This window comes from Arachis hypogaea, chromosome 16 (genome assembly GCF_003086295.3).
Source record: "Arachis hypogaea cultivar Tifrunner chromosome 16, arahy.Tifrunner.gnm2.J5K5, whole genome shotgun sequence".
In the NCBI taxonomy this organism is placed as follows: Eukaryota; Viridiplantae; Streptophyta; class Magnoliopsida; order Fabales; family Fabaceae; genus Arachis; species Arachis hypogaea.
Window position 1 is genome coordinate 66,348,590 of NC_092051.1, and position 143,662 is coordinate 66,492,251.

General features: G+C 38.7%; 29 non-coding genes and 3 pseudogenes across 29 annotated transcripts; 31 read left to right on the plus strand and 1 right to left on the minus strand.

Moving 5' to 3' along the window:
• Nucleotides 1-10,731: 10,731 nt before the first annotated feature.
• LOC112759745 (5S ribosomal RNA) lies at nucleotides 10,732-10,850 on the plus strand (annotated as a pseudogene).
• Nucleotides 10,851-11,032: 182 nt separating this feature from the next.
• LOC112761734 (5S ribosomal RNA) lies at nucleotides 11,033-11,151 on the plus strand. The gene has a single exon (XR_003182114.1). It is a non-coding gene; the product is annotated as a 5S ribosomal RNA (ribosomal RNA).
• A 180-nt stretch (nucleotides 11,152-11,331) lies between these two features.
• Nucleotides 11,332-11,450, plus strand: LOC112762258 (5S ribosomal RNA). The gene has a single exon (XR_003182601.1). It is a non-coding gene; the product is annotated as a 5S ribosomal RNA (ribosomal RNA).
• Nucleotides 11,451-14,280: 2,830 nt separating this feature from the next.
• On the plus strand, nucleotides 14,281-14,399 carry LOC112759834 (5S ribosomal RNA). The gene has a single exon (XR_003180303.1). It is a non-coding gene; the product is annotated as a 5S ribosomal RNA (ribosomal RNA).
• A 181-nt stretch (nucleotides 14,400-14,580) lies between these two features.
• Nucleotides 14,581-14,699, plus strand: LOC112759334 (5S ribosomal RNA). Its single transcript, XR_003180103.1, has one exon. It is a non-coding gene; the product is annotated as a 5S ribosomal RNA (ribosomal RNA).
• Nucleotides 14,700-14,876: 177 nt separating this feature from the next.
• On the plus strand, nucleotides 14,877-14,995 carry LOC112762305 (5S ribosomal RNA). Its single transcript, XR_003182645.1, has one exon. It is a non-coding gene; the product is annotated as a 5S ribosomal RNA (ribosomal RNA).
• Nucleotides 14,996-15,173: 178 nt separating this feature from the next.
• On the plus strand, nucleotides 15,174-15,292 carry LOC112760915 (5S ribosomal RNA). Its single transcript, XR_003181330.1, has one exon. It is a non-coding gene; the product is annotated as a 5S ribosomal RNA (ribosomal RNA).
• A 3,924-nt stretch (nucleotides 15,293-19,216) lies between these two features.
• Nucleotides 19,217-19,335, plus strand: LOC112759362 (5S ribosomal RNA). Its single transcript, XR_003180126.1, has one exon. It is a non-coding gene; the product is annotated as a 5S ribosomal RNA (ribosomal RNA).
• Nucleotides 19,336-19,517: 182 nt separating this feature from the next.
• LOC112759535 (5S ribosomal RNA) lies at nucleotides 19,518-19,636 on the plus strand. The gene has a single exon (XR_003180269.1). It is a non-coding gene; the product is annotated as a 5S ribosomal RNA (ribosomal RNA).
• A 181-nt stretch (nucleotides 19,637-19,817) lies between these two features.
• Nucleotides 19,818-19,936, plus strand: LOC112760831 (5S ribosomal RNA). Its single transcript, XR_003181251.1, has one exon. It is a non-coding gene; the product is annotated as a 5S ribosomal RNA (ribosomal RNA).
• A 182-nt stretch (nucleotides 19,937-20,118) lies between these two features.
• On the plus strand, nucleotides 20,119-20,237 carry LOC112759492 (5S ribosomal RNA). The gene has a single exon (XR_003180233.1). It is a non-coding gene; the product is annotated as a 5S ribosomal RNA (ribosomal RNA).
• Nucleotides 20,238-26,699: 6,462 nt separating this feature from the next.
• Nucleotides 26,700-26,807, minus strand: LOC112761624 (small nucleolar RNA R71). The gene has a single exon (XR_003182012.1). It is a non-coding gene; the product is annotated as a small nucleolar RNA R71 (small nucleolar RNA).
• A 10,966-nt stretch (nucleotides 26,808-37,773) lies between these two features.
• On the plus strand, nucleotides 37,774-37,881 carry LOC112761786 (small nucleolar RNA R71). The gene has a single exon (XR_003182163.1). It is a non-coding gene; the product is annotated as a small nucleolar RNA R71 (small nucleolar RNA).
• Nucleotides 37,882-42,171: 4,290 nt separating this feature from the next.
• On the plus strand, nucleotides 42,172-42,290 carry LOC112762292 (5S ribosomal RNA). Its single transcript, XR_003182632.1, has one exon. It is a non-coding gene; the product is annotated as a 5S ribosomal RNA (ribosomal RNA).
• Nucleotides 42,291-42,468: 178 nt separating this feature from the next.
• On the plus strand, nucleotides 42,469-42,587 carry LOC112759421 (5S ribosomal RNA). The gene has a single exon (XR_003180176.1). It is a non-coding gene; the product is annotated as a 5S ribosomal RNA (ribosomal RNA).
• A 179-nt stretch (nucleotides 42,588-42,766) lies between these two features.
• On the plus strand, nucleotides 42,767-42,885 carry LOC112759537 (5S ribosomal RNA). Its single transcript, XR_003180271.1, has one exon. It is a non-coding gene; the product is annotated as a 5S ribosomal RNA (ribosomal RNA).
• Nucleotides 42,886-43,069: 184 nt separating this feature from the next.
• On the plus strand, nucleotides 43,070-43,188 carry LOC112759557 (5S ribosomal RNA; annotated as a pseudogene).
• Nucleotides 43,189-43,369: 181 nt separating this feature from the next.
• Nucleotides 43,370-43,488, plus strand: LOC112759369 (5S ribosomal RNA). Its single transcript, XR_003180134.1, has one exon. It is a non-coding gene; the product is annotated as a 5S ribosomal RNA (ribosomal RNA).
• A 181-nt stretch (nucleotides 43,489-43,669) lies between these two features.
• LOC112759209 (5S ribosomal RNA) lies at nucleotides 43,670-43,788 on the plus strand. The gene has a single exon (XR_003179988.1). It is a non-coding gene; the product is annotated as a 5S ribosomal RNA (ribosomal RNA).
• A 189-nt stretch (nucleotides 43,789-43,977) lies between these two features.
• On the plus strand, nucleotides 43,978-44,096 carry LOC112759689 (5S ribosomal RNA; annotated as a pseudogene).
• A 187-nt stretch (nucleotides 44,097-44,283) lies between these two features.
• LOC112759242 (5S ribosomal RNA) lies at nucleotides 44,284-44,402 on the plus strand. The gene has a single exon (XR_003180021.1). It is a non-coding gene; the product is annotated as a 5S ribosomal RNA (ribosomal RNA).
• A 182-nt stretch (nucleotides 44,403-44,584) lies between these two features.
• Nucleotides 44,585-44,703, plus strand: LOC112759346 (5S ribosomal RNA). The gene has a single exon (XR_003180114.1). It is a non-coding gene; the product is annotated as a 5S ribosomal RNA (ribosomal RNA).
• Nucleotides 44,704-44,884: 181 nt separating this feature from the next.
• On the plus strand, nucleotides 44,885-45,003 carry LOC112762315 (5S ribosomal RNA). The gene has a single exon (XR_003182655.1). It is a non-coding gene; the product is annotated as a 5S ribosomal RNA (ribosomal RNA).
• A 188-nt stretch (nucleotides 45,004-45,191) lies between these two features.
• LOC112759500 (5S ribosomal RNA) lies at nucleotides 45,192-45,310 on the plus strand. The gene has a single exon (XR_003180239.1). It is a non-coding gene; the product is annotated as a 5S ribosomal RNA (ribosomal RNA).
• A 185-nt stretch (nucleotides 45,311-45,495) lies between these two features.
• On the plus strand, nucleotides 45,496-45,614 carry LOC112759359 (5S ribosomal RNA). Its single transcript, XR_003180123.1, has one exon. It is a non-coding gene; the product is annotated as a 5S ribosomal RNA (ribosomal RNA).
• A 33,084-nt stretch (nucleotides 45,615-78,698) lies between these two features.
• LOC112761897 (small nucleolar RNA R71) lies at nucleotides 78,699-78,806 on the plus strand. The gene has a single exon (XR_003182268.1). It is a non-coding gene; the product is annotated as a small nucleolar RNA R71 (small nucleolar RNA).
• A 29,609-nt stretch (nucleotides 78,807-108,415) lies between these two features.
• LOC112762274 (5S ribosomal RNA) lies at nucleotides 108,416-108,534 on the plus strand. Its single transcript, XR_003182616.1, has one exon. It is a non-coding gene; the product is annotated as a 5S ribosomal RNA (ribosomal RNA).
• A 187-nt stretch (nucleotides 108,535-108,721) lies between these two features.
• LOC112759400 (5S ribosomal RNA) lies at nucleotides 108,722-108,840 on the plus strand. Its single transcript, XR_003180157.1, has one exon. It is a non-coding gene; the product is annotated as a 5S ribosomal RNA (ribosomal RNA).
• A 190-nt stretch (nucleotides 108,841-109,030) lies between these two features.
• On the plus strand, nucleotides 109,031-109,149 carry LOC112762289 (5S ribosomal RNA). Its single transcript, XR_003182629.1, has one exon. It is a non-coding gene; the product is annotated as a 5S ribosomal RNA (ribosomal RNA).
• A 181-nt stretch (nucleotides 109,150-109,330) lies between these two features.
• On the plus strand, nucleotides 109,331-109,449 carry LOC112759387 (5S ribosomal RNA). Its single transcript, XR_003180149.1, has one exon. It is a non-coding gene; the product is annotated as a 5S ribosomal RNA (ribosomal RNA).
• Nucleotides 109,450-109,626: 177 nt separating this feature from the next.
• Nucleotides 109,627-109,745, plus strand: LOC112762128 (5S ribosomal RNA). Its single transcript, XR_003182480.1, has one exon. It is a non-coding gene; the product is annotated as a 5S ribosomal RNA (ribosomal RNA).
• A 178-nt stretch (nucleotides 109,746-109,923) lies between these two features.
• LOC112759384 (5S ribosomal RNA) lies at nucleotides 109,924-110,042 on the plus strand. The gene has a single exon (XR_003180146.1). It is a non-coding gene; the product is annotated as a 5S ribosomal RNA (ribosomal RNA).
• Nucleotides 110,043-143,662: the final 33,620 nt, after the last annotated feature.

The following is a 143,662-nucleotide window of genomic DNA, read 5'->3' on the forward strand; positions in this document are numbered from 1 at the left end:
TCAGGAACGTGTTCATAGGGGAGAATGGTGATGAGCGTCACACATAATCATCACCTTCATCACGTTCTTGGGTGCGAATGGATATCTTAGAAGCGAAACAAGATGAATTGAATAGAAAACAGTAGTACTTTGCATTAATCTTTGAGGAACAGCAGAGCTCCACACCTTAATCTATGGAGTGTAGAAACTCTACCGTTGAAAATACATAAGTGAAAGGTCCAGGCGTGGCCGAATGGCCAGCCCTCAAATGTGATCTAAGATAGCATACAACTGATCAAAGATACCTAATACAATAGTAAAAGGTCCTATTTATAATAAACTAGTCACTAGGGTTTACATGAGTAAGTAATTGATGCATAAATCCACTTCCTGGGCCCACTTGGTGTGTGTTTGGGCTGAGCTTGAGTGTTGCACGTGTAGAGGTCCTTCTTGGAGTTGAACGCCAGCTTTTGTGCCAGTTTGGGCGTTCAACTCTGGTTTTGGCTCCTTTTCTGGCGCTGGACGCCAGATTTGGGTAGAAAACTAGCGTTGAACGCCAGTTTACGTCGTCTATTCTTGGCCAAATTATAGACTATTATATATTTCTGGAAAGCCCTGGATGTCTACATTCCAACGCAATTGGAAGCGCGCCATTTCAAGTTCTGTAGCTCCAGAAAATCCACTTTTAGTGCAGGGAGGTCAGAATCCAACAGCATCAGCAGTCCTTCTTCAACCTCTGAATCTGATTTTTGCTCAAGTCCCTCAATTTCAGCCAGAAAATACCTGAAATCACAGAAAAATACACAAACTCATAGTAAAGTCCAGAAATGTGAATTTAACATAAAAACTAATGAAAACATCCCTAAAAGTAACTAGATCCTACTAAAAACATACTAAAAACAATGTCAAAAAGCATATAAATTATCCGCTCTTCAGTCGCGTCGTTGGGTTTGTGCGTCTAGCACCATTCTAGCCCCATTCCAGCATAACTCTCTGCCATGCACCCTTTACGTCGATTTAACAGGTCACGCGGCCGCGTGGGTGACGCGGTTGCGTGGGAGGCTATTTTTCCAAATGACGAAGACGCGTCATTGACGCGGTCGCGTGGAGTCAATTTGTGCTATTGGCGCGCCTCTAGCCACGCTTTCGCGTGACTCTCTGTTCAACCTCATTTTCTTCCGAACGCACATACGACGCGGACGCGTCGGTGACACTGTCGCGTCGCGTGCGAAAATCCCTTTTTTTTTTTGATAATCTGAAAAAAATGCAGAATGCAGTGTTAATATGAATGTGATGCAAAACTCCAGGTTCAATATAAAATAAAATAAAACTCAAAAACAAACAAAACTAAATAAAAATAAAGAAGGAACGATCATTCCACGGTGGGTTGTCTCCCACCTAGCACTTTTAGTTAAAGTCCTTAAGTTGGACATTTGGTGAGCTCCCTGTTATGGTGGCTTATGCTTGTATTCATCCAGGAATCTCCACCAATGTTTGTACTTCCAGTAACCTCCGGGGTTCCAAACTTGGCGCAGAAAGCCTTCAAGTAAGTTAAAGCAAGTGACAAGGGCCCAAGAGTGTTGATTGCCAGAATGGATTCCGGGGTCCCAGACCTTGCCTTTGCACCCGTCTTTTGGTTGAGCAATATTGTTCCATCCGGGTGGCAAGCCGTCTGAATTCTCACGTAAGCGGCCAAACAACTTCCTAGACCCATTCAGTTGAGCTTTACACCAACCTTGGCATTTAAACTTTGAGCACACAACCATGTTGAACCTTGCTTGACAATTCTTACCACTGGCCATCTTCCTCTTACTCTTAATGCCACAAAGAGCTCTAAGTTGACCATCCGTCTCCAGTAGCCCATATTCAAGTGGGATTAGAAAGCTAAGGGATATGAATTTTACCCACTTGAATGTTGTGAAGGATGATGGTAACTTAGGGGGAGGTATTTTTAATGAAATTGCAAGCTCCACTCCCTTGTGCTCTTCTCTAATAATTACCACCTCTTTGCAAGCTTCTTCAATTTCAACCTCTTCCTCTTGGTAGCTTTCTTCCAATTCAATCTCCTCTTCATTGCTTTCCAAGGGCATGGGAGGTTGTGCTTCTTCTTCTTGAATCTCCATCCCTTGATCAACCTCTTCCAAGTCTTCAACTGTGATATGCCTTGGAGGTTGTACACCCTCCTCAGCATCAATTTCAAACGTCTTGAAAGGGGGTTCTATGACTAGACTTTCCCATGGAGGTTCTGCATCTCCTAAGTCTTCAACCACTTCTTCTTCTTCAATAATTCCGGCTTCCTCCACTTGTTCCAGTACAAAGTCATGTTCCGTACTGTTCACTGGAGTTTCTAGTATCTCCTTCATGCTACGTTCTTCATTAGATTGTCCACATGAAGCCATGGGGGTTCCTTGAGTGTTCGAACGTCGGAAAGCTAATTGAATTATCGCTTGCTCCAATTGACGAATGGTTGCATGAAATCGATCCACTGTTTTCTTGAAACGATCCTTTGTCTCTTGATGCACTCGGTTTTTATAAATAGGATCATAGTTCATATGGCTCATAAGGTGGTTGGTATGGTGGTTGAGGGTTAGGGTTATATAGAGGTAAATGGTGTAAAGGGGCTTGTGAGTTTGGTGGTCCAAAGTTATGTTGAGGAGAGGGTTCATAGGCATATGGTGGTGGTTGTTGATAGTCCATTGGAGGTGGTTGTTGCCATGAGGGTTGATCATATACTTGTGGCTCCTCCCATCTTTGATTGTTCCAACCTTGATGCCTGTTTTTATTATAATTTCTTCTTCCTACAACATAATTATAACCAGACTCATAGCGATAGGGGGTGAGAACTCATGATAGCAAATAAAAATTTAAAAACAAAAATAATAATAAATTGAAATTGGAAGGTTATTGAAATTTAATTTTTTTTTTAAATTTGAAAATTAAATTTTGAAATTTGAAAATTAAATTTTGAAATCTGAAATTTTAAATTTTGAAATTTGAATTTTGAAATTTGAATTTTAAATTTTTGAAATTTGAATTTTGAAATTTGAGATTTGAAATTTGAAAAAAAATTGAATTTTGAAAATTTTTAAATTTGAATTTTGAAATTTGATTTTTAAATTTTGAATTTTTGAAATTAATAAGAAAAGAGAAAAACAGTAAAATGACAACAAACTTAAAATTTTTAGATCAAAACGGAGAAAACAACTAAGAACAACTTGAAGGTCAAGATGAACACGAAGAACAACTTGAAGATCAAGATGAACACCAAGAAAAAAAAATTTTTTTTGAAATTTTTTTTTAATAACTAAATAAAAAATAATAACCTCTTAATTTATGAAAATGTAAAAATAAAAACAAATAAACAAGTAAAAGAAAAATATTTACAATAACCAATAATAAGTCACACGTTTGCAATTCCCCGGCAACAGCGCCATTTTGACGTTAGGATTTTTGCCAGTAAAGAATTTCATAAAAATAGTCGCGTTGTAGATATAGTCTCTAAACCGACAGAAATCCCTTCGTACAAACGTTTTGGTTGACACAAGTAACAAACCCCTTAAAATTGATAACCGAGTATTTAAACCTCGGGTCGTCTTCTCAAGGAATTGCAGGGAAGTATGTTCTTATTATTGGTTATGAAGATTGTAAATTGGGGGTTTTGGAAGTAAGGTGGGAATATGTTATATGACAAGTAAAATAAAACAATAATAATAAAATCTCTTGGCAAGGTATAAGAAATTGGAAGTCCAGACTTAGTTATCCTTATCAATAACAATGAAAGTCGAATCTTAATTCCACTTGGTCAACCTTTACTAAAATAAAGGAAAGTCAAGGGACTAATTAGTTTGATCTTCGAATCCTATTTATTTCCTAAGAAAAGGTTGGGATTATTGAAGCTCAATTCAATTAGCAAAGATAACAGTTATCAATTATGCTGTTGAGTTGGATAATTCCAGAGTTACTGATTTCTTAACCAAGACCAAAAGGGAAAAAGTAAATCTACTGGAATAAGAATGCCTTCAGATGGGAAGCAATAATCATGTAAATAAAAGAGAGCAATAATAACTGAAATACCTCAAATAACATTAATTCAAGTAATCTGGAACAGTTCATAAACTAAATTGGGAAAATAAATAAAAATAAAGAACCTGGGATTGAGAGTTACTCCTAAACTAAGAGAAGTCCTAAATCCTAATCCTAAGAGAGAGGAGAGAACCTCTCTCTCTAAAAACTACATCTAAAACATGAAAAGTGAATTACGAGAGCTCCCTTATAAATAGATGTATTCCTCCACTTTATAGCCTCTAATCTGTGTTTTCTGGGTCGAGAACAGGGTCAGAAACAGCCCAGAATTTGCTGGTCTCGAATTCAACTACGCTGGAATTCCGTCACTGCGACGTGGCTGCATGGAGCACGCAGTCGCGTCGCCTAGCATCAAGGAAACTATAGCATATTATATATCAAATCGAAGCCCCATACGTTAGCTTTCCAACGCAACTGGAATCGCGTCGTTTGGACCTCTGTAGCTCAAGTTATGACTATTTGAATGCGAAGAGGTCAGGCTAACAGCTTTGCAGTTTCTTCAACTTCTTGTAATCCTTCCACTTTTGCATGCTTCCTTTCCATCCTCTAAACCATTCCTGGCCTGTAATCTCTGAAATTACTTAACACACATATCAAGGCATCTAATGGTAATAAGAGAGGCAATCAAAGCAGCATAATTAGGAAGGCAAATGTAAAACCATGCAAATAGTATGAATAAGTGGGTAAAGAGTTAATAAAAACCACTCAATTGAGCACAAGATAAACCATAAAATAGTGGTTTATCAACTGCGCCAATGGCGTGATCACTGGCATCACACATTAGTTCAAATGGTAATGTCCAGTGTGGTGCAGAAATAACTGGTGCTGTGACCAGCTTAGCTTTCAGAGTCTCAAATGCTTGCAGACACTCTATGTCAAACACAAATGGCATGTCAGCAGCTAGCAGATTGCTCAGGGGTTTTGCAATTTTTGAAAAATCCTTTATAAACCTCCTGTAGAATCCTGCATGCCCCAGAAAGCTTCTGATTGCCTTAACATTAGCAGGTGGTGGTAATTTTTCAATTACTTCCACTATAGCTTGATCCACCTCTATTCCCTTGTATGAAATTTTATGCCCAAGGACAATTCCTTCAGTCACCATAAAGTGACAGTTTTCCCAGTTTAAAACTAGGTTTGTCTCTTGGCATCTTTTCAGAACAAGTGCTAAATGGTTAAGGCAGGAGCTGAATGAGTCTCCAAATACTGAAAAGTCATCCATGAAGACTTCCAGAAATTTATCTACCATATCAGAGAAGATAGAGAGCATGCACCTCTGAAAAGTTACAGGTGCATTACACAGACCAAAAGGCATCCTTCTATAAGCATACACTCCAGAAGGACATGTGAATGCTATTTTCTCTTGGTCCTGAGGATCTACTGCAATTTGGTTGTAACCTGAATAGCCATCCAAAAGGCAGTAATATTCATGACCTGCTAGTCTCTCTAGCATTTGGTCTATGAATGGTAAAGGAAAATGATCCTTTCTGGTGGCTGTATTGAGCCTTCTGTAGTCAATACACATGCGCCACCCTGTAACTGTTCTTGTAGGAACCAGTTAATTTCTTTCATTATGAACCACTGTCATACCTCCCTTTTTGGGGACAACTTGAACAATGCTCACCCAGGGACTATCAGAAATAGGATAAATAATCCCAGCCTCCAGTAACTTGGTGACCTCTTTCTGCACCACTTCCTTCATGGCTGGATTTAGCCACCTCTGTGATTGAACCACTGGCTTAGCATCATCCTCCAATAGGATCTTGTGCATGCATCTAGCTGGGCTTATGCCCTTAAGGTCACTTATGGACCACCCAAGAGCTGTCTTGTGTGTCCTTAGCACTTGAATTAGTGCTTCCTCTTCCGGTGGATTTAAAGCAGAGCTTATGATCACTGAAAAAGTGTCACCTTCTCCCAGAAATGCATATTTCAGGAATGGTGGTAGTGGTTTGAGCTTGGGTTTAGGAGGTGTTTCCTCTTCTTGAGGAATTTTCAGAAGTTCTTTCAGTTCCTCTGAATCCTCCAGCTCAGGCTGAACATCTTTAAAGATGTCTTCCAGCTCTGATTCGAGACTCTCAGCCATGTTAACCTCCTCTACCAAGCAGTCAATAAGATCAACTTTCATGCAGTCTTTGGGTGTGTCTGGATGCTGCATGGCTTTGACAGCATTTAACTTGAACTCATCCTCATTGACCCTCAGGGTTACTTCCCCTTTTTGCACATCAATGAGAGTTCATCCAGTTGCTAGGAAAGGTCTTCCTAGAATGAGAGTAGCACTCTTGTGCTCTTCCATTTCCAGTACCACAAAGTCAGTGGGAAAGGCGAATGGCCCAACCCTGACAATCATGTCTTCAATCACGCCTGATGGGTATTTAATGGAGCCATCAGCAAGTTAGAGACATATCCTGGTTGGTTTGACTTCTTCAGTTAAACCAAGCTTTCTGATAGTGGATGCAGGTATTAGGTTGATGCTTGCCCCAAGATCACATAAAGCTGTCTTGGTGCAATTACCCTCTAATATGCATGGTATCAGAAAGCTCCTGGGATCTTTAAGCTTTTCTGGAAAGCTTTTCAGAATGACTGCACTGCATTCTTCTATGAGGAGAACTCTTTCGGTTTCTCTCCAATCCTTCTTATGACTCAAGATCTCTTTCATGAACTTGGCATAAGAAGGTATTTGCTCAAGTGCCTCTGCAAATAGAATCTTTATTTCAAGAGTCCTGAGATAGTCTGTAAAGCGAGCAAATTGCTTATCATGCTCCTCTTGGCAGAGTTTTTGAGGATAAGGCATCCTGGCTTTGTACTCCTCAACCTTAGTTGCTGCAGATTTATTTCCTACAGAGGTGGTTGGGGGAGCCTTTTTAGAGGGGTTGTTATCAGTACTTGTGTGTGTCTGATCCCTCACTGGCATTTGAATGCCAGAGTTAGAAGCTGGAGTGGCGTTGGACGCCAACTCCTTAGTTGTTCCTGGCGTTTGAACGCCAGAACTGAGCTTCCATTGGGCGTTTGACGCCAAATCCTTGCCTGTCTCTGGTGTTTGAACGCCAGAGTTATTCCTCTCTGGGCTTTTACTGTCCTCAGAGGGATTTTGAATAGAAGTTTGTTCATTTCCTGGCTTCCTGCTGCCCTGAAGTGAGGTTTTTAATGTTTTTCCACTTCTTAATTGAACTGCTTGGCACTCTTCTATTATTTGTTTTGATAATTGCTGTTCTGTTTGCTTCAACTGTACTTCCATATTTATATTAGCCATTCTTGTATCTTATAATATCTCCTTGAATTCGGCCAGTTGTTTTGTTAGAAAATTTAATTGCTGATTGAATTCAGTAATTTGTTCTGCAGGACTGAGTTCAGCAGTTACTATTTTAGCCTCTTCTTTCATTGAAGATTCACTACTTAGGTACAGATGCTGATTTCTGGCAACTGTATCAATGAGCTCTTGAGCTTCTTCAATTGTCTTTCTCATGTGTATAGATCCACCAGCTGAGTGGTCTAGAGAAATCTGAGCTTTCTCTATAAGCCCATAATAGAAGATGTCTAACTGTACCCATTCTGAAAACATTTCCTTGTTTAAAGCCTTGGATGTCCATTCTAACTGTACCCATTCTTAGAATCTCTCTGTTTCTCTCCCAGGCATCATAAAGAGATTCATTATCTCCTTGTTTAAAGCCTTGGTTGTCCAGCCTTAGCTGTGTCATCCGTTTTGGAGGGAAGTATTGATTCAGAAATTTTTCTGACAACTGTTTCCATGTCCTTATGCTAGCTTTAGGTTGGTTACTTAACCACCTCTTAGCTTGATCTTTTACAGCAAATAGAAACAGTAATAATCTGTAGACATCCTGATCTACTTCTTTATCATGTACTGTGTCAGCAATTTGTAAAAACTGTGCCAGAAACTCTGTAGGTTCTTCTTGTGGAAGACCGAAATACTGGCAACTTTGCTGCACCATGATAATGAGCTGAGGATTCAACTCAAAGCTACTGACTCCAATGGAGGGTATACAGATACTGCTCCCATATGAAGCAGTAGTGGGGTTAGCATATGACCCCAGAGTCTTTCTGGACTGTTCACTTCCACTTAGGTCCATGATGGAGAAAAGGGAATTGATGTGAATTGCAAATAGAATATATTTTTAAAATTTTTTTTTTGAAAAAGATTTTAAATTTTGAAATAAAAATCTAAATTTTAAAAGTAAATTTCGAAAATTTGCTTTAAAATAGAGAGAAAAGATATTTTTGAATTTAATGAGGAAAGAGAAAAACAATAAAATAGCACAAGATTTAAAATTTTTAGATCTAATGCTCCTTGTTTTCAAAAATTTTGGAGGGAAAACACCAAGGAACACCAAACATAAAAATTTTAAGATCAAGACACAAGGAAAACTCAAGAACACCTTGAAAACTCACAAGAACAACAAGAACATGAAGAAAGAACACCAAACTTAAAATTTTTAGAAAACTTACATAAAATTTTCGAAAACAAAAGAAAAGCTAACAAGAAAACACCAAACTTAAAGTTTGGCACAAGATTTAATCAAAGAAAAATTATTTAGAAAAAATTTTAAAAAGAAGATAGCCAATTACCAAGAACATAAGCACAACGCTCTAGCCAATTGAGCTATAAATTTAACGTATTTTAATATTGTATAAAAAAAAATAAAATTTTCCTTGGAAACTGATATTTTGAAAAAGCATAAGAAAAACAAGAAAAGACATAGATCAAGAGAAACTAAAGATCAAACAGAGAAATTCAATTATTAGTAAAAAAAATAAAATTTTGAAAAATTATTTTTGAAAAAGAAAATAAGGATTCTAAAATTTTAACAAGAACAATAATAAAATACTCAAAGACAAATCATAGATTAATAAAGAAAAATAAAAATCTTTTGAAAGATTTTTGAAAAGAAAGTAAAAGACTCTGACCCAAAAGACAAAATCTTCCTAATCTAAGCAACAGCATGAACCGTCAGTTGTTCAAACTCGAACAATCCCCGGCAACGGCGCCAAAAACTTGGTGCACGAATTGTGAATCACACTTTTCACAACTCGTACCACTAACCAGCAAGTGCATTGGGTCGTCCAAGTAATACCTTACGTGAGTAAGGGTCGATCCCATGGAGATTGTTGGTTTGAAGCAATTTATGGTTATCTTGTAAATCTTAGTCAGGAAATCAATTATAATTATCAGTATGAATTGCGAAGAATAAAAGAGCATGGATTAAATACTTGTTCTGCAGTAATGGAGAATATGTTGGAGTTTTGGAGATGCTTTGTCTTCTGAATCCCTGTTTTCTCCCTGTCTTCTTCTTCACGCACGCAAGGTTCCTCCTATGGCAAGTTGTGTGTTGGTGGATCACCGTTGTCAATGGCTACCATCCGTCCTCTCAGTGAAAAAGGTCCAGGTGCGCTGTCACTGCACGGCTAATCATCTGTCGGTTCCCACTCATGCTGGAATAGGATCCATTGATCCTTTTGCATCTGTCACTACGCCCAGCCCTTGTGAGTTTGCAGCTCGTCACAGTCATTCAATCCCTAAATCCTACTCGGAATACCATAGACAAGGTTTAGACTTTCCGGATTCTCAAGAATGCTACCAATGGATTCTAGCTTATACCACGAAGATTTTGATTAAGGAATCCAAGAGATATTCATTCAATCGAAGGTAGAATGGAGGTGGTTGTCAAGCATGCGTTCAAAGGTTGAGGATGATGATGAGTGTCACGGATCATCACATCCATCATATTGAAGTGCGAATAAACATCTTTAGATAGAAACAAGCGTGTTTGAATAGAAAACAGAAATAGTTGCATTAATTCATCGAAACACAGCACAGGTCCTCACCCCCAACAATGGAGTTCAGAGACTCATGCCGTCAAAGAGTACAAAGTTCAGATCTAAAAATGTCATGAGGTGTGAAATAGACCTCTAAAAGTTGTTTAAATACTAAACTAGTAACTTAGGTTTATAGAAAATGAATAAACTATGATAGATGGTGCAGAAATCTACTTCTGGGGTCCACTTGGTGTGTGATGGGGCTGAGACTTAAGCTTCTCACGTGCCTAGGCTGTTTCTGGAGTTAAACGCCAGGTTGTAACCTGTTTCTGGCGTTCAACTCCCATTTGTAACCTGTTTCTGGCGTTTAACGCCAGACTGCAACATGGAACTGGCGTTGAACGCCAGTTTACGTAGTCTATCCTTGAGCAAAGTATGGACTATTATATATTGCTGGAAAGCCCTAGATGTCTACTTTCCAACGCAATTGAGAGCGTGCCAATTGGATATCTGCAGCTCCAGAAAATCCATTCCGAGTGCAGGGAGGTCCGAATCCAACAACATCAGCAGTCCTTTTTCAGCCTGAATCAGATTTTTGCTCAGCTCCCTCAATTTTAGCCAGAAAATACCTGAAATTACAGAAAAATACACAAACTCATAGTAAAGTCTAGAATTGTAATTTTTATTTAAAAACTAATAGAAATATAATAAAAGCTAACTAAATTATACTGAAAACATACTAAAAACAATGCCAAAAAGCGTATAAATTATCCGCTCATCAGCTATAGTGAGCCTTAATGAACTGATTTTCTGCAAGCTCCCACGGGCCCTGCAGGGCTTCGCAGCTCGACTTACCCTATGTAGCGATACATGCTTATGATAATTGTGTGCACATACATTAATTAGTGTGATCATACTAGATCTAATGCATCGGATTCCATCATAACTCCGCAGTTAAGCGTGCGTGGGCGAGAGCGGTACTAGGATGGGTGACCTCCGGGGAAGTCCTCGTGTTGCACCTTTTTTTTTCTTTACGTCGTGCTTACCCTCGTTCTTTAAATGACGCTATCTCAAATCAGTTAACTAAAGTGAGCCTTAATGACCTAACTATTGGCAGGCTCCTACGGGGCCCGCAGAGCTTCGCAGCTCGATTTACCCTTTGTCGCGAGACATGCTTATGATGATTGTGTGCACATACTTTAATAGGTGTGACCATACCAGCACTAATGCACTGGATCCCACCAGAACTCCGTAGTTAAGCGTGCTTGGGCGAGAGTAGTACTAGGATGGGTGACCTCCTCGGAAGTCCTCGTGTTGCACCACTTTTTTTTTACGTCGTTCTTACCCTCGTTCTTTAAATGATGCTATCTTGAATAGTTTAGCTAAAGCGAGCCTTAATGACCTGATTTTCGGGGGGCTCTAATGGGCCCTGCAGGGATTCGTATCTCGACTTAACCTATGTCGGGACACATGCTTATGATAATTGTGTGCAAATACTTTAATAGGTGCGATCATACCAGCACTAATGCACCGGATCCCATCAGAAATCCGCTGTTAACCATGTTTGGGCGAGAGTAGTACTAGGATGGGTGACCTCCTGGGAAGTCCTCGTGTTGCACCTCTTTTTATTTTTTACGTCGTGCTTACCCTCGTTCTTTGAACGACGCTATCTGGAATAGTTTACCTAAAGCGAGATTTAATGACCTGATGATGCCAGGGCATTTTTGCCAGTTTCACTGACCTTTTCTTTACTGTTTTTAAGGTAGTTTCATGCATTTTCTTAGAAAATAAGTGAGTTTTGGGTAGATATTCGCTTACATCTTGATTCAAGCATACATTGTACACTTTACATGATTTCATGAGAATTTTGCATGTATTATATGATAAATTGGATGATGCATGATCCCATGATTAAGAGCAAGACTTTGATGCACTTTGTTTGATTGATTTCAAGCCAAAAGAAGAAGAGAAGAGCCACGTTAGTGGCTACGTTAGTGACACTAACGTGGGCACTAACGTGGAAGGAAGGAAAGCCCCAACGTTAGTGAGAAAAGTTAGTGGCATTAACTTTGAAGAAGGAGAGTATGGAACGATGGCAAGGAAGACCCACGTTAAGAGTCACGTTAGCTACACTAACGTGAACTCTAACGTAGGGATAAAAGGCACCAAGCAACGTTAATGGGGAAGGTGAGCCCTAATAACGCTTGTGAAAGGGGTATATGCCAAAGTTAGTGGAAAAAGAGAGTGCCACTAACGTTTGCAAAGGCTAGAAGACCCACGTTAGTCTCCACGTTAGTTAGATTAACGTGGGAACTAACGTGGAAGGAAAGGGAGATGCCAACGTTAGTGGAAAAGGTGATCTCCACTAACGTTTGCGAAACAAAAAGACCCACGTTAGCTTCCACGTTAACTAGATTAACGTGGTAGTTAACGTGGGCAAAAGTCTCACCTGGCAGCCTGACCATGCCTTCTTCAAACACGCATAACTTGAGCCACAAAGCTCCAAATGAGGTGATTCTAGTGAAATTGGAAAGTAGGATTCCCGAGCTTTCTAAGCATATATGGGACTACATGGTTGACACTAAATTTGAGGGAGAAAACCTGCCCCGAAAGTGCAATGATGGACATGGTATCAACCTGTATTAAGGCCAACTGTCCTCTTCACCTTCCAAGAAGTGTAACTCGAGTTGTAGAGCTCCAAATGATGCGCTTTCAAATGAGTTTGAAAGTAGACATCCAGAGCTTTCCAAAAATATATAATAGTATGGGGTTGACATTGATTTTGAGCTCCAGAACGTAGAAATATTAAGCCCCTGGTCGCTAGCGTTATCGGGACTCACATTTTCCATTAACGCTAGCAACTATGCCAGCGACCATGTCCACTTCAAAGGAGCATAACTTGAGTTATAGAGATGCAATTGAGGTGATTCCAGTTGCGTTAGAAAGAAGATATTCAGAGCTTTCCAATGATAGATAATACTCTATAGTGGACATGAAATTGGAGCACAAAAAAGAGGCATCTTTTAAGCCCCAAAAACACCAACTGGGCACCAAGTGCAACGTTAGCCACAATAACTTTAGCACTAATGCCACACTTGTAGCGTTAGTGTGGCTAACTTTAGCACTAACTTTAGCACCTGGACCTCAACTTAACTCACTTCTCTCTCAAGTCAACTTCAAAGCTCAAGCAAGTAAGCCCACAATTGTCAACCAATCAAGGCCACAAGAAGCATCTAGAATAGGAATTTTCATTTAATTGTAATTTGCTTTTAATTTCATTTTGTAATTTAGGAGAGCCTATATAAAGGCCTTAGTTTTTACATTAAAGGCATTCTGGAGAATTGAAGGAAGGGGGAGAGAGTGAAGACCAATTCAAACTTCTGTGAATTGGCACATTCCAAGGGGAGTGGGTCTTCGGACCCCTCCCCTCAACCACTCTTCTTCCTTTTCTCTTCTTTTCTTCCTTAGGAGTAGTTTCGTTTTAGTTGTAATTTTCATTTATAAATTTTGAAGTTTCAATTTCAGTTTCAATCTTCATCTTTACTTTTCTGCACTTTCTTTCTTTTCTATTTTGGTAGAGCAATGATCAACTAACTCTTTTCATTGGGTTAGAGAGCTCTATTGTGATTCAATGGATTAAGTGTAGTTCTTATTCTTCTTCTTCTTTCTTTTCTCTTAATTTTACTAGAGAGCTTTCGATCTTCATCCAATTGGGTAGTTATCTTGGAAAAGAAGCTATTCATACTTGGATCTCTTCTGAACCTTGGAAGAGGAATGAAGAGATCATGCTAGAAATGCTTTCTCATGTTGTACCAAATTGGATTTGGAAGGATATGTGACTATAATCCTCCAACACTTGATTTGGGAATGCATGTGGTATAATCAGTGACCATACTTCATCTCTTCTCGTGAGCAATTGACCAAGGAATTAGCTATTGATCAAGATTTGAGAGATTGAATTACAAGGAATTGTAATTCGATCACTTAAGATTGCCAAGGAGATCAATGAATGCATTGATTGAGGAAGAGATGAGAATGAACTTGATCCGGAGGATTGCAATATCTCTTGATCCAAATGTTCATTTTATTTTTAGTTCTTATATTTACTTTTCTTGCCATTTTACTTTCCTGCACTTTATTGCTTTCTTTACATTCATGCAATTTACATTCCCTTTTTACTCATCATCCAAATCTGAATCGTCTAACTAGGATAATCAATCAACTATTGATTGCTTAATCCGTTAATCTCTGTGGGATTCGACCTCACTCTTTTGTGAGTTATTACTTGACGACGAATTCGGTACACTTGCCGAAGGAAATTTGTCACAAGACAAGTTTCCACGCGTATCACCTGATTTTCGGCAGGCTACCACGGGCCCCGCAAGGCTTCGCAACTCGACTTACCCAATGTCGCGACACAAACTTTTGATAATTGTGTGCGCATACTTTAATAGGTGCGATCATACCAGCACTAATGCACCGGATCCCATGAGAACTCCGCAGTTAAGCGTGCTTGGGCGAGAGTGGTACTAGGATGGGTGACCTCCTGGGAAGTCCTCGTGTTGCACCTCTTTTTTTTTTACGTCGTACATACCCTTGTTCTTTAAATGACGCTATCTCGAATAGATTACCTAAAGCGAGATTTAATGACCTGAATTTTGGCAGGCTCCTACGGGGCCCACAGGGTTTCGCAGCTCGACTTACCTTATGTACCGATACATTCTTATGATAATTGTGTGCATATACTTTAATAGGTGTGATCATACCAGCACTAATGCACCGGATCCCACCCGAACTCCGTAGTTAAGCGTGCTTGGGCTAGAGTAGTACTAGGATGGGTGACCTCCTAGGAAATCCTCCTGTTGTACCTTTTTTTTTATGTCGTGCTTGCCCCCATTCTTTAAACGACGCTATCTCTAATAGTTTAGCTATAGCGAGCCTTAGTGAACTGATTTTCGACAACACCCACGGGCCCTGCATGGCTTCGCCGCTCGACTTACCCTACGTCGCGATACATGCTTATGATAGTTGTGTGCACATAGTTTAATAGGTGTGATCATACCAGCACTTATGCACCGGATTCCACCAGAACTCCGTAGTTAAGCGTGCTTGGGCTAAAGTAGTACTAGGATGGGTGACCCCCTGGGAAGTCTTCGTGTTGTACCTTTTTTTTTACGTCGCACTTACCCTCGTTCTTTAAACGATGCTATCTCTAATAGTTTAGCTATAGTGAGCCTTAATGAACTGATTTTCGGCAAGTTCCCACGGGCCTTGCAGGACTTCGCAGCTCGACTTACCTTACGTCGCGATACATGCTTATGATAATTGTGTGCACATACTTTAATAGGTGCAATCATACCAGCACTAATGCACCGGATCCCACCAGAACTCCGTAGTTAAGCGTGCTTGGACGAGAGTGGTACTAAGATGGGTGACCTCCTGGGAAGTCCTCGTGTTGCACCTCTTTTTTTTTTTACGTCGTGCTTACCCTCGTTCTTTAAACGATGCTATCTTGAATAGTTTAGCTAAAGCGAGCCTTAATAAAAATCACATTTCTGGACTTTACCATGGTTCGAGGAAAATACTTAGATTTCAGTCTGAAAAATGTAAGGCTGACGTTCAACTTGCCAATGATGGAAGAAAACGCACGCCCCTACACTAGAAGGGTTAACTTTGATCAAAGGTTGGACCAAGTCCTCATGGACATATGTGTAGAAGGAGCTCAATGGAAAATTGACTCAAGAGGCAAGCCAATTCAATTAAGAAGGCATGACCTCAAACCAGTGGCTAGGGGATGGCTAGAGTTCATTCAACGCTCAATCATTCCTACTAGTAACCGGTCTGAAGTTACTATAGACCGGGCCATCATGATCCATAGTATCTTGATTGGAGAGGAGGTGGAAGTTCATGAGATTATACCTCAAGAACTTTACAAGGTGGCTGACAAGTCCTCCACTTGGGCAAGGTTAGCCTTTCCTCACCTCATATGTCACCTCTGCAATTCGGCTGGAATTGACATAGAGGGAGACATCCTCATTGAAGAGGACAAGCCCATCACTAAGAAAAGGATGGAGCAAATAAGAGATCATGGACCTCAACATGAGCATGAGTAAATTCCTCACCATGAAATCCCTGAGATGCCTCAGGGGATGCACTTTCCTCCACAAAATTATTGGGAGAAAATCAACACTTCCCTAGGAGAATTAAGCTCCAACATGGGACACCTAAGGATGGAGCACCAAGAGCATTCCATCATCCTCCATGAAATTAGAGAAGATCAAAGAGCTTTGAGGGAGGAGCAACAAAGACAAGGAAGAGACATAGAGGAGCTCAAAAGCACCATTGGTTCTTCAAGAAGAGGAAGACGCCACCCTCACTAAGGTGGACTCATTCCTTAATCTCCTTGTCTATTTATTTTCTGTTTTCGGTTTCCATGCTTCATGTTTAATTATGTTTGTGTCTTTACTATATGATCATTAGTGTTTAAGTGTCTATGTCTTGAAGCTATGAATGTCCTATGACTCCATCACCTCTCTTAAATGAAAACTATTTTAAAAACAAAAGAACAAGAAGTACAGGGTTTCGAATTTATCCTTGAAATTAGTTTAATTATTTTGATATGGTGACAATACTTTTTGTTTTCTGAATGAATGCCTGAACAGTGCATATGTCTTTTGAAGTTGTTGTTTATGAATGTTAAATATGTTGGCTCTTGAAAGAATGATAAAAAGGAGACATGTTATTTGATAATCTGAAAAATCATAAAAATGATTCTTGAAGCAAGAAAAAGCAGTGAATACAAAAGCTTGCAGAAAAAAATAGCGAAAAAAAAGAAAGAAAAAGAAAAAGCAAGCAGAAAAAGCCAAAAGCTCTTTAAACCAAAAGGCAAGAGCAAAAAGCCAATAGCCCTTAAAACCAAAAGGCAAGGGTAAATAAAAAGGATCCAAGGCTTTGAGCATCAGTGGATAGGAGGGCCTAAAGGAATAAAATCCTGGCCTAAGCGGCTGAACCAAGCTGTCCCTAACCATGTGCTTGTGGCGTGAAGGTGTCAAGTGAAAACTTGAGACTGAGCGGTTAAAGTCAAGGTCCAAAGCAAAAAAAGAGTGTGCTTAAGAACCCTAGACACCTCTAATTGGGAACTTTAGCAAAGCTGAGTCACAATCTGAAAAGGTTCACCCAGTTATGTGTCTGTGGCATTTATGTATCAGTGGTAATACTGGAAAACAAAGTGCTTAGGGCCACGGCCAAGACTCATAAAGTAGCTGTGTTCAAGAATCAACATACTAAACTAGGAGAATCAATAACACTATCTGAACTCTGAGTTCCTATAGATGCCAATCATTCTGAACTTCAATGGATAAAGTAAGATGCCAAAACTATTCAAGAGGCAAAAAGCTACAAGTCCCGCTCATCTGATTGGAGCTAAGTTTCATTGATATTTTGGAATTTATAGTATATTTTTTTTTATCCTATTTGATTTTCAGTTGCTTGGAGACAAGCAACAATTTAAGTTTGGTGTTGTGATGAGCGGAAAATTTATACGGTTTTTGGCATTGTTTTTACATAGTTTTTAGTATGATTTAGTTAGTTTTTAGTATATTTTTATTAGTTTTTAAATAAAATTCACATTTCTAGACTTTACTATGAGTTTGTGTGTTTTTTTGTGATTTTAGATAATTTCTGGCTGAAATTGAGGGACTTGAGCAAAAATCAGAATCAGAGGTTGAAGAAGGACTGCAGATGCTGTTGGATTCTGACCTCCCTGCACTCAAAGTGGATTTTCTGGAGCTACAGAACTCCAAATGGTGCGCTCTCAATTGCGTTGGAAAGTAGACTTCCAGGGCTTTCCAGCAATATATAATAGTCTATGCTTTGCTCGAGTTTAAATGACGAAAATTGGCGTTCAACGCCAGTTCTATGCTGCATTCTGGAGTTAAACGCCAGAAACAGGTTGTAAAGTGGAGTTAAACGCCAGAAACAGGTTACAAGCTGGCGTTCAACTCCAAGAGAAGCCTCTACACGTGTAAAGCTCAATGCTCAGCCCAAGCACACACCAAGTGGGCCCCAGAAGTGGATTTCTGCATCATTTACTTATCTTTATAAACCCTAGTAACTAGTTTAGCATAAATAGGACTTTTTACTATTGTATTTACATCTTCGGATCATCTTTGATCAGTTTTATGCTATCTTAGACCTTTATGGGGGATGGCCACTCGGCCATGCCTGGACCTTGTTCTTACATATTTTCAACGGTAGAGTTTCTACACACCATAGATTAAGGTGTGGAGCTCTGCTATTCCTCATGAATTAATACAAAGTACTATTGTTCTTCTATTCAATTCAAGCTTATTCCGATTCTAAGATATTCATTCGCACTTCAATATGAATGTGATGATTGTGACAGTCATCATCATTCCCAACCTATGAACGCGTGCCTGACAACCACTTCCGTTCTACCTTAGATTGAATGAATATCTCTGGGATTCCTTAATCAGAGTCTTCGTGGTATAAGTTAGAATCCATGGACGGCCATTCTTGAGATCCGGAAAGTCTAAACCTTGTCTGTGGTATTCCAAGTAGGATATGGGAAGGGATGGTTGCGACGAGCTTCAAACTCGCGAGTGTTGGGCGTAGTGACAGACGTAAAAGGATCAATGGATCCTATTCCAGTATGATCGAAAACCGACAGATGATTAGCCATGCAGTGACAGCACATTGGACCATTTTCACTGAGAGGACAGGATGTAGCCATTGACAATGGTGACGCCTAACATACAGCTTGCCATAGAAAGGAGTATGAATGATTGGATGAAGACAATAGGAAAGCAGAGGTTCAGGAGGAACAAGCATCTTCATACGCTTATCTAAAACTCTCACCAATGAATTAAGTAAGTATCTCTATCTTTAATTTACGTTTTATTTATATTTTAATTATATTTTAATTATCAAATATCCATAACCATATGAATCTGCCTTACTGAGATTTGCAAGATGACCATAGCTTGCTTCAAGCCGACAATCTCCGTGGGATTGACCCTTACTCACGTAAGGTTTATTACTTGGACGACCTAGTGCACTTGCTGGTTAGTTGTGCGAAGTTGTGACAAAGAACTAAGATTACGAATGTGCGTATTAAGTTTTTAGCACGGTTACCAAGGAATGAATCGTCACGATTTCTGCGCACCAGGAAGTCCTCGTGTTGTACCTTTTTTTTTTTTACGTCGTGCTTACCTTCGTTCTTTAAACGATGCTATCTCGAATAGTTTAGCTATAGTGAGCCTTAATGAACTGATTTTCGGCAAGCTCCCATGGCACTGCAGGGCTTCACTGCTCGACTTACCCTATGTAGCGATACATGCTTATGATAATTGTGTGCACATACATTAATTAGTGTGATCATACTAGCACTAATGCATCGGATCCCATCAGAACTCCGCAGTTAAGCATGCATGGGCGAGAGCTGTACTAGGATGGGTGACCTCCTGGGAACTCCTCGTGTTGCACCTTTTTTTTTCTTTACGTCGTGCTTACCCTTGATCTTTAAATGACGTTATCTCGAATCAGTTAACTAAAGTGAGCCTTAATGACCTGAATTTTGGCAGGCTCCTACGGGGCCCACAGGGTTTCGCAGCTCGACTTACTCTTTGTCGCGATACATGCTTATGATGATTGTGTGCACATACTTTAATAGGTGTGACCATACCAGCACTAATGCACTGGATCCCACTAGAACTCCGTCGTTAAGCGTGCTTGCGCGAGAGTAGTACTAGGATGGGTGACCTCCTCGGAAGTCCTCGTTTTGCACCACTTTTTTTTTTACGTCGTGCTTACCCTCGTTCTTTAAACGACGCTATCTGGAATAGTTTAGCTAAAGCGAGCCTTAATGACCTGATTTTCGGGAGATTCTAATGGGCCCCGCAGGGCTTCGTAGCTCGACTTACCCTATGTCGGGACACATGCTTATGATAATTGTGTGCAAATACTTTAATAGGTGCGATCATACCAGCACTAATGCACCGGATCCCATCAGAAATCCGCAGTTAACCGTGTTTGGGCGAGAGTAGTACTAGGATGGGTGACCTCCTGGGAAGTCCTCGTGTTGCACCTCTTTTTTTTTTTACGTCGTGCTTACCCTCGTTCTTTGAACGACGCTATCTGGAATAGTTTACCTAAAGCAAGATTTAATGACCTGATTTTCGGCAGGCTACCACGGGCCCCGCAAGGCTTTGCAGCTCGACTTACCCTATGTCGCGACACAAACTTATGATAATTGTGTGCGCATACTTTAATAGGTGCGATCATACTAGCACTAATGCACCGGATCCCACCAGAACTTCGTAGTTAAGCGTGCTTAGGCTAGAGTAGTACTAGGATGGGTAACCTCCTGGGAAATCCTCAGGATGCACCTCTTTTTTTTTTAACATCGTACTTACCCTCGTTCTTTAAACGATGCTATCTCGTATAGTTTAGCTAAAGCGAGCCTGGTATGCGAAATTGTTACTCAGGTTGTGAATTATTGTTCAAAATTGATTCCCTGGCGATGGCTCCAAAAACGGATGCACAGAACCATGGTCTAAACATACCTTCACAACTTCACATAACTAACCAGCAAGTGCACTGGGTCGTCTAAGTAATAAACCTTACGTGAGTAAGGGTCGATCCCACGGAGATTGTTGGTATGAAGCAAGCTATGGTCACCTTGTAAATCTCAGTCAGGCGGATATAAAATAGTTATGGAGTTTTTGAAATTAATACTAAAATAAGGATAGAAATACTTATGTAAATCATTGGTGAGAATTTCAGATAAGCGTATGGAGATGCATTCATTCCTCTGAACCCCTGCTTTCCTACTGTCTTCATCCAATCAGTCTTACTCCATTCTATGGCTGGCTTTGTGTAAGGATGTCACCGGTGCTAATGGCTACTTTCAATCCTCTCGGGAAAACGGTCCAAATGCTCTGTCACAGCACGGCTAATCATCTGGAGGCATCACCCTTGTCGTTGGTTGCATCCTATTCCTCTCTGTGAAAATGGTCCGATGCGCTGTCACTACATGGCTAATCATCTTGGAGGTTCTCGATCATACTGGAATAGAATTTACTATCCTTTTGCGTCTGTCACTACGCCCAGCACTCGCAAGTTTGGAGTTTGTCACAGTCATTCAATCCCAGAGTCCAACTCGGAATACCACGGACAAGGTTTAGACTTTCCGAACTCTCATGAATGCCGCCATCAATCTAGCTTATACCACGAAGATTCTGATTAAGAGATCTAAGAGATACTCATTCAATCTAATGTAGAACGGAAGTGGTTGTCAGGCACGCGTTCATAGGGAATGATGATGATTGTCACGTTCATCACATTCAGGTTGAAGTGCGAATGAATATCTTAGAAACTGAATAAGTTGAATTGAATAGAAAACAGTAGTACTTTGCATTAATCCTTGAGGAACAGCAGAGCTCCACACCTTAATCTATGGAGTGCAGAAATTCTACCGTTGAAAATACATAAGTGATAATGGAGTTCATTGGTCTCGGCCCCAGAGGGGAACCGGAGTAACCAAGACTACGAATACAATGTTAAAAAGTTCTATTTATAATAAACTAGTCACTAGGGTTTACAGAAGTAAATAATTGATGCATAAATCCACTTTCGGGGCCCACTTGGTGTGTGCTTGGGCTGAGCTTGAAGTCTACACGTGGAGAGGTCATTCTTGGAGTTGAACGCCAGCTTTTGTGCCAGTTTGGGCGTTGAACTCCACTTTGCAACTTGTTTCTGGCGCTGGACGCCAGAATTGGGCAGAGAGCTGGCGTTGAACGCCAGTTTGAGTCGTCTAAACTTGGGCAAAGTATGAACTATTATATATTTCTGGAAAGCCCTGGATGTCTGCTTTCCAATGCAATTGGAAGCGCGCCATTTTGAGTTATGTAGCTCCAGAAAATCCATTTTGAGTGCAGGGAGGTCAGAATCCAACAACATCAGCAGTCCTTCTTCAACCTCTGAATCTGATTTTTGCTCAAGTCCCTCAATTTCAGCCAGAAAATACCTGAAATCACAGAAAAACACACAAACTCATAGTAAAGTCCAAAAATATGAATTTAACATAAAAACAAATGAAAACATCCCTAAAAGTAACTAGATTCTACTAAAAACATACTAAAAACGACGCCAAAAAGCGTATAAATTATCCGCTCATCACAACACTAAACTTAAATTGTTGCTTGTCCCCAAGCAACTGAAAATCAAATAGGATAAAAAGAAGAGAATATACTATAAATTCCAAACTATCAATGAAACATAGCTCCAATCAAATGAGCGGGACTTATAGCTTTTTGCCTCTTGAATAGTTCTGGCATCTCACTTTATTCATTGAGGTTCAGAATGATTGGCATCTATAGGAACTCAGAGTTCAGATAGTGTTATTGATTCTCCTAGTTCAGTATGATGATTCTTGAACACAACTATTTTATGAGTCTTGGCCGTGGCCCTAAGCACTTTGTTTTCCGGTATTACCACCGGATACATAAATGCCACAGACACATAATTGGGTGAACCTTTTCAGATTGTGACTCAGCTTTGCTAAAGTCCCCAATTAGAGGTGTCCAGGGTTCTTAAGCACACTCTTTTTTTTTTTTGCTTTGGACCTTGACTTTAAACGCTCTGTCTCAAGTTTTCACTTGACACCTACACGCCACAAGCACATGGTTAGGGACAGCTTGGTTTAGCGGCTGATGAGCGGATAATTTATACGCTTTTTGGCATTGTTTTTAGTATGTTTTTAGTAGAATCTAGTTACTTTTAGGGATGTTTTCATTATTTTTTATGTTAAATTCACATTTCTGGACTTTACTATGAGTTTGTGTGTTTTTCTATGATTTCAGGTATTTTCTGGCTGAAATTGAGGGACTTGAGCAAAAATCAGATTCAGAGGTTGAAGAAGGACTGCTGATGCTGTTGGATTCTGACCTCTCTGCACTCAAAGTGAATTTTCTGGAGCTACAGAACTCAAAATGGCGCACTTCTAATTGCGTTAGAGAGTAGACATCCAGGGCTTTCCAGAAATGTATAATAGTCCATACTTTGAACGAGTTTAGATGATGTAAAAGGCCGTTGAACGCCAGTTCTACGCTGCTGTCTGGAGTTAAACGCCAGAAACAAGTCACAAACCAGAGTTGAACGCCAGAAATACGTTACAACCTGGCGTTCAACTCCAGAAAGAGCCTCTGCACGTGTAACATTCAAGTTCAGCCCAAGCACACACCAAGTGGGCCCCGGAAGTGGATTTATGCATCAATTACTTACTTCTGTAAACCCTAGTAGCTAGTTTATTATAAATAGAACTTTTTATTATTGTATTAGACATCCTGAGTTTTATCTTCGGATCATAGAGTCTTGGTTACTCCGGTTCCCCTCTGGAGCCGAGACCAATGAACTCCATTATCACTTATGTATTTTCAACGGTAGAGTTTCTGCACTCCATAGATTAAGGTGTGGAGCTCTGCTGTTCCTCAAGGATTAATGCAAAGTACTACTGTTTTCTATTCAATTCAACTTATTCAATTTCTAAGATATTCATTCGCACTTCAACCTTAATGTGATGAACGTGACAATCATCACCATTCCCTATGAACGCGTTCCTGACAACCACTTCCGTTCTACATTAGATTGAATGAGTATCTCTTAGATCTCTTAATCAGAATCTTCATGGTATAAGCTAGATTGATGGCGGCATTCATGAGAGTCCGGAAAGTCTAAACCTTGTCCGTGGTATTCCGAGTAGGACTCTGAGATTGAATGACTGTGACGAACTCCAAACTCGCGAGTGCTGCGCGTAGTGACAGACGCAAAAGGATAGTAAATTCTATTCCAGTATGATCGAGAACCTCCAAGATGATTAGCCATGCAGTGACAGCGCATCGGACCATTTTCACAGAGAGGAATAGGATGCAACCAACGACAAGGGTGATGCCTTCAGATGATTAGCCGTGCTGTGACCAAGCATTTGGACCATTTTCCCGAGAGGATTGAAAGTAGCCATTGGCGCCGGTGACATCCTTACACAAAGCCAGCCATAGACTGTTGTAAGACTGATTGGATGAAGACAGCAGGAAAGCAGGGGTTCAGAGGAATGAATGCATCTCCATACGCTTATCTGAAATTCTCACCAATGATTTACATAAGTATTTCTATTCTTATTTTAGTATTAATTTCGAAAACTCCATAACTATTTTATATCCGCCTGACTGAGATTTACAAGGTGACCATAGCTTGCTTCATACCAACAATCTCCGTGGGATCGACCCTTACTCACGTAAGGTTTATTACTTGGACGACCCAGTGCACTTGCTGGTTAGTTATGCGAAGTTGTGAAGATATGTTTAGACCATGGTTCTGTGCATCCGTTTTTGGAGCCATCGCCAGGGAATCAATTTCGAACAATAATTCACAACCTGACTAACAATTTCGCATACCAAGTTTTTGGCGCCGTTACCGGGGATTGTTCGAGTTTGGACAACTGACGGTTCATCTTGTTGCTCAGATTGGGTAACTTTCTTTTCGTTTTCTTTTCAAAAAGTTTTCAAAAAAATTTTTCAAAAAAATCTTTCAAAAATTTCTCCTTTGTTTTCGAAAAAAAAAATTTTTTTTAAAATGTTTTCAAAAAAAAATTTTTCTTCAGAATTTTTAAGAATGAATTCTAGTGTTTCATAAAGCATGTTGAAGCCTGGCTGGCTGTAAAGCCATGCCTGTAGGGCATGTTAGGCGTGTCATGTCTGAGTTACATACTAAAGCTTGGCTGGCTATTAAGCCATGCCTGACCCTTTGATTGGAGCTTTAGACTAAAGGGCATAAGATTCCTGGAATTCATATTAAAAAATTTTGGAATCCTTATTTTTCTTTTTCAAAATGATTTTCGAAAAAATTAAAAGAAAATACAAAAAAATCATAAAATCATAAAAATCAAAAATATTTTTGTGTTTCTTGTTTGAGTCTTGAGTCATGTTATAAGTTTGGTGTCAATTGCATACTCATCTTGCATTTTTTTCGAAAATTTTCATGCATTCATAGTGTTCTTCATGTTCTTCAAGTTGTTCTTGGTAAGTCTTCTTGTTTGATCTTTGCATTTTCATGGTTTGTGTCTTTTCTTGTTTTTCATATGCATTCTTGAATTCTTAGTGTCTAAGCATTAAAGAATTCTAAGTTTGGTGTCTTGCATGTTTTCTTTGCATTAAAAATTTTTCAAAAATGTATTCTTGATGTTCATCATGATCTTCATAGTGTTCTTGGTGTTCATCTTGACATTCATAGCATTCTTGCATGCATTCATTGTTCTGATCCATAACTTTCATGCATTGCATCATTTTTCTTGTTTTTCTCTCTCATCATAAAAATTCAAAAATAAAAAAAATATCTTTCCCTTTTTCTCTCTTAAAATTTCGAAAATTAGATTTGACTTTTTCAAAAATTTTTAAAATCTAGTTGTTTTTATGAGTCAAATCAAATTTTCAATTTAAAAAAATCTTATCTTTTTCAAAATCTTTTTCAAAAATCAAATCTTTTTTTAATTTTTTTTAGTTATTTTCGAAAATTTCAAAAATATTTTTCAAAAATATTTTTCTTAATTTTACATCATATTTTCGAAAATAACATCATCAATTAATGTTTTGATTCAAAAATTTCAAGTTTGTTACTTACTTGTTAAGAAAGATTCAAACTTTAAGTTCTAGAATCATATCTTGTGATTTCTTGTGAATCAAGTCATTAATTGAGACTTTAAAAATCAAATCTTTTTCAAAAACTAATTTCTATCATATCTTTTCAAAAATATCTTCTTATCTTACCTTTCTCAAAAAAGTGATTGCAAAATATCTTTTCTAACCTCCTAACTTCTTATCTTTTCAAAATTTGTTTCAACTAACTAACTAACTTTTTGTTTGTTTCTTACCTTTTTCAAAACTACCTAACTAACTCTCTCTCTCTAATTTTCGAAAAAATCTTCCCTCTTTTTCAAAATTTCTTTTTAATTAGGCTAATTATTTTATTTTTTATTTGAATTTTTGAAAAACTACTAACCTTTTTCAAAAACTATTTTCGAAAATCACTAACTCTTTTTCAAAAATTATTTTCAAAAATTCTTCTCCCTCATCTCCTTCTATTTATTTATTCATCTACTAACACTTCTCTTCATCTCACATCTCTGCTCCTATCATCACCTTGGTGTTTGGATTCTTCATTCTTCTTCACCCCTGTTCCTTTTCTTCTTCTACTAACAATAAGGAACCTCTTTACTGTGACATAGAGGATTCCTCTTCTTTTCTTTTTCTCTTCTCTTTCTTATGAGCAGGGACAAAGAAAAAGGCATTCTTGTTGAAGTTGATCCAGAACCTGAAAGGACTCTGAAGAGAAAACTAAGAGAAGCTAAATTACAACAATCCAAAGACAACCTTATTGAAAATTTCGAACAAGTAAAGGAGATGGCAGCCGAACCCAACAACAATAATGCAAGGAGAATGCTTGGTGACTTTACTGCACCTAATTCCAATTTACATGGAAGAAACATCTCCATTCCTACCATTGGAGCAAACAATTTTGAGCTGAAACCTCAGCTAGTTTCTCTGATGTAGCAGAACTGCAAATTTCATGGACTTCCATCTGAAGACCCTTTTCAGTTCTTAACTGAATTCTTGCAGATCTGTAATACTGTTAAGACTAATGGAGTAGATCCTGAAGTCTACAGGCTCATGCTTTTCCCTTTTGCTGTAAGAGACAGAGCTAGAATATGGTTGGACTCTCAACCCAAAGACAACCTGAACTCTTGGGATAAGCTGGTCAAGGCTTTCTTAGCCATGTTCTTTCCTCCTCAAAAGCTGAGCAAGCTTAGAGCTGATGTTCAAACCTTCAGACAAAAAGAAGGTGAATCCCTCTATGAAGCTTGGGAAAGATACAAGCAGCTGACCAAAAAGTGTCCTTCTGACATGCTTTCAGAATGGACCATCCTGGATTCTATGATGGTTTATCTAAGCTATCAAAGATGTCATTGGATACTTCTGCAGGTGAATCCATTCACCTAAAGAAAATGCCTGCAGAAGCTCAAGAACTCATTGACATGGTTGCTAATAACCAGTTTATGTACACTTCTGAGAGGAATCCTGTGAGTAATGGGACGCCTATGAAGAAGGGAGTTCTTGAAATTGATCCTCTGAATGCCATATTGGCTCAGAATAAAATATTGACTCAGCAAGTCAATATGATTTCTCAGAGTCTGAATGGAATGCAAGTTGCATCCAACAGTACTCAAGAGGCATCTTCTGAGGAAGAAGCTTATGATCCTGAGAACCCTGCAATAGCAGAGTTAAAATGCATGGGTGAACCATATGGAAACACCTACAATCCATCATGGAGAAATCACCCAAATCTCTCATGGAAGGATCAAAAGCCTCAACAAGGCTTTAATAATGGTGGAAGAAACAGGTTTAGCAATAGCAAGCCTTTTCCATCATCCACTCAGTAACAGACAGAGAATTCTGAGCAGAATCCATCTAGCTTAGCAAATTTAGTCTCTGATCTATCTAAGGCCAATGTGAGTTTCATGAATGAAACAAGGTCTTCCATTAGAAATTTGGAAGCACAAGTGGACCAGCTAAGTAAAAGGATCACTGAAATCCCTCCTAGTACTCTCCCAAGCAATACAGAAGAGAATCCAAAAGGAGAGTGCAAGGCCATTGAATTAATTGCCATGGCCGAACCCACAAGAGAGGAGAAGGACGTGAATCCCAAGGAGGAAGACCTCCTGGGACGTCCAGTGATCAATAAGGAGCTTCCCTCTGAGGAACCTATGGAATCTGAGACTCATCTAGAGACCATAGAGATTCTATTGAACCTCCTTATGCCATTCATGAGCTCTGATGAGTATTCTTCTTCTGAAGAGAATGAGGATGTTACTGAAGAGCAAGCTACCAAGTTCCTTGGTGCAATCATGAAGCTAAATGCCAAATTATTTGGTATTGAAACTTGGGAAGATGAACCTCCCTTGTTCACCAATGAACTAAGTGATCTGGATCAACTGCATTGCCTCAGAAGAGACAGGATCCTGGAAAGTTCATAATACCTTGTACCATAGGCACCATGATCTTTAAGGCTCTGTGTGACCTTGGTTTAGGAATAAACCTCATGCCCCTCTCTGTAATAGAGAAACTGGGAATCTAAGGGGTGCAAGCTGCTAAAATCTCATTAGAGATGGCAGACAATTCAAGAAAACAGGCTTATGGACAAGTAGAGGATGTGTTAGTAAAGGTTGAAGGCCTTGACATCCCTGCTGATTTCATAGTCCTGGATACTGGAAAGGAAGAGGATGAATCCATTATCCTAGAAAGACCTTTCCTAGCCACAGCAAGAGCTGTGATTGATGTGGACAGAGGAGAATTGATCCTTCAATTAAATAAGGACAACCTTGTGTTTACAACTCAAGGATCTCTCTCTGCATCCATGGAGAGGAAGCAGAAAAAGCTTCTCTCAAAGTAGAGTCAACCAAAGCCCCCACAGTCAAACTCTAAGTTTGGTGTTGGGAGGCCACAACCAAACTCTAAGTTTGGTGTCAAACCCCCATATCCAAACTCTAAGTTTGGTATTGGGAGGTCTCAACAAAGCTCTGCACATCTGTGAGGCTCCATGAGAGCCCACTGTCAAGCTATTGACATTAAAGAAGCGCTTGTTGGGAGGCAACCCAATGTTTATTTATCTAATTTTATTTTTTTCATATTTTCTTAGGTTCATGATCATGTGGAATCACAAAATAAACGAAAAATTTAGAAACAGAATCAAAAACAGTAGAAGAAAAATCACACCCTGGAGGAAGTACCTGCCTGGCGTTCAACGCCAGAACAGAGCATGGTTCTGGCGCTGAACGCCCAAAATGGGCAGTATCTGGGCGCTGAATGCCCAAAATGGGCATCATCTGGGCGCTGAACGCCATAATTGCACCCTGGAGAGGAGCTGGCACTGAACGCCCAGAACAAGCATGGTTCTGGCGTTCAACGCCAGAAATAGGCCACAAATGGGCGTTCAACGCCCAGAACAAGCACCAATCTGGCGCTGAACGCCCAGAATTGTATGCAAGGATATTTTGCATGCCTAATTTGGTGCAAGGTTGTAAATCCTTGAACACCTCAGGATCTGTGGATCCCACAGGATCACCTCAGGATCTGTGGACCCCACAGGATCCCCACCTACCTCCACTCACTCTCTTCTCTCTTCTCAATCATCCTCTCTTCCCAATAAACACTCTTCACCAAAACTCTTCACCAATCACCTCAATCTCTCTCTTCCCTATCACCACTTCACCATTCACATCCATCCACTCTTCCCTATAAACCTACCTCATAAACTCCACCTACCTTCAAAATTCAAAATCAATTTCCCACCCAATCCCACCCATATGGCCGAATACACACATCCCTCCACCTCCTCCATATCTTCTTCTTCTTCTTCTATTCTTTCTTCGTTTGCTCAAGGGCGAGCAATATTCTAAGTTTGGTGTGGTAAAAGCATAAGCTTTTTGTTTTTCCATTACCATTGATGGCACCTAAGACCGGAGAATCCTCTAGAAAAGGGAAAAGGAAGACAAAAACTTCCACCTCTGAGTCATGGGAGATGGAAAGATTCATCTCCAAAGCTCATCAAGACCACTTCTATAATTTTGTGGCCAAGAAGAAGGTGATCCCCGAGGTCCCTTTCAAACTCAAAAGAAATGAGTATCCGGAGATCCGACATGAAATTCAAAGAAGAGGTTGGGAAGTTCTAACAAATCCCATCCAACAAGTCGGCATCCTAATGGTTCAAGAGTTCTATGCCAATGCATGGATCACCAAGAACCATGATCAAAGTAAGAACCTGAATCCAAAGAATTATGTTACAATGGTTCGGGGGAAATACTTAGATTTTAGTCCGGAGAATGTGAGGTTAGCGTTTAACTTGCCTATGATGCAAGGAGATGAGCGCCCCTACACTAGAAGGGTCAACTTTAATCAAAGGTTGGACCAAGTCCTCATGGACATATGTGTGGAAGGAGCTCAATGGAAGATTGACTCCAAAGGCAAGCCGGTTCAACCAAGAAGATTGGACCTCAAGCCTGTGGCTAGAGGATGGTTGGAGTTCATCCAACGCTCCATCATCCCCACTAGCAACCGATCTGAAGTTACTGTGGATCGGGCCATCATGATCCATAGCATCATGATTGGAGAGGAAGTAGAAGTTCATGAAGTCATCTCCCTTGAACTCAACAAAATAGCCGAAAAGTCCTCTCTTGGGGCAAGGCTAGCTTTTCCTCATCTTATTTGCCATCTATGTTACTCAGCTGGAGCTTTCATAGAAGGAGACATTCACATTGAGGAAGAGAAGCCCATCACTAAGAAAAAGATGGAGCAAGCAAGAGAGCCCATTCATGGAGCTCAAGAGGCGCAGGAAGCTCATCACCATGAGATCCCGGAGATGCCTCAAATGCATTTTCCTCCACAAAATTATTGGGAGCAAATCAACACCTCCCTAGGAGAATTAAGTTCCAACATGGGACAACTAAGGGTGGAACATCAAGAGCACTCCATCATCCTTCATGAAATAAGAGAAGATCAAAAAGCAATGAGGGAGGAGCAACAAAGACAAGGAAGAGACATAGAAGAGCTCAAGGACATCATTGGTTCCTCAAGAATGAAATGTTACCATCACTAAGATGGACTCATTCCTTGTTCTTACATTCTTTGTTTTTCGTTTTCTCTATGTTAAGTGCTTATCTAAGTTTGTGTCTTCATTACATGATCATTAGTAGTTAGTAACTTTGTCTTAAAGTTATGAATGTCCTATGAATCCATCACCTCTCTTAAATGAAAAATGTTTTAATTCAAAAGAACAAGAAGTACATAAGTTTCGAATTTATCCTTGAACTTAGTTTAATTATATTAATGTGGTGACAATGCTTCTTGTTTTCTGAATGAATGCTTGAACAGTGCATATGTCTTTCGAAGTTGTTGTTTAAGAATGTTAAATATGTTGGCTCTTGAAAGAATGATGACTAGGAGACATGTTATTTGATAATCTAAAAAATCATAAAAATGATTCTTGAAGCAAGAAAAAGCAGCAAAAAAAAAAAGCTTGCAGAAAAAAAAATAGCGAAAAATAGAAAGAAAAAAAGAAAAAGCAAGTAGGAAAAGCCAAAAGCTCTTAAAACCAAGAGGCAAGAGCAAAAAGCCAGTAACCCTTAAAACCAAAAGGCAAGGGCAATAAAAAGGATCCCAAGGCTTTGAGCATCAGTGGATAGGAGGGCCCAAAGGAATAAAATCCTGGCCTAAGCGGCTAAACCAAGCTGTCCCTAACCATGTGCTTGTGGCGTGAAGGTGTCAAGTGAAAACTTGAGACTGAGCGGTTAAAGTCAAGGTTCAAAGAAAAAGAAGAGTGTGATTAAGAACCCTGGACACCTCTAATTGGAGACTTTAGCAAAGCTAAGTCACAATCTGAAAAGGTTCACCCAATTATGTGTCTGTGGTATTTATGTATCCGGTGGTAATACTGGAAAAAAAAGTGCTTCGGGCCACGGCCAAGACTCATAAAGTAGCTGTGTTCAAGAATCAATATACTGAACTAGGAGAATCAATAACACTATCTGAACTCTGAGTTCCTATAGATGCCAATCATTCTAAACTTCAATGGATAAAGTGAGATGCCAAAACTATTCAAGAGGCAAAAAGCTACAAGTCCCTCTCATCTGATTGAAGCTATGTTTCATTGATAGTTTGGAATTTATAGTATATTATCTTCTTTTTATCCTATTTGATTTTCAGTTGATTGGGGACAAGCAACAATTTAAGTTTGGTGTTGTGATGAGCGGATAATTTATACGCTTTTTGGCATTGTTTTTAGTATGTTTTTAGTAGAATCTAGTTACTTTTAGGGATGTTTTCAATAGTTTTTATGTTAAATTCACATTTCTGGACTTTACTATGAGTTTGTGTGTTTTTCTGTGATTTCAGGTATTTTCTGGCTGAAATTGAGGGACTTGAGCAAAGGTTGAAGAAGGACTGCTGATGCTGTTGGATTCTGACCTCCCTGCACTCAAAGTGGATTTTCTGGAGCTACCGAACTCAAAATGGCGCGCTTCTAATTGCGTTGGAAAGTAGACATCCAGGGCTTTCCAGAAATGTATAATAGTCCATACTTTGAACGAGTTTAGATGACGTAAAAGTGCGTTGAACGCCACTTCTACGCTGCTGTCTGGAGTTAAACGCCAGAAACAAGTCAAAAAACAGAGTTGAACGCCAGAAATACGTTACAACCTGGCGTTCAACTCCAGAAAGAGCCTCTGCACGTGTAACATTCAAGCTCAGCCCAAGCACACACCAAGTGGGCCCTGGAAGTGGATTTATGCATCAATTACTTACTTCTGTAAACCCTAGTAGCTAGTTTATTATAAATAGAACTTTTATTATTGTATTAGACATCCTGAGTTTTATCTTCGGATCATAGAGTCTTGGTTACTCCGGTTCCCCTCTGGGGCCGAGACCAATGAACTCCATTATCACTTATGTATTTTCAACGGTAGAGTTTCTGCACTGCATAGATTAAGGTGTGGAGCTCTGCTGTTCCTCAAGGATTAATGCAAAGTACTACTGTTTTCTATTCAATTCAACTTATTCAGTTTCTAAGATATTCATTCGCACTTCAACCTGAATGTGATGAACGTGACAATCATCATCATTCCCTATGAATGCGTGCCTGACAACCACTTCCGTTCTACATTAGATTGAATGAGTATCTCTTAGATCTCTTAATCAGAATCTTTGTGGTATAAGCTAGATTGATGGCGGCATTCATGAGAATCCGGAAAGTCTAAACCTTGTCCGTGGTATTCTGAGTAGGACTCTGGGATTGAATGACTGTGACGAACTCCAAACTCGCGAGTGCTGGGCGTAGTGCCAGACGCAAAAGTATAGTAAATTCTGTTCCAGTATGATCGAGAACCTCCAAGATGATTAGCCATGCAGTGACAGCACGTCGGACCATTTTCACAGAGAGGAATAGGATGCAACCAACGACAAGGGTGATGCCTCCAGACGATTAGCCGTGCTGTGACAGAGCATTTGGACCATTTTCCCAAGAGGATTGAAAGTAGCCATTGGCACCGGTGACATCCTTACACAAAGCCAGCCATAGAAAGGAGTAAGACTGATTGGATGAAGACAGCAGGAAAGCAGGGGTTCAGAGGAATGAATGCATCTCCATAAGCTTATCTGAAATTCTTAACAATGATTTACATAAGTATTTCTATCCTTATTTTAGTATTAATTTCGAAAACTCCATAACTATTTTATATCCGCCTGACTGAGATTTACAAGGTGACCATAGCTTGCTTCATACCAACAATCTCCGTGGGATCGACCCTTACTCACGTAAGGTTTATTACTTGGACGACCCAGTGCACTTGCTGGTTAGTTATGCGAAGTTGTGAAGATATGTTTAGACCATGGTTCTGTGCATCCGTTTTTGGTGCCATCGCCAGGGAATCAATTTCGAACAACAATTCACAACTTGAGTAACAATTTCGCATACCAGCCGCTTAAACCAAGATTTTATTCCTGTAGGCCCTCCTATCCACTGGTGCTCAAATCCTTGGGATCCTCTTTATTTACCCTTGCCTTTTGGTTTTAAGGGTTATTGGCTTTTTTTTTGCTTGCTTTTTCTTTCTATTTTTTTTGCCTATTTTTTTTTCTGCAAACTTTGTTATTTGCTGCTTTTTCTTGCTTCAAGAATCATTTTTATGATTTTTCAGATTATCAAATAACATGTTTCCTAGTCATCATTCTTTCAAGAGCCAACATATTTAACATTCTTAAACAACAACTTCAAAAGACATATGCACTGTTCAAGCATACATTCAGAAAACAAGAAGCATTGTCAACACATCAATATAATTAAACTAAGTTCAAGGATAAATTCAAAACTCATGTACTTCTTGTTCTTTTGAATTAAAACATTTTTCATTTAAGAGAGGTGATGGATTCATAGGACATTCATAACTTTAAGACAAAGTTACTAACTACTAATGATCATGTAATGAAGACACAAACATAGATAAGCACTTAACATAGAGAAAATGAAAAACAGAAGAAATAAGAACAAGGAATGAATCCACCTTAGTGATGGTGCCGTTTCCTTCTTGAGGAACCAATGATGTCCTTGAGCTCTTCTATGTCTCTTCCTTGTCTTTGTTGCTCCTCCCTCATTGCTTTTTGATCTTCTCTAATTTCATGAAGGATGATGGAGTGCTCTTGATGTTCTACCCTTAATTGTCCCATGTTGGAACTTAATTCTTCTAGGGAGGTGTTGATTTTCTCCCAAAAGTTTTGTGGAGGAAAATGCATATGAGGCATCTCCGGGATCTCATGGTGATGAGCTTCCTGCGCCTCTTGAGCTCCATGAATGGGCTCTCTTGCTTGCTCCATCTTTTTCTTAGTGATGGGCTTCTCTTCCTCAATGTGAATGTCTCCTTCTATGGAAGCTCCAGCTGAGTAACATAGACGGCAGATAAGATGAGGAAAAGCTAGCCTTGCCCCAGGAGAGGGCTTTTCGGCTATTTTGTAGAGTTCAAGGGAGATGACTTCATGAACCTCTACTTCTTCTCCAATCATGATGCTATGGATCATGATGGCCCGATCCACAGTAACTTCAGATCGGTTGCTAGTGGGGATGATGGAGCGTTGGATGAACTCCAACCATCCTCTAGCCACAGGCTTGAGGTCCAATCTTCTTAGTTGAACCGGCTTGCCTTTGGAGTCAATCTTCCATTGAGCTCCTTCCACAGATATGTCCATGAGGACTTGGTCCAACCTTTGATTAAAGTTGACCCTTCTAGTGTAGGGGCGTTCATCTCCTTGCATCATAGGCAAGTTAAACGCCAACCTCACATTTTCCGGACTAAAATCCAAGAATTTCCCCCGAACCATTGTAACATAGTTCTTTGGATCCGGGTTCTTACTTTGATCATGGTTCTTGCTGATCCATGCATTGGCATAGAACTCTTGAACCATTAGGATGCTGACTTGTTGGATGGGATTTGTTAGAACTTCCCAACCTCTTCTTTGAATTTCATGTCGGATCTCTGGATACTCATTTCTTTTGAGTTTGAAAGGGACCTCGGGGATCACCTTCTTCTTGGCCACAACATCATAGAAGTGGTCTTGATGAGCTTTGGAGATGAATCTTTCCATCTCCCATGACTCGGAGGTGGAAGTTTTTGTCTTCCCTTTCCCTTTTCTAGAGGATTCTCCGGTCTTAGGTGCCATCAATGGTAATGGAAAAACAAAAAGCTTATGCTTTTACCACACCAAACTTAGAATATTGCTCACCTCGAGCAAGAAAATAAAGAATTAGATGAAGAAGAAGAAGAAAAGATGGAGAAGAGGGGGGAGGTGTGTTTCTGCCAAGAAGAGAAGAGAGGGTTGTGTTGTGTGAAAATGAGGAAGAATGGAAGGCTTTATATAGGGAAGGGAGGGGGTTAAGGTTCGGCCATATGGGTAGGTTTGGGTGGGAAATTGATTTGAATTTTGAAGGTAGGTAGAGTTTATTGGGTAGGTTTATGGGGAAGAGTGGGTGGATGTGAGTGGTGAAGGGTTAATAGGGAAGAGAGATGGAGGTGATAGGTGAAGGGTTTTGGGGAAGAGTGTTTATTGGGAATAGAGGATGATTGAGAAGAGAGAAGAGAGTGAGTGGAGGTAGGTAGGGATCCTGTGGGGTCCACAGATCCTGAGGTGTTCAAGGATTTACAACCTTGCACCAAATTAGGCATGTAAAATGCCCTTGCACACAACTCTAGGCGTTCAGCGCCAGGTTGGTGCCCATTTTGGGCGTTCAACGCCCATTTGTTGCCCATTTCTGGCGTTGAACGCCAGAACCATGCTTGTTCTGGGCGTTCAGGCCAGCTCCTCTCCAGGGTGCAATTCTGGCATTCAGCGCCCAGATGATGCCCATTTTGGGCGTTCAGCGCCAGAACCATGCTCTGTTCTAGCGTTGAACGCCAGGCAGGTGCTTCCTCCAGGGTGTGATTTTTCTTCTGCTGTTTTCGATTCTGTTTCTAAATTTTTCGTTTATTTTGTGATTCCACATGATCATGAACCTAAGAAAATATGAAAAAAATAAAATTAGATAAATAAACATTGGGTTGCCTCCCAAGAAGCGCTTCTTTAATGTCAATAGCTTGACAGTGGGCTCTCATGGAGCCTCACAGATGTGCAGAGCTTTGTTGAGACCTCCCAATACCAAACTTAGAGTTTGGATATGGGGGTTTGACACCAAACTTAGAGTTTGGTTGTGGCCTCCCAACACCAAACTTAGAGTTTGACTGTGAGGGCTTTGGTTGACTCTGCTTTGAGAGAAGCTTTTTCTGCTTCCTCTCCATGGATGTAGAGAAAGATCCTTGAGTTGTAAACACAAGGTTGTCCTTATTTAATTGAAGGATCAATTCTCCTCTGTCCACATCAATCACAGCTCTTGCTGTGGCTAGGAAAGGTCTTCCTAGGATGATGGATTCATCCTCTTCCTTTCCAGTATCCAGGACTATGAAATCAGCAGGGATGTCAAGGCCTTCAACCTTTACTAACACGTCCTCTACTTGTTCATAACCCTGTTTTCTTGAATTGTCTGCCATCTCTAATGAGATTTTAGCAGCTTGCACCCGATAGATTCCCAGTTTCTCTATTACAAATAGGGGCATGAGGTTTATTCCTGAACCAAGGTCACACAGAGCCTTAAAGATCATGGTGCCTATGGTACAAGGTATTATGAACTTTCCAGGATCCTGTCTCTTCTGAGGCAATGTCAGTTGATCCAGATTACTTAGTTCATTGGTGAACAAGGGAGGTTCATCTTCCCAAGTTTCAATACCAAATAATTTGGCATTTAGTTTCATGATTGCACCAAGGAACTTGGCAGCTTGCTCTTCAGTAACATCCTCATTGTCTTCAGAAGAGGAATACTCATCAGAGCTCATGAATGGCATAAGGAGGTTCAATGGAATCTCTATGGTTTCTAGATGAGTCTCAGATTCCTTAGGTTCCTCAGAGGGAAGCTCCTTATTGATCACTGGATGTCCCAGGAGGTCTTCCTCCTTGGGATTCATGTCCTTCTCCTCTCTTGTGGGTTCGGCCATGGCAATTAATTCAATGGCCTTGCACTCTCCTTTTGGATTCTCTTCTGTATTGCTTGGGAGAGTACTAGGAGGGATTTCAGTGATCCTTTTACTCAGCTGGCCCACTTGTGCTTCCAAATTTCTAATGGAAGACCTTGTTTCATTCATGAAACTCACAGTGGCCTTAGATAGATCAGAGACTAAATTTGCTAAGCTAGATGGATTCTGCTCAGAATTCTCTGTCTGTTGCTGAGTGGATGATGGAAAAGGCATGATATTGCTAAACCTGTTTCTTCCACCATTATTAAAGCCTTGTTGAGGCTTTTGATCCTTCCATGAGAGATTTGGGTGATTTCTCCATGATGGATTGTAGGTGTTTCCATATGGTTCACCCATGTATTTTAACTCTGCTATTGCAGGGTTCTCAGGTCATAAGCTTCTTCCTCAGAAGATGCCTCTTGAGTACTGTTGGATGCAGCTTGCATTCCATTCAGACTCTGAGAAATCTTATTGACTTGCTGAGTCAATATTTTATTCTGAGCCAATATGGCATTCAGAGTATCAATTTCAAGAACTCCCTTCTTCATAGGCGTCCCATTACTCACAGGATTCCTCTCAGAAGTGTACATAAATTGGTTATTAGCAACCATGTCAATGAGTTCTTGAGCTTCTGCAGGCATTTTCTTTAGGTGAATGGATCCACCTGCAGAAGTATCCAATGACATCTTTGATAGCTCAGACAAATCATCATAGAATATATCCAGGATGGTCCATTCTGAAAGCATGTCAGAAGGACACTTTTTGGTCAGCTGCTTGTATCTTTCCCAAGCTTTATAGAAGGATTCACCTTCTTTCTGTCTGAAGGTTTGAACATCAGCTCTAAGCTTGCTCAGCTTTTGAGGAGGAAAGAACTTGGCTAAGAAAGCCGTGACCAGCTTATCCCAAGAGTTCAGGCTGTCTTTGGGTTGAGAGTCCAACCATATTCTAGCTCTATCTCTTACAGCAAAAGGGAAAAACATGAGCCTGTAGACTTCAGGATCTACTCTATTAGTCTTAACAGTATCATAGATCTGCAAGAATTCAGTTAAGAACTGAAAAGGATCTTCAGATGGAAGTCCATGAAACTTGCAGTTCTGCTGCATCAGAGAAACTAGCTGAGGTTTCAGCTCAAAATTGTTTGCTCCAATGGTAGGAATGGAGATGCTTCTTCCATGTAAATTGGAATTAGGTGCAGTAAAGTCACCAAGCATTCTCCTTGCATTATTGTTGTTGGGTTCGGCTGCCATCTCCTTTACTTGTTCGAAATTTTCAATAAGGTTGTCTCTGGATTGTTGTAATTTAGCTTCTCTTAGTTTTCTCTTCAGAGTCCTTTCAGGTTCTGGATCAGCTTCAACAAGAATGCCTTTTTCTTTGTCCCTGCTCATAAGAAAGAGAAGAGAAAAAGAAAAGAAGAGGAATCCTCGATGTCACAGTAAAGAGGTTCCTTATTGTTAGTAGAAGAAGAAAAGGAATAGGGGTGAAGAAGAATGAAGAATCCAAACACCAAGGTGATTATAGGAGCAGAGATGTGAGATGAAGAGAAGTGTTAGTAGATGAATAAATAAATAGAAGGGGATAAGGAAGAAGGATTTTCGAAAATAATTTTTGAAAAAGAGTTAGTGATTTTCGAAAATAGTTTTTGAAAAAGGTTAGTAGTTTTTCGAAAATTCAAATAAAAAATAAAATAATTAGTCTAACTAAAAAGAAATTTTGAAAAATAGGGAAGATTTTTTCAAAAATTAGAGAGAGAGAGTTAGTTAGGTAGTTTTGAAAAAGGTAAGAAACAAACAAAAAGTTAGTTAGTTAGTTGAAACAAATTTTGAAAAGATAAGAAGTTAGGAGGTTAGAAAATATATTTTGCAATCACTTTTTTGAAAAAGGTAAGATAAGAAGATATTTTTGAAAAGATATGATAGAAATTAGTTTTTGAAAAAGATTTGATTTTTAAAATCTCAATTAATGACTTGATTCACAAGAAATCACAAGATATGATTCTAGAACTTAAAGTTTGAATCTTTCTTAACAAGTAAGTAACAAACTTGAAATTTTTTAATCAAAACATTAATTGATGATGTTATTTTCGAAAATATGATGTAAAATTAAGAAAAATATTTTTGAAAAATATTTTTGAAATGTTCAAAAATAACTAAAAAAATTGAAAAAAGATTTGATTTTTGAAAAAGATAAGATTTTTTTTAAATTGAAAATTTGATTTGACTCATAAAAACAACTAGATTTTAAAAATTTTTGAAAAAGTCAAATCTAATTTTCGAAATTTTAAGAGAGAAAAAGGGAAAGATATTTTTTTGATTTTTGAATTTTTATGATGAGGGAGAAAAACAAGAAAAATGATGCAATGCATGAAAGTTATGGATCAAAACAATGAATGCATGCAAGAATGCTATGAATGTCAAGATGAACACCAAGAACACTATGAAGATCATGATGAACATCAAGAACACATTTTTGAAAAATTTTTAATGCAAAGAAAACATGCAAGACACCAAACTTAGAATTCTTTAATGCTTAGACATAAAGAATTCAGGAATGCATATGAAAAACAAGAAAAGACACAAAACATGCAAATTCAAAGATCAAACAAGAAGACTTACCAAGAACAACCTGAAGATCATGAAGAACACTATGAATGCATGAATTTTTTTCGAAAAATGCAAGATGAACATGCAATTGACACCAAACTTATAACATGACTCAAGACTCAAACAAGAAACACAAAAAATATTTTTGATTTTTATGATTTTCTAATTTTTTTGTATTTTTTTTCAAAAATTATTTGAAAAACAAAAATAAGGATTCCAAAATTTTTAATATGAATTCCAGGAATCTAGCATTCTTAGTCTAAAGCTCCAATCTGAGGGTTAGGCATGGCTTAATAGCCAGCCAAGCTTTTGCATATAACATCAGAGAATATACTGCTCATTACTTATCAAAGTAACTTGCCTCTATGCTGATGGTTTGGAAGCCTCAGTCCAAAAGAATTTAGACATGGCTTTATAGCTAGTCAGGCTTCAACATGCTTCATGAAACACTAGAATTCATTCTTAAAAATTTTGAAAAAAAATATATTTTTGAAAACAATTTTTTTTTTAGAAAACAAAGGAGAAATTTTTGAAAGATTTTTTAAAACTTTTTGAAAAGAAAACAAAAAGAAAGTTACCGAATCTAAGCAACAAGATGAACCGTCAGTTGTCCAAACTCGAACAATCCCCGGCAACGGCGCCAAAAACTTGGTGTTGTTGCTGGATCAAACTTGGCACTGATGTTACCGGACCAAAAGCTTGCCGAAAACTCGAACAATCCACGGCAACGGCGCCAAAAACTTGGTATGCGAAATTGTTACTCAGGTTGTGAATTATTGTTCGAAATTGATTCCCTGGCGATGGCTCCAAAAACGGATGCACAGAACCATGGTCTAAACATATCTTCACAACTTCGCATAACTAACCAGCAAGTGCACTGGGTCGTCCAAGTAATAAACCTTACGTGAGTAAGGGTCGATCCCACGGAGATTGTTGGTATGAAGCAAGCTATGGTCACCTTGTAAATCTCAGTCAGGCGGATATAAAATAGTTATGGAGTTTTCGAAATTAATACTAAAATAAGAATAGAAATACTTATGTAAATCATTGGTGAGAATTTCAGATAAGCGTATGGAGATGCATTCATTCCTCTGACCCTTGCTTTCCTACTGTCTTCATCCAATCAGTCTTACTCCTTTCTATGGCTGGCTTTGTGTAAGGATGTCACCGGTGCTAATGGCTACTTTCAATCCTCACGGGAAAATGGTCCAAATGCTCTGTCACAGCACGGCTAATCGTCTGGAGGCATCACCCTTGTCGTTGGTTGCATCCTATTCCTCTCTGTGAAAATGGTCCGATGCGCTGTCACTGCATGGCTAATCATCTTGGAGGTTCTCGATCATACTGGAATAGAATTTACTATCCTTTTGCGTCTGTCACTACGCCCAGCACTCGCAAGTTTGGAGTTCGTCACAGTCATTCAATCCCAGAGTCCTACTCGGAATACCACGGACAAGGTTTAGACTTTCCGAACTCTCATGAATGCCGCCATCAATCTAGCTTATACCACGAAGATTCTGATTAAGAAATCTAAGAGATACTCATTCAATCTAATGTAGCATGGAAGTGGTTGTCAGGCACGCGTTCATAGGGAATGATGATGATTGTAACGTTCATCACATTCAGGTTGAAGTGCGAATGAATATCTTAGAAACTGAATAAGTTGAATTGAATAGAAAACAGTAGTACTTTGCATTAATCCTTGAGGAACAGTAGAGCTCCACACCTTAATCTATGGAGTGCAGAAACTCTACCGTTGAAAATACATGAGTGATAATGGAGTTCATTGGTCTCGGCCCCAGAGGGGAACCGGAGTAACCAAGACTACGAATACAATGATAAAAAGTTCTATTTATAATAAACTAGTCACTAGGGTTTACAGAAGTAAGTAATTGATGCATAAATCCACTTCCGGGGCCCACTTGGTGTGTGCTTCGGCTGAGCTTGAAGTCTACACGTGGAGAGGTCATTCTTGGAGTTGAACGCCAGCTTTTGTGCCAGTTTGGGCGTTGAACTCCACTTTGCAACTTGTTTCTGGCGCTGGACGCCAGAATTGGGCAGAGAGCTGGCGTTGAACGCTAGTTTGCGTCGTCTAAACTTGGGCAAAGTATGGACTATTATATATTGCTGGAAAGCCCTGGATGTCTACTTTCCAATGCAATTGGAAGCTCCAGAAAATCCATTTTGAGTGCAGGGAGGTTAGAATCCAACAGCATCAGCAGTCCTTCTTCATCCTCTGAATCTGATTTTTGCTCAAGTCCCTCAATTTCAGCCAGAAAATACCTGAAATCACAGAAAAACACACAAACTCATAGTAATGTCCAGAAATGTGAATTTAACATAAAAACTAATGAAAACATCCCTAAAAGTAACTAGATTCTACTAAAAACAACGCCAAAAAGCGTATAAATTATCCGCTCATCAGAGCCTTAAAGACCTAACTTTTGATAGGCTCCTACGGGGCCTGCAGGGTTTCGCAACTCGACTTACCCTATGTACCGATACATGCTTATGATAATTGTGTGCATATACTTTAATAGGTGTGATCATACCAGCACTAATGCACCGGATCCCACCAGAACTCCGTAGTTAAGCGTGCTTAGGCTAGAGTAGTACTAGGATGGGTGACCTCCTGGGAAATCCTCGTGTTGTACCTTTTTTTTTACGTCGTGGTTACCCCCATTCTTTAAACGACGCTATCTCGAATAGTTTAGCTATAGCGAGCCTTAATGAACTGATTTTCGGCAACCTCCCACGGGCCCTGCACGGCTTTGCCGCTCGACTTACCCTACGTCGCGATACATGCTTATGATAACTGTGTGCACATACTTTAATAGGTGTGATCATACCAGCACTAATGCTCCGGATTCCACCAAAACTCTGTAGTTAAGCGTGCTTGGGCTAGAGTAGTACTAGGATGGGTGACCCCCTGGGAAGTCTTCGTGTTGTACCTTTTTTTTTTACGTCGTGCTTACCCTCGTTCTTTAAACGATGCTATCTCTAATAGTTTAGCTATAGTGAGCCTTAATGAACTGATTTTCTGCAAGCTCCCACGGGCCCTGCAGGGCTTCGCAACTCAACTTACCCTACGTCGCGAGACATTCTTATGATAATTGTGTGCACATACTTTAATAGATGCGATCATACCAGCACTAATGCACCGGATCCAATCAGAACGCCGCAGTTAAGCGTGCTTGGGCGAGAGTAGTACTAAGATTGGTGACCTCCTAGGAAGTCCTCATGTTGCACCTCTTTATTTTTTTTTCCGTCGTGCTTACCCTCGTTCTTTAAATGACACTATCTCGAATATTTTACCTAAAGCAAGCCTTAATGAACTGATTCTCGGCAGGCTCCCACGGACCCAGCAGGTCTTCCCAACTAGACTTACCCTATGTCGCGACACATGCTTATGATAATTGTGTGCGCATACTTCAGTAGGCGCAATCATACTAACACTAATGCACCAGATCCCATCAGAACTCCGCAGTTAAGAGTGCGTGTGCGGGAGCGGTACTAGGATGGGTGACCTCTTGGGAAGTCCTCGTGTTGCACCTTTTTTTTCTTTACGTCGTGATTACCCTCGTTCTTTAAATGACGCTATCTCGAATTAGTTAGCTAAAGTGAGACTTAATGACCTGACTTTCGGTAGGCTACTGCGGGGCCTGCAGGGCTTCGCAGCTCGACATACCCTTTGTCGCGATACATGCTTATAATGATTGTGTGCACACACTTTAATAGGTGTGATCATACCAGCACTAACGCACCGGATCCCACCAGAACTCCGTAGTTAAGCGTGGTTGGGCGAAAGTAGTACTAGGATGGGTGACCTCCTCGAAAGTCCTCGTGTTGCACCTTTTTTTTTTTTACATCGTGCTTACCCTCGTTCTTTGAACGACGCTATCTGGAATAGTTTACCTAAAGCGAGACTTAATGACCTGATTTTTGGCAGGCTAACACGGGCCCCGCAAGGCTTCGCAACTCGACTTACCCTACGTCGTGAGACATGCTTATGATAATTGTGTGAGCATACTTTAACAGGTGCGTTCATGCCGGCACTAATGCACCGGATCCCATCAGAACTCCGCAGTTAAGCGTGCTTGGGCGAGTGTAGTACTAGGATGGGTGACATCCTCGGAATTCCTCGTGTTGCACCACTTTTCTTTTTTTTTTTTTACGTCGTGCTTACCCTTGTTCTTTAAACGACGCTATCTTGAATAGTTTAGCTAATGCGAGCCTTAATGACCTGACTTTCGGCAGGCTCCTACGGGGTCAGCAGGGCTTCGCAGCTCGACTTACCCTATGTAGCGATACATGCTTATGATAATTGTGTGCATATACTTTAATAGGTGTGATCATACCTGTACTAATGCATCGGATCCCATCAGAACTCCGCAGTTAAGCATGCTTGGGTGAGAGTAGTACTTGGATGGGTGACCTCCTCAGAATTCCTCGTGGAGTACCACTTTTCTTTTTTTTTTTTACGTCGTGCTTACAATTGTTTTTTAAACGACGCAATCTTGAATAGTTTAGCTAAAGTGAGCCTTAATGACCTGATTTTTGGCAGGCTCCTACGGTCTCACAGGGCTTCACAGCTCGACTTACCCTACGTCATGACACATGCTGATGATAATTGTGTACGCATGCTTTAATAGCTGCGATCATACCAGCACTAATGCCCCGGATCCCATCAGAACTCCGCAGTTAAGCGTGCTTGGGCAAGAGTCGTACTAGGATGGGTAACCTCCTGGGAAGTCCTCATGTTGCACCTCTTTTTTTTTTAACGTCGTGCTTACCCTCGTTCTTTAAACGACGCTATCTCGAATAGTTTAGCAAAAGCGAGCCTTAGTGAACTGATTTTAGGCAAGCTCCCACGGGACCCGCAGGGCTTCGTAGCTCGACCTACCCTACATCACGAGACATGCTTATGATAATTGTGTGCACATACTTTAATAGGTGCGATCATACCAGCACTAATGCACCGGATCCCATCAAAACTCCGCAGATAAGCATGCTTGGGCAAGAGTAGTACTAGGATGGGTGACCTCCTGAGAAGTCCTCGTGTTGGACCTCTTTTTTTTTTACGTCGTGCTTACCCACATTCTTTAAAAGACGTTATCTCGAATAGTTTAGCTAAAGCGAGCCTTAGTGAACTTATTTTCGGCAAGCTCTCACGGGACACGCAGGGCTTCGCAGCTCGACTTACCCTACGTAGCGAGACATGCTTATGATAATTGTGTGCCCAAACTTTAATAGGTGCGATCAAACCAGCACTAATGCACCGGATCCCATCAAAACTCAGCAGTTAAGCGTGCTTTGGCGAGAGTAGTACTACGATGGGTGACCTCCTGGGAAGTCCTCGTGTTGCACCTCTTTTTTTTTTTTTTTTTACGTCGTGCTTACCCTCGTTCTTTAAACGACGCTATCTCGAATAGTTTAGCTAAAGTAAGCCTTAATGATCTAATTTTCGACAAGCTCCCACGGGACCCGCAGGGCTTCGCAACTCGACTTACCCTACATCGCGAGACATGCTTATGATAATTGTGTGCGCACACTTTAATAGGTGCGATCATGCTAGCACTAATGCACCGGATCCCATTAGAACTACGTAGTTAAGGGTGCTTGGACGAGAGTAGTACTAGGATGGGTGACCTCCTCAAAATTCCTCGTGTTGCACCACTTTTCTTTTTTTTTTACGTCTTGCTTACCCTTGTTCTTTAAACGACAATATTTTGAATAGTTTAGCTAAAGCGAGCCTTAATGACTTGATTTTCGGCAAGCTCCCACGGGCCAACAGGACTTCGCAGCTCGACTTACCCTACGTCGTGACACATGCTAATGATAATTGTGTGCGCATAGTTTAATAGGTGCGATCATACCAGCACTAATGCATTGGATCCCATCAGAACTCCGCAGTTAAGCGTGCTTGGGCAAGAGTAGTACTAGGATGTGTGACCTCCTGTGAAGTCCTCATGTTGCACCTATTTTTCTTTTTTTTTTTAACGTCGTGCTTACCCTTATTCTTTAAATGACGCTATCTTGAATAGTTTAGCTAAAGTGAACCGTAGTGAACTGATTTTCGGCAAGCTCCCACGGAACCCGCAGGGCTTCGCAGCTCGACTTACCCAACGTCACGAGACATGCTTATGATAATTGTGTGCGCATACTTTAATAGGTGCGATCATACCAGCACTAATGCACAGGATCCTATCAGAACTCCGTAGTTAAGCGTGCTTGGGCGAGGGTAGTAATATGATGGGTGACCTCCACCAGTAACCGCTCTGAAGTCACTGTCAAAAGAGCAGTGATGATCCACTGTATTATGCTGGGAAAAGAAGTGGAGGTCCATCAATTAATTCCTTGAGAAATTTACACAATTGCAAATAAGGAATCCACTGAAGCCAAATTGGCCTACCCAAGCTTGATCAGTCTGTTATGTAAAGATGCGGGAGTACAAATAGGTGTTGATGAGTATATCCCAGTGGAACACTCAATGACCAAAAGGGTGATGGATGGACCTCAAGTTCAAGACAACCTCATCAAAAGGAGGGCGCATGAGCTCCTCCCAGAAATTCCTCAATTTGACTATTGGACCCGCTTAGAAGCATCTGTTAACAAGCTGCAAGAATCTATGGATCAACTCAAAGAAGAGCAGCAGAATCAGAACAGCATGCTCTGCAAACTGCTCAGAGAACAAGAGAAGCAAGGGCGTGAGCTACAGGAACTAAAGCACCAAAAGCTGTCCCTTGAAGAGCCAAGCGTCCTACAAATTGAAGGAGCACTTGCCTCTCCAAATGCAGGGTGTTGAATCCTAACTCTGTGATAACTTTTGTTATTAGAGATCTATTTTAAGAGTCACATGAGCATTAGTATTAGAGTCATTTATTATTTTGTCTTTAATTTCCTTTCTTTTATTATTATCTATCTAATTTTATGTTTATTTTATGTCTTATTTTTATTCCATGATCATCAGTGTCTAGTGTCTATGTGGTGCACGAAATTGTGATCTCAATGGTGCCAAAAACTTGGTACGCACTATCATAATCTCAATTCTTCTTCACAACTTCGCACAACTAACCAGCAAGTGCACTGGGTCGTCCAAGTAATGAACCTTACGTGAGTAAGCTATGGTCATCTTGTAAATCTCAGTCAGGCAGATTCAAATGGTTATGAGGTTTTGATAATTAAAATTTAAATAAAATAAGATAAAAATTCAATAACATTTCTCCTTTTCATCATTCTTTCAAGAGCCAACAAATTTAACATTCATAAACAAAAAATTCAAAAAAATATGCACTATTCAAGCATTCATTCAGAAAACAAAAAGTGTTGCCACCACATCAAAATAATTAAACTAAGCTCAAGGATGAATTTGAAATCATGTACTTCTTGTTCTTTTGTTTTTAGAACATTTTTCATTTAAGAAAGGTGATGGATTCATAGGACATTCATAGCTTTAAGGCATATACACTAGACACTAATGATCATGTAATAAGACACAAACATAAATAAAAATAAAGCATGGAGAACGAAAACAGAAAAAAAATTAACTAGACAAGGAGATTAAGGAACGGGTCCACCTTAGTGAGGGTGGTGTCTTCTTCCTCTTGAAGAACCAATGGTGTTCTTGAGCTCCTCTATGTCTCTTCCTTGCCTTTGTTGCTCCTCCCTCATAGCCCTTTGATCTTCTCTAATCTCATGGAGAATGATGGAGTGCTCTTGGTGCTCCATCCTTAGTTGTCCCATGTTGGAACTTAACTCTCCTAAGGAGGTGTTAATTTTCTCCCAATAGTTTTGTGGAGGAAAGTGCATCCCCTGAGGTATCTCAGGGATTTTATGGTGAGGAATTTTGTCATGCTCTTGTTGAGGTCCATGATCTCTTGTTTCCTCCATCCTTTTCTTCGTGATGGGCTTGTCCTCATCAATGAGGATGTCTCCCTCTATGTCAATCCCAGCCAAATTGCAGAGGTGGCAAATGAGGTGAGGAAAGGCTAACCTTGCCAAAGTGGAGGACTTGTCAGCCACCTTGTAGAGTTCTTGAGGTATAATCTCATGAACTTCCACTTCCTCCCCAATCATGATACTATGGATCATGATGGCCCGATCCACAATTACTTCGGATCGGTTGCTAGTAGGAATGATAGAGCGTTGGATGAACTCCAACCAGCTTCTAGCTACAGGCTTTAGGTCTGGTCTTCTCAATTGAACCGGTTTACCTCTTGAGTTAACTTTCCATTGAGCTCCTTCCACACATATGTCCATCAGGACTTGGTTCAACCTTTGATCAAAGTTGACCCTTCTAGTGTAGGGGCGTGCGTTTTCTTGTATCATTGGCAAGTTGAACGCCAACCTTACATTTTCCGGACTGAAATCTAAGTATTTCCCCCGAACCATTGTAAGCCAATTCTTTGGATTCGGGTTCATACTTTGATCATGGTTCCTAGTGATTCATGCGTTTACATAGAACTCTTGAACCATTAAGATTCTGACTTGTTGAATAGGATTGGAGAGTACTTTCCATCCTCTTCTTCTAATCTCTTGTCGGATCTCTGGATACTCACTCCTTTTGAGCTTGAAAGGGACCTCAGGGATCACCTTCATCTTGGCCACAACTTCATAGAAGTGGTCTTGATGGACCTTTGAGATAAATCTCTCCATCTCCCATGACTCAGAGGTGGAAGCAATTGCCTTCCCTGTCCTCTTTCTTGAGGTTTCTCTGGCCTTAGGTGCCATTAATGGTTATGGAAAAACAAAAAGCAACGCTTTTACCACACCAAACTTAAAATGTTTGCTCATCCTCGAGCAAAAAAAAAAAGAAAATAGTAGAAGAGGAAGAAAATGGAGGAGATGGAGGGGAAGAGTGTATTCGGCTAAGGGGAAAAGAAGTGTTTGTAATGTGTGAAAATGAGGTAGTGTTGAGGGGTTTATATAGGGGTGGGGGAGGGTTAGGTTTCGTGTATTAGGGTTGGGTTTGAGAGGGAAAGGAATTTGAATTTGGAGGTAGGTGGGGTTGTTGGGGAAGAGTGGATGGATATGAGTGGTGAAGGGTATTTGGGGAAGAGATATGAATGTGATTGGTGAAGGGTATTTGGGGAAGAGTGTTGTGAAAGGGTGTGAAGAGGAGAGAAGAAGAAGTGGGGTAGGTGGGGATCCTGTGAGGTCTACAGATCCTGAGGGGTCAAAGACTTAACATCCCTGCTCCATTTAGGCGTGCAAAACGCCCTTAGAGTGCATTTCTGGCGTTAAACGCCATGTTGCTGCTTGTTTCTGGCGTTTAACGCCAGCTTTTCTTCCATTCTTGGCGTTAAACGCCAATTAGATGCTCTGTTCTGGCATTCAACGCCAGTTTAGGTGCTTGTTTCTGGCATTTAATGCCAGCTTGATGCTTCTTTCTGGCGTTAAACGCCAGTTTGATGCTTCTTACTGGCGTTTAAACGCCAGTAAGCTCTTCCTCCAGGGTGAGCTATTTTTCATGCTGTTTTTCATTCTGTTTTTGATTTTTCAGTTGTTTTTGTGACTTTACATGATCATCAACCTAAAGAAAACATAAAATAGCAATGGAAAATATATAGATATAATTAAATAACATTGGGTTGCCTCCCAATAAGCGCTTCTTTAATGTCAATAGCTTGACAGTGAGTTCTCATGGAGCCTCACAGATAATCAAAGCAATGTTGGGGCCTCCCAACACCAACTTAAAGTTTGGTTGTGGCCTCCCAACACCAAACTTAGAGTTTGAATGTAGGGGTTTTATTTGACTCTGTATTGAGAGAAGCTTTTCATGCTTCCTCTCCATGGTACAGAAGGAGAACCTTGAGTTTTGAATACAAGGTAGTCCTCATTTAACTGAAGGACCAACTCTCCTCTGTCAACATCAATCACAGCTTTTGCTGTGGCTAGGAAGGGTCTGCCAAGGATGATGGATTCATCCTCATCCTTCCCAGTGTCTAGGATTATGAAATCAGTAGGGATGTAAAGGTCTTCAACCTTTACTAGCACGTTCTCTACTAGTCCATAAGCCTGTTTCATTGATTTGTCTGCCATCTCTAGTGAGATTCTTGCAGCTTGTACCTCAAAGATTCCCAGTTTCTCCATTACAGAGAGTGGTATGAGGTTTATCCCTGACCCCAGGTCACACAGAGCCTTCTCAAAGGTCATGGTGCCTATGGTACAAGGTATGAAGAATTTTCCGGGATCCGGTTTCTTCTGAGGTAATGTCTGCCTCATTAATGCATTCAATTCATTGGTGAATAAGGGGGTTCATCCTCCCAAGTCTTAGTACCAAATAACTTGGCATTCAGCTTTATGATTGCTCCTAGATATTTAGCAACTTGCTCTTCAGTGATGTCTTCATCCTCTTCGGAGGAAGAATATTCATCAGAGCTCATAAATGGCAGAAGGAAGTTCAATGAAATCTCTATGGTCTCTGTATGAGCCTCGGATTCCTTTGGTTCCTCAAAGGGGAACTCCTTTCTGTCCAGGGGACATCCCATGAGGCTTTTCTCACTGGGATTCACGTCCTCCTCACTCTCTCCAGGTTCGGCCATGTTGGTCATAGTTATGGCCTTACACTCTCTCTTGGGATTTTCTTCTGTATTGCTTGGGAGAGTACTGGGAGGAGTTTCAGTAATCTTCTTACTCAGCTGACCCACCTGTGCCTCCAAATTTCTAATGGACGACCTTATTTCATTCATGAAACTTAGTGTGGTCTTGGATAAATCAGAGACTATGGTTGCCAGGCCAGAATGGCTCTGTTCAGAATTCTCTGCCTCTTGCTGAGAAGATGATAGAAAAGGCTTGCTATTGCTAAACCTGTTTCTTCTACCATTGAAGCCTTGTTGAGGCTTTTATTGATCCTTCCATGATAGATTTGGATGATTTCTCCATGAAGGATTATAGGTGTTTCCATAGGGTTCTCCCATGTAATTCACCTCTGCCATTGTAGGGTTCTCAGGATCATAAGCTTCTTTTTCAGAAGATGCTTCCTTAGTACTGTTGGATGCAGCTTGCAATCCATTCAGACTCTGAGAAATTATATTGACTTGCTGAGTTAATATTTTGTTCTGAGCCAATATGGCATTCAGAGTATCAATTTCAAGAACTCCCTTCTTCTGAGGCATCCCATTGTTCACAGGATTCCTCTCAGAGGTGTACATGAACTGGTTATTTGCAACCATTTCAATGAGTTTCTGAGCTTCTGTAGGGGTTTTTAGATGAAGGGATCCTCCTACAGAATGGTCCAATGACATTTTTGACAACTCAGACAGACCATCATAAAATATACTTATGATGCTCTATTCTAGAAGCATGTCAGTAGGACACCTTTTGATCAGTTGCTTATATCTTTCCCAAGCTTCATAGAAGGACTCACTTTCCTTCTGTCTGAAGGTTTGGATTTTCACTCTAAGCTTGCTCATCTTTTGAGGTGGAAAGAATTTGGCCAGAAAAGCACTAACCAGCTTACCCCAAGAGTTCAGGCTATCCTTAGGTTGTGAATCAAACCATGTTCTAGCTTTGTCTCTTACAGCAAAAGGGAAAAGCATAAGCCTGTAGACCTCGGGATCAACTCTATTGGTCTTAACAGTGTCACAGATTTACAAGAATTCAGCTAAAAACTGATGAGGATCTTCTATTGGAAGTCCATGAAACTTGCAATTCTGCTGCATAAGAGAAACCAATTGAGGCTTAAGCTCAAAGTTGTTTGCTCCAATTGGAGGAATTGAGATGCTTCTTCCATAAAAGTTAGAAGAGGGTGCAATAAAGTCACCAATCATCTTCCTTGCATCTCCACCATTGTTATTAGGTTCGGCCATGTCTCCTTCTTTTTCGAAAATTTCTGTCAGGTCCTCTCCAGAGAGTTGTGCCTTAGCTTCCCTTAGCTTCCTCTTTAGAGTCTTTTCAGGTTCAGGGTCAGCTTCAACAAGAATGTTCTTATCCTTTTTCCTGCTCATATGAAAAAGAAGAGAACAAAAAAGAAGAGAAATCCTCTATGTCACAGTATAGAGATTCCTTTATGTGAATAGAAGAAGAGAAGAATAGAAGAAGGAGAAAATAAGAATTTGAACACAGAGGAGAATAGTGGGTTCGAATTTTGAGTGGAAGAGGAATGTTAGTAGATAAATAAATAAATAGAGAGATGAGAGAGGGAAATTAAATTCGAATTTAAATTAAAATAAAATGAAAATACTTTTTTTTGTTTTTATTTTAATTATTAGTTAGTATTCGAAAATTAAGAAGGAAAATAAAATTAAATTGAAATTTAAAACAATTAGTTAATGAAAATGAATTTTGAAAAAGGGTGGAGGAGTTTTCGAAAATTAGAGAGAGAAAATTAGTTAGTGGGTTTTGAAAAAGATAAGAAATAGTAAAACAAACAAAAAGTCAAGTAGTTAATTGAAAAAGATTTGAAAATCAATTTTGAAAAGATAAGAAGTTAGAAAAGATTTTGAAATTGATTTTGAAAAAGATATGATTGATGATCATTTTGAAAAAGATTTGAAAAAAAAAATTTAAAAAGATTTGATTTTTGAAAAAGATTTGAAAATGATAGAATTTTTAAATTGAAAATTTGACTTGATTCATAAGAATAATTAAATTTTAAAAACTTTTTGGCAAAATCCAACCAAATTTTCGAAAATTTATGAGAGAGTAATAGGAAAGATATTTTTTTTATTTTTTAATTTTAAGAAGAGAGAGATAAACAACAAAAAAGACACAAGACATAAAAATTATGAATCAAAACACACAATGCATGCAAAAACACTTTGAATGTCAAGATGAACACCAAGAACACTTTGAATGTCAAGATGAACACCAAGAACTTATTTTTGAAAAAAATTTTATGAAAAGAAAAACATACAAGACACAAAACTTAGAAATTTTCAAACTTTAGACACTAACACATTGAAAATGCATATGAAAAACAAGAAAAGACATAAAACAAGAGAATGTAAAGATCAAACAAGGAAAATATGCAAGAACAACTTGAAGATTATGAAGAACACATGAACACACCTTCGAAAAATGCAAGAATAATAAAGACATGAAATTGACACCAAACTTAAAAATTGACACTAGACTTAAACAAGAAACATAAAATTATTTTTGGTTTTATGATTTTATTAATTTTTATGAATTTTTTTCGAAAATTATTTTAGAAAAAGAAAAATAAGGATTTTAAAATTTTTAATAGGAATTCCAGGAATCATGCAATGTTAGTCTAAAGCTCCGGTCCAGGAATTAGACATGGCTTACTAGCCAGCTGATGAGCGGATAATTTATACGCTTTTTGGCATTGTTTTTAGTATATTTTTAGTATGATTTAGTTAGTTTTTATTATATTTTTATTATTTTTTAAATAAAAATCATATTTCTGGACTTTACTATGAGTTTGTGTATTTTTCTGTAATTTCAGGTATTTTCTGGCTGAAATTGAGGGAGATGAGCAAAAATCTGATTCAAGCTGAAAAAAGGACTGCTGATGCTGTTGGATTCTGACCTCTCTGCACTCGAAATGGATTTTCTGGAGCTACAAGAGTCCAATTGGCGCGCTTCCAAATGCGTTGGAAAGTAGACATCCAGGGCTTTCCAGAAATATATAATAGTCCATACCTTTCTCAAGGATAAATGATGTAAACTGGCGTTCAACGCCAGTTCCATGTTGCAATCTGGCGTTCAGCGCCAGAAACAGGTTACAAATGGGAGTTGAACGCCAGAAACAGGTTACAACCTGGCGTTCAACTCCAGAAACAGCCTAGGCACGTGAGAAGCTTAAGTCTCAGCCCTAGCGCACACCAAGTGGGCTCCAGAAGTGGATTTCTGCACCAATTATCTTAGTTTATTCATTTTCTGTAAACCTAGGTTACTAGTTTAGTATTTAAACAACTTTTAGAGATTTATTTTGCACCTCATGGCATTTTAGATCTGAACTTTGTACTCTTTGACGGCATGAGTCTCTGAACTCCATTGTTGGGGGTGAGGAGCTCTGCTGTGTTTCGATGAATTAATGCAACTATTTATGTTTTCTATTCAAACACGCTTGTTTCTATCTAAGATGTTTATTCGCACTTCAATATGATGGATGTGATGATCCGTGACACTCATCATCATCCTCAACCTATGAACGCGTGTCTGACAACCACCTTCGTTCTACGTTCGATTGAATGAATATCTCTTAGATTCCTTAATCAGAATCTTCGTGTTATAAGCTAGAATCCATTGGCAGCATTCATGAGAATCCGGAAAGTCTAAACCTTGTCTGTGGTATTCTGAGTAGGATTCAGGGATTGAATGACTGTGACGAGCTTCAAACTCACAAGGGCTGGGCGTAGTGACAGACGCAAAAGGATCAATGGATCCTATTCCATCATAAGTGGGAACCGGCAGATGATTAGCCGTGCGGTGACAGCGCACCTGGACCTTTTTCACTGAGAGGACGGATGGTAGCCATTGACAACGGTGATCCACCAACACACAGCTTGCCATAGGAGGAACCTTGCGTGCGTGAAGAAGAAGACAGGGAGAAAGCAGAGATTCAGAAGACAAAGCATCAACATATTCTCCATTACTGCAGAACAAGTATTTAATTCATGCTCTTTTATTCTTCGCAATTCATACTAATAATTATAATTGATTTCCTGACTAAGATTTACAAGATAACCATAGATTGCTTCAAACCAACAATCTCCGTGGGATCGACCCTTACTCACGTAAGGTATTACTTGGACGACCCAGTGCACTTGCTGGTTAGTGGTACAAGTTGTGAAAAGTGTGATTCACAATTCGTACACCAAGTTTTTGGCATCGTTGCCGGGGATTGTTCGAGTTTGAACAACTGACGGTTCATCCTGTTGCTTAGATTAGGAAGATTTTGTCTTTTGGGTCAGAGTCTTTTACTTTCTTTTCAAAAATCTTTCAAAAATTTTTAGAATCCTTATTTTCTTTTTCAAAATTTTTTTCGAAATTCTCTTTTTTTTTTTACTAATAATTGAGTTTTTCTGTTTGAGTTTAGTTTTATATTTTAAGTTTGGTGTCAATTGCATGTTTTTATTTTCTTTTAAATTTTCGAATTTGTGTTCATTGATCTTTCTTAATCTTCAAGTTGTTCTTGTTTATTTTCCTTGTTTGATCTTTAGTTTTTCTTGTTTTGTAATTTTTCTTGTTTTTCTTGTGCATTCTAGAATTATTAGTATCTAAAAAAAATAATAATAAAATATTTTTATGCATTAGACACCTTGTTAAAACACTTTAAATTTATAGCTCAATTGGCTAGAGCGTGGTGCTTATGTTCTTGGTAATTGGCTATCTTCTTAAAAAACTTTTTCAAAAAAATAATTTTTTTTTGGATAAATCTTGTGCCAAACTTTAAGTTTGGTGTTTTCTTGTTGATTTTTCTTTAGTTTTCGAAAATTTTATCTTAGTTTTCTAAAAATTTTAAGTTTGGTGTTCTATCTTCATGTTCTTGTTGTTCTTGTGAGTCTTCAAAGTGTTCTTGAGTCTTCCTTGTGCTTTGATCTTAATATTTTTAAGTTTGGTGTTCCTTGGTGTTTCCCTCCAAAATTTTCGAAAATAAGGAGAATTAGATCTAAAATTTTTATGTTTTGTGTCTTTTTATTGTTTTTCTCTTTCCTCATTGAATTCAAAAATATCTTTTTCCTTTATTTTAATTGATTTTCGAATTTTCCTTTTAAAAAAATTCGGATTTTATTTTAAAATTTTTTATTTTATCTTATCTTAGTTTTAAAATTTCAAAATTCAAATCTTTTTCAAAAAAAATCATACCTTTTTCAAAATCTTATCTTATCTTATTTCAAATTTCAAATTTCAACTTCCAAAATTCAAAATTCAAATTCCAAAATTCAAATTTCAAAATTCAAATTTCAAAATTTAAAATTTAAAATTTAATTTTCAAATTTCAATTTTCAAATCTTTTCAAAATTTTCTTTTTCAAATCCTTATCTTAATATTATTGACTTTTTCAAAAATTCAAAATTCAATTTACAAAATTCAATTTTCAAAATTCAATTTTCAAATTTCAATTTTCAAATTTCAACACTTTTTAATTTAAATTCCTTATCTTCTCTTACCTAGCTTATCCTATCTTTTCTAATCTCAAATCTTAAAATCAAATCTTTTTCATATCTTTTATTTTATTTTATTTTATTTTATTTTATTTTCTTACAAGTATCTTTAATTTTAAGGCATATCTTTTTCAAAACTTTCTAACCAATTTCTATCTCTTCATTTTTTTTGAAAACCGTCACCCACATTTTTTTCAAATCTTTTTAATTAATTTAGTTTTCAATTTTCTTTTATTTCCTTTTCTTCTAATTTTTGAAAATATAGTAAATTTTTCAGTTATTTTATTTTATTTTATTTTATTTTAATTTCGGTTTTCAAAAAAAAAAAAATTTTTGCAATCCACATCATGTTCCTTTCTCCATCATGGACCTAAGTGGAAATGAACAGTTCAGAAGGACTCTGGAGTCATATGCTAACCCCACTACTGCTTCATATAGGAGCAGTATCTGTATACCCTCCATTGGAGTCAGTAGCTTTGAGTTGAATCCTCAGCTCATTATCATGGTGCAGCAAAGTTGCCAGTATTCCGGTCTTCCACAGGAAGAACCTATAGAGTTTCTGGCACAATTTTTATAAATTGCTGACACAGTACATGATAAGGAAGTAAATCAGGATGTCTACAGATTATTACTGTTTCCATTTGCTGTAAAAGACCAAGCTAAGAGGTGGTTAAATAACCAACCTAAGGCTAGCATAAGGACATGGAAACAGCTGCCAGAAAAATTCCTGAATCAATATTTCCCTCCAAAACGGATGGCACAGCTAAGGCTGAACATCCAAGGCTTTAAACAAGGAGATAATGAATCTCTTTATGATGCCTGGGAGAGATACAGAGAGATGATAAGAAAATGCCCCTCTGAAATGTTTTCAGAGTGGGTGCAGTTAGACATCTTCTATTATGGGCTTACAGAGAAAGCTCAGATGTCTTTGGACCACTCAGCTAGTGGATTTATACACATGAGAAAGACAATTGAAGAAGCTCAAGAGCTCATTGATACAGTTGCCAGAAATCAGCATCTGGACCTAAGTAGTGAGTCTTCCATGAAAGAAGAGGCTAAAACAATAACTGCTGAACTCAGTCCTGCAGAACAAGTTATTGAATTCAATCAGCAATTAGATTTTCTAACAAAACAGCTAGCCGAATTCAAAGAGATTCTACAACACACAAGAATGGCTAATATGAATATGGAAGTACAGTTTAATTAAACAAAACAGCAGTTATCAAAACAAATAACAGAAGAGAGCTAAGCAATTCAATTAAGAAGTGGAAAAACATTAAATACCTCACTTCAGAGCAGCAGAAAGCCAAGAAAAGAACAACTGACAGAGGATGAGCAAAATACTATCCAAAATCCCTCTGAGGACAGTGAGAGCCCAGAGAGGAATAACTCTGGCGTTCAAATGCCAGAAAAGGGTGCAAAGCTGGCGTTAAACGCCCAACGCACGCACAGTTCTAGCGTTCAAACTCCAGGAACAGGCAAGGAGCTGGCGTCAAACACCCAATGAAAGCTCAGTTCTGGCGTTCAAATGCCAGAAACAAGTAGAAAGTTGGCATCCAACGCCAATCAAGCTTCCAACCCTGGCATTCAAACGCCAGTGAGGGATCAGACACACACAAGTGCTGATAACAACCCCTCTAAAAAGGCTTTCGCAACCACTTCTGTAGGAAATAAACCTGCAGCAACCAAGGTTGAGGAGTACAAAGCCAAGATACCATATCCTCAAAAACTCCGCCAAGAGGAGCAGGATAAGCAATTTGCTCGCTTTGCAGACTATCTCAGGACTCTTGAAATAAAGATTCCATTTGCAGAGGCACTTGAGCAAATACCTTCTTATGCCAAGTTCATGAAAGATATCTTAAGTCATAAGAAGGATTGGAGAGAAACTAAAAGAGTTCTCCTTACTAAAGAATGCAGTGCAGTCATTCTGAAAAGCTTCCCAGAAAAGCTTAAAGATCCCGGGAGCTTTATGATACCATGCATATTAGAGGGTAATTGCACCAAGACAGCTTTATGTGATCTTGGGGCAAGCATCAACCTAATCCATGCATCTACCATCAGAAAGCTTGGCTTGACTGAAGAGGTCAAACCAACCCGGATCTGTCTTTAACTTGCTGATGGCTCCATTAAATACCCATCAGGCATAATTGAGGACATGATTGTCAAGGTTGGGCCATTTGCCTTCCATACTGACTTTGTAGTGCTGGAAATGGAGGAGCACAAGAGTGCAACTCTCATTCTAGGAAGACCATTCCTAGCAACTGGAGGAACCCTCATTGACGTCCAAAAAGGGGAGATAACCCTGAGAGTCAATGAGGATTAGTTTAAGTTGAATGTTGTCAAAGCTATGCAGCATCCAGACACATCAGACGACTGCCTGAGCGTTGATATTATTGACTCCCTAGTGGAAGAGGTCAATATGACTGAGAGTCTCGAATCAGAGCTAGAGGACATTTTTAAAAATGTTCATCCTGATCTGGAGGATTCAGAGGAATTGAAAGAGCCTCTAAAACTTCCTCAGGAAGAGAAAAAACCTCCTAAATACGAGCTCAAACCATTACCACCATCCTTGAAATATGCATTTTTGGGAGAAGGTGACACTTTTTCGGTGATCATAAGCTCTGCTTTAAATCCCCTGGAAGAGGAAGCACTACTTCAAGTGCTAAGGACACACAAGACAGCTCTTGGGTGGTCCATAAGTGACCTTAAGGGCATCAGCCCAGCAAGATGCATGCACAAGATCCTATTGGAGGATGATGCTAAGCTAGTGGTTCAACCATAGAGGCGGCTAAATCTAGCCATGAAGGAAGTGGTGCAGAAAGAGGTCACTAAGTTACTAGAGGCTGGGATTATTTATCCTATTTCTGATAGCCCCTGGGTGAGTCCTGCCCATGTTATCCCTAAGAAGGGAGGTATGACAGTGGTTCATAATGAAAAAAATGAATTGGTTCCTACAAGAACAGTTACAGGGTGGCGTATGTGTATTGACTACAGAAGGCTCAATACAGCCACCAGGAAGGATCACTTCCCTTTACCATTCATAGACCAGATGCTAGAAAGACTAGCAGGTCATGAATACTACTGCTTTTTGGATGGCTATTCAGGTTACAACCAAATTGTAGTAGATCCTCAGGACCAAGAGAAAATAGCATTCACATGTCCATCTGGAGTATTTGCATACAGAAGAATGCCTTTTGGTCTGTGCAATGCACCTGCAACCTTTCAGAGGTGCATGCTCTCTATCTTCTCTGATATGGTAGAGAAATTTCTGGAAGTCTTCATGGATGACTTCTCAGTAATTGGAGACTCATTTAGCTCCTGTCTTAACCATCTAGCACTTGTTCTGAAAAGATGCCAAGAGACTAACCTGGTTCTAAATTGGGAAAAATGTCACTTTATGGTGACTGAAGGAATTGTCCTTGGGCATAAAATTTCGAACAAGGGAATAGAGGTGGATCAAGCTAAGGTAGAGGTAATTGAAAAATTACCACCACCCACCAATGTTAAGGCAATCAGAAGCTTTCTGGGTCATGCAGGATTCCATAGGAGGTTTATAAAGGATTTTTCAAAAATTGCAAAACCTCTGAGCAATCTTCTAGCTACTGACACGCCATTTATGTTTGACACAGAGTGTCTGCAGGCATTTAAAACTCTGATAGCTAAGCTGGTCACAGCACCAGCTATTTCTGCACCAGACTGGACATTACCATTTGAACTAATGTGTGATGCCAGTGACCATGCCATTGGTGCAGTACTGGAACAGAGGCATAACAAGCTTCTACATGTCATTCATTATGCTAGCCGCATTTTAAATGATGCCCAGAAAAATTACACAACCACAGAAAAAGAGATGCTTGTAGTGGTTTATGCCACTGACAAGTTTAGATCATACTTAGTAGGATCAAAAGTGATTGGGTACACTGACCATGCTGCTCTTAAATATCTACTCACAAAGCAGGATTCAAAGCCCAGGCTCATAAGATGGGTGTTGCTTCTGCAAGAGTTTGATATAGAAATAAGAGACAAAAAAGGGATAGAGAATCAAGTAGCTGATCACCTGTCCCGGATAGAACCAGTAGCAGGAGCATCCCTCCCTCCTACTGAGATCTCTGAAACCTTTCCGGATGAGCAATTGTTTGCTATTCAGGAAGCTCTTTGGTTTGCAGATATTGCAAACTATAAGACACAAGGTTCTTCTTCTGTAACCATGGAGAGGAAGCATGAAAAGCTTCTCTCAATACAGAGTCAAACAAAACCCCCACATTCAAACTCTAAGTTTGGTGTTGGGAGGCCACAACCAAACTCTAAGTTTGGTGTTGGGAGGTTCCAACCTTGCTCTGATTATCTGTGAGGCTCCATGAGAGCTCACTGTCAAGCTATTGACATTAAAGAAGCGCTTGTTGGGAGGCAACCCAATGTTATTTAATCATATCTATTTTATTTTCTTTTTGTTATTTCGTGATTTATTAGGTTGATGATCATGTGAAGTCACAAAAACTACTGAAAAATCAAAAACAGAAGGAAAAACAACATTAAAAATAGCACACCTTGGAGGAGAGCAGTCTGGCGTTTAAACGCCAGAAACAAGCACCAAGCTGGCGTTTAACGCCAGAAACAAGCATCTGCCTGGTGTTAAACGCCATAAACAGGCTACATTTGGGCATTTAACGCCAGAAACAAGCAGCAGTCTGGCGTTAAATGCCAGGATTGCACAGCAAGGGCATTTTACACGCCTAATTGGAGCAGGGATGTTAAGTCCTTGACCCCACTTGATCAGTGGATCCCACAGTATCCCCACCTACCTCACCATTCCAATTCAAACCATTTCCCTCCCATACCCACCCATTCACACTTCTCCTTCTACTCCCTTCTATCTTCTTGTGCTCGAGGACGAGCAAACCTTTTAAGTTTGGTGTGGAAAAAAGCGTTGCTTTTTGTTTTTCCATAACCATTTATGGCACCTAGGCCGGAGAGACCTCTAGAAAGAGGAAAAGGAAGGCAGTTGCTTCCACCTCCGAGTCATGAGAGATGGAGAGGTTCATCTCAAGGGTCCATAGTTCAGTGGTAGAGCATTTGACTGCAGATCAAAGAGCTTTGAGGGAGGAACAACAAAGACAAGGAAGAAACATAGAGGAGCTCAAGAGCACCATTGGTTCTTCAAGAAGAGGAAGATGCCACCCTCATTAAGGTGGACCCATTCCTTAATCTCCTTGTTCTTATTTTCCTGTTTTTCGTTTACTATGCTTCATGTTTAATTAAGTTTGTGTCTTTACTATATGATCACTAGTATCTAAGTGTCTATGTCTTAAAGATATGAATGTCCTATGAATCCATCACCTTTCTTAAATGAAAATTGTTTTCTAAAAAAGAAAAAGAAGTACATGAATTTCGAATTTTAAAATAGTTTAATTATTTTGATGTGGTGGCAATAGTTTTTGTTTTCTGAATGAATGCTTGAATAGTGCATATGTCTTTTGAATTTGTTGTTTATGAATGTTAAAATTGTTGGCTCTTGAAAGAATGATGAAAAAGGAGAAATATTATTTGATAATCTGAAAAATCATAAAAATGATTCTTGAAGCAAGAAAAAGCAGTGAAGAACAAAGCTTGCAGAAAAAAATGCGAAAAAAAAGAAAGCAAGAAAAAGAAAAAGCAAGCAGAAAAAGCCAAAAGCTCTTTAAACCAAAAGGCAACAGCAAAAAGCCAATAGCCCTTAAAACCAAAAGGCAAGGGTAATAAAAAGGATCCAAGGCTTTGAGCATCAGTGGATAGGAGGGCCTAAAGGAATAAAATCCTGGCCTAAGCAGCTAAACCAAGCTGTCCCTAACCATGTACTTGTGGCGTGAAGGTGTCAAGTGAAAACTTGAGACTGAGCGGTTAAAGTCGAGGTCCAAAGCAAAAACAGAGTGTGCTTAAGAACCCTGGACACCTCTAATTGGGGACTTTAGAAAAGCTGAGTCACAATCTGAAAAGGTTCACCCAGTTATGTGTCTGTGGAATGTATGTATTCGATGGTAATACTGGAAAACAGAGTGCTTAGGGCCACGGCCAAGACTCATAAAGTAGCTGTGTTCAAGAATCAACATACTGAACTAGGAGAATCAATAACACTATCTGAATTCTGAGTTCCTATAGATACCAATCATTCTGAACTTCAAAGGATAAAGTGAGATGCCAAAACTGTTCAGAAGCAAAAAGCTAATAGCCCCGCTCATCTAATTAATACTGATCTTCACATATGTTTTTGGAATTCATTGTATATTCTCTTCTTTTTATCCTATTTGCTTTTCAGTTGCTTGGGGTCAAGCAACAATTTAAGTTTGGTGTTGTGATGAGCGGATAATTTATACGCTTTTTGGCATTGTTTTTAGTATGTTTTTAGTATGATTTAGTTAGTTTTTAATATATTTTTATTATTTTTTAAATAAAAATCATATTTCTGGACTTTACTATGAGTTTGTGTGTTTTTCTATAATTTCAGGTATTTTCTGGCTGAAATTGAGGGAGCTGAGCAAAAATCTGATGCAGGCTGAAAAAAGGACTGCTGATGCTGTTGGATTCTGACCTCTCTGCACTCAAAATAGATTTTCTGGAGTTACAAGAATCCAATTGGCGCCCTTCTAATTGCGTTGGAAAGTAGACACCCAGGGCTTTCCGGTAATATATAATAGTCCATACTTTGCTCAAGGATAGACAACGTAAACTGGCGTTCAACGCCAGTTCCATGTTGCAGTCTGGCTTTCAGCGCCAGAAACAGGTTACAAATGGGAGTTGAACGCCAGAAACAGGTTACAACCTGGCGTTCAACTCCAGAAACAGCTTAGGCACGTGAGAAGCTTAAGTCTCAGCCCCAGCACACACCAAGTGGGCCCCAAAAGTGTATTTCTGCACCAATAATCTTAGTTTATTCATTTTCTGTAAACCTAGGTTACTAGTTTAGTATTTAAACAACTTTTAGAGATTTATTTTGCACCTCATGACATTTTAGATCTAAACTTTGTACTCTTTGCTGGCATGAGTCTCTGAACTCCATTGTTGGGGGTGAGGAGCTCTGCTGTGTTTCGATGAATTAATGCAACTATTTCTGTTTTCTATTCAAACACGCTTGTTTCTATCTAAGATGTTTATTCGCACTTCAATATGATGGATGTGATGATCCGTGACACTCATCATCATCCTCAACCTATGAACGCGTGTCTGACAACCACCTCCGTTTTACCTTCGATTGAATGAATATCTCTTAGATTCCTTAATCAGAATCTTCGTGGTATAAGCTAGAATCCATTGGCAGCATTCTTGAGAATCCGGAAAGTCTAAACCTTGTCTGTGGTATTCCGAGTAGGATTCAGGGATTGAATGACTGTGACGAGCTTCAAACTCACAAGGGCTGGGCGTAGTGACAGACGCAAAAGGATCAATGGATCCTATTCCAGCATAAGTGGGAACCGACAGATGATTAGCCGTACGGTGACAGTGCGCCTGGACCTTTTTCACTGAGAGGACGGATGGTAGCCATTGACAACGGTGATCCACCAACACACAGCTTGCCATAGGAGGAACCTTGCGTGCGTGAAGAAGAAGACAGGGAGAAAGCAGAGATTCAGAAGACAAAGCATCTCCAAAACTCCAACATATTCTCCATTACTGCAGAACAAGTATTTAATTCATGCTCTTTTATTCTTTGCAATTCATACTGATAATTATAATTGATTTCCTGACTAAGATTTACAAGATAACCATAGACTGCTTCAAACCAACAATCTCCGTGGGATCGACCCTTACTCACGTAAGGTATTACTTGGATGACTTAGTGCACTTGCTGGTTAGTGGTACGAGTTGTGAAAAGTGTGATTCACAATTCGTGCACCACCAGCCAAGCTCTCAGTAAAAGCTTCGGTCCAAAATACTAGACATGGCCAATGGCCAGCCAAGCTTTAGCAGAACATTACATACAACAGCTAAATTGCTGAGAAAGACAAAGAAGCTCTTCTAAGGATAGTTGAAACCTCAGTCCAAAAGATTAGACATGTCTTAACAGCCAGCCAGGATTCAACATATCTCATGAAACTCTAGAATTCATTCTTAAAAATTCTGAAGAACGTAGAATAATTTATTTTATTTTTAAATTTTTCGAAAATAAATATAATAAAAAAAAGCTTAAAATTAAAATAACATTACCTAATCTGAGCAACAAGATGAACCGTCAGTTGTCCAAACTCGAACAATCCCCGGCAACGGCGCCAAAAACTTGGTGCACGAAATTGTGATCTCAACGGCGCCAAAAACTTGGTACGCACTTTCATAATCTCAATTCTTCTTCACAACTTCGCACAACTAACCAGCAAGTGCACTGGGTCGTCCAAGTAATAATCCTTACGTGAGTAAGGGTCGATCCCACGGAGATTGTCGGCTTGAAGCAAGCTATGGTCATCTTGTAAATCTCAGTCAGGCAGATTCAAATTGTTATGAGGTTTTGATAATTAAAATATAAATGAAATAAGATAAAGATAGAAATACTTATGTAATTCATTGGTGAGAATTTCAGATAAGCGTATGGAGATGCTTTGCTCCTTCTGAATCTCTGCTTTCCTACTGTCTTCATTCAATCATTCATACTCCTTTCCATGGCAAGCTATATGTTGGGCATCAGCGTTGTCAATGGCTACTTCCCGTCCTCTCAGTGAAAATGGTCCAAATGCGCTGTCACCGTACAGCTAATCATCTGTCAGTGGTCGATCATGTTGGAATAGGATCCAGTGATCCTTTTTCGTATGTTACTACGCCCAACACTCACGAGTTTGAAGCTCGTCATAGTCATCCCTTCCCAGATGCTACTCGGAATACCACAGACAAGGTTTAGACTTTCTGGATCTCAAGAATGGCCACCAATAATTCTAGCTTATACCACGAAGACTCCGATCTTTCGGAATGGAGGCTAAGAGATAAACGCTCAATCCAAGGTAGAATGGAAGTGGTTGTCAGGCACGCGTTCATAGGTTGAGAATAGTGATGAGTGACACGAATCATCATATTCATCATGGTTGAAGTGCAAGCGAATATCTTAGAATGGGAATAAGCTTGAATTGAATAAGAAAACAATAGTACTTTGTATTAATTCATGAGGAACAGCAAAGCTCCACACTTTAATCTATGGTGTGTAGAAACCCTACCGTTGAAAATACATAAGTGATGAAGGTCTAGGCATGGCCAAATGGCCAGCCCCCTAAACGTGATCTCTGAACATAAAATTATTCAAAGACTGACCAGAGATATCAAATAAATCACTAAAAGTGGTTTTTATACTAAACTAGTAGCTAGGGTTACATAAGATATGTAAATGATGTAGAAATCCACTTCTGGGCCCACTTGGTGTGTGCTTGGGCTGAGCATAGAGCTTTCATGTGTAGAGACTCTTTTTGGAGTTAAACGCCAGGTTGTAGCCTATTTCTGGCGTTTAACTCTGGTTTGCAACCTGTTTCTAGCGTTTAACTACAGAATAGGGCAGGAAGTTGGCGTTTGAACGCCAGTTTGCATCGTCAAGACTCGGGCAAAGTATGGACTATTACATATTGCTGGAAAGCCCTGGATGTCTAATTTTCAACGCAATTGAGAGTGCACCAATTGGGCTTTTATAGCTCCAGAAAATCCATTTCGAGTGCAGGGAGGTCAGAATCTAACAGCATCTGTAGTCCTTCTTCAGCCTCTGAATCAGATTTTTGCTCAAGTCCCTCAATTTCAGCCAGAAATTACCTGAAATCACAAAAAAACACACAAACTCATAGTAAAGTCCAGAAATGTGATTTTTGTTTAAAAACTAATAAAAAAATAGTAAAAACTAACTAAATTGTACTAAAAACTACCTAAAAACAATGCCAAAAAGCGTATAAATTATCCGCTCATCACTATGCCTTAAAGCTATGAATGTCCGATGAATCCATCACCTTTCTTAAATGAAAAATGTTTTTAATTCCAAAAGAACAAGAAGTACATGGTTTCGAATTCTATCTTGAAATTAGTTTAATTATTTTGATGTGGTGACAATACCTTTTGTTTTCTGAATGAATGCTTGAACAGTGCATATTTTTGATATTGTTGTTTATGAATGTTAAAACTGTTGGCTCTTGAAAGAATAATGAAAAAAGAAAAATGTTATTGATAATCTGAAAAATCATAAAATTGATTCTTGAAGCAAGAAAAAGCAGTGAATACAAAGCTTGCGAAAAAAAAAAGAAAAAAAGAAAAAAAGAAAAAAAAAGAAAGAGAAAAAGAAAAAGCAAGAAGAAAAAGCCAATTATCTTTTAAACCAAAAGGCAAGGGTAAAAAGGATCCAAGGCTTTGAGCATTAATGGATAGGAGGGCCCACAGGAATAAAATCCTGGCCTAAGCGGCAAAATCAAGCTGGCCCTAAACATGTGCTTGTGGCGTGAAGGTGTCAAGTGAAAAGCTTGAGACTGAGCGGTTAAAGTTGTTGTCCAAAGAGAAAAGAGTGTGCTTAAGAGCTCTGGGCACCTCTAACTGGGGACTCTAGCAAAGCCGAGTCACAATCTCAAAAGGTTCACCCAGTCATGTGTCTGTGACATTTATGTATCCGGTGGTAATACTGGAAAACAAAATGCTTAGGGTCACGGCCAAGACTCATAAAGTAGATGTGTTCATGAATCAACATACTAAACTAAGAGAATCAATAACACTATCTAAATTCTGAGTTCCTATAGATGCCAATCATTCTGAACTTCAAAGGATGAAGTGAGATGCCAAAACTGTTCAGAAGCAAAAAGGCTACAAGTCCCGCTCATCTAATTGAAGCTAATCTTCATTGATAAGTTTGGAATTCATTTTATATTCTCTTTTTTTTATCCTATTTTATTTTCAGCTGCTTGGGGACAAGCAACAATTTAAGTTTGGTGTTGTGATGAGCGGATAATTTATACCCTTTTTGGCATTATTTTTATATAGTTTTTAGTATGTTTTAGTTACTTTTTATTATATTTTATTAGTTTTTATTCAAAAATCACATTTCTGGACTTTACTATGAGTTTGTGTGTTTTTATGTAATTTCAGGTATTTTCTGACTGAAATTGAGGGATCTGAGCAAAAATCTGATTCAGAGGCTGAAAAAGGACTGCAGATGCTGTTGGATTTTGACCCTCCTGCACTCGAATTGGATTTTCTCGAGCTGAAGAAGTTCGATTGGTGCGCTCTCAATTGCGTTGGAACGTAGACATCTTGGGCTTTCCAGCAATATATAATAGTTTATATGTTGACCGAGATTTGATGGCCCAAACTGGCATCCAAAGTCAGCCTAAAACTTTCTGGCATAAAACGCTAGAACTGGCACCTTTTTCAGCGTTAAACGCCCATTCTGGCACCCAGGGTGGCGTTTAACGCCAACTTTGGGCATATGAACGTGAAAGCTTGAAAGCTCAGCCCAGGCACACACCAAGTGCGTCCCAGAAGTAGAAGTCTGCACTATCTGCACTTAATTACTCATTTTCTATAAACCTAAGTTACTAGTTTAGTATAAAAACTACTTTTACAGATTCATTTTTGTAACTTATGACATTTTTACATTCCATATTGTATCTTTGATGGCATGAGTCTCTAAACCCCATAGGTGGGTGTGAGGAGCTCTGCTGTGTTTCAATGGATTAATGCAATTACTACTGTTTTCTATTCAATCACCCTTGATTCTATTCTAAGATACTCACTCGTACTTCAATATGGAGAATATGATGATCTGTGACACTCATCATCATCTTCAACCTATGAACGCGTGCCTGACAATCACTCCCATTCTATCTGAGCTCAACGTAGTCATTGGGCGATAGCTTGAGTGCGTATCTCTTGGGTTTCTAATCTACGGACCGAGTCCGGAGGTTAGAACCTTCGTGGTATAGACTAGAACCAATTGGCAGCATTCTTGGGATCCGAAAAGTCTAAACCTTGTCTGTGGTATTCCAAGTAGGATCTGGGAAGGGATGACTGTGATGAGCTTCAAACCTGCGAATGTTGGGCGCAGTGACAGTGTGCAAAGGGACAAGGGTCCTTGATAAACCACTATTTTATGGTTTATCTTGTACTCAATTGAGTGGTTTTTATTAACTCTTTACCCACTTATTCATACTATTTGCATGGTTTTATATTTCCTTCCTAATTATGTGTTTTGATTGAAAACATGCTTCTTTGATCTTATATTTGCTTATTATTAATCCTCTCTTATTACCATTAGATGCCTTGATATGTGTGTTAAGTGATTTCAGAGATTACAGGGCAGGAATGGTTTAGAGGATGGAAAGGAAGCATGCAAAAGTGGAAGGAATACAAGAAGTTGAAGAAACTACAAAGCTGTCAGCCTGACCTCTTTGCATTCAAACAGTCATAACTTGAGCTACAGAGATCCAAACGACGCGGTTTCAGTTGCGTTGAAAAGCTAACGTCCAGGGCTTCGATTTGATATATAATATGCTATAGTTTCCTTGACGCTAGGTGACGCGACCGCGTGCTCCATACGGCCGCATCGCAGTGACGGAATTCCAGCGTGGTTGAATTCGAGACCAGCGAATTCTGGGCTGTTTCTGACCCAGTTCTCGGCCCAGAAAATACAGATTAGAGGCTATAAAGTGGAGGAATGCATCCATTCATAAGGAGGCTCTCATAATTCACTTTTCATGTTTTAGATGTAGTTTTAAAGAGAGAGGTTCTCTCCTCTCTCTCTCTCTTAGGATTAGGATTTAGGACTTCTCTTAGTTTTAGGAGTGACTCTCGATCCGAGGTTTAATGTTCTTTTCTATTTAATTTCGTTTCCATTTTTATTCACCTTAGTACTTTAATTGATATTTATCTTTTGAATAATTGGCTTATGGCTTTCATGTTATGATTTTCTTTATTAATGCAATTGAGGTATTTTCAGATTTGTGATTTATATTTAACTTTTTACATTCTTGGTTTTGGTTAAGAAATCAGTAACTCAGGAGTTATCCAATTCAACAGCATAATTGATAATTGTTATCTTGCCAATTGAATTGAACTTCAATAATCCCAATCTTTTCTTAGGAAATAAATAGGATTTGAAGATCAAACTAATTAATCCCTTTACTTTCCTTTACTTTAGTAAAGGTTGACTAAGTGGAATTAAGATTCAACTTTCATTATTATTGATAAGGATAACTAAGTCTGGACTTCCAATTTCTAATACCTTGCCAAGAGTTTATTTTATTATTATTATTTATTTTTCTTATCATTCAACATACTGCTTCCTTACATCCAAAACCCCAAAACACACTTTTTCATAACCAATAATAAGAACACCTCCCTGCAATTCCTTGAGAAGATGACCCGAGGTTTAAATACTCGGTTATCAATTTTAAGGCGTTTGTTACCTGTGACAACCAAAACGTTTGTACGAAGGGATTTCTGTCGGTTTAGAGACTATATCTGCAACGCGACTGTTTTTATGAAATTATTTACTGGCAAAAATCCTAACATCAGTCCTATTCTGACACTAGTGGGAACCAACAGATGATTAGCCGTGCAGTGACAGTGCATATGGATTTGTTTTCATCCGAGAGGATCATACAGCTTGCCATTGAAGGAAGCCATGCGTGTTTGGAGAAGAAGACAGTAGGAAAGCAGAGATTCAAATGACAGAGCCTCTCTGGAACCTCAGCCTGTTTTTCATCACTGAATCTCAAGTACTATTTATTTCATGTTATTTATTTTTCATAAATATAATCACTCTTATCATTAATCTCCTGACTAAGATTTACGAAATAACCATAGCTTGCTTCAAGCCGACAATCTTTGTGGGATCAACCTTTACTCACGTAAGGTATTACTTGGATGACCCAGTGCACTTGCTGGTTAGTTGTGCGGAGTTGTGAAAAGTGTAATCACAATTTCATGCACCAAGTTTTTGGCGCCGTTGCCGGGGATTGTTCGAGTTTGGACAACTAACGGTTTATTTTGTTGCTTAGATTAGGAAAATTTGTCTTTTTGGTTTAGAGTCACTAACATTGAGTCTTCTATTATTGTTTTGGGTTAAAATTTTAAAATCCTTATTTTATTTTTCTAAACTATTTTCGAAAATTTTTAAAAACCAATAACTTCATAATTTAGTCTTTTGTTTGAGTTTAGTTTCATATTTGAAGTTTGGTGTCAATCGCATGATTTTATTTTTCTTTCAATTTTTCGAATTACATGTTCTTAGTTCTTTATTGATCTTCAAATTTTTCTTGATAATTTTCCTTATTTGATCTTTAAAATTTCTTGTTTGGTGATTGTTGCTGTTTATCCTATACATTTTCGAATTATTAGTGTCCAAAATATAAAAATTTTTAAGTTTGGTGTCCTTTGTGTTTCTTTTTTCTTAAAAATTTTTAAAATTTGTTCTTGGTGTTCATCCTGACATTCAAAGTGTTCTTGGTGTTCATCTTGACATTCAAAGTTTTCCTGTTTGCTTTCTTAGTTTTGATCTGAAAATTCTAAGTTTGGTGTCATTTTATTGTTTTTCTCTTTTCTCATTAAAGTCAAATATATTTTCTATTTATTTAATTGAATTTTCGAAAATTTCATTTAAAACTTCAGATTTCTATTTTAAATTTTTTATTTTATCATATCTTAGTTTTAAAATTTCAAAATTCATAATCATATCCAAAATTTTTCAAATCTTTTTAATTCATCAGCCATTTTAGCATTCGAATTTTTTTATTTATTTTAATCTACTTTATTTTATTTTATTTTATTTTCGAAGCTTATCTTTTCGAGTTCCCAATTATTTTATTTTCTTCTCTTTTGAATTCGGTTAGCATTAAATAAATAAAATAAAAACAAAAATATTTTGATTTTTCTTTTACTTTATTTCTATTTTACAATCTACAACATCTCCCTTTCTCCATCATGGATCTAAGTGGAAATAAACAGTCCAGAAGGACTCTGGGGTCATATGCTAACCCCATTATTGCTACATACGGGAGTAGTATCTGTATACCCCCCATCAGAGCAAGCAGTTTTGAGCTAAATCCTCAGCTCATTATCATGGTGCAGCAAAATTGTCAGTATTCTAGTCTTCCACAGGAAGAACATACTGAGTTTCTGGCACAGTTCTTACAAATTGCTGACACAGTATGTGATAAAGAAGTGGATCAGGATGTCTACAAATTATTTCTGTTTGCATTTGATGTAAAAGATCAAGCTAAGAGGTGGTTAAACAACCAACCCACAGCAAGCATAAGAACATGGAAACAATTATCAGACAAATTCCTGAATCAATATTACCCTCAAAAAAGGATGACACAGCTAAGGTTGGACATCCAAGGCTTTAAACAAGAGGATGATGAATCTCTTTATAATGCTTGGGAGAGGTACAGAGGGACGCTAAGGAAATACCCCTCTAAAATGTTTTCAGAGTGGGTACAGTTAGACATCTTCTACTATGGGCTTATAGAAAAAGCTCAAATGTCTCTAGACCCGAAAGCAGTATCCACTGAACTTAGTCCTCAAGAACAAGTTGCTGAACTCAATCAGCAATTTCTTACTATAACAAAACAATTCGCAGAATTCAAAGAGATGCTCCAAGACACTAAAATGCTAACCAAAATATGGAAGCACAATTGAATCAGACAAGACAGCAGCTATCTAAACAGATAACAGAAGAATACCAAGCTGTTCAATTAAGGAGTGGAAAAACACTGAAGGTATCAATCCAAGGTAGCAGGAAGCAAAGAAAGGAACAGCTAATAAAGGATAACTAAACCACTACCCAAAATCCCTCTGAGGACAGTAAGAGCCCAGAGAGGAATAATTCTGGCGTTCAAACGCCAGAAAAGGGTGAAAAGGTGGTGTTTAAACACCCAAGGGACAGCCAATTCTGGCGTCCAGACGCCAGAAAAGGGTGGCAATCTGGCGTTAAACGCCCATGCAGCCCCCAATTCTGGCGTTCAAACACCACAAAGGGGTCAGACACTTGCAAGTGCTGATAACAACCCCTTAAGCAGGCTTCTCCAACCACTTCTGCAGGAAATAAACCTGCAGCAACCAAGGTTGAAGAATATAAGGCCAAGATGCCTTATCCTCAGAAACTCTGCCAAGCAGAACAGGAAAAACAATTTGCCCGCTTTGCAGACTACCTCAGGACTCTTGAAATAAAGATTCCATTTGTAGAGGCACTTGAGCAAATACCCTCTTATGCTAAGTTCATAAAAGAGATCTTAAGTCATTAGAAGGATTGGAGAGAAACTGAAAAAGTTTTCCTCACTGAAGAATGTAGTGCAGTAATTCTGAAAAGCTTACCAGAGAAGCTTAAAGATCTCGAAAGCTTTATGATACCATGCACATTAGAGGATTCTTGTACGCAGACAACTCTGTGTGACCTTGGGGCAAGTATCAACCTAGTACCTGCATCCACTATCAAAAAGCTTGGTTTGACTGATGAAGTTAAACCAACCTGGATATGCCTCCAACTTGCTGATGGCTTCATCAAAATCCCATCAGGCATAATTGAGGACATGATTGTCAAGGTTGGGCCATTTGCCTTTCCTACTGACTTTGTAGTGTTGGAAATGGAGGAGCACAAGAGTGAAACTCTCATTATAGGAAAACCTTTCCTAGCAACTGGACAAACCCTCATTGACGTCCAAAGAGGAGAGATAACTCTGAGAGTCAATGAGGATGAGTTTAAGTTAAATGCTGTCAAAGCTATGCAGCATCCAGACACACCAAAAGACTGCCTGAGCGCAGATGTTATTGACTCCTTGGTGGAAGAGATCAATATGACTGAGAGTCTCCAATCAGACCTATAGGACATTTTTAAAGATGTTCAGGCTGATCTGCAGGAACCAGAGAGAATGGAAGAACCTCTAAAAATTTCTCAGGAAGAGGATAAGCCTCCTAAACCTGAGCTCAAACCACTACCACCATCCCTGAAATATACATTTTTGGGAGAAGGTGACACTTTTCCAGTGATCATAAGCTCTGCTTTAAATCCACAGAAAGAGAAAGTACTAATTCAGGTGCTAAGGACACACAAGACAGCTCTTGGGTGGTCCATAAGTGATCTTAAGGGTATTAGCCCAGCAAGATGCATGCACAAGATCCTATTAGAGGATGATGCTAAGCCAGTGGTTCAACCATAGAGGCGGTTAAATCCAGCCATGAAGGAGGTGGTGCAGAAAGAGGTCACTAAATTACTGGAGGCTGGGATTATTTATCCTATTTCTTATAGCCCCTGGGTGAGCCCTGTCCAAGTTGTCCCCAAGAAAGGAGGCATGACAGTGGTTCATAATGAAAAGAATGAACTGGTTCCTACAAGAACAGTTACAGGGTGGCGTATGTGTATTGACTACAGAAGGCTCAATACAGCCACCAGAAAGGATCATTTTCCTTTATCATTCATAGACCAGATGCTAGAGAGACTAGCAGGTCATGAATACTATTACTTTTTGGATGGCTATTCAGGTTATAACCTGGTGCACGAAATTGTGATCTCCAGGCTTGAACAAATCCTGGTAATGGCTCCAAAGCTTGGTGCTCTGATCTTAATTCATAGTTGTCACAACTTCGATACAACTAACCAGCAAGTGCACTGGGTCGTCCAAGTAATACCTTACGTGAGTAAGGGTCGAATCCCACGGAGATTGTTGGTATGAAGCAAGCTATGGTCACCTTGTAAATCTCAGTCAGGCAGATATAAAGTGATAATGGTGTTTTCGAATATTATATAGTAAAATAGGGATAGAGATACTTATGTAATTCATTGGTAGGAATTTCAGACAAGCGAATGGAGATACTTTTCGTTCCTCTGAACCTCTGCTTTCCTGCTATCTTCATCCAATCAGTCTTACTCCTTTCCACGGCTGGCTGTATGCAAGGGCATCACCGTTGTCAGTGGCTACATCCCCTCCTCTCAGTGAAAGATATGCTCACATGCTCTGTCACAGCACGGCCAATCATCTGTCGGTTCTCGATCATGCTGGAATAGGATTCACCCTCCTTTTGCGTCTGTCACTAACGCCCAGCACTCGCGAGTTTGAAGCTCGTCACAGTCATTCAGTCATTGAATCCTACTCAGAATACCACAGACAAGGTTTGGACTTTCCGGATTCTCTTGAATGCCGCCATCATTCTAGCTTACGCCACGAAGATTCCGGTTAGGAGATCTAAGAGATATTCATTCTAGCTTATTTCATGTAGAACAGAAGTGTTTGTCAGGCACGCGTTCATAAGGGAGAAGGATGATGAGCGTCACACATAATCATCACCTTCATCATGTTCTTGGGTGCGAAGGAATATCTTAGAAGCGAAATAAGAAGAATTGAATAGAAAACAGTAGTACTTGCATTAATCTTTGAGGAACAGCAGAGCTCCACACCTTAATCTATGGAGTGTAGAAACTCTACCGTTAAAAATATATAAGTGAAGGTCCAGGCATGGCCAAGATGGCCAGCCCCCTAAAACGTGATCAAAGGATCATAAGGTAATCCCAAGATGTCTAATACAATAGTAAGAGGTCCTATTTATAATAAACTAGATACTAGGGTTTACATGAGTAAGTATTTGATGTATAAATCCACTTCCGGGGCCCACTTGGTGTGTGTTTGGGCTGAGCTTAAGTGTTGCACGTGCAGAGGCCATTTGTGGAGTTGAACGCCAGTTTTTGTGCCAGTTTGGGCGTTCAACTCTGGTTTTGGATCCTTTTCTGGCGCTGGACGCCAGATTTGGGTAGAAAGCTGGCGTTGAACGCCAGTTTACGTCGGCAATTCTTGGCCAAAGTATGGACTATTATATATTGCTGGAAAGCCCTGGATGTCTACTTTCCAACGCAATTAAAAGCGCGCCATTTCGAGTTCTGTAGCTCCAGAAAATCCACTTTGAGTGCAGGGAGGTCAGAATCCAACAGCATCAGCAGTCCTTTTTCAACCTCTGAATCTGATTTCTGCTCAAGTCCCTCAATTTCAGCCAGAAAATACCTGAAATCATAGAAAAACACACAAACTCATAGTAAAGTCCAGAAATGTGAATTTAACACAAAATCTATTAAAAACATCCCTAAAAGTAACTAGATCCTACTAAAAACATACTAAAAACAATGTCAAAAAGCGTATAAATTATCGGCACATCACAACACCAAACTTAAATTGTTGCTTGTCCCCAAGCAACTGAAAATCAAAATAGGATAAAAAGAATAGAATATACTATAATTTCCAAACTATCAATGAAACAGAGCTTCAATCATATGAGCGGGACTTATAGCTTTTTGCCTCTTGAATAGTTTTGGCATCTCACTTTATCCATTGAGGTTCATAACGATTGGCATCTATAGGAACTTCAGATTTCGAATAGTGTTATTGACTTTCTTAGTTCAGTATGATGATTCTTGAACACAGCTTCTTTATGAGTCTTGGCCGTGGCCCTAAGCACTTTGTTTTCCAGTATTACCACCGGATACATAAATGCCACAGACACATAATTGGGTGAACCCTTTCAGATTGTGACTCAGCTTTGCTAAAGTTCCCAATTAGAGGTGTCCAGGGTTCTTAAGCACACTCTTTTTTTTTGCTTTGGACCTTGACTTTAACCGCTCAGTCTCAAGTTTTCACTTGACACCTACACGCCACAAGCACATGGTTAGGGACAGCTTGGTTTAGCCGCTCAGACCAGGATTTTATTCCTTTAGGCCCTCCTATCCACTGATGCTCAAAGCCTTGGGATCCTTTTTATTTCCCTTGCCTTTTGGTTTTAAGGGTTATTGGCTTTTTGCTCTTGCCTCTTGGTTTTAAGAGCTTTGGCTTTTTCTGCTTGCTTTTTCTTTTTCTTTCTATATTTTTTTTTTTCGCCTATTTTTTTTTTTTTTTGCAAGCTTTGTTCTTTGCTGCTTTTTCTTGCTTCAAGAATCATTTTTATGATTTTTCAGATTATCAAATAACATGTCTCCTAGTCATCATTCTTTCAAGAGCCAACATATTTAACATTCTTAAACAACAACTTCAAAAGACATATGCACTGTTCAAGCATTCATTCAGAAAACAAGAAGCATTGTCACCACATCAATATAATTAAACTAAGTTCAAGGATAAATTCGAAACTCATGTACTTCTTGTTCTTTTAAATTAAAATAGTTTTTATTTAAGAGAGGTGATGGATTCATAGGACATTCATATCTTTAAGACATAGTTACTAACTACTAATGATCATGTAATGAAGACACAAACATATATAAACACATAACATATAAAAACGAAAAACAGAAGAAATAAGAGCAAGGAATGAATCCACCTTAGTGATGATGGCGTTTCAATGATGTTCTTGAGCTCTTCTATGTCTTTTCCTTGCCTTTGTGGCTCCTCCTTCATTGCTTTTAGATCTTCTCTGATTTCATGAAGGATGATGGAGTGCTCTTGATGTTCCACCCTTAGTTGCTTCCAATAATTGTGTGGAAGAAAATGTATCCCCTGAGGTATCTCAGGAATCTCTTGATTTGCAGTCAAATGTTCTACCACTGAGCTATAGACCCTTGATGGAAGCTTTTGTCTTCCCTTTCCTCTTTCTAGAGGTTTCTCTGGCCTTAGGTGCCATCAATGGTTATGGAAAAAAAATAAAAAAGCTATGCTTTTACCACACCAAACTTAGAATGTTGCTCGCCCTCGAGCAAAAGAAGAAAGAATAGAAGAATAAGAAGAAGATATGGAGGAGATGGATGGGAGTGTGTATTCGGCCATATGGGTGGGATTGGGTGGGAGAGAGATGTTGAATTTTTGAAGGTAGTGGGTGTATGGATGTGAGTGGTAAATGGAAAAAAAAGAAGGGATGATCATGAATGGAAAGAGAGATGATGAGGTAGGTGGGGATCCTGTGGGGTCCACAGATCCTGAGGTGTCAAGGCATTTACATCCCTGTACCAATTTAGGCATGTAAAATGCCATTGCACACAACTCTGGGTGTTCAGCGCCAGGTTGGTGCCCATTTTGGGCGTTCAACGCCCCTTTGCTGCCATTTCTGGCGTTGAACGCCAGAACCATGCTTGTTCTGGGCGTTCAGCGCCAGGATGCTCCCATTCTGGGCGTTCAGCGCCAGAACTATACTCTGTTCTGGCGTTTGAACGCCAGACAGATGCTCCTCCAGGGTGTGATTTTTCTTCTGCTGTTTTTGATTCCGTTTTTAATTTTTATATTTATTTTGTGACTCCTCATGATCATGAACCTATAAAGACACATAACTAAGAAAAATATAGTTAGATAAATAAACATTGGGTTGCCTCCCAACAAGCGCTTCTTTAATGTCAATAGCTTGACAGTGGGCTCTCATGGAGCCTCACAGATGTGCAGAGCTTTGTTGAGACTCTCCAACACCAAACTTAGAGTTTGGATATGGGAGTTCAACACCAAACTTAGAGTTTGGTTGTGGCCTCCCAACACCAAACTTAGAGTTTGACTGTGGGGGCTCTGGTTGACTCTGCTTTGAGAGAAGCTTTTCAAGCTTCCTCTCCATGGTTGCAGAGGGAGATCCTTGAGTTTTGAATACAAGGGAGTTCTCATTCCATTGAAGGACTATTTCACCTCTGTCAACATCAATCACAGCTCTTGCTGTGGCCAGGAAAGGTCTTCCTAGGATGATGGATTCATCCTCTTCCTTTCCAGTATCCAGGACTATGAAATCAGCAGGGATGTAAAGGCCCTCAACCTTTACTAATACATCTTCTACTTGTCCATAAGCCTGTTTTCTTGAGCTGTCTGCCATCTCCAGTGAGATTTTAGCAGCTTGCACCCCATAGATTCCCAGTTTCTCTATTACAGAGAGGGGCATGAGGTTTATTCCTGAACCAAGGTCACACAGAGCCTTAAAGATCATGGTGCCTATGGTACAGGGTATTATGAACTTTCCAGGATCCTGTCTCTTCTGAGGCAATGTCAGTTGATCCAGATCACTTAGTTCATTGATGAACAAGGGGGGTTCAACTTCCCAAGCATCAATGCCAAATAATTTGGCATTCAGCTTCATGATTGCACCAAGAAACTTGGCAGTTTTCTCTTCAGTAACATCCTCATTCTCTTCAGAAGAGGAATACTCATCAGAGCTCATGAAGGGCATAAGGAGGTTCAATGGGATCTCTATGGTCTCTAGGTGAGCCTCAGAGTCCTTTGGTTCCTCAGAGGGAAGCTCCTTATTGATCACTGGACGTCCCAGGAGGTCCTCCTCCTTGGGATTGACGTCCTATCCTCTCCTCAGAGGTTCGGCCATGGCGCTTATGTCAATGGCCTTGCACTCTCCTTTTGGGTTCTCTTCTGTATTGCTTGGGAGAGTACTAGGAGGGATTTCAGTGATCCTTTTACTCAGCTGGCCCACTTGTGCTTCCAGATTTCTAATGGAAGACCTTGTTTCATTCATGAAACTTACAGTGGCCTTAGATAGATCAGAGACTAGATTTGCTAAATTAGAAGCATTTTGTTCAGAGTTCTCTGTCTGTTGCTGAGTTGATGATGGAAAAGGCTTGCTATTGCTAAACCTGTTTCTTCCACCATTATTAAAGCCTTGTTGGGGCTTTTGATCCTTCCATGAGAAATTTGGATGATTTCCCCATGTTGAGTTATAGGTGTTTTCATAAGGTTCACCTAAGTAATTTACCTCTGCTATTGCAGGGTGCTCAGGATCATAAGCTTCTTCTTCAGGAGAAGCCTCTTGAGTACTGTTGGATGCAGCTTGCATTCCATGCAGACTCTGAGAGATCATATTGACTTGCTGAGTCAATATTTTATTCTGAGCCAATATGGCATTCAGAGTATCAACTTCAAGAACTCCCTTCTTCATAGGCATCCCATTACTCACAGGATTCCTTTCAGAAGTGTACATGAACTGGTTATTAGCAACCATGTCAATGAGTTCTTGAGCTTCTGCAGGCGTTTTCTTTAGGTGAATGGATCCACCTGCAGAAGTGTCCAGTGACATCTTTGATAGCTCAGATAAACCATCATAGAATATATCCAGGATGGTCCATTCTGAAAGCATGTCAGAAGGACACTTTTTGGTCAACTGTTTGTATCTTTCCCAAGCTTCATAGAGAGATTCACCTTCTTTCTGTCTGAAGGTTTGAACATCAGCTCTAAGCTTGCTCAGCTTTTGAGGAGGAAAGTACTTGGCTAAGAAAGCCGTGACCAGCTTATCCCAAGAGTTCAGGCTGTCTTTGGGTTGAGAATCCAACCATAATCTAGCTCTGTCTCTTACAGCAAAAGGGAAAAGCATGAGCCTGTAGACTTCAGGATCTACTCCATTAGTCTTAACAGTATCACATATCTGCAAGAATTCAGTTAAGAACTGAAAAGGATCTTCAGATGGAAGTCCATGAAACTTGCAGTTCTGCTGCATTAGAGAAACTAATTGAGGTTTCAGCTCAAAGTTGTTTGCTCCAATGGCAGGAATGGAGATGCTTCTTCCATGTAAATTGGAATTAGGTGCAGTAAAGTCACCAAGCATCCTCCTTACATTATCATTATTTTCGGCTGTCATCTCCTCTGCCTGTTCGAAAATTTCTGAAAGGTTATCTCTGGATTGTTGTATTTTAGCTTCTCTTAATTTTCTCTTCAGAGTCCTTTCAGGTTCTGGATCTGCTTCCACAAGAATGTTCTTGTCCTTGCTCCTGCTCATATGACAAAGAAGAAGGCACAGAAAAATAATAATAATAATAGAGATCCTTTATACCACAGTATAGGGATCCCTTTGTGAGTGGAAGAAAAGAGGGGGAGACAAAGAATGTGATGTAAAGGAAGAAACACAACTGTACGGATGGAAGAGATGTGAGATGAGATGTTAGGATATGAATGAATAAATAAAATAGGATGGGGGAGGGATAATTTTCGAAAATTATTTTGAAAAAGAGTTAGTGATTTTTGAAAAATGGTTTTTGAAAAAATGTTAGAAATTTTCGAAAAATTCTTAAAATTTAAAAATAAAAATAATTAGTTAATAAAAAAGAAGTTTTTGAAAAAGAAGGGAGATATTTTCGAAAATTTGAGAGAGAGAGAGTTAGTTAGGTAGTTTTGAAAAAGTTAAGAAACAAACAAAAAGTTAGTTAGTTAGTTGAAACAATTTTTGAAAAGATAAGAAGTTAGGAAGTTAGAAAAGATATTTTTGAAAAAGATAAGATAAGAAGATATTTTTGAAAAGATATGATTGAAATTAGTTTTGAAAAAGATTTGATTTTTAAAATCACAATTAATGACTTGATTCATAAGAAATCACAAGATATGATTCTAGAACTTAAAGTTTGAATCTTTCTTAACAAGCAAGTAACAAACTTCAAATTTTTGAATCAAAACATTAATTGATTATGTTATTTTCGAAAATTATGATATAAAATAAGAAAAAGGTTTTTGAAAATTATTTTTTTGGAATTTTCGAAAATAATCATGAATTTTGAAAAAGATTTTGAATTTTGAAAAAGATTTTGAAAAAGATAAGATTTTCAAATTGAAAATTTGATTTGACTCATAAGAAACAACTTGATTTTAAAAATTTTTGAAAAAGTCAATCCAAATTTTCGAATTTGATGAGAGAAAAAAAAGGAAAGATATTTTTTTATTTTTAAAATTTTTATGAAAAACATGAAAATTATGCAATGCATGAAATTTTTAGATCAAAACATGTGATGTATGCAAGAATGCTATGAATGTCAAGATGAACACCAAGAACACTTTGAATGTCAAGATGAACATCAAGAACATATTTTTGAAAAATTTTTAATGCAAAGAAAACATGCAAGACACCAAACTTAGAATTCTTTAATGCTTACGCACTAAGAATTCAAGAATGCATATGATAAACATGAAAAGACACAAAACAAAAAATCATCAAGATCAAACAAGAAGACTTACCAAGAACAACTTGAAGATCATGAAGAACACTATGATTGCATGAAATTTTCGAAAAATGCAAGATGCATATGCAAGTGACACCAAACTTATAACATGACTCAAGACTCAAACAGGAAACACAAAAATATTTTTGATTTTTATGATTTTCTAATTAATTTTTTTTTTTGGATTTTTATTTTATATTTTCGAAAAACTATTTTGGAAAAGAGAAATAAGGATTCCAAAATTTTCAATATGAATTCCAGGAATCTTATGCTCTAAAGCTCCAATCAAAGGGTCAGGCATGGCTCAATAGCCAGCCAAGCTTTAGTATGTAACTCAGACATGACACGCCTGACATTCCTTACATTCAACAGCCAATTGGCTAAGAAAGATAAAGAAGCTCTTCTCTTGGGTATAAGGATTGAGACATGGCTTTACAGCCAGCCAGGCTTCAACATGCTTCATGAAACACTAGAATTCATTCTTAAAAATTCTGAAGCCATAGAATAATTTATTTTTGAAAACATTTTTTTTTTCGAAAACAAAGGAGAAAATTTTGAAAGATTTTTGAAAAATTTTTGAAAATAAAACAAAAAGAAAATTACCTAATCTAAGCAACAAGATGAACCGTCAGTTGTCCAAACTCAAACAATCCCCGGCAACGGCGCCAAAAACTTGATGTTGTTGCCGGATCAAAACTTGGAACTGGGCACTATTGTTGCTGGACCAAGAGAGAATTTGGCACTGATGTTACCGGACCAAAAGCTTGCCGAAAACTCAAACAATCCCCGGCAATGGCGCCAAAAACTTGGTGCACGAAATTGTGATCTCCAGGCTCGAACAAATCCTGGTAATGGCTCCAAAGCTTGGTGCTCTGATCTTAATTCATAGTTGTCACAACTTCGATACAACTAACCAGCAAGTGCACTGGGTCGTCCAAGTAATACCTTACGTGAGTAAGGGTCGAATCCCACGGAGATTGTTGGTATGAAGCAAGCTATGGTCACCTTGTAAATCTCAGTCAGGCAGATATAAAGTGATAATGGTGTTTTCGAATATTATATAGTAAAATAGGGATAGAGATACTTATGTAATTCATTGGTAGGAATTTCAGACAAGCGAATGGAGATACTTTTCGTTCCTCTGAACCTCTGCTTTCCTGCTATCTTCATCCAATCAGTCTTACTCCTTTCCACGGCTGGCTGTATGCAAGGGCATCACCGTTGTCAGTGGCTACATCCCCTCCTCTCAGTGAAAGATATGCTCACATGCTCTGTCACAGCACGGCCAATCATCTGTCGGTTCTCGATCATGCTGGAATAGGATTCACCCTCCTTTTGCGTCTGTCACTAACGCCCAGCACTCGCGAGTTTGAAGCTCGTCACAGTCATTCAGTCATTGAATCCTACTCAGAATACCACAGACAAGGTTTAGACTTTCCGGATTCTCTTGAATGCCGCCATCATTCTAGCTTACGCCACGAAGATTCCGGTTAGGAGATCTAAGAGATATTCATTCTAGCTTATTTCATGTAGAACGGAAGTGTTTGTCAGGCACGCGTTCATAAGGGAGAAGGATGATGAGCGTCACACATAATCATCACCTTCATCATGTTCTTGGGTGCGAATGGATATCTTAGAAGCGAAATAAGAAGAATTGAATAGAAAACAGTAGTACTTGCATTAATCTTTGAGGAGCAGCAGAGCTCCACACCTTAATCTATGGAGTGTAGAAACTCTACCGTTAAAAATACATAAGTGAAGATCTAGGCATGGCCGAGATGGCCAGCCCCCTAAAACGTGATCAAAGGATCATAAGGTAATCCCAAGATGTCTAATACAATAGTAAGAGGTCCTATTTATAATAAACTAGCTACTAGGGTTTACATGAGTAAGTATTTGATGTATAAATCCACTTCCGGGGCCCACTTGGTGTGTGTTTGGGCTGAGCTTAAGTGTTGCATGTGCAGAGGCCATTTGTGGAGTTGAACGCCAGTTTTTGTGCCAGTTTGGGCGTTCAACTCTGGTTTTGGATCCTTTTCTGGCGCTGGACGCCAGATTTGGGTAGAAAGCTGGCGTTGAACGCCAGTTTACGTCATCAATTCTTGGCCAAAGTATGGACTATTATATATTGCTGGAAAGCCCTGGATGTCTACTTTCCAACGCAATTGGAAGCGCGCCATTTCGAGTTCTGTAGCTCCAGAAAATCCACTTTGAGTGCAGGGAGGTCAGAATCCAACAGCATCAGCAGTCCTTTTTCAACCTCTGAATCTGATTTCTGCTCAAGTCCCTCAATTTCAGCCAGAAAATCCCTGAAGTCACAGAAAAACACACAAACTCATAGTAAAGTCCAGAAATGTGAATTTAACACAAAATCTATTAAAAACATCCCTAAAAGTAACTAGATCCTACTAAAAACATACTAAAAACAATGTCAAAAAGCGTATAAATTATCGGCTCATCATAACCAAATTGTAGTAGACCCTCAAGACTAAGAGAAAACAGCATTCACATGTCCATCTGGAGTATTTACCTACAGAAGGATGCCATTTCGTCTGTGCAATGCACCTGCAACCCTTCAGAGGTGCATGCTCTCTATCTTCTCTGATATGGTAGAGAAATTTCTGGAAGTCTTCATGGATGACCTTTTAGTATTTGGAGACTCATTCAGCTCATGTCTTGACCATCTAGCACTTGTTCTGAAAAGGTGCCAAGAGACTAACCTGGTTTTAAACTGGAAAAAATGTCACTTTATGGTGACTGAAGGAATTGTCCTTGGGCACAAAATTTCAATCAAGGGAATAGAGGTGGATTAAGCTAAGGTAGATGTAATTAAAAAATTACCACCACCTACCATTGTTAAAGCAATCAGAAGCTTTCTGGGGCATGCAGGATTTTATATGAGGTTTATAAAGGATTTTTCAAAAATTGCAAAACCTCTGAGCAATGTGCTAGCTGTTGACACACCATTTGTATTTGACAAAGAGTTCTCCAGTGTGGACGACATTTCGGAGGTGAGTGAACAGCCACCAAGGTTCTCTAGTGTGGCTTCTACTGGCCTACTCTCTATAGATACTCCCAAGAGTTTGTGCATAACTGTGACAATTGCTAGAGAGCTGGTAATCTGCCTCACGGTTATGCCATGCCTCAACAAGGGATCTTAGAGATTGAGTTGTTTGACGTATGGGGTATTGACTTAATGGGGCCTTTTCCACCTTCATACTCAAACACTTATATTCTGGTGGTAGTAGACTATGTATCTAAATGGGTAGAGGCAACTGCAACACCCACTAATGATACTAAAACAGTGATGAAGTTCCTCCGGAAGCATAACTTTAGCAGGTTCAGTGTCCCTAGGATACTGATCAGCGATGGAGGAACTCATTTCTGCAATAAACAGCTTAACTCTGCTCTGGTACGATATGGAATCAACCATAAAGTGGCAACTCCATATCATCCCCAGACAAATGGGCAGGCTGAAGTCTCAAATAGAGAACTAAAATGAATCATGGAGCGGACTGTAAATGCCCATAGAAAGGATTGGGCAAGAGGTCTCGATGATGCTCTGTGGGCATAGAGAACAGCATTCAAGACTCCTATAAGGACCTCTCGATACTAGCTTGTGTATAAAAAAGCCTGTCATCTGCCAGTGGAACTGGAACACAAGGCCTACTGGGCAACCAGGTTCCTAAACCTTGATACTAAGGTAGCTGGAGAGAGGAGATTACTCCTGTTGAATGAGCTAGAAGAATTCAGACTCAATACTTTCGAAAATGACAAAATTTATAAGGGAAAAGCAAAAATATGGCATGACAAAAGGCTATCATCTAGAATCTTTGAGGTAGGACAGAAGGTCCTGCTGTTTAACTCAGGGCTCAGATTGTTCCCTGGGAAATTAAAATCCCGGTGGAGGGGCCCATATGTGATTACAAGTGTGTCACCATATGGCTATGTAGAACTTCAAGATATTGATTCTGAGAAAAAGTTCATTGTTAATGGACAAAGAATCAAACATTATCTTGAGGGTAATATTGAGCAAGAATGCTCAAATCTGAGACTAAGTTAAAAGCTCAGTAAAAGTCCAGCTAAAGACAGTAAAGAAGCCTTGCTGGGAGGCAACCCAACCATTATCAATAATTAGATGTTTGTAACAGTTATATAAGTCTTTTTAATTTTTTTCCTTGTTAATTAATATATTTTCAGTAAAAAAGTCAGGAAAATGGAGGTTCAAGAGATAAAACAGAGAAATCACAGAGGAAAGGAGCTCACTGGCGTCAAAACGCCAGTAAAGAGGCAATATGGGCGTTAAACGCTAGAATGGGTATCATTCTGGGCGTTAAACGCCAGAATATGCAGCATTTTTGGCGTTTAACGCCAGAATTGGCAGCATTCTGGGCATTCAGAAAAATGCCTAGTGAAGAAGGATTTCTGGCATTTAACGCCAGCCAGGGTACCTAGCTGGGCGTTAAACGCCCAAAATAGCCACCAGATGGGCGTTAAACACCAAAATGGTTATCATTCTGGGCGTTTAAGGCTAGAACAAACAGGGGAGAGGTAATTTCGTTTTCAATCCAAATTTTTTCGAATTTTCTTGTTTTAATTCAAAATTTTCTGCATTTAAACATTATAAACATTAAATTTCTAACTTCCATTAACGAAAATTTATAATCTTATAAATTCCTTTTGACTCTCCTTCAAATTCTTTTCAAATCTTTTTCAAAAACTCATTTAACTTCCTAAATTCATTTCAAATCTTTTCAACTCATTCATAATATCTTTTATTTCTTAGATACATAAACAAAAAAATTCAGATTTAACTTCCTCATATCTTTTTCATATCTCTTAAATTTTGAAAACAATCTTCTCTTTTGCATATCATGTTTATCTTTTATCAATAATATCTTTCAATCATATCTTTTTCTTTTTAAATTTTTGAAACCATACCCTCCCTCTCCTCTATTTATACATTCGGCCATCACCCCCACCTCCATCATTCGAATCATTCTCTCCATTTACTCATCTTCTTTCTATGCTTTTGCTTGAAGACAAGTAAACCTCTAAGTTTAGTGTGATTTTCCGTGATCACTGACCAAGATCATGGCCCCTAAAGGAAAACAAACCACTCCAAGAGGCAATAAAGAAAATAATCCAAAACCACAATGGATGCATGAGAGGTTCTACACCAAAGAACATGCAGATCATTACTTCAAAATAGTGTGCAGAAGACCAGTGATCCCGGAAGTCAAGTTCGAACTGAAAGAAGACGAATATCCGGAGATCCAAGAGCAAATTCGAAACAGAGGCTTGGAAATCCCAGCTAATCCTGAGATGAATGTGGGAAGAAATATGGTCCAGGAATTCTATACAAACATGTGGCTGACAGATAAGCAAAGAATGGAGGGAACTACCTTCCACACTTTTAGAACCATGGTCAGAGGGAGGATTATCTACTTCCATCTTGACAAAGTGAGAGAAGTCCTCAAACTTCCTCAACTGCAGGATGATCCAGAATCCTTTAACTGGAGAATGGCTAAAGATAAAAAGTTGGATCAAGTTCTAGAGGACATACGCCTCCCTAAAACCAAGTGGATAACCAATTCAAAAGGTATCCCAAACCAACTAAAGAGAGGAGACCTCAAGCCAGTTGCTAGGGGCTGGCTTGATTTCATTGGGCGATCCATACTTCCCACCAGTAACTGCTCTGAAGTCACTGTCAAAAGAGCAGTGATGATCCACTGTATTATGCTGGGAAAAGCAGTGGAGGTCCATCAATTAATTCCTTGTGAAATTTACACAATTACAAACAAGGAATCCACTGAAGCCAAATTGGCCTACCCAAGCTTGATCAGTCTGTTATATAAAGATGCGGGAGTACAAATAGGTGTTGATGAGTATATCCCAGTGGAACACTCAATCAACCAAAGGGTGATGGATGGACCTCAAGTTCAGGACAACCTCATCAAAAGGACGGCACATGAGCTCCTCTCAGAAATTCCTCAATTTGACTATTGGACCCGCTTAGAAGTATCTTTAAACAAGCTGCAAGAATCTATGGATCAACTCAAAGAAGTGCAGCAGAATCAGAACATCATGCTCTGCAAACTGCTCAGAGAACAAGAGAAGCAAGGGCATGAGCTACAGGAACTAAAGTGCCAGAAGCTGTCCCTTGAAGAGCCAAGCGTCCTACAAATTGAAGGAGCACTTGCCTCTCCAAATGCAGGTTGTTGAGTCCTAACTCTGTGATAACTTTTGTTATTAGAGATTGATGAGAGAACTTTTGCGTGGTCTAGAAATTTGCAAATAAATCCTCGTTGCAAGTATAGTTTCTAAACCTTCAAAAGTCCTTTCATACAAACGTTTTGGTTGTCACAAGTAACAAACCGCTAAATAAATTGATAACCGAGTATTTAAACCTCGGGTCGTCTTCTCAAGGAATTGCAAGGAGGTATGTTCTTATTATTGGTTATGAGTCTTGTAAATTAGGGGTTTTAGAAAGTAAGGAAGCAGTATGTTGAATGATAAGAAAAATAAAATAATAATAATAAAATAAACTCTTGGCAAGGTATTATAACTGGAAGTCCTATCCTGGTTATCCTTATCAATTGTGATGAGAATTGGATTTTTCTCCCACTTTGTTAACCTCTAACTATGAAGGTAAGTTAAGTGGATGAATTAATTTTTGTTCCTCAGATCCTAGTCTTTCCTTGGGAAAAGTTAGAGTTATTGGAACTCGAATTAATTCTTGAAGAATTCCAATTTTCAATCAATAATGAGTTTAATAACTCAAGAGTCACCAACTATTTAACCAAAGCCAAAAGGGAAGAAAGTCTACTTGAATGAAAATAATTTGGATAAACAGAGAGCATTAATAAATTAAAGAGAGCAATCATAAGTCTGAAATACCTCAAATTATATTAAATAAAATATTCAAATCTTAACATGGATATTCATAAATTAAATTGGAAAAGTAAAGAAAAGGAACATTGAACCTGGGATCGAGAGGCACTCCTAAAACTAAGAGAAATCCTAAATCCTAAATCCTAAGAGAGAGGAGAGAACCTCTCTCTCTAAAAACTACATCTAAATCCTAATAATTGTGAATATGAAAGCTTGATTATGAATGGATGCATTCCCCCACTTTATAGCCTCTAACCTATATTTTCTGGGCCGAGAACTGGGTCAGAAGCAGCCCAGAATTCGCTGGTTGCGAATTCAAACACGCTGATTTTTCGTCACTGCGACGTGTCCGCGTGGAGCACGCGTTCGCGTCACCTAGCATCAGAGCAACTATGGCATATTATATATAAAATCGAAGCCCCGGACGTTAGCTTTCCAACACAACTAGAACCGCATCGTTTGGACCTCTGTAGCTAAAGTTATAGCCGTTTGAGTGCAAAGACGTCAGGCTGGACAACTTAGCAATTTCTCCAACTTCTTGTATTTGTTTGACTTTTGCATGCTTCCTTTCCATCCTCTGAGCCATTCCTGCCCTGTAATCTCTGAAATCACTTAACACACATATCAAGGCATCTAATGGTAATAAGAGAGGATTAAACATAGGGAACTTAAGGCCAAAGAAGCATGTTTTCAATCAAAGCACATAATTAGGAAGGCAAATGTAAAACCATGCAAATAGTATGAATAAGTGGGTAAAGAGTTGATAAAAACCACTCAATTGAGCACAAGATAAACCATAAAATAGTGGTTTATCAACCTCCCCACACTTAAACAATAGCATGTCCTCATGCTAAGCTCAAGAGAAGCTATAAAGATGAAGAGGAATGGTAGATTAATATGAAATGCAACCTATCTATATGAATGCAACTAAATGCAAAAATGTTTCTACCTACTTGGTCAAAAGTAAATAAGTTCTCCAAGACAAATACAAACTAATTTCCACTAATTCAAATCGTACAATAAAAAGCAAGTGAACTTGTAAGAAGTCAGCTCATGAAAGCAGGGAACATAGAATCAAGCCTTGAACCCTCACTGGTAGTGTATATCACTCTAGTCTCTCAAGTGTGTAGGGTAATCAATCTACTCTTCCCTAGTCATGCTTTCTAAACCTTCTTTTTCATCTAACCAATCAACAATATTTAATATATCAATGCAAACATCATGAGGTCTTTTCAAGGTTGTAATGGGGCTAAGGTAAGGGTAAGGGTATATGTATATGGCTAAGTGAGCTTTATAAATTGAATCTTTAATTAACCTAAGCTTTCACCTAACATACATATACTCTATATAACTCTAGAATCATGCCTAGCTACCCATAGTCTTCACTTTTGCATTACATACTCATGTATCAATTTTTCTTTAATTTTATCACATATGCATTGATCTTTTATTAACTTAACATTGGGATAATTTTGTCCCCTTATTTATTTATTTATATTATATATATTTTTCTTTTTCTCTTTTTTTTTAGAGAGACATAAAAACTAGAATAACATATCAATGCATATGGAATTTTTAATTTTCTGTTTTACATGAGTAGGTACCCAAATTTTCCAATATTCAAAATTAGAAACATCATACATTCCTTTATTAACCCAAGTTCCCACAGTTTTCCCACACTTAGTTGGTGCACAATCTCTATCTTAAGCTAACCAAAGATTCAATTGGGGTATTTAATTTGTTTTACTGCTTAAGGCTAGTGATGTGGTAAAATATAGAATAAATGGGGATTTAAAAGGCTCAAAGTGGCTGACAATGGTGATTTAAAGGGTAGGCTTATTTGGGATAAGTGAGCTAAAATCAAACAATTGCCTCAATCATATGCAAGCATGTAAATACACTAAATAATGGACATATAGAATGGAACAAAGCAAAGATTGCAATCATAGAGAAGAAAATACACAGGAATAAAATATTTATGGTTAAATAATGTAACCATATAAATAAGCTCAAAATCTCGCAGGTTGTGTGTTCTTTAGCTCAAAAACCATGTTCCAATTTACAACTTCAAACAAGTTTTGACATAAAAAATTTTTCAATTTAAATTAGTGAAATTTTTTCAAAAATGGAGTCCTAAAAAGAAATTTATTACTTTAACCAAGTAGTAACTAAATGCATAAAATCAAATAAACATGCAATTAAACATGCAAATGCAACAACTAATTTAACAAAGAAAATTTAAACATTGGTGTTGAGACAGGAAGGTACTAACCAACGGAGATCGGTATCGACCTCCCCGCACTTAAAGATTGCACCGTCCTCGGTGCATGCTAAGATGTACAAGTGGACGGGTCTCTCCAACTGATGCTTTTCTCTAAGGATTGTGCTGATGGACTTGTTTGTCTCCCCATGTAAACGTCTTCCAGTTCCCTTCCGGGTGGCCATCCTGAAAGAAAAAGGGAAGAAGAGTAACCCAGAGATAGAGATAAGAAAATAAATGAAGTATGGGTGGGTTAATGCCAAATGATAAGGGTCTCATTTACATGGAAGCTTCAACATGTACGTGAGAAAACAATAGAAGCACATGGCATACTAGTGGTGCAGAATTTGCAACAATGGGGAAGAGAGTGGGGAAGGAGAGATAATATAAATTCATGTCAATACAAAAGTAATACAGATATAAAAGATTGGCATTGATTTAAATAATATTACCCAATTAGAATAAAACAAGTCACTAAGCACTCAAAATAATTCAAGAGAAGATGCAACAGTTAAATAAGAAAATTTTAACACCAAAGGAAAAATAATTAATATAGAAAAGAAAATAAAAATGTGCACTAAATTGAAATACAATGAATAAAATATGCAAATAAATTAAGTAAAATAGAATGAAGGTGAAAAAGAATGAGAAGTGAAAGAAATAAAGTAAGAAAGAAAGAAGAAAAAAAGAAAAGATAGAAGAGATTAGGATTAGAAAAGAGAAGCTAAGATAGTTGGCACTGATCCGGATAAGTTGTGCGGCGCAGGCGACGCGGACGCGTGAGTGACGCAGTCGCGTGGTGCGCGATAAGGTCAGGTGACGCGGATGCGTGGGTCACGCGATCGCGTGACCTGATTTGTGCGATTGGCGCGAGTGCAGCCTTGCGGTCGCGCAACTCTATGTTCAAAACTCTTTTCGCCAATTTTTTGGGTGACGCGGTCGCATGGTTGACGCGATCGCGCGGGTGGCCTTATTTCCAATATGACGCGGACGCGTGGGTGACGCGTTCGCGTGGTAGGACTGGTGCCTCTAGCACGGGTCCAGCCCGATTCCAGCTCAACTTTCGGCCATACACCCTTGTTAGGTCGATTTACAGGGCCACGCGGTCGCGTGGGTGATGCGGTCGCGTGGATCAATTTTTGCAAAAGGCACGCCTCCAGCCACGCTCTCGCGTGACTCTCTGTTCAATTCTTTTCTTCCAAAACCCACTGGTGACGCGGACACGTCAGCGACGCTGCCTCGTCGCGTGCGTGTTTTTTTTTTTTTTTTATGCAGTATGCAGAATGGGATGCTAATATGAATGTTATGCAAAACTCCAGGTTCAATACAATAAAATAAAGTAAAACTCGAAAACAAATAAAACTAAATAAATATTAAAAAGGAACGATCATACCATGGTGGGTTGTCTCCCACCTAGCACTTTTAGTTAAAGTCCTTAAGTTGGACATTTGGGGAGTCCTTTGTTATGGTGGCTTGTGCTTGAACTCATCCAGGAATCTCCACCAATGCTTGTATTTCCAGTAACCTCCGGGGTCCCAAACTAGGCATGTAAAGTCCTTAAGAAGCTTTAAACAGATTCTTAGGCTCCCGGGGTGACAAATGTCAGAGCTGATTCCAGGATCCCAAACCTTGCTTTTACACCCGTCTTCAAGTTGATTATCATGATTCCATTCGGGTGGTTCAGCTTTAGAATTCTCACTGAAGCGTCCAAACAACTTCCTAGACCTATTCAGTTGAGCTTTACACCAACCTTTGCGTTTAAACTCAAAGCTTCCAACCATAATGAACCTTGCAGGACAATTCTTACCACTGACCATCTTCCTCTTACTCTTAATGCCACAAAGAGCTCTAAGTTGACCATCCGTCTCCAGTAGCCCATATTCAAGTGGGATTAGAAAGCTAAGGGATATGAATTTTACCCACTTGAATGTTGTGAAGGATGATGGCAACTTAGGGGGAGGGGTCTCCAGCAACTTTGGAAAAGTGATATCAAGCTCTACTCCCTTGAGTTCTTCCTTGACAACTTCCACCTCTTTGCAAGCTTCTTCTTCTTTTTTAATCTCCATCTCTTGCTCAACCTCTTCAATGTCTTTAGCTATGATATGCCTTGGAGGTTGTACACCCTCCTCAACATCAATTTCAAACGTCTTTGAAGGAGGCTCTATGTCTTCACTTTCCCATGGAGGTTCAGCATCTCGAAAGTCTTCAACCACTTTTTCCTCTTCAATAATTACTGCTTTGTCCAGTAGTTTTAATATAAAATCGTACTCATCCTTGATGATTTTCTTTCCATGACAACTCCTTTCAACTATTCTTTCATCTTCAAGGGTCTTTACTACCTTCACCTTTAGGGCCTCCTCTAGCTCCTTATGAAGTATGGATTCGCAAAGATGATCCCTTCTCTCTTGTTCCATGTCAATAGCATCATTGGGATCATGTTGCTCTTGGATTGATGGATGTGGGTGCTCTTCCATGGATGGTGGTGATGGGATGGAAAGATCATTCTGTGGTTGAAAAGGAAGTACACTAGAGCTTGAGGGTTGATTGTTGAAGGTATTTGGTAGTCTGATTTGGGCGACGAGAGCTTGTATAGTAGAGTTTAGATTGGTAAGTACTTTCTCCATGGAGGTTTGGGGTGGATAGGAGGGTTCATTTGGCTTATAAGGTGGTTGGTATGGTGGATATAGGTTAGGGTCATATGGTGGTGTTTGGTGGTAAGGGGCTTGTGAGTATGGTGGTCCAGAGTTATTTTGAGGAGAGGGTTCATAGGCATATGGTGGTGGTTGTTGATAGTCCATTAGAGGTGGTTATTGCCATGAGGGTTGATCAAATCCTTGTGACTCCTCCCATCTTTGATTGTTCCAACCTTGATGCCCGTTCTCCTTGTAATTTCCTCTTCCTGCAACATAATTGTAACCAGACTCAGCCAAAGGGGTGAGAGTTCATAGTAGGAAATAAAAATTAAAAACGAATAAAACAAATTTAAATTAAAAGGTTATTTAAATTTTGAATTTGAAAATAAAATTTTGAAATTTTAAATTTTAAATTTTGAAATTTGAATTTTGAAATTTGAATTTTAAATTTTTTGAAATTTGAATTTTGAAAGTTGAAATTTGAGATTTGAAAATTTTTAAATTTGAATTTTGAAATTTGATTTTTGAAATAAGATAAGATAAGATAAAAATTTTAAAATAAAAATCTGAATTTTTTTTTTTGGAAATTTCGAAAATTCAATAAACATAAAGAGAAAAGATATTTTTGAATTAAATGAGGAAAGAGAAAAACAATAAAATGACACCAAACTTAAAATTTTTAGATCAAAACGAAGCAAACAACTAAAAACAACTTGAAGGTCAAGATGAACACAAAGAACAAATTTTTGAAAATTTTTTTTTAATAACTAAATAAAAATCAATAACCTCTTAATTTATTAAAAAGCAAAAATAAATACAAAAATAAAAACAAATAAACAAGTAAAAAGCAAATATTTACAATAACCATTAATAAGGCACACGTTTACAATTCCCCGACAACGGCGCCATTTTGATGAGTGAACTATTGCGTGGTCTAGAAATTTGAGGATAAATCCTCGTTGCAAGTATAGTTTCTAAACCTTCAAAAGTCCTTTCATACAAACGTTTTGGTTGTCACAAGTAACAAACCCCTAAATAAATTGATAACCGAGTATTTAAACCTCGGGTCGTCTTCTCAAGGAATTGCAGGGAGGTATGTTCTTATTATTGGTTATGAGTCTTGTAAATTAGGGGTTTTAGAAAGTAAGGAAGCAGTATGTTGAATGATAAGAAAAATAAAATAATAATAATAAAATAAACTCTTGGCAAGGTATTATAATTGAAAGTCCTATCCTGGTTATCCTTATCAATTGTGATGAGAATTGGATTTTTCTCCCACTTTGTTAACCTCTAACTATGAAGGTAAGTTAAGTGGATGAATTAATTTTTGTTCCTCAGATCCTAATCTTTCCTTGGGAAAAGTTAGAGTTATTGGAACTCGAATTAATTCTTGAAGAATTCCAATTTTCAACCAACAATGAGTTTGATAACTCAAGAGTCACCAATTATTTAACCAAAGCCAAAAGGAAAGAAAGTCTACTTGAATGAAAATAATTTGGATAAACAGAGAGCATTAATAAATTAAAGAGAGCAATCATAAGTCTGAAATACCTCGAATTATGTTAAATAAAATATTCAAATCTTAACATGGATATTCATAAATTGAATTGGAAAAGTAAATAAAAGGAACATTGAACCTGGGATCGAGAGGCACTCCTAAAACTAAGAGAAATCCTAAATCCTAAATCCTAAGAGAGAGGAGAGAACCTCTCTCTCTAAAAACTACATCTAAATCTTAATAATTGTGAATATGAAAGCTTGATTATGAATGGATGCATTCCCCCACTATATAGCATCTAATATGTATTTTCTGGGCCGAGAACTGGGTCAGAAACAGGCCAGAAATCGCCCTTAGCATATTCTGGTATACGTTCAGGTCGCTGCAAAGTGACGCGGAGGCGTCATCCACGCGTTCGCGCCGATTGCAATTTGCAGATGCAACGCGGGTGCGTCATTCACGCGTTCGCGTCACCTAACGTCGGGGAAGCTATGGCAAATTATATAAAAAATCGAAGCCTCGGACGTTAGCTTTCCAACGCAACTGGAACCGCGTCAATTGGACCTCTGTAGCTAAAGTTATAGCCGTTTGAGTGCGAAGAGGTCAGGCTGGACAGCTTAGCAATTTCTCCAACTTCTTGTATTCCTTCCACTTTTGCATGCTTTCTTTCCATTCTCTGAGCCATTCCTGCCCTGTAATCTCTGAAATCACCTAACACACATATCAAGGCATCTAATGGAAATAAGAGAGGATTGAACATAGGAAACTTAAGGCCAAAGAAGCATGTTTTCAATCAAAACACATAATTAGGAAGGCAAATGTAAAACCATGCAAATAGTATGAATAAGTGGGTAAAGAGTTGATAAAAATCACTCAATTGAGCACAAGATAAATCATGAAATAGTGGTTTATCAGAGATCTATTTTAAGAGTCACATGAGCATTAGTATTAGAGTCATTTATTTTTATGTCTTTAATTTCCTTTCTTTTATTATTATCTGTCTGCTTTTATGTTTATTTTATGTCTTATTTTTATTTCATGATCATCAGTGTCTAGTGTCTATGCCTTAAAGCTATGAATGTCCTATGAATCATCACCTTTCTTAGATAAAAAATGTTTTTAATTGCAAAAGAACAAGAAGTACATGGTTTCGAATTCTATATTGAAATTAGTTTAATTATTTTGATGTGGTGACAATACCTTTAGTTTTCTAAATGAATGCTTGAACAGTGCATATTTTTGATATTGTTGTTTATGAATGTTAAAACTGTTGGCTCTTGAAAGAATAATGAAAAAAGAGAAATGTTATTGATAATCTGAAAAATCATAAAATTGATTCTTGAAGCAAGAAAAAGCAGTGAATACAAAGCTTACGAAAAAAAAAGAGAAAAAGAAAAAAAGAAAAAAAAAGAAAAGAAAAAGAAAAAGCAAGCAGAAAAAGCCGATAACCCTTTAAACCAAAAGCAAGGGTAAAAAGGATCCAAGGCTTTTAACATTAATGGATAGGAGGGCCCACAGGAATAAAATCCTGGTCTAAGCGGCTAAATCAAGCTGTCCCAAACCATGTGCTTGTGGCGTGAAGGTGTCAAGTGAAAAGCTTGAGACTGAGCGGTTAAAGTCATGGTCCAAAGCAAAAAGAGTGTGCTTAAGAGCTCTGGGCACCTCTAACTGGGGACTCTAGCAAAGCTGAGTCACAATCTGAAAAGGTTCACCTAGTCATGTGTTTGTGGCATTTATGTATCCGGTGGTAATACTGGAAAATAAAATGCTTAGGGTCACGGCCAAGACTCATAAAGTTGTTGTGATCAATAACACTATCTGAATTCTGAGTTCCTATAGATGCCAATCATTCTGAACTACAAAGAATGAAGTGAGATGCCAAAACTGTTTAGAAGCAAAAAGGCTACAAGTCACGCTCATCTAACTAAAGCTAATATTCATTGATAAGTTTGGAATTCATTTTATATTCTCTTATTTTTATCCTATTTTATTTTCAGCTGCTTGGGGACAAGCAACAATTTATGTTTGGTGTTGTGATGAGCGGATAATTTATACCCTTTTTGGCATTGTTTTTATATAGTTTTTAGTATGTTTTAGTTACTTTTTATTATATTTTTATTAGTTTTTATTCAAAAATCACATTTCTGGACTTTACTATGAGTTTGTGTATTTTTTTGTAATTTCAGGTATTTTCTGACTGAAATTGAGGGATCTGAGCAAAAATCTGATTCAGAGGCTGAAAAAGGACTGCAGATGCTGTTGGATTCTGACCCTCCTGCACTCGAAATGAATTTTCTCGAGCTGCAAAATCCAATTGGCGCACTCTCAAATGCGTTGGAAAGTAGACATCTTGGGTTTTCCAGAAATATATAATAGTCCATACGTTGACCGAGATTTGATGGCCCAAACTGGCGTCCAAAGTCAGCCTAAAACTTTCTAGTGTAAAATGCCAGAACTGGCACCTTTTTCGGCGTTAAACGCCCATTCTGGCACCCAGGGTGGCGTTTAACGCCAACTTTGGGCATATGAACGTGAAAGCTTGAAAGCTCAGCCCCGGGACACACCAAGTGGGTCCCAGAAGTGGAATTCTGCACTTTCTGCACTAAGTTACTCATTTTCTGTAAACCTAAGTTACTAGTTTAGTATAAAAACTACTTTTAGAGATTTATTTTTGTAACTTATGACATTTTTACATTCCATATTGTATCTTTGACGGCATGAGTCTCTAAACCCCATAGGTGGGGGTGAGGAGCTCTGCTGTGTTTCATTGGATTAATGCAATTACTACTGTTTTCTATTTAATCACGCTTGATTCTATTCTAAGATACTCACTCGTACTTCAATATGGAGAATATGATGATCCGTGACACTCATCATTATCCTCAACCTATGAATGCGTGCCTGACAACCACTCCCATTCTATCTGAGCTCAACGTAGTCATTGGGCGACAGCTTGAGTGCGTTTCTCTTGGGTTTCTAATCTACGGACTGAGTCCGGAGGTTAGAACCTTCGTGGTATAGGCTAGAACCAATTGGCAGCATTCCTGGGATCCGAAAAGTCTAAACCTTGTCTGTGATATTCCGAGTAGGATCCGGGAAGGGATGACTGTGGTGAGCTTCAAACCTGCGAATGTTGGGCGTGGTGACAGTGTGCAAAAGAACAAGGCTCCTATTCCGACGCTAGTGGGAACCGACAGAAGATTAGCTGTGCGGTGACAGCGCATATGGATTTGTTTTTATCCGAGAGGATCATACAGCTTGCCATTGAAGGAAGCCATGCGTGTTTGGAGAAGAAGACAGTAGGAAAGCAGAGATTCAGATGATAGAGCATCTCCGGAACCTCAGCTTGTTTCTCATCACTGAATCTCAAGTACTATTTATTTCATGTTATTTATTTTTCATAAATATAATCACTCTTATCATTAATCTCCTGACTAAGATTTACGAAATAACCATAGCTTGCTTCAAGTCGACGATCTCTGTGGGATCGACCCTTACTCACGTAAGGTATTACTTGGACGACCCAGTGCACTTGCTGGTTAGTTGTGCGGAGTTATGAAAAATGTAATCACAATTTCTTGCACCAAGTTTTTGGCTCCGTTGCCGGGGATTGTTCGAGTTTGGACAAATAACGGTTTATTTTGTTGCTTAGAATAGGAAAATTTGTCTTTTTGGTTTAGAGTCACTAACATTGAGTCTTCTATTATTGTTTCGGGTTAAAATTTTAAAATCCTTATTTTATTTTTCTAAACTATTTTCGAAAATTTTTAAAAACCAATAACTTCATAATTTAGTCTTCTGTTTGAGTTTAGTTTCATATTTTAAGTTTGGTATCAATCGCATGATTTTATTTTTCTTTCAATTTTTCGAATTACATGTTCTTAGTTCTTTATTGATCTTCAAAATTTTCTTGATAATTTTCCTTATTTGTTCTTTAAAATATCTTGTTTGGTGATTGTTGCTGTTTATCCTATACATTTTCGAATTATTAGTGTCCAAAATATAAATTTTTTTAAGTTTGGTGTCCTTTGTGTTTCTTTTTTCTTAAAATTTTTTAAAATTTGTTCTTGGTGTTCATCGTGACATTCAAAGTGTTCTTGGTGTTCATCTTGACATTCAAAGTTTTCCTGTTTGCTTTCTTAGTTTTGATCTGAAAATTCTAAGTTTGGTGTTATTTTATTATTTTTCTCTTTCCTCATTAAATTCAAAAATATCTTTTCTATTTATTTAATTGAATTTTCGAAAATTTCATTTAAAACTTCACATTTCTATTTTAAATTTTTTTATTTTATCTTATCTTAGTTTTAAAATTTCAAAATTCAAAATCATATCCAAAATTTTTCAAATCTTTTTAATTCATCAGCCATTTTAGCATTCGAATTTTTTTATTTATTTTAATCTACTTTATTTTATTTTATTTAATTTTCGAAGCTTATTTTTCTAGTTCCCAATTATTTTATTTTCTTCTCTTTTGAATTTGGTTAGCATTAAATAAATAAAATAAAAACAAAAATATTTTTATTTTTCTTTTACTTTATTTCTATTTTACAATCTACAACATCTCCCTTTCTCCATCATGGATCTAAGTGAAAATGAACAGTCCAGAAGGACTCTGGGGTCATATGCTAACCCCATTACTGCTACATACAGGAGTAGTATCTGTATATCCCCCATCAGAGCAAGCAGTTTTGAGCTTAATACTCAGCTCATTATCATGGTGCAGTAAAATTGATAGTATTCTGGTCTTCCACAAGAAGAACCTACTGAGGTAGTTAAACAACCGACCCACAGCAAGCATAAGAACATGGAAATAATTATCAGACAAATTCCTGAATCAATATTACCCTCCAAAAAGGATGACACAACTAAGGCTGGACATCCAAGGCTTTAAACAAGAGGATGATAAATCTCTTTATAATTCTTGGGAGAGGTACAGATGGATGCTAAGGAAATGCCCCTCTGAAATGTTTTCAGAGTAGGTACAGTTAGACATCTTCTACTATGGGCTTACAGAAAAAGCTTAAATGTCTCTAGACCACTCAGCAGGTGGATCTATACATATGAGAAAGATAATTGAAGAGGCTCAAGAGCTCATTGATACAGTTGCTAGAAATCAGCATCTGTACATGAGTAGTGAGTCCTCCCTGAAAGAAGAGGCTAAAGCAGTATCCACTGAACTTAGTCCTCAAGAACAAGTTGCTGAACTCAATCAGCAATTGCTTACTATAACAAAACAGTTCGCAGAATTCAAAGAGATGCTCCAAGACACTAAAATGCTAACCAAAATATGGAAGCACAATTGAATCAGACAAGACAGCAGCTATCTAAACAGATAACAAAAGAATACCAAGCTGTTCAATTAAGGAGTGGAAAAACACTGAACGTATCAATCCAAGGTAGCAGGAAGCAAAGAAAGGAAAAGCTAATAAAGGATAACTAAACCACTACCCAAAATCCCTCTGAGGACAGAAAGAGCCCAGAGAGGAATAATTCTGGTGTTCAAACGTCAGAAAAGGTGAAAAGGTGGCGTTAAACGCCCAAGGGTCAGCCAATTCTGGCGTCCAAACGCCAGAAAAGGGTGGCAATCTGGCGTTAAACGCCCATGCAGCACCCAATTCTGGCGTTCAAACACCACAAAAGGGCTTGCAAGTGCTAATAACAACCCCTTAAGCAGGCTTCTCCAACCACTTCTGCAGGAAATAAACCTTCAGCAACCAAGGTTGAAGAATATAAAGCCAAGATGCCTTATCCTCAGAAACACTGCCAAGCAGAATAGGATAAACAATTTGCCCGCTTTGCAGACTACCTCAGAACTCTTGAAATAAAGATTCCGTTTGCAGAGGCACTTGAGCAAATACCCTCTTATGCTAAGTTCATGAAAGAGATCTTAAGTCATAAGAAGGATTGGAGAGAAACTGAAAAAGTTTTCCTCACTGAAGAATGCAGTGCAGTCATTCTGAAAAGCTTACCAGAGAAGCTTAAAGATCCCAAAAGCTTTATGATACCATGCACATTAGAGGATTCTTGTACCAAGACAGCTCTGTGTGACCTTGGGAAAAGTATCAACCTAATACCTGCATCCACTATCAAAAAGCTTGGTTTGACTGATGAAGTTAAACCAACCTGGATATGCCTCCAACTTGCTGATGGCTCCAACAAAATCCCATCAGGCATAATTGTGGACATGATTGTCAAGGTTGGGCCATTTGCCTTTCCTACTGACTTTGTAGTGCTGGAAATGGAGGAGCACAAGAGTGCAACTCTCATTCTAGGAAGACCTTTCCTAGCAACCGGACGAACCCTCATTGACGTCCAAAGAGGAGAGATAACTCTGAGAGTCAATGAGGATGAGTTTAAGTTAAATGTTGTCAAAGCTATACAGCATCCAGACACACCAAAAGACTACCTGAGCGCATATGTTATTGACTCCTTGGTGGAATAGATCAATATGATTGAGAGTCTCGAATCAGAGCTAGAGGACATTTTTAAAGATGTTTAACCTGATCTGAAGGAACCAGAGAGAATAAAAAAACCTCTGAAAATTCCTCAGGAAGAGGATAAGCCTCCTAAACCCACGCTCAAACCACTACCACCATCCCTGAAATATGCATTTCTGGGAGAAGGTGACACTTTTCCAGTGATCATAAGCTCTGCTTTAAATCCACAGGAAAAGAAAGCACTAATTCAGGTGCTAAGGACACACAAGACAGCTCTTGGGTGGTCCATAAGTGATCTTAAGGGTATTAGCCCAGCAAGATGCATGCACAAGATCCTATTGGAGGATGATGCTAAGTTAGTGGTTCAACCACAGAGGCGGTTAAATCCAGCCATGAAGGAGGTGGTGCAGAAAGAGGTCACTAAATTACTGGAAGCTAAGAATATTTATCCTATTTCTGATAGTCCCTGGGTGAGCCCTGTCCAAGTTGTCCCCAAGAAGGGAGGCATGACAGTGGTTCATAATGAAAAGAATGAAGTGGTTCCTACAAGAACAGTTACAAGGTGGCGTATGTGTATTGACTACAGAAGGCTCAATACAGCCACCAGAAAGGATCAATTTGCTTTACCATTCATAGACCAGATGCTAGAGAGACTAGTAGGTCATGAATACTACTGCTTTTTGGATGGCTATTCAGGTTATAACCAAATTGTAGTAGACCCTCAAGACCAACAGAAAATAGCATTCACATGTCTATCTGGAGTATTTGCCTACAGAAGGATGCCATTTGGTCTGTGCAATGCACCTGTAATCTTTCAGAAGTGCATGCTCTCTATCTTCTCTGATATGGTAGAGAAATTTCTGGAAGTCTTCATGGATGACTTCTCAGTATTTGGAGACTCATTCAGCTCCTGTCTTGACCATCTAGCACTTGTTCTAAAAAGGTGCCAAGAGACTAACCTGATTTTAAACTGGGTAAAATGTCACTTTATGGTGACTGAAGGAATTGTCCTTGGGCACAAAATTTCAAACAAGGGAATAGAGGTGGATCAAGCTAAGGTAGATGTAATTGAAAAATTACCACCACCTACCAATGTTAAAGCAATCAGAAGCTTTCTAGGGCATGCAGGATTCTATAGGAGGTTTATAAAGGATTTTTCAAAAACTGTAAAACCTCTGAGCAATCTGCTAGCTACTGACACGCCATTTGTATTTGACAAAGAGTGTCTGCAGGCATTTGAAACTCTGAAAGCTAAGCTGGTCACAGCACCAGTTATTTCTGCACCAAACTGGACATTACCATTCGAACTAATGTGTGATGCCAGTGACCATGCCATTGGTGCAGTATTGGGACAGAGGCATAATAAGCTTCTGCATGTCATTTATTATGCTAGCCATGTTTTAAATGATGCACAGAAAAATTACACAACCACAGAAAAGGAGTTGCTTGCAGTGGTTTATGCCATTGACAAGTTCAAATCTTATTTAGTAGGATCAAAAGTGATTGTGTACACTGACCATGCTGCTCTAAAATATCTCCTCACAAAGCAGGATTCAAAACCCAGACTCATAAGATGGGTGTGGCTAGTGCAAGAGTTTGATATAGAAATAAGAGACAGAAAAGGGACAGAGAACCAAATAGCAGATCACCTGTCCCGGATAGAACCAGTAGCAGGAGCGTCCCTCCCTCCTACTGAGATCTTTGAATCCTTCCCGGATGAGCAACTCTTTGCCATTCAGGAAGTACCATGGTTTGCAGACATTGCAAACTATAAAGCTGTGAGATTCATACCCAAAAAGTACAGCAAAATGCAAACGAAAAAATTAATTTCTGATGCAAAATACTACTTGTGGGATGAACCATATCTCTTTAAGAGGTGTGCAGACAGAATAATCCGTAGATGTGTACCTAGAGAAGAGGCACAGAAAATCCTATGGCATTGCCATGGATCACAATATGGAGGACATTTCGGAGGTGAGCGAACAGCCACTAAGGTTCTGCAGTGTGGCTTCTACTGGCCTCCTCTCTATAGAGACTCCCAATATTTTGTGCGTCACTATGACAATTGCCAGAGAGCTGGTAATCTGCCTCACGGTTATGCCATGCCTCAACAAGAGATCTTAGAGATTGAGTTGTTTGACGAATGGGGTATTGACTTCATGGGGCCTTTCCCACCTTCATACCCAAACACATATATTCTGGTGGCAGTAGACTATGTATCTAAATGGGTAGAGGCAACTGCAATACCCACTAATGATACTAAAACAGTGATGAAGTTCCTCCAGAAGCATATCTTTCGCAGGTTCGGTGTCGTTAGGATACTGATCAGCGATGGAACTCATTTCTGCAATAAACAGCTTGACTCTGCTCTGGTACGATATGGAATCAACCATAAAGTGGCAACTCCATATCATCCCCAGAAAAATGGGCAGGCTGAAGTCTCAAATAGAGAACTAAAGCGAATCTTGGAGCGGACTGTAAATGCCCGTAGAAAGGATTGGGCAAGAGGTCTCGATGATGCTCTGTGGGCATACAGAACAGCATTCAAGACTCCTATAGGGACCTCTCCATACCAGCTTGTGTATGGAAAAGCCTGTCATCTGCCAGTGGAACTGGAACACAAGGCCTACTGGGCAACCAGGTTCCTAAACCTTGATACTAAGGTAGCTGGAGAAAGGAGATTACTCCAGTTTAATGAGCTGGAAGAATTCAGACTCAATGCTTTCGAAAATGCCAAAATTTATAAGGGAAAAGCAAAAATATGGCATGACAAAAGGCTATCATCTAGAGTCTTTGAGGCATGACATAAGGTCCTGCTATTTATCTCAAGGCTCAGATTGTTCCCTGGGAAATTGAAATCCGGGTGGAAGGGCCCATATGTGATTACAAGTGTATCACCATATGGCTATGTAGAACTTCAAGATATTGATTCTGACAAAAAGTTCATTGTTAATGGACAAAGAATCAAACATTATCTTGAGGGCAACATTGAGCAAGAATGCTCAAAGCTGAGACTAAGTTAAAAGCTCAGTAAAAGTCCAGCTAAAGACAGTAAAGAAGCGCTTGCTGGGAGGCAACCCAGCCATTATCAATAATTAGATGTTTGTAACAGTTAGATAAGTCTTTTTAATTTTTTTCCTTGTTAATTAATATATTTTCAGTAAAAAAGTCAAGAAAATGTAGGTTCAAGACATAAAACAGAGAAATCACAGAGGAAAGGAGCTCACTGGCGTCAAAACGCCAGTAAAGAGGCAATCTGGGTGTTAAACGCCAGAATGGGTATCATTCTGGGCGTTTAACGCCAGTGAAGGTATCATTCTGGGCGTTAAACGCCAGAATAGGGAGCATTCTGGGCGTTTAATGCCAGAATTGGCAGCATTCTGGGCATTCAGAAAAACGCCCAGTGAAAAAGGATTTCAGGCATTTAACGCCAGCCAGGATACCTGGCTGGGCGTTAAACGCCCAAAATAGCCACCAGATGGGCATTAAACGCCAGAATGGATATCATTCTGGGCGTTTAACGCTAGAGCAGACAGGGAGAGGTAATTTCGTTTTCAATCCAAATTTTTTCGAATTTTCTTGTTTTAATTCAAAATTTTCTGCATCTAAACATTATAAACATTCAATTTCTAACTTCCATTAACAAAAATTCATAATCTTATAAATTCCTTTTGACTCTCCTTCAAATTCTTTTCAAATCTTTTTCAAAAACTCATTTAACTTCCCAAATTCTTTTAAAATTCTTTTCAACTCATTCATATTATCTTTTATTTCTTAGATACATAAACAAAAAAAATTCAGATTTAACTTCCTCATATCTTCTTCATATCTCTTAAATTTTGAAAACAATCTTCTCTTTTGCATATCATGTTTATCTTTTATCAATCATATCTTTCAATCATATCTTTTTCTTTTTAAATTTTCGAAACCATACCCTCCCTCCCCTCTATTTATACATTCGGCCATCACCCCACCTCCATCATTGGAATCATTCTCTCCATCTACTCATCTTCTTTCTGTGCTTTTACTTGAGGACAAGCAAACCTCTAAGTTTGGTGTGATTTTCCGTGATCACCTACCAAGATCATGGCCGCTAAAGGAAAGCAAACCACTCCAAGAGGCAAGAAAGAAAACAATCCAAAACCACAATGGATGCATGAGAGGTTCTGCACCAAAGAACATGCAGATCATTACTTCTAAATAGTGTGCAGAAGATCAGTGATCCCAGAAGTCAAGTTTGATTTGAAAGAAGATGAATATCTGAAGATCCAAGAGCAGATTCGAAACAGAGGCTGGGAAATCCTAGCTAACCGTGAGATAAATGTGGGAAGAAACATGGTCCAGGAATTCTATGCAAACCTGTGGCTGACAAATAAGCAAAGAGTAGAGGGAACTGCCTTCCACACTTTTCGAACCATGGTCAGAGGGAGGATTATCTACTTCTATCTTGACAAAGTGAGAGAAGTCCTCAAACTTCCTCAACTGCAGGATGATCCAGAATCCTTTTACAAGAGAATGGCTAAAGATAAAAAGTTAGATCAAGTTCTAGAGGACATATGACTCCCTGGAACCAAGTGGATAACCAATTTAAAAGGTATCCCAAACCAACTGAAGAGCAGAGACCTCAAGCCAGTTACTAGGGGCTGCCTGGATTTCATTGGGCAATCCATACTTCCCACCAGTAACCGCTCTGAAGTCACTGTCAAAAGAGCAGTGATGATCCACTGTATTATACTGGGAAAAGAAATGGAAGTCCATCAATTAATTCCTTGTGAAATTTACACAATTACAAATAAGGAATCCACTGAAGCCAAATTGGCCTACCTAAGCTTGATCAGTCTGTTATGCAAAGATGCAGGAGTACAAATAGATGTTGATGAGTATATCCCAGTGGAACACTCAATCACCAAAAGGGTGATGGATGGACCTCAAGTTCAAGACAACCTCATCAAAAGGACGGCGCATGAGCTCCTCCCAGAAATTCCTCAATTTGACTATTGGACCCGCTTAGAAGCACCTGTTAACAAGCTCCAAGAATCTATGGATCAACTCAAAGAAGAGCAGCAGAATCAGAACAGCATTCTCTGTAAACTGCTCAGAGAACAAAAGAAGCAAGGGCGTGAGCTACAGGAACTAAAGCGCCAGAAGCTGTCCCTTGAAGAGCCAGGCATCCTACAAATTGAAGGAGCACTTGCCTCTCCAAATGCAGGTTGTTGAGTCCTAACTCTGTGATAACTTTTGTTATTAGAGATCTATTTTAAGAGTTACATGAGCATTAGTATTAGAGTCATTTAGTTTTATGTCTTTAATTTCCTTTCTTTTATTATTATATGTCTGCTTTTATGTTTATTTTATGTCTTATTTTTATTTCATGATCATCAGTGTCTAGTGTCTATGCCTTAAAGCCATGAATGTCTTATGAATCCATCACCTTTCTTAAATAAAAAATGTTTTTAATTGCAAAAGAACAAGAAGTACATGGTTTCGAATTCTATCTTGAAATTAGTTTAATTATTTTGATGTGGTGACAATACCTTTTGTTTTCTGAATGAATGCTTGAACAGTACATATTTTTGATATTGTTGTTTATGAATGTTAAAATTGTTGGCTCTTGAAAGAAAAATGAAAAAAGAGAAATGTTATTGATAATCTGAAAAATCATAAAATTGATTCTTGAAGCAAGAAAAAGCAGTGAATACAAAGCTTGCGAAAAAAAAGAGAAAAAGAAAAAAAGAAAAAAAAAGAGAAAAAGAAAAAGCATGCAGAAAAAGCCGATAACCCTTTAAACCAAAAGGCAAGGGTAAAAAGGATCCAAGGCTTTGAGCATTAATGGATAGGAGGGCCCACATGAATAAAATCCTGGCCTAAGTGGCTAAATCAAGCTGTCCCTAACCATGTGCTTGTGGCGTGAAGCTGTCAAGTGAAAAGTTTGAGACTGTGTAGTTAAAGTCATGGTCCAAAGCAAAAAGAGTGTGCTTAAGAGCTCTGGGCACCTCTAACTGGGGACTCTAGCAAAGCTGAGTCACAATCTAAAAAGGTTCACCCAGTCATGTGTCTGTGGCATTTATGTATCCGGTGGTAATACTGGAAAATAAAATGCTTAGGGTCACGGTCAAGACTCATAAAGTAGCTGTGTTCAAGAATCAACATACTGAACTAAGAGAATCAATAACAATATCTGAATTCTAAGTTCCTATAGATGCCAATCATTCTGAACTTCAAAGGATGAAGTGAGATGCCAAAACTGTTCAGAAGCAAAAAGGCTACAAGTCCCGCTCATCTAACTAAAGCTAATTTTCATTGATAAGTTTGGGATTCATTGTATATTCTCTTCTTTTTATCCTATTTTGTTTTCAGTTGCTTGGGGACAAGCAACAATTTAAGTTTGGTGTGTGATGAGCGGATAATTTATACCCTTTTTGGCATTGTTTTTATATAGTTTTTAGTATGTTTTTGTTACTTTTTATTATATTTTTATTAGTTTTTATTCAAAAGTCACATTTCTGGACTTTTCTATGAGTTTGTGTGTTTCTCTGTAATTTCAGGTATTTTCTGACTGAAATTGAGGGATCTGAGCAAAAATCTGATTCAGAGGCTGAAAAAGGACTGCAGATGCTGTTGGATTCTGACCCTCCTGCACTTAAAATGAATTTTCTCGAGCTGAAGAAGTCAAATTGGCACGTTCTCAATTGCGTTGGAAAGTAGACATTTTGGGCTTTCCAGAAATATATAATAGTCTATATTTTGCTCGAGATTTAATGGCCCAAACCGGCGCCCAAAGTCAGCCTAAACCTTTCTGGCGTAAAACACCAGAACTGGCACCTTTTTCGGCGTTAAACTCCTATTCTGGCACCCATCGTGGCGTTTAACGCCAACTTTGGGCATATGAACGTGAAAGCTTGAAAGCTCAGCCCAGGCACACACCAAGTGGGTTCCATAAGTGAAATTCTACACTATCTACACTTAGTTACTCATTTTCTGTAAACCTAACTTACTAGTTTAGTATAAAAACTACTTTTAGAGATTCATTTTTGTAACTTATGACATTTTTACATTCCATATTGTATCTTTGACGGCATGAGTCTCTAAACCCCATCGGTGGGGGTGAGAAACTCTGCTGTGTTTCAATGGATTAATGCAATTACTACTGTTTTCTATTCAATCACGCTTGATTCTATTCTAAGATACTCACTTGTACTTCAATATGGAGAATATGATGATCCGTGACACTCATCATTATCCTCAACCTATGAACGCGTGCCTAACAACCACTCCCGTTCTATCTAAGCTCAACGTAGTCATTAGGCGGCAGCTTGAGTGCGTTTCTCTTGGGTTTCTAATCTACGAACTGAGTCCGGAGGTTAGAACCTTCGTGGTATAGGCTAGAACCAATTGGCAGCATTCCTGGGATCCGGAATGTCTAAACCTTGTCTGTGATATTCCGAGTAGGATCCGGGAAGGGATGACTGTGATGAGCTTCAAACCTGCAAATGTTGGGAGCAGTGACAGTGTGCAAAAAGACAAGGGTCCTATTCTGACGCTAGTGGGAACTGACAGATGATTAGCCGTGCGGTGACAGCGCATATGGATTTATTTTCATCCGAGAGGATCATACAGCTTGCCATTGAAGGAAGCCATGCGTGTTTGGAGAAGAAGACAGTAGGAAAGCAAAGATTCAGATGACAGAGCATCTCCGAAACCTCAGCCTGTTTCTCATCACTGAATCTCAAGTACTATTTATTTCATGTTATTTATTTTTCATAAATATAATCACTCTTATCATTAATCTCCTGACTAAGATTTACGAAATAACCATAGCTTGCTTCAAGCCGACAATCTCTATGGGATCGACCCTTACTCACGTAAGGTATTACTTGGACGACCTAGTGCACTTGCTAGTTAGTTGTGCGGAGTTGTGAAAAGTGTAATCACAATTTCGTGCACCAGTCCTCGTGTTGTACCTTTTTTTTTAACGTCGTGCTTACCCTCGTTCTTTAAACGACGCTATCTCGAATAGTTTAGCTAAAGCGAGCCTTAATGAACTGATTTTCAGCAAGCTCCCACGGGCCCCGCAAGGCTTCGCAGCTCGATTTATCCTTCGTCGCGAGACATGCTTATGATAATTGTGTGCGAATACTTTAATAGGTGCGATCATAACAGCACTAATGCACCGGATCACATCAGAACTCCGCAGTTAAGCGTGCTTGGGCCAGAGTAGTACTACGATGGGTGATCTCCTGGGAAGTCCTCGTGTTGCACCTTTTTTTTTCTTTTTTTTATGTCGTGCTTACCCTCAATCTTTAAACGACACTATCTCGAATAGTTTAGCTAAAGCAAGCCTTAGTGAACTGAATTTCGGCAAGCTCCCACGGGACCCGCAGGGCTTCGCAGCTCGACCTACCCTACATCGCGAGACATGCTTATGATAATTGTGTGCGCTTAATTTAATAGGTGCGTTCATACCAGCACTAATGCACCGGATCCCATCAGAGCTCCGCAGTTAAGCGTGCTTGGGCGAGAGTAGAATTAGGATGGGTGACCTCCTTGGAATACCTCGTGTTGCGCCAGTTTTCTTTTTTTTTTTTTTTACGTCGTGCTTACCCTCGTTCTTTAAACGACGCTATCTTGAATAGTTTAGCTAAAGCGAGCTTTAATGACCTGATTTTCGGCAGGCTTCCATGGGCCCCCAAGGCTTCGCTGCTTGACTTACCCTACGTCGTTACACAGGCTTATGATAATTTTGTGCGCCTACCTTAATAGGTGCGATCATACTAGCACTAATGCACCGGATCCCATCAGAACTCCGCAGTTAAGCGTGCATGGGAAAGAGTAGTAATAGGATGGGTGACCTCCTGGGAAGTCCTCATGTTGCACCTCTTTTTTTTTAACATTGTGCTTACCCTCGTTCTTTAAACGACGCTATCTCGAATAGTTTAGCTAAAGCGAGCCGTAATGAACTAATTTTCGTTAAGCTCCCACGGGCCCCGCAGGGCTTCACAGCTCGACTTACCCTACGTTGCGAGACATGCTTTTGATAATTGTGTGCGCATACTTTAATAAGTGCGATCATACTAACACTAATGCACCGGATCCCATTAGAACTCCGCAGTTAAGCATGCTTGGGCTAGAGTAGTACTAGGATGGGTGACCTCCAAGGAAGTCCTCGTGTTGCACCTCTTTTTTTTTTTTTACGTCGTGCTTAGCCTCATTCTTTAAACGACGCTATCTCGAATAGTTTAGCTATAGCGAGCCTTAGTGAACTGATTTTCGGCAACCTCCCACGGGCCCTGCAGGGCTTCGCAGCTCGACTTGTCACGAGACATGCTTATGATAATTGTGTGCGCATACTTTAATAGGTGCGATCATACCAACACTAATGCACCGGATCCCATCAAAACTCCGCAGTTAAGCGTGCTTGGGCGAGACTAGTACTAGGATGGGTGACCTCCAGAGAAGTCCTCGTGTTGCACCTCTTTTTTTAGATCGTGCTTACCCACGTTCTTTAAATGATGCTATCTCAAATAGTTTAGCTAAAGCGAGCCTTAATGAACTGATTTTCGGCAAGCTCCCACGGGCCCTGCATGGCTTCGCAGATCGACTTACCCTATGTCGCGAGACATGCTTATGATAATTGTGTTCGCGTACTTTAATAGGTTCGATGATACCAACACTAATGCAGCGGATCCCATTAGAACTCCGTAGTTAAGCGTGCTTGGGTAAGAGTAGTACTAGGATGGGTGACCTCCTGGGAAGTCCTCGTATTGTACCTCTTTTTTTTTTTTTTTAACGTCGTGCTTACCCTCGTTCTTTAAACGACGTTATCTCGAATAGTTTAGCTAAAGCGGGCCTTAATGAACTGATTTTCAGCTAGCTCCCACGGGCCCCGCAGGGCATCGTAGCTCGACTTACCCTAAGTTGCAAGACACGCTTTTAATAATTGTGTGTGCTTGCTTTAATAGGTATGATCATACTAGCCCTAATGCACCGGATCCAAATAGAATTCCGCAGTTAAACGTGCTTGGGCGAGAGTAGTACTAGGATGGGTGGTGCACAAAATTGTGATCCCTGGTAATGGCTCCAAAAACTTGGTGCTCTAATCTTAATTCATAATTTGTCAAAACTTTGATACAACTAACCAGCAAGTGCACTGGGTCGTCCAAGTAATAAAACCTTACGTGAGTAAGGGTCGATCCCACGGAGATTGTTGGTATGAAGCAAGCTTTGGTCATCTTGTAAATCTCTGTCAGGCGGATATCAAATGGTTATGGAGTTTTCGAATAATAATAATAAATAAACAGAAAATAAAGATAGAAATACTTATGTAATTCATTGGTGAGAATTTCAGATAAGTGTATAGAGATACTTTCGTTCCTCTGAACCTCTGCTTTCCTGCTATCTTCATCCAATCCTTCCTACTCCTTTCCATGGCAAGCTTTATATAGGGCATCACCGTTATCAATGGCTACATCCCATCCTCTCTGTGAAAAAGGTCCAAATGCTCTGTCACGGCACGGCTAATTATCTGGAGGTTCTCGATCATACTGGAATAGGGTTCACCCTCCTTTTGCGTCTGTCACTACGCCCAGCACTCGCGAGTTTGAAGTTCGTCACAGCCATCCCTTCCCAGATCCGACTCGGAATACCACAGACAAGGTTTAGACTTTTCGGATATCAGAAATGGCCATCCATGGGTTCTAACTTATACCATGAAGTTTCTAATATCTCAGACTCGGTCCTCTGTATTAGATATCTAAGAGATACTCATTCTAGCTTATTTGCATGTAAAATGGAAGTGTTTGTCAGGCACGCGTTCATAAGTGAGAATGATGATGAGCGTCACATAATCATCACATTCATCATGTTCTTGGGTGCGAATGGATATCTTAGAAGCGGGATAAGTTGAATTGAATATAAAATAGTAGCACTTTGCATTAAATCATGAGGAACAGCAAAGCTCCACACCTTAATCTATGGAGTGAAGAAACTCTACCGTTGAAAATACATAAGTGATAATGGAGTTCATTGGTCTCAGCCCCAGAGGGGAACCGGAGTAACCAAGACTTAAGTTGATCCGAAGATGTCAATACAATAGTAAAAAGTCCTATTTATACTAGACTAGCTACTAGGGTTTACAAAAGTAAGTAATTGATGCATAAATCCACTTCCGGGGCCCACTTGGTGTGTGCTTGGGCTGAACTTGAAGTATACACGTGGAGAGGTCATTCTTGGAGTTGAACGCCAGTTTGTAACGTGTTTCTGGCGTTCAACTCTGGTTTGTGACGTGTTTCTGGCGTTTACACTACAAGAAAAATACCCATTCAGCCACACTTTTTTTAAGCTACATTTGAAAAGCGTAGCCTATTCATAGAATAGGCTTAGAATAGGCTATGCTTTTCTCCGTGTTGCCTTTTTATAAGAGAAAAGGATACACAAATGCGGCATCATTTAAAAAGCGTAGCCTTAGGTATTATAGAAATCACTTATAAAGCGTAGCCGTAGGTTGATATCTATAGGTTCACTTTTCGTATCAAAGGAGACGCTTTTAAAGAGTAGCCTATTTGTTAAGTTTTGGGTGCGTTTTAAAAGTGATGCCTAATGTATCTAGAGCCAAAAACTTAACACTTAGTAAATTTTTTCCCTCTTTTTCCTGAAAGCAAACTGATGATGACACTTAGTAAAATTTTTACTAAGTAAAATTTTTTATCCATTATTCCCTCCAAATCTCACTCAAGCCAAAGCACCTTCATCGTCCCCTTTCAGAAACCCTGGAAAGGTCACTCAGGCACCGTCGCAAGGAAGAAACCCTGCCTCCAAAGCTCACCATCGTCGCCCCCCATTCACTCTCTTCAGTCTCGCCATTGACCCTCTCACTCTCGCCATTGACCGTCGTCGCCCCCACGCACCACTCACCCGCACTCACCACTCTCCACATTGCTGCACTACTGACCGTCGCTGCGCCGCCCTCACCATCGTCGCTGCGCCGCCCTCACCACCGTCATCACCCCCAAATCGGAGAAAAGCGTTTGTCATCACCACTCACCACTGACGGCGACACCACTCACCACTCCAGGAAGACTCTGCGCTCACTCATCTTCCCCACTCATCTTCATCGTCGCTTCTCTTCGCTGCGCGGTCACATCACGAAGACTCTGCGCTCAACTGAAAGCTTTCTTCATTCGTGAGGTTAGGGTTCTGATTTTAGGTTTCAATTTGGGGGTTTTGGTACAATAATCTGTGACATCGTGAATTGATGAACATGCATGCTATTGTTGCAGCGCAGGAGAACTCGTGAATTTAGGGGTTTTATTCCATTAACACAGGTGAGTTTGTCCATGATTAGTTGCTGCGCAGGAATACCAAGATGAGTTGCTTATTATGTTTGTTGCTTATTATTGGTTTTCTTTTTCTTTCAATTCTACTAATTAATAGTTTCAAGTATTGTGTAGTTTCAATTCTTATTATTAGGTCTCAAGCTAAATTTGTTGGATTCTTGATGAACTCAAATAAAATAAAATATGGCTGTGAAAGTCTGATCCGTTAAATAATGTGTGACATTTGTATTGAACTGTATTTAGTTAATTAGATTCGAGTAATTTGTTTGGTGTTTTGTTCACGGCATCTTAGGCCAATTCTGCATAGTTTTGATTCCATCCAATACCCAATTCTGCATGCAAAATTATTGTCTTACTGTTAAAAGTTCCAATCTTTATGGATTAATTGAAATGAGTTTTGGTGCTGTTGCTATGTTAATTTTCATTTTTGCTTGATCCTAGCTCATTGTTGGTTCGGGAAATTGATTCTGGGTTTGGAAATTTGAGCTTTTTGCTATAAAAATACTAGATTTGAAGCCCTTGAATCACCTAAATTCCATGTAAGTTAGGTTTTGTGCGTGACCCGTTGGTCCGAGTTGTGTATCTTGTACTTTCTTGCTTTTGTTGTGTATCTTGGTCTGAGTTTCAATTTATCTTATACTTTCTTGCTTTTGTTGTGTATCTTGGTCTGAGTTTCAACTAGTCCACCTGCTATTCCATTGTTGTGATGGTTTATAATAGGTTATATACTTAAATATTTTATATTTATGGTCTGTGAGTGATTGATCAACACATCAAGAATCAGTTTTTCATCCATAAACATTTTTTTATATATTTTTAGTAAAAAATAACAAATTGGTTAATGTTAGTTTGACTGATATTTATTTAAAAATATGATTTTTTTCCTTGATCGACTTATGGAGAGAAATACTTGGGTGACTTTGTTATTTTATACTGTTTCAAGTTTTGTCATTTTTAGTAATTTCTGAATTCACGATAATTAACTTTACTTGATTGATCTGCTATACTCTTTGTTGATGCCACCATATCTTAACCCATCGTTTCGTCTCTTTCTGAATTCACGATAATCACTTTTTGAGCAGTACCCTTCTCAGGAATTTGGAAAAGATGATGACTTTGATGGGATTCACTGGTCACACTTTAGAATTCTGGAAGAGTTTCCAATGCCTAGTTACTCATCAAGCTTGACTGGTTTAGGATATGGTACTGGTATCAGTGGTAATGAAGTTGATAGTTCAGTTGATGATGGGATCATGCTTCAGAAAGGTAATTTTCTTTTTCTTCTTGAATGGTTTGGGGCCTGCCCCAAACTTCTGCAATTTTAATAGATTCTTATTATTATCTTTCACTTGTATAGTAAGTTGGTTATGCTTTTCTTATCTTATTGATCTTCCAGCCCTTACTTCTGAGGGAAGTACCTTTAGTTAGTTGTGTGCTATAATTTCTATCACATTAAGCCTTTTACTACATATAGTGAGGATAGTTTCTTTCATACTCAGTCAATTGTAGACTTGAACCTTATGTTTCTATGGTTACTAATATGGAGTATACGTATAAGATTTAACTGTTAAGTAGCATGTGGTTAACAAAGGGAATTTCTGAGTCGTTATTGTTGGTGAAAATGGTAATTTGCAGTCTTGCACAATTTCTAAGCAATGCTAAGAGTTGAGATTTCAATTTAGTTCACCTACAAATGTTAGGAATTACATGCACTGAAAAGCAACTCACTAGTTATGCTGTAGCCTTCATAATTAAAATTTCAAAATCACTCATATTTCACTTGTATGCAAAGAATAACCATAAATTTTGTGGGGTTGAACAAAGTAATGAAGGTTTCTCCCAGGCCTTTGTAAATACTGCATATTAGAATTTTTAGTACTTGAAAGACAAGAAACTTGTGCATCTCTGCTTTTTAAAAATTTTGGTGCTTAAAAGACAAGCAATTTATTTGTTTCAATGTATTTTTATGTTCTTTAGATTGCTTAAAGATAAGCTACCTTTTGAGTGTGTTTGTGTCTATAAAGTGGTAGATTAGTATTTCTCTACTACTATATAGTGAAGAAACATTTGATTTTTCATATCAAGTAGCAATATTATTGATTGTGTTTTAGGAACAAGACTTGCACTCCTATTTATACATTAATAATATGAGTAACTAACAGCTTTGCCTAATATGAAAAATCTATTAGATTCTTAATTGCCTTAACAGTTTTATTAAGTCACAAGCTAACTAACCATTCTCTACACTACTATCCTTTACAAGGCTCAATTTCATTTCTCCAATATAAAATCCTAAACTCCAAAATGAAAAACCAGATTCATCTTCATCTTCTCTTCCGTTTCTGTTAATTGCTACTGCTACTCTTGTACTTGTTTTGCTTTTTTGAGTAATGATGGGCGAGTTATTCCATCATTCATAAGTCAACTGCTTTCTTTTAACATTTCCCTAAACTTTGCCAATACTTTGCCAACTTAGTTTATTGAAATTTGATTGTTTTTAGGTTTTTTTATACTACAATATCTAGGAATATCAATATGTATCATTTCTCCTTTTGTTCGTGGTTGGTTTTTTCATTAGCTTATTCATTGATACTGAATCCAAATGCATGTTGAGGATTAATAATTTTCTTCGTCCGAAATTGTATTTCCTTTTCAGGAGCAAAATTTGGTGGCTGCCATGAGCTTTAGATTATTTTGATCACTCTCTCTCTGGCTCTTTGATATCAACAGGAAACGCAGCGTTTGAGTAGGCACACCTGTGTCAATAAACTTGCTCATTCTGGTAAACCTTTTTTTTTTAAATTTTTCCCACTTAAATCACCTCAAGTGAAGATATTTCTGGTGGTTTTTCCAATTTTAATCTGTACCCCGGACTGGGTATTTCAATTTGATTAATTTATTTATTTTTCTTATATTAATATAATAATAATAATAGTTTTTTTATTATGGTTATGAAATCTGGGTTCTGATTTTCTGGTCTTCTGAAGGATATGTGTGTGTGGTTTTTTTCCCTTTTTTCTGAATTACTTAAAATGCACAAGTGTTAGCTTGGATCTTTGTCTTTTGGTTGGTCATCCTAATGCACAAGTATTAACTATTAAGTCATTTTAGCTAATATAACAAGAAGTTATTTTCTTGCAATGTTTTAGAGTGAAACTATTTCTATTATGGTAAATTGGATTAGTGGTTGAACTACTCCTTAACTTTTGATTTTAGGCAAGGTTGGAGTTCCCCGGCAATTGTTTGTAACAAAAAATCCATCTACTATCCCTTATGAAATCACTAAGGCTGGGATGAAGTTACCATTAGGTACCTATCTTTATTTTCTCATTGAGGTCTGTACTTTCTTTTGATTAGGGTGATGATTATTTAGAACGTGATATGTTTTATTAACTGAGATATATGTAGCATTTCAGAAACAAGCCAATCAACCAGGGTAAACAGAATCTATACATAGACATTTTTTTATTGTTGTTATGCTCCCATATAATTCTCGTATAGTTTTTTTTATTATGGTTATGAAATCTGGGTTCTGATTTTCTGGTCTTCTGAAGGATATGTGTGTCTGTGTGTGACTTTTTTTCCTTTTTTCTGAATTACTTAAAATGCACAAGTGTTAGCTTGGATCTGTCTTTTGGTTGGTCATCCTAATAAATGGGGTTGCTTGGTGGTTTAGTATTGAGGGTTGTTCTACCTGCTCTGTTTAACTGTTTAGTATTGAGGGTTGCTTGGTGTTTATGATTTTGCCCATGAAAAATTTTCTAACTCCAGTTTCTTTTCACTGGTTTAGGTGGATACCTTTTTGGATTATGATAATTTATCAAAGGGAATTGTCTTTACTACAGATCGGCCGTATCAACCAGGTGAGTAGGTAAACATAGATTGAAAGATTGGAATTTGTTATCTAGGATAAAGTTAGCACAAAGCAAACAAGTTCCAAACAAAATGATAAGCTATTAATTGATTAAAGCTTTATTTGATCATGATATTTTTCACCAGTATGGCATCATCGGAGTAGTTTAAGCGTTAAGTCCAAAGATTAGATTTGACTGCTTGTATCATACTACCTAGGTGTTCATTTCATATGGAAAAAAATCAAATGGGGAGCTTCTATTGTTGTATGGGTTTGTTCCAAGGGAAGGCGCCAATCCTTGTGATTCAGTTGAGTTGTCAGTGTCACTCAAGAAATTTGATCAATCCTACAAGGAGAAATTAGAACTCTTGAAGAAGTACTCAAGAAATCTGATCAATCCTGCAAGGAGAAATTAGAACTCTTGAAGAAGTATGGATTATCAGGCTGACTAATGATTTTTATTAGAAGATACTTTTATTGGTTAAGTGATATTATGGTTTTGATATGGCTATGCTTACTTTAGTTTGAGATGTATGAATTTTTCCAGTTAACTTCATTCTTGTACTTTTGGATCAATATTATAAATATATTTTTGTTAGAGATAATTTTTATTATATAAAGAAATTATTTAGTATAATTATGTATTTATTTTTATTTTGTAATATTCAACTCATTTAAATAAAAATACAAAATTATTATACATGTAATCATATTAACTATTATGTTGTATTAATAATTATTATATATATATATAGAAAAAAAAATACCTAAAGCTACACTTATATACAGTAGTTATAGTATACAAAAAAAAAAAACGAGACCTAAGGCTACACTTATATACAGTAGCTATAGTATACAAAAAAAAAAAAAAGAGGGACCTAAGGCTACGCTTATAAAAAGTAGCTATGGTATACAATGTGGCTACGCTTTACAAGTGATGCAGTAGTGTTGAAAAGCGTAGCCTATTCTGGAAAAATGAAAGCTGAAAAGCGTAGCCTTTGGTTCTGGACAGCATCACTTGAAAAGCGTAGCCTATTCACAAAGGCCAAAAGCGTAGCCCTTGGTGCAGAAAAGCGTAACCTTTGAGAATAGGCAACGGCCGAATAGGAATCACTCCAAAAAGCGTAGCCGTAGCCTAAGGCATCATTTTTTTTTACTTTTGACTACACTTTTCAAATGTACTTGAATGTGTGTTTTTCTTGTAGTGAATTAACTCCAGACTGCAGCGTAGAACTGGCATTCAACGCCCTTTTGCGTCGTCTAAACTCGGGAAAAGTATGGACTATTATATATTGCTGGAAAGCCCTGGATGTCTACTTTCCAACGCCATTGAGAGCGCGCCATTTGGAGTTTAGTAGCTCCAGAAAATCTACTTTGAGTGCAGGGAGGTTAGAATCCAACAGCATCAGCAGTCCTTCTTCAACCTCTGAATCTGATCTTTGCTCAAGTCCCTCAATTTCTGCCAGAAAATACATGAAATCACAGAAAAACACACAAACTCATAGTAAAGTCCAGAAATGTGAATTTAACATAAAAACTAATAAAAACATCCCTAAAAGTAACTAGATCCTACTAAAAACATACTAAAAACAATGCCAAAAAGCGTATAAATTATCCGCTCATCACAACACCAAACTTAAATTGTTGCTTGTCCCCAAGCAACTGAAAATCAAATAGGATAAAAAGAAGAGAATATACTATAAATTCCAAACTATCAATGAAATATAGCTCCAATCAGATGAGCGGGACTTGTAGCTTTTTGCCTCTTGAATAGTTTTGGCATCTCACTTTATCCATTGAGGTTCAGAATGATTGGCATCTATAGGAACTCAGAGTTCAGATAGTGTTAGTGATTCTCCTAGTTCAGTATGTTGATTCTTGAACACAGCTACTTTATGAGTCTTGGCCGTGGCCCTAATCACTTTGTTTTCCAGTATTACCACCGGATACATAAATGCCACAAACACATAACTGGGTGAACCTTTTCAGATTGTGACTCAGCTTTGCTAAAGTCCCCAATTAGAGGTGTCCAGGGTTCTTAAGCACACTCTTCTTTTGCTTTGGACCTTGACTTTAACCGCTCAGTCTCAAGTTTTCACTTGACACATTCACGCCACAAGCACATGGTTAGGGACAGCTTGGTTTAGCCGCTTAGGCCGGGATTTTATTCCTTTAGGCCCTCCTATCCACTGATGCTCAAAGCCTTGGGATCCTTTTTATTACCCTTGCCTTTTGGTTTTAAGGGCTATTGGCTTTTTGCTCTTGCCTTTTGGTTTTAAGAGCTTTTGGCTTTTTCTGCTTGCTTTTTCTTTTTCTTTCTCTTTTTTTTTTGCCATTTTTTTTCTGCAAGCTTTGTATTCACTACTTTTTCTTGCTTCAAGAATCATTTTTATGATTTTTCAGATTATCAAATAACATGTCTCCTTGTCATCATTCTTTCAAGAGCCAACATATTTAACATTCATAAACAACAACTTCAAAAGACATATGCACTGTTCAAGCATTCATTCAGAAAACAAAAAGTATTGTCACCACATCAATATAATTAAACTAAGTTCAAGGATAAATTCGAAACTCATGTACTTCTTGTTCTTTTGAATTAAAAACATTTTTCATTTAAGAAAGGTGATGGATTCATAGGACATTCATAACTTTAAGACAAAGTTACTAAATACTAATGATCATGTAATAAGACACTAACATAGATAAGCACTTAACATAAAGAAAATGAAAAACAGAAAATTTGAGAACAAGGAATGAGTCCACCTTAGTGATGGTGGCGTTTCCTTCTTGAGGAACCAATGATGTCCTTAATCTCTTCTATGTCTCTTCCTTGTCTTTGTTGCTCCTCCCTCATTGCTCTTTGATCTTCTCTAATTTCATGGAGGATGATTGAATGCTCTTGATGTTCCACCCTTAGTTGTCCCATGTTGGAACTCAGTTCTCCTAGGGAGGTGTTGATTTGCTCCCAAAAGTTCTATGGAGGAAAGTGCATCCCTTGAGGCATCTCAGGGATTTCTTGGTGATGAGCTTCTTCATGCGTCTCTTGAGATCCATGAATAGGCTCTCTTGTTTGCTCCATCCTTTTCTTAGTGATGGGCTTGTCCTCATCAATGAGGATATCTCCCTCTATGTCAATCCCAGCCGAATTGCATAGATGTCAAATGAGGTGAGGAAAAGCTAACCTTGCCATAGTGGCGGACTTGTCAGCCACCTTGTAGAGTTCTTGAGGTATAATCTCATGAACCTCCACCTCTTCTCCAATCATGATGCTATGGATCATGATGGCCCAGTATATAGTAACTTCAGATCGGTTGCTAGTGGGAATGATTGAGCGTTGAATGAACTCCAACCATCCTCTACCTACAGGCTTAAGGTCCAGTCTTCTCAGTTGAACCGGTTTGCCTTTTGAGTCAATCTTCCATTGAGCTCCTTCCACACATATGTCCATGAGGACTTGATCCAACCTTTTATCAAAGTTGACTCTCCTTGTGTAGGGGCATGCGTTCTCTTCCATAATTGGCAAGTTGAACGCCAACCTCACATTTTCCGGACTAAAATCTAAGTAATTCCCCTGAACCATGATGAGATAATTCTTTGGGTTCGGGTTCTTACTTTGATCATGGTTCCTAGTGATCCATGCATTAGCATAGAACTCTTGAACCATTAGAATTCTGACTTGTTGGATGGGATTTGTTAGAACTTCCCAACCTCTTCTTTGGATCTCATGTCGGATCTCCAGATACTCATTTTTCTTGAGTTTGAAAGGGACCTCGGGGATCACCTTCTTCTTAGCCACAAGATCATAGAAGTGGTCTTGATGGGCTTTGGAGATGAATCTTTCCATCTCCCATGACTCGGAGGTGGAAGCTTTTTTCTTCCCTTTCCCTGTTCTAGAGGATTCTCCAGTCTTAGGTGCCATCAATGGTAATGGATAAACAAAAAGCTTTATGCTTTTACCACACCAAACTTAGAATATTGCTCGCCCTCGAGCAAGAGAAGAAAGAAAAGAAGAAGAAGAAGAAATGGAAGAGAGGGAGAGAAGGTTGTGTCTCGGCTAAGAAGGGGATGAGAGGGTTTTGTTGTGTGAAAAATGAAGAAGAATGGAGTGGTTTATATAGTGGAGGGAGAGGGGTTAGGTTCGGCCATTTAGGGTGGGTTTGGGTGGGAAAGTGATTTTGAATTTTTGAAGGTAGGTGGGGTTTATGAGGTAGGTTTATGGGGAAGAGTGGATGGATGTGAGTGGTGAAGGGGTAGTAGGGAAGAGAGCTTGATGTGATTGGTGAAGGGTTTTGGGGAAAGGTGTTTATTGGGAAGAGAGGATGAACATTGAGAAGAGGGAAGAGTATGAGTGGAGGTAGGTAGGGATCCTGTGGGGTCCACAGATGCTGAGATGATTCTGTGGGATCCACAGATCCTGAGGTGTCAAGGATTTACAACCCTGCACCAATTAGGCATGTAAAATGCCTTTGCATGCAATGCTGGTGTTTAAACGCCGAATTGATACTTGTTCTGGGCGTTCAGCGCCCAGATGCAGCATGTTTCTGGCATTGAACGCCAGTTCTATGCTTGTTTCTGGCGTTCAGCGCCAGCTTTCCTTAGTGTGCATTCCTGGCATTTGAACGCCAGGATGCTGCTTGTTTTGGGCGTTCAACGCCAAATCCATGCTCTGTTCTGGCGTTGAACGCCAGCCAGATGCTCCTTACTGGCGTTTAAATGCCAGTAAGCCCTTCCTCCAGGGTGTGATTTTTCTTCTGCTGTTTTTTATTCTGTTTTTGATTTTTCTATTTATTTTGTGACTCCACATGATCATGAACCTAATAAAACATGAAAGAACAATAAAATAAAAATAAAATTAGATAAATAAAAATTGGGTTGCCTCCCAACAAGCGCTTCTTTAATGTCAATAGCTTGACAGTGGGCTCTCATGGAGCCACACAGGTGATCAGGTCAATTTTATAGACTCCCAACACCAAACTTAGAGTTTGGATATGGGAGTTCAACACCAAACGTAGAGTTTGGCTGAGGCCTTCCAACACCAAACTACAGTTATTCTATCCTTTACAACATTCAGTACGCACAATTATCAAATCAATCACCAACTACAGTTATAATTCAACTCAATTCCATCCACATCAGAGAAAACAATATCAATTACAACTTCAAACACTCACAACAAAGCCCAAAGACATTTGCAGCCTTAACCTGAATTCAATAATCCAATTGAAGCACTAAAACATCATCAAACTTATTCCAAATTTCACAACCTCAAACCAAGCTTATTTCTATCAATTAGTCTCTCATAATAACAAAACCAATTATATTCACAGTAGCAATCCAAACTCAATTTATCAATTATCCATACAACAGCTGTTCAACAATTAACTCGGCATATTTCAGTTTAATAAGTTACACTAAATTAATCATTATTCACAACAGCATCTAAGTTCAATCACAGCTCAGAATAATCATAACGACTAACTAATTTCAAATGCATTTCAAGTCATTCATGTTAATTAAGAAATTCTTAACCATTGTTAACAATTTGCACTTATCCAATAACTTTATAGGCATTCTAAATTAAAAATGTTTAACTTTAAAAATAAATCCCCTACCTCAGTTAGTCGAAACCCACAAAATTAAACGTGACTCCAATTTCGTTCTAACTCGCATCAGCAACAACAGCAGCTCTAACAGTTTCCTGATGGCATTAACAGTATCCCCTATGATAGTTCTAACAGTAAACAGGGAAAATAGAGTAGCAACACTGAACAAAAACATAGGTTTCCTTAGTTAGAACAGGTGAAAGACATAGGAATAGGATAGAAGCAGAGCAAGGATTAAATCTCACGGTCTCAAAAATGGAGGAATTGGAACCAAATCAATAGTTCAATAGTAGCTCTGATGGCAGCAGAAGCTCCGACAGTTGCGAGAACCAGAACCAGAAGCAGATCCGAGCAAGCCTCCCTTCCAAAACTCCAGAAGCAACACCAGTTCCAACAAGGCTCGACGGTGGTAGCGGCCGACTTCAGTGCTGGCGACGCCGGGTAGAACGGTGACGGTAAAAGCTCGGCGCGGTGGCTGGTCTTCAGCAGCGGTGGCGACAGCAACGCTCCCAGTTCCTCCTCTTCGTGGTTCTTCTCAGGCGACGGGACGACAGCAAGGCGCGACGCTACTCTCCCCTATTTCTCTCTTCCTTCTCGACAAGCGTGGATGGCACGACAGCAAGCAAGACACAGCTGGGTGTGACGGGTTCGACGGAGTCACAGCGATGGTGACGCGGCGGTGCAACTTCGACGGTGTTCGGCTCCTCAGCGGCTTCAAAACTGACGGCGACGTGACCTTGCTCCAGCGGCGGCGTTGGCAAGGCAAGCTAGCAACGGCTGCACGGCGATGGGCATGAATAACGGCACAGGCGAGATGCGGCGGCGGTGAGCTAGACGGCGCAGAGTGCGGCTCCCTCTTCTCCGATTCCAAGCCCTCAGTTCTCCCTTCTCATTTTTGCGTTTCTTTCTTTTTTTTGTGTGTGGTGTGTTTAGGAAGAAAGGGGGTGGGGTACGACTGAGTGTGGTGAGGTAAAGGGGTTAGGGTTTCTAGGATTTGGGAATTAGGGTTTCTGATTCAATTTGGGAATTAGGGTTAGAAATTAGGATTTTATAAAAGAATATGGATAGATATTTTGATAAAATTGAAGGGTAGAATAATTTTAAAATCAAATGTACTCTATTAAAAATATTTAGGAACATTATTTATCAACATATTGCTAAGTTCAATCAATTATTTCTAATTTAAAATATAAAATGAACATATTAATCATATTTTTATAAAATATAGTTTTAAACTCAATATTGATTATTCAAATCAAATGGTATAATTTTTCATTATTTTCTATCACCGAAACATTAATTTCAAATTGTAAAATAACTAATAATAAAAATTGTACAAAAATATTAATTGACTTAAACTTAAAGTATTTATAAATATCAATCTAATCATTTTTAATAAAATCATTTTCTAGGAGTTCAAATTAATAACATAATTTATTCAAAATAGAATTAAATTATACAATTCTTCTTATTTTTCAATTATCAAAATTATAATTTTAATTATACTAAATATCTGATAAAGATTATATAAATTCTAATTAATTTAAACTTCAATTATCATGAAACTCTATTTAATTACCTTTAGTAAAATAATTTTCTTAAAATAAAATTATCGACAAATAAAATAAATCACAAATAACTATTTATTTGATTTTCAAAAACTAGGGTTGTTACATTCTACCCACCTTAGAAAAATTTTCGCCCTCGAAAATTGCTAGAATAAAATAAATTAAAACTTAAATAAAAGAAAATAGAATATATGAACAGAAACATAGGCATTGTCAAGGATGAATATTCAAAGAATTATGTAAGCAATCAGATTCATAGGCAATCAAAGGTATACAAGAATGACAAAGTATGGTTGGGAAACAAGTAAATCACATCCTAAGAAGGAAATTCAAACTAGAGAATTCCAATGAAAGCAATGAAGAAAAAGATGGCACGAGTTTGCATGGCACGAATAAAGATTACACGTCAAAACGAAACTAACTTTATAACTTCTAACGCTCCCAAACCCCGTGAATCGCATTACCTATTCTTCTATTTCGTCTATGATAACCAATTAGTGTTCCCATATACATAAATCATTAGTATTAAGTTGGCCAGACCTAATACCATGAGGAATGCAATGGTAAACTAACAGCGTTGATCATCAGACAGTCATGCATATAAACCTCAAACTCTTGTTATTAGAACAAGTCACAAAGCATGACAGACACTCAGAGTATGCAATGAAGCATAGTCAGTCCATTCCCAAGGCTCTAACAGGAACGAACTGCTCTAATACCATAATGTAACGACCCAACTTCCAACACGTCATGATCGTACCAAAAGTAAGGCGTTACTGACCTGTTTTCCTTATTAACTATTTACTATTAAGCCTTTAGTTCGATATCGCGATTCAATTTTAGTAAAAATACCAAAAATTTTTGTTTTTATTAATTAAAATCATATAGCAAACATCACCAAGTAGTAATAATCACATAATTATTAATAATAGTAATATTATACAAAAGAATTTAAATAAAATTCAGGTACAACTCCTATCCCTCTGCATAAAATAAAACCTTAAGCAGTAAGGGCGAGGGAATTCTATGAAAGAAACTCAAGTCATAAACTTAACTCATAAGTAAATTCTAGAATCGCCCGCAGCTTCAAACTGAATCTTCGTACCTGTGTCACTGAAAGGGTGGAAGATTTCGGGGTGAGAACAAACCACACGTTCTCAGTAGGGAATGGGAATGCCATAAAAGTAATGATTAACATGCAAATAATTAACTTTGCGTAATAAACATTCTTTGTCAACCCTTTGAAATACTTTTTAATCTTACTTTAGATAAATAGTTACTTTCTTTAGATTCCTAAACCCAAAATATATTTCAATCACAAAATTTGACATATTAAATATCTTTCAGCCACATAATTGATTCTCAGTCACAACAAACAATTATCAATCATCTCTATACATTCACAGACTACTAGCACAAGTAAGAAACTCAATTAAACACACAAACAAATCACAATAAAACAAACAACACAATCATAGAGAAGTAATATAAGCAAACACAACCAAATGCAAATGCACAACCAATATGATGCATGTCTGTCCTAAGCAGGCCATGAGCTCACGTGTCGGTTTACACCCTACAGCCCGACATTACCTAGGAACAAGTCCCAGATATGGCTTCCCTTTGTGTCCTTCGTGCATATGTGTCGGTGGTAAGAATACCACTCCTTTGTGACTATCGGCAGTCGGCGCAAAGCCCGACCCCATAATATACGCACAAGGGAAAACAGTGATCCTCAGTTCGTGGGCGTCCCCGAGATCATTTCACAAACAAAACAGAGATCTTCAGTTCGTGGGTTGTACCCGAGATCAATACACACTAACATAGCGATCTTCAGTTCATGGGTTTTACCCGAGATCAATATACAACAATTCATGGGTTATTCCCGTAATCAATGATTATCAATCCGTGGGTTTTTCCCGCATATAAAATAAATAACAATCTATAGGTTTCCCCGAGATCAATGATCATTCAGTTCGTGGGTACGTCCCAATTTTAACCAATTATCAACTCATGGGTTTTTCCTCGTAGTTAAACAACTAACAGTTCGTGGGATTTCCTGCCTTTTATCACTTTTCATCTTCCTTTCTAAAACTCAACAATCCATATATCAGTTCCCCATTCTCTTTTCCCTTTGAATCCTTAACATATTTTCTTAAACCTTTCTTAACTTTCTCAAGCATTCATTCGCAAAAATCTCAATCATCAATTCAGTTTATAATCTCTGCTTTAGCAACCTTGAGTCAAGCCAACTTTAAAACTATTTTTCAGTTTAGTCCTCTATCAAAAGACTCAAGAAAATCATTTATTTTAATTTCATTAAACACCTTTCAAAACATAACCTCTCATTAGAAGTAATCAAATAAAACTTAAATAATCATTTTTCAAATCCAAATCTTCTAAAATAACTTCTCAAATAAAACCTCAAATTTTATAAAATTTCGGCAGCACCTCCCCTAAAACTCGGACTTAGCCACACTTACGGGTTCCCTCTTTCTCAACAAGTCTCCCCCTTTCCTCAACAACTACCAAATAAGAGGTTCTCAAATCAGTCAGAAAATTCACAATTTACAATAGCCAACAGTTCGGTCATAACCCACAATTCCCACATAACCCATCAATTCAACTTTCACCTCATCAATTCGTAACTAACTTTCACTTATCATAGGATTCTTTCAAAATTAAACTCAATAAACTAGTATTCCAAGAAACTTGGTGTTGAGGTAATTTGGTCACAATAAAAACTTGTACCATCTCTCTTATAATTCTGTTATTGTTTCCTAATAAAATGCAGAAAAACAGCAGCAAGTAGTAAGTTTGATAAATTTCTTAAAAATCCAGTTTTCACCCAATGCCTTTCAAAATTCACGACCTCAAACAAGACTCTTTTAGCTTTTTATTGAATCAATTTCCAGATTAATACCATGTCATATGAAAAGGTTATGAAGTGAGAAACACAGCCAGGCCTTTTAGAATTCGGTTTCCAAAATCCAGTGAGTTATCCATACTCTTTTCAACATATCTAATTGGTTAAATAGAATATTGACATGAAATATAAAATGAAGATTGTGGACACAGGAAGCTTGAAAATGCCGTTGGTTTCAGCTCAAATACTTACCAGAATTGAAAGTTAAGTGAGTTGGAAGTTGGTGCTTCTGCAGTAAAGAAACAGAATTTTCTGCAGAAACCATCAATCTTCAAAAATTCATTTCTCCGAAAATACTCATCAATAAATTCTGAATTTTTTATGAGATGCTCAAAACACAGTAACGTTTCATGAAAAAATATTTTCATTCAAGTATATGACCTGGGATGCTCCCAGAAATCGATTCTTTCTACTGTCATGTATGCAGAAATTCTGCCTTAAGCATTTTTCAAGAACCTTACTTATCAAAAAATCACATTTGAACTTATAACCCTTCCAAAATCACACGTTTAACCTCTTTCCAGTTATTCAAAATTGTCTTCATTGCAAACACAGCCCAAGAACCCAGAATCAATAATTCACACGATGTCAAGTACTTAAGCATCATCAAACCTTTTCTTTTCTACACTATGCCAAGCATAATTTTCCATATACACTCATCATCATTCAAACACACAATAACTCATCAATTCACACCAGCAAGCTCAGCAACAAAAGTAACACCATTTATTCTATCCCTTACAACATTCAGTACGCACAATCATCAAATCAATCACCAACTACAGTTATAATTCAACTCAATTCCATCCACATCAGAGAAAACAATATCAATTACAACTTCAAACACTCACAACAAAGCCCAAAGACATTCGCAGCCTTAACCTGAATTCAATAATCCAATTGAAGCACTAAAACATCATCAAACTTATTCCAAATTTCATAACCTCAAACCAAGCTTATTTCTATCAATTAGTCTCTCATAACAACAAAACCAATTATATTCACAGCAGCAATCCAAACTCAACTTATCAATTATCCATACAACAGCTGTTCAACAATTAACTTGGCATATTTCAGTTTAATAAGTTACACTAATTTAATCATTATTCACAACAGCATCTAAGTTCAATCACAGCTCAGAATAATCACAACGACTAACTAATTTCAAATGCATTTCAAGTCATTCATGTTAATTAAGAAATTCTTAACCATTGTTAACAATTTGTACTTATCTAATAACTTTGTAGGCATTCTAAATTAAAAATGTTTAACTTTAAAAATAAATCCCCTACCTCAGTTAGTCGAAACCCACAAAATTAAACGTGACTCCAATTTCGTTCTAACTCGCATCAGCAACAACAGCAGCTCTAACAGTTTCCTGATGGCATCAACAGTATCCCCTATGATAGTTCTAACAGTAAACAGGGAAAATAGGTAGCAACACTGAACAAAAACATAGGTTTCCTTAGTTAGAACAGGTGAAAGACATAGGAATAGGATAGAAGCAGAGCAAGGATTAAAGCTCATGGTCTCAAAAATGGAGGAATTGGAACCAAATCAATAGCTTCAATGGCAGCTCTGATGGCAGCAAAGGCTCCGGCAGCTGCGAGAACCAGGACTAGAAGCAGATCCGAGCAAGCCTCCCTTCCAAAACTCCAGAAGCAACACCAGTTCCAACAAGGCTCGACGGTGGTAGCGGCCGACTTCAGTGCTGGCGACGCCGGACAGAACGGTGACGGTAAAAGCTCGGCGCGGTGGCTGGTCTTCAGCAGCAGTGGCGACAGCAACGCTCCCAGTTCCTCCTCTTGGTGGTTCTTCTCAGGAAATGGGATGACAGCAAGGCGCGACGCTACTCTCCTCTGTTTCTCTCTTCCTTCTCGACACGCATGGATGTCACGACAGCAAGCAAGACACAGCTGGGTGTGACGGGTTCGACGGAGTCATAGCGACGGTGACGCGACGGTGCAACTTCGACGGTGTTCGGCTCCTCAGCGGCTTCAGAACTGACGGCGACGTGACCTTGCTCCAGCGGCGGCGATGGCAAGGCAAGCTAGCAACGGCTGCACGGCAATGTGCATGAATAACGGCACAGGCGAGATGCGGCGGTGGCGAGCTGGACGGCGCAGAGTGCGGCTCCCTCTTCTCCGATTCCAAGCCCTCAGTTCTCCCTTCTCATTTCTGCGTTTCTTTCTTTTTTTGTGTGTGGTGTGTTTAGGAAGAAAGCGGGTGGGGTACGGATGAGTGTGGTGAGGTAAAGGGGTTAGGGTTTCTAGGATTTGGGAATTAGGGTTTCTGATTCAATTTGGGAATTAGGGTTAGAAATTAGGATTTTATAAAAGAATATAGATAGATATGGATAGATATTTTGATAAAATTGAAGGGTAGAATAATTTTAAAATCAAATGTACTCAATTAAAAATATTTAGGAACATTATTTTTCAACATATTGCTAAGTTCAATCAATTATTTCTAATTTAAAATATAAAATGAACATATTAATCATATTTTTATAAAATCTAGTTTTAAACTCAATATTAATTATTCAAATCAAATGGTATAATATTTCATTATTTTTCTATCACCGGAACATTAATTTCAAATTGTAAAATAACTAATAATAAAAATTGTACAAAAATATTAATTGACTTAAACTTAAAGTATTTATAAATATCAATCTAATCATTTTTAATAAAATCATTTTCTAGGAGTTCAAATTAATAACATAATTTATTCAAAATAGAATTAAATTATACAATTCTTCTTATTTTTCAATTATCAAAATTATAATTTTAATTATACTAAATATCTGATAAAGATTATATAAAAATTCTAATTAATTTAAACTTCAATTATCATGAAACTCTATTTAATTACCTTTAGTAAAATAATTTTCTTAAAATAAAATTATCAACAAATAAAATAAATCACAAATAACTATTTCTTTGATTTTCAAAAACTAGGGTTGTTACAGGACGGATGGTAGCCATTGACAACGGTGATCCACCAACATACAGCTTGCCATGGAAGGAACCTTGCGTGCAGGAAAAAGAAGACAGTAGAAAAGCAGAAATTCAAAAGACAGAGCATCTCCAAAACCTCAACCTGTTCTCCATTACTGCATAACAAGTATTTATTTCATGTTCTTTTACTTTTTACAATTAAATCTAAGAATTATTGATATCCTGACTAAAAGTTACAAGATAACCATTGCTTGCTTCAAGCCGACAATCTCCGTGGGATCGACCCTTACTCACGTAAGGTATTACTTGGACAACCCAGTGCACCATTCACCAATATGAACCACCTTCCAATTACAACAACCTTCCCTCAAACAATGAACCTTCTCTTCCACCATCACCTCCTGATGAAGCCCCCATGTTGGAATTGAGAGATCTTGAATCTTATATCTTAAGGCGACAAGAGGAGGATGAAAAAAAGTTTGCGGAGTTAAGATCAAAAACGGCTATCATGGTAGAAGCCATTAACAACATGGTCTCATCCCGCCTAAGCCTATGCAATCAAGGCACCCCCATTGTTGAATGTGGAGAAGCAACCAAAGAGCTTAGTGAGGGAGTGAACATGAGGCTCCATGGTAAGGAGGAGGAATTAAAACAAGAAGTACAACGAGAGGAGGAGGTAGAAATTAGTGAACAAAAGGAAGCAGTGGTTGGATGTTTAGGATATGTTGAGCACATAATCGAACCTCAAGTTGAAAAGCCATCTTCCACGAAGTTTGGAAGAGATGTTAAAGACGAGAGTAATGTTGAAGAAGCGGATAGAGAGTCAAAGGAAATTGATGAGGAAGTGGATTCCATCATTAGTGATTTTTTGTCCGCATTGGTCAATCCCCTTGATGATGTTGTTGAACCTTCTTCCAGTGAATTGGAAAGCAATGTTGAGGAGGACGTGCAACCTCCAAGGCACATTGTGAATGAAGAAATCGAAGAAGTGTCCCAAGCAACAAGCCCTCCTATTTATGATGATTCCAAATCAACATATGATCCTTTTGAGTTTGATGAGTCCTTCCCCACTATGCTTGGAATTGATGACAAGGTAGACTTGACTAAACCCCCTGTCTATGATGAGAGTGATTGGGAAGAGATAGAAGAAATTGTTGAAAAAGAGTGTGTGCCTGAAGAAGCTTGGCGAGAAGTAAAGCTCGAAGAACCTTGCCAAGTGGTGGAAGCCTCTAAAAGAGGGTGGACGGGAGTAGAGCGTGCTTTATCAAGATCTTTGGAAACTCTTCCACCTAGGTTATCATCCAATCTTTCATTTGAGTGGGTAAAACTTCCAACTCTCAGCTTTATTATCCCACTTGAGTATGGTTTGCTTGAGACGGATGGCCAACTTAGGACACTTTGTGGAATCAAGCAAAAGAGGAGGATGTTTAGTGGTTGGCATTCTAAATCTAGATTAATTATGGTTGGAAGCTCAAAATTGAAGAACGTGGATTGGTTTCGTACTCAATTGAATGGGTCTAGGAGGATAGTTTGGTGCTTTCACGAGAATTCAACTTTCTTGTCACCCGGATAGAATCAAGGCGATCAATTAGAAGATGGGTGCGAAGATAAGATATGGGATCCTGGATCATACCATGGAAGCCAATTTTGGGAGCTCATATCTTGGAGAGAACCTCACCCAGGCTTGGTAAAGATGGTTGGGACTTCTGACAACCGATTGAAGGTCAAGCACTCTTGGAGGTTCAAGGATGAATACAAGCATAAACCACCTTGACAAGGAACCTTCCAAATGTCTAACTTAAGGACTTAAATCAAAAGTGCTTGGTGGGAGACACCCCACCATGGTAAACTCTTTCCATTCTCTTGTAAATATAATGAATGAATAAATTGGGTTCCATTGTATATAATCTCTTTTTACTTCTTAGTATATTTTGTTTTGCTTGTGCTTGCTAAGGTGTTTATAGATTCTAGGCCTTAATTAGGGATGATTCTTTAAATTTGAGTTTTTGCTTGGATTGCAAGTTTTCTCAATTTGTTTGAAAAATCCAAAAAAATTCAAAATATGTTTGATTTTTGCATCTTAACTAGTTTTAGAGTCTAAGAGGAGGTTGGAAGGATTATGAGCCCTTCTTGATGCTCTTAAAAAAAAAAAACACCAGCCACCTCCAAGCGCATAGTGCGCGCGCGCGTTGGTTGCGCATTTAAGCTTTCTGGGCTAAGGACCAGAGAGTTGTGCCACTTTTGGGCCAACTCTGTGCTCTAACCCATGATGACAAGTCATCTTAGCCTAGTTTCACTAGTCTTTTTCTTTGTTTTTATTAGGTTTTATGCACTTTCTTGCATTGTAAGTAAGTAGTTTGGAATGGAATTGCATGATCTCTTTGAATCGATCAACTACCCTTTAATTGATACAAAATCATGAAGTTTAAACTAAAATTAATTGGTTTTAAATGAATTTTAAACTTTGTGAATTTTGTGATACTTTGATTGGTTGTTTTGATTACTTGTAGGTGAAGAAAAGAAAAAAATAAGAAAAGCGTAGCCTAAGGAGCATGATCTAAGCAAAGAAAGAAAGCATGGCACAAGGAAGAGAAGCGTGGCTCAAACAAGGAGAAGCGTGGGTGCAGTCATGAAACAAGAGCATGAAGCTCTTGCCAAGAGCTTTAAAGCTCTTGTGGAGAGCTTTCCTTCAAATAATCAGAAGCCAAGCTCTTGCCAAGAGCTTAGAAGCTCTTGCCAAGAGCATTATCAAAAGCAAATGGAAGAAGGAAGCAAGAGCCAAGCTCTTGCTAAGAGCTTTTTCGAGCATGCTTTGAAGGAAATCAAGGAAGAAAAGCTCAACTATGCACTCACCAAGACTTGAACCCATGACCAAGGGGAGGAGGTCAGCGTTATTCCACAAGGAAAAACAAGCCAAAATTGGTTTATTTTTATTCAGCAAGGTTCGAATAGGGAGCATCAAGGAAGCAAGGCCTTGTGCGCCACTCATTTGCCAAGGAAAATGGCCAGCAACTTCCTTCACCAAGGATTGAACCGGGCACCTCAAGGAAGCAAGACTTTGGGCGCTACTCTTGTGCCAAGGAAATTAGCTCCACAAGTGCTCCACCCAAGATTTGAACCAGGGACCCCAAAGACAAGTAAAGCTCTTGCCAAGAGCTAAAAAGCTCTTGCAAAGAGCTTTGTTCTCTTGTCACAAGGGAAGGACCGTGCGCAACACTTTGGCAAGAAAGGGGACCAAAGCTCTTGGCAAAAGCTCTTACCAAGAGCCGAACCTTCCCCTGGGAGGTGCACCATGGGCCAAAAGTTCTTCAAAAATTCAAATTAATTCATTTTTTCACCAAATTTTAGAGCCCACCCAAATTCTTAGATCCAATTTAGGAAGTGTATAAATAGGTGTTAGTTTGATTTAGGGAGAACCTTTTGACTTACTTTAAAATTCTCTTTTGCTTCTTTGAATTTCCATTTTTGTAATTTTCAGCTTTTATTTTTGAATTTAGATCTTAGAGAATTGGGAAGGGGAATTGATCTCTCTTCTTCCTTGTTCTTGCTTGAGCAATCTTTAGTTTTCTTGCTTTTGATCTTGTGTGTAGAATTGAAGAACTTCTGTTTCAATCTCACCTTGAGATCTCTTGTTTACTTTTCTGCATAATTCAAATTCTGTTTACTGCTTCCAACTTTCTTTTCTTCTGTAATTTACTTTTATAATTTTATTTTGCAATTAATCTTGTTGGATCAAGGAAGGATTTGAGATCTAGACTTATTTTCTAGTCTCTTCCACTCCTGAGATCTTCAACATCCTTTTAATTGCTGCAAATTAAGCATCACTTCCTGTTTTAATTTCTCAAGCATTTCTACTTTTCTGTTTAAACCTACTTTACTTCAATTCACCTTCTACTCTTCTGTTTTGTTGAAATTTACTTCTGCTTGTTTAATTTCTGTAATCCCAGCTCCCTAAACCCTTTTATAATTCTAGCAATTTATATTTTTTTCACTTTAAGATTCAGTTATTTACATTTCTTGTAATCTAAGCTTCTGTAATTTAATTTACTTGTTCTTTAAGATTCAGCACTCTTACTTCTTGTTCTCTTTAATTTACTACAATTCTTCCCTCTCCCTTTACAATTCATGCAATTTAGCTTCTCTCAATTATAAACTACTCAACCAATACTTGATTCGCTTGACTAAATCAATCACTAAACAAAAATTTCTCAATCCTTCAATCCCTATGGGATCGACCTCACTCATGTGAGTTATTATTACTTGATGCGACCCGGTACACTTGCCGGTGAGTTTTGTGTTGGATCGTTTTCCACACATCAAGTTTTTGGCGCCGTTGCCCGGGATTGAATTAGATTGATAATGATTAAGTGAAGTGGAGATCTAGATCAAGCAGATTTTCTTTTCTGTTTCTTTAATTTTTGACTAACACACTAACTGTTTGAATTTTTGCTTAAGCCAATTAACATTTTACTTTAGCAATGGATTGAAGTGTTATTACCTTTCTGGTGTTGTGTGATTCTTATGCTTTGGTTGTATGTCAGGTACAAGGAGAATTATACCCACTTTTTGTGAACAAGACGAAAGAACTCTTAGGAGATTAAGGAGAGCTGAAAGAGGGAAAAACATTGTTGGCAAAGAGGATTCAGAAGAAGAATTCCAGGACATGGAGGAACACTTAACAAATCCACCAAATCCACCAGAAGGAGCAGCCCATAACAACAACAATCCACCACAGAGGAGAGTTTTGGCTTCCTACACTTTTGCAAATCCTAGACATTATGGGAGTAGCATTCTTACCCCAAATGTTAATGCAAATAACTTTGAACTGAAGCCACAACTCATCACCTTGGTCCAAAATAATTGTTCCTATGGGGGAGGACCACTTGAAGACCCTAACCAACACTTGTCTACCTTCTTGAGGATTTGTGACACTGTCAAAACTAATGGAGTGCATCCTGACAGCTACAAGTTACTGCTATTTCCATTCTCCCTCAGGGACAAAGCCACTCAATGGTTGGAATCATTCCCAAGAGACAGCATCAACAATTGAGATGATCTAGTAACCAAGTTCCTCGCTAAATTTTACCCACCTCAAAGGATCATTAGGTTGAAGACTGAGGTACAAACATTCACACAAATGGAAGCTGAACCCATCTATGAGGCATGGGAGAGATACAAGGCCCTAATCAGGAAGTGCCCTCCTGAAATATTCACTAAGTGGGATAAGATGCAGAACTTTTATGAATGCTTGACTTTGAAATCCCAGGAAGTGTTGGATCATTCAGCTGGAGGCTCTTTGCAACTCATGAAAACTACAGAAGAAGCTCAAAATCTCATTGATATGGTGGCCAACAACCAGTATTTTTTTGCTCACCAAAGGCAACACCAACCATCACAAAGGAAAGGAGTGATGGAGTTGGAAGGAGTGGACTCAATTCTAGCTCAAAACAAAATGATGCAGCAGCAAATTCAACAACAATTTGAGCAAATGGCCAAGAGGATTGATAGCCTCCAAGTTGCAGCAGTAACCACAAGCCAACCATCAACCACATGGGGGACAAATGAAGAAATTCAAGAGGACCAACAGCAGGAACAAGTCCAGTATATGCACAACCAAAATTCTGGATCAAATGAAGTTTATGGTGATACTTATAACCCATCCTGGAAGAACCACCCAAACCTCATATGGGGAGATAACCACAATCAAACTCAACAGCCACGGCAAAGGAACTCAAACCAAAACAGTTGGAAAAACATCAACCACAACAACCAGAAAACCAATAACCAAAACACATACAGAAAACCACAAAATACTTATCCCAACTCTAACCATCATCCATCCAATAACCAAACCATCAACCAAAACACTTATCCTCAATCCTCAATACCCCACAACCAACCAATCTCACAAGACTCTCAGAGGATCACCAACTTGGAACTCTTAATGGATAAAATGATGAAGCACCAAGAGATGACAACAAAGAACCAGGAAGCATCCATGAAAAATATGGAGAGGCAGATTGGACAGATCTCCAAGCGAATTGCCATGGAAAGACCATCAAGCTCACTACCAAGTGACACCATCCCTAATCCAAAGGAGGAATGCAAAGCTATACAACTAAGGAGTGGAAAGATCTTGGTAAAGAATGAAGAAGTAACCAAGAAGTCAAGGGAAAGTGATAAGAAACAAGCTGAAGAAGAGAAAGCCAATGAGGAGGATGTAACAGCAAGCAAGCAAACTCAAAATCAGGCTCAAGAAAAGGAAGGCCAGCCACAAATATCAAGAAAAGGGAAAGAAGCAATGAAAGAATCACCAAAGGACCAAAGGCAGGGAGTGAACTTCACACGTCCATTGCCATATCCTCAAAAGTTCAGCAAAGAGACTAAGGACCAACACTTCCCTAAATTTCTTGAAGTCTTCAAGAAATTAGAGATAAACATTCCACTGGCCGAAGCATTAGAACAGATGCCCCTGTATACAAAGTTCTTGAAAGAACTTATCAACAAGAAGAGAAGTTGGCAAGAGAATAAAACTATACTGCTCACTGAAGAATGCAGAGCATTAATCCAGAAAGGACTTCCCCCTTAAGTTGAAAATCCTGGAATCTTCTTTCTACCGTGTGCCCTTGGTAATATGACCATCAACAAGGCAATGTGTGACTTAGGAGCTAGTATCAATTTGATGCCTTCCTCTCTAGTGAAAAAGCTGTGCATAAAAAAAGAGAAACCAGTACAGATGTCTTTAGAACTGGTGGACAAGTCAGTGATATGTCCCAGGGGTGTGATTGAGAACCTTCTAGTCAAAGTAGACAAATTCATATTCCCTACAAATTTTGTGGTCTTAGACTCAGATGAGGATGAAGGTGATTCCATTATAATGGGGAGACCATTTTTAGCCACTGCTAGAGCCATTATAGACGTAGAACAAGGAGAGTTAACCCTCAGAATGCATGATGAAAGCGTCACCCTGAATGTATTTCCAGAAATACAGCTCATTGAAAAAGAGAAAGAGACCGTGCAGAGTAATGAAGAAATTCAAGAAGACATGAAGTGTTAGCAAATAAGAAAAAAAATCTCAAAGTGAAGCCTACTGTCAAAGAAGAAAGATCAACAAAGAGAAGGAAGAAAAACAAGAACAGGACTAAAAAGGGTTGGAAGAACAAAAATATTCCAACAGAGGGGTTCTCCAAGGGTGATGAAGTACAGTTGATCTATCAACAGTTGGGGACAAACCAACAAGTTAATGACTACTACACTATTTGCAAAATACTCTCACTTGAGCATGCCGAAATTGAGCATCAAGGAACAAAGAAGAAGCTCACAGTGAGGGGGGACAAGCTGAGACATTACAGTCATCAAACACCCTAAAAGGGGGCCCAATGTCAAGCTAATGACAATAAAAGAGTGCTCCATGGGAGGCAACCCATGATTTAAGATTCTTGTTCGTTTTAAATTCAATAAACTATGATCACCTTAGCATGATTTTTGAACTCTATTGGACACACTTGACGATGCATACACTGCTTTGAAACACATGCCATACGTCTAAGTTTGGTGTGCTTAACAGCACACAAGAATAGCCTTTCAAGCATTCTTAGACCATGTACTTAGTCATTTCGATAAAGTATATGACCAAACATTAAGTTTGGTATCTGCATATGTACAAATTTTTAGAAGAAAATCATTTTTGTTCACAGAATCAAAGTCATGCATAGATGGATCATACATTGTTTCATTTCAGGAATTTATGATAGAAAATGAACTATATCTTATAATGAAGGTATCAATTGTGATGAATTGCTTGCATTTTACATTAATCCCATAGCAAGGGAAAAGTTTGGTGTTCACCAAACCTTGGTTCACTAATAAAAAGATAATTGATCCTTTATGAATAAGAAATATAATAAATAATCTAAAGCACTCACCACTTCATCACCATGCTACATTTGTATCCTAATGCTTACCATTTTGACTTAACCAGGACAAAAAAGGTTGAGGCAAAGACAAGAAGAAGACACGGCTAGGAAAGGCCAAAAGAGGAGGGTCACATGTGTCTAGAGAGGTGTGCCTACCTTGGAAAGCAAAAATCTGCATGTTAACCACCTTGGAGGACGAACCTCATGCAACTAATGGGAGGAGAATCCTTGTCAATCCTCAAGAGAACATGCAAACCGTTCATCTCATGAAGTCACTATGCTGCTCAGCTCAATCTCCACCCTTCATAAGTCATAACCAAATCCTTCTTCAAGTATGATCTTTGTCTAAGATTTTAATACCCTGCCTATAAATAGGTAGGACATTTCTTGCATCACACATTTCTACAAGCCTTCTTCACACTTATAAGCCTCCGTTCTATCTTGTGTACACCCAAAACACATCCCATTCTCTATTCAATAGCAATATTCCTCTCTACATCCTCTGTGCAGTACAAAGTCGTGTCTCAACCAATCCCCAAGTCCATCCGTACTTCTCTGTTTTCTCTAAACCCATGGCCTCATCAAGTTCAAGGAGAAGACCAGGAAAGGAACCAATGGTGACCGAACCTCCAGCTTACGATGCAAGGAAATTCAGATCTCAATTTCATGAAGGAAGATATCATAGGCTCATGAAATCAAAGCGTATTATTCATGAGATGGGCTTTGAGCTAAGGGAAGGGGAGTACCCCATAATGAAGCAAATCACTAAGGAAAGAAGATGGGAGCTTCTATGCGATCCTCTCACTGACATTAGTGCAGTGCTGATCAGGGAATTCTATGCAAACGCGGTGAGAGAAAGCGAAGACAGTATCTCTTACAAGAGTTATGTTAGAGGAGTTGAAGTGGATTTCAGTCCAGCATCCATTATAAGGTCCATGAAATTGAGAACCATAAATTATGAAGAGCCCAGCTATGAAGCCAGACTGTGAAGGGAGAATGATCCCGATGAGATCCTACAGGGGATATGCTTGGAAGGCACAGACTGGGAAAGAGATTTAATAGGAGTTCCAAGCCACTTGAAAAGAATGAATCTTACCCCTGAAGCCAAGGGGTGGTACGAGGTAGTAAAAAGATCCATACTTCCCACTGGGAACACCTCATCTGTTATAATCAAGCATGCACTCTTAGTAAATTGTATCCTACATGGAGGAAAAATCAATCTGGCACAACTTATTACCGACAGTATCCAAGAGATGGCTGAAAGCACAAGCACTTCAAGTAGGCTTGGTCATCCAAGCACCATCCTAAGGCTCTGCAACAAAGCTGGAGTGATCTTTGAAGATGAGGACATGAAGAAAGTAAAGAAGGGGAAGGGAATCATAAAGAGAAGCATGGAAGGCATTAATGAAGAGGATGAGCAAGAAGAAGAACCCCAAAGGAGAAGAAGACCTCAAAGGGAAGGAGAGCAAACTCTTGGTGCCATAAACCTAAGTCAATTGCAGAGGGCTCTTGAGGAAATATCACAACAAAATGAAAAAGCACAAGAATAGTATTCAAGGCAACAAGAGCAATATCTAGAGCACCGGGAGCAATATTTGAGAGATAAGGAGCAAAATAAAACTTGGCAGCACAAAACGGAGGAGAGACAAGAGAGCTGGCAGCAACAAATAATGGCCCAACAACAAGAATTTCAAACAAAGATTTTTGAAGGGCAAAGAGAGCAAACAACAAATCTCAAAGAATCCTACGACAAAATGTTCTTGACTCAAGCCAAATATGGGGAGTACACTCACAACTTGTATCAATGGAAGAACATACATCATACCATTGGTGAGTGTAGGCACGTGGATAGGATAGAATATGATGAAGATACCCAAGCCAAGCTGGATTACTTAACTCACAGCATGCCAGCAATAAATCCACAGATTAAACCATTCGGGATGTGCACTGAATTAGTGAACCAGCAGAGAGCAAGAACAGATAGATACGCAGCACGTATGCAAAACAGATTGGAGGATGTTGGACTCTCAGGCCTGCTAGACTCTGTCTGGGACAGAAGATGCCCTGGTGAAGAAGCTCAAGATTATACAAAGAAGAGGAAAAAGAAGAGGGGAGAATCCATTAGAATGGAAATGCCTGAAAAATAGAGGTGGTGAAGTTCTTTTTACTTTTACTTAAATAAGAAAGATGTATGTCTGAAACATGACATGCCTTCAATGCTTTTGTGTTTGCATTTCAATGCTTTTATGTTTTACATTTTAATGCTTTAATAGATTGCTTGCATTAAAATCTTGTCATGCTTCATTTACTTAAATTTTGTTTTGTCCCCCAAGCTGTCTGAATAAAAGAGAGATGTTTGATTTAGAAAAGTAATTGTTCAATGTTGCAAAAGTTAGAATGAAAGTTAGTGGTGGTATGTGTTTGATTCAATTGATAGCTCACAAAATAAATGCTGCCTAATGACATGTTCTTTGAAGCCTAAGCTAGTTTGCTGTTATGATCCTTCAATTAATGAAAGCCCCTTGAAAATAGATCAAAACAGAAAGAAAAAGAAATAGAAAAAAAGCCAAAAAGTGGCAAAGAAACAAATAATAAGGATAGACACCAATAGGTTGGACCCTAGGACATATGCCTGTGGTGTTTGTGTACTAGGATATGCTTGGACAAGTAAGTTCTAAGGAGTATTTCAAAACTTGGCCACTTAAATCAACTGATTTGGGATTGCCAACTGAAAGTCCACAATAAAGAGCAACTTAGCTACAAAATACTTAGTTATCCAAAGAGATGCTGGGCATCAATGATCCTAGGAGGAAAAAGGTGAGCCATGTGTCTGTGGTGAAGGAATGTTGAGTGCAATAAAGCCAAAGGCTACTGCAACATTTGCCACCAAGCCTTCAATAAGTAATAAGCTCTCTAAGCAAAAGAAAGAAGGAAAAAGCTAGCAAGGGAGTAAGCAAAAATTAAGGCATTGTAGCAGCAACCATAGTGAATCTTTGAAGAAACATATCTTATGTAACAGCAAAGAATAAATGAGCTACTATTGATCTGCATGAAATCCCATGAACTTAGTTCAACTATCTGCTTAATAAGGACATGTATGCTACTCTATTTCATTTTATCTTCTCTTGTGTTTAATGCTTGCTTGGGGACAAGCAAGTTTTAAGTTTGGTGTTGTGATGACAAGTCATCTTAGCCTAGTTTCACTAGTCTTTTTCTTTATTTTTATTAGGTTTTATGCACTTTCTTGCATTGTAAGTAAGTAGTTTGGAATGGAATTGCATGATCTCTTTGAATCAATCAACCACCCTTTAATTGATACAAAATCATGAAGTTTAAACTAAAATTAATTGGTTTTAAATGAATTTTAAGCTTTGTGAATTTTGTGATACTTTGATTGGTTGTTTTGATTACTTGTAGGTGAAGAAAAGAAAAAAATAAGAAAAGCGTAGCCTAAGGAGAATGATCTAAGCAAAGAAAGAAAGCGTGGTACAAGGAAGAGAAGCGTGGCTCAAACAAGGAGAAGTGTGGGTGCAGTCAAGAAACAAGAGCATAAAGCTCTTGCCAAGCGCTTTAAAGCTCTTGTGGAGAGCTTTCCTTCAAATAATCAGAAGCCAAGCTCTTGCCAAGAGCTTTATCAAAAAGCAAATGGAAGAAGGAAGCAAGAGCCAAGCTCTTGCCAAGAGCTCAAAAGCTCTTGCTAAGAGCTTTTTCGAGCATGCTTTGAAGGAAATCAAGGAAGAAAAGCTCAACTATGCACTCACCAAGACTTGAACCCATGACCAAGGGGAGGAGGTCAGCGCTATTCCACAAGGAAAAACAAGCCAAGGAAAATGGCCAGCAACTTCCTTCACCAAGGATTGAACCGGGCACCTCAAGGAAGCAAGACTTTGGGCGCTACTCTTGTGCCAAGGAAATTAGCTCCACAAGTGCTCCACCCAAGATTTGAACCAGGGACCTCAAGGACAAGTCAAGCTCTTGCCAAGAGCTCAAAAGCTCTTGCAAAGAGCTTTGTTCTCTTGTCACAAGGGAAGGACCGTGCGCAAGATTTTGGTAAGAAAGGGGACCAAAGCTCTTCGCCAAAGCTCTTGCCAAGAGCCGAACCTTCCCCTGGGAGGTGCACCATGCGCCAAAAATTCATCAAAAATTCAAATTAATTCATTTCTTCACCAAATTTTAGAGCCCACCCAAATACTTAGATCCAATTTAGGAAGTGTATAAATAGGTGTTAGTTTGATTTAGCGAGAACCTTTTGACTTACTTTAAAATTCTCTTTTGCTTCTTTGAATTTCCATTTTTGTAATTTTGGGCTTTTATTTTTGAATTTAGATCTTAGAGAATTGGGAAGGGGAATTGATCTCTCTTCTTCCTTGTTCTTGCTTGAGCACACTTTAGTTTTCTTGCTTTTGATCTTGGGTGGAGAATTCAAGAACTTCTGTTTCAATCTCACCTTGAGATCTCTTGTTTACTTTTCTGCATAATTCAAATTCTGTTTACTGCTTCCAACTTTCTTTTCTTCTGCAATTTACTTTTATATTTTCATTTTGCAATTGTTCTTGTTGGATCAAGGAAGGATTTGAGATCTAGACTTGTTTTCTAGTCTCTTCCACTCCTGAGATCTTCAACATCCTTTTAATTGCTGCAAATTAAGCATCACTTCCTGTTTTAATTTCTCAAGCATTTCTACTTTTCTGTTTAAATCTACTTTACTTCAATTCACCTTCTCCTCTTCTGTTTTGTTGAAATTTACTTCCGCTTGTTTAATTTCTGCAATCCCAGCTCCCTGAACCCTTTTATAATTCAAGCAATTTACATTTCTTGCACTTTAAGATTTAGTTATTTACATGTCTTGCAATCTAAGCTTCTGCAATTTAATTTACTTGTTCTTTAAGATTCAGCACTCTTACTTCTTGTTCTCTTTAATTTACTGCAATTCTTCCCTCTCCCTTTACAATTCAAGCAATTTAGCTTCTGTCAATTATAAACCACTCAACCAATACTTGATTCGCTTGACTAAATCAACCACTAAACAAAAATTGCTCAATCCTTCAATCCTTGTGGGATCGACCTCACTCATGTGAGTTATTATTACTTGATGCGACCCAGTACACTTGCCGGTGAGTTTTGTGTTGGATCGTTTTCCACACATCAACCCACGCAGACCCACGCTGTACGCTCCTGCGCCCCTTTACTTTTCCTTACCTACACGTAGGCGCACCTGGCGCCTCCGCGTCCTTTCATCATTCAACTCATCCACGCGCAAGCGCACAGTGCACGTGCATCGATGCGTTTTTGCATCACTCAGGCCAAAAGATCCGAGAGTTATGCCAACTATGGGCCAGTTTTGTGCCCCTGGCCCAGCTCACCCACACGGACGCGCACCATATGCATCCGCGTCCATGGCCAACTCTCCTATCTACGCGCAAGCGCGGATGGCGCTTCTGCGCCGATCCTAAATTCTCCCACCCCTGCGGACGCGCACGGTACGTGCTCGCGTGGATTTAAATTTCCACTTACCCCTGGGACGCGAAGCCCTAGCGCATTTGCGCAACCCCTTCACTCCTCTTCCCAACGTCTCTCCCTCTTCTATCACGCACAACTACCACCATCGCCTCTGCAACCAACAACCGACCAGCCACCTCCAGCGACACCATGGCCGCCGCCAATGCCCCCCTCTCTTCTTCCCTCGCTCCTTCTTCCTCGCCCTCTCTTTCTCACTTCGCCCCTGCTCTATCTCCCTGCTCTGTTCCGACGCTGCCTGAGAGCCGCCACGAGCTCCACTGCACGGCCACCAGTCCTGAGAGCCACCACCGTTTTGCCACCTCTTCTTCTTTCCCGTCTTCAATTTTTCTTACCCTCTGCCCCCTGCTTCCCAGGTTCCCCTTCTTCTCATTTTCATTTTATTTTTGTTTGATTAATCTGGTTTAGCTTATTCTGTTTAGCTTGTTTAGTTAGATTAGTTTAGTTAGTTTAGTTTGATTAGGTGGTTAGAGAATCTGGGCTGAATAGTGGATTTAGGCTTGTTTAAATTTATGCTGCTAATTATTCTGTTTCATTGATTTGCTATGTGCTCATTTGATCTGTTGATGCTGCCTACTTGTGAATGATTATTGAAAAGAATGCTGACTGAAGCAATTACTGTTGTTCCTTGTGCTATTTTAGTGCTATGTTCTCAGGGCATTATTTTATGTTATTTGTCTAATAAAAGAAAAGAATGTTGTTGGCTGGTTAT